Source organism: Nuphar pumila, chromosome 11 (assembly GCF_984573655.1).
Source record: "Nuphar pumila chromosome 11, dmNupPumi1.hap1.1, whole genome shotgun sequence".
In the NCBI taxonomy this organism is placed as follows: Eukaryota; Viridiplantae; Streptophyta; class Magnoliopsida; order Nymphaeales; family Nymphaeaceae; genus Nuphar; species Nuphar pumila.
The window spans coordinates 346,830-486,895 of record NC_143259.1 but is presented as its reverse complement, the minus strand read 5'-3'; the positions used below and the strand labels follow the sequence as shown (position 1 = coordinate 486,895).

The following is a 140,066-nucleotide window of genomic DNA, read 5'->3' as shown; positions in this document are numbered from 1 at the left end:
TTTGTTCTACTGTTTTATTCATGAATAGCACCCTCTTGGGCGCCCCATATTTCCAAGCATGCCCTTTGTAAAATTTGTATGAAAATTGTGCCACAGAGATGCAAGCCACAGCTTAGTTAGTTATTTGGAATAGCTGATGGCTTTTTAAATAACTTAGAGGGAGAAGTGGTGCCATGAGCTCTACGTGTCAAAGTGTGCGCCGATGTTGTCTCCCCATGGTTAAGGAGAACCTCATGAAATTTTTATGGTTTCTCAAGTGCTTTTGGGGTTCCTCCTATCCTTGACGAGTCAGTACCCCTAACACCTTTAGGGGGAACTCGTTGGTAGGTAGAACTCCCCTCTAAGGCTCATTCTCCAAGATCGTTTCACCTCACATTGCCCCACAGTGAGTCTATGTGTCGCCTCGCGTGTTGCATCCGTAAGTGCCATTTGGCCAACTTATGAATACAAGTTACATTTCCTAGACACTGTACTTTTGTTCCTTTGGATGCTTGCTTGGTGCCTTGCCGCACCACCTTGTATGCTTGCTTGGTGCCTTGCCGCACCACCTTGGTTGCTTGCAGGTTGCTCGTGCTCATTGGTGATTGCCTGCTATACTACTTGCATTTGTGGCTTCGCGCCGTCACTCTCATGTTGTTGCTTGCTCGTGAGTTTTTAGCCTCGTTGGGCCTTGCAAATGTTGTGAGCACTGATTAGGCATCTGTTTCTCTCGATAGTTGTCTCTCAAGTGTTGTGAGCATTGATTGGGCATCTATTCCTACATGGTAGCCCTCAATAACTGCCTCCCAAGTGTTGTGAGCACTTATTGGGCCTCCATTCCTATGTGATGGCCTTGAAGAATTGTCGCCCACATTTCACTTTTGCTCCTCGATGTCGTCTCTTGACACATCGCCTCGCGTTGCTCCAGTGCGTCTCTTTCACTCTACGGGCTTGCCTAGTCTGCATCCTAGGCATCACACAAAAAGACCGTGACATCGTGCGTCCACAACAAACCCTCTTTTTCTCCTCTTTGCATCTATCATTCTATATGACCAAATGTGTAGACCTATAAGTATCTCAAGTTTTCATCTTTCCATTCTCATGGCATGAGAATAATACCATTGACGCATCATCGTTCTCTTACTATCCATCATCTTATTTCCTCTTCAACACCACCACTATCCTATCTCATACTCTTACCCTATGGCCATGTTTGCATTGCATGACGAATCCCGCATAGATAGGACGCTCAGAGTATGTCCTGGACTCACCAGTCATACTGACTCATACCCCTAGGGACTTGTTTGATGGTTTGTCTAGGATTAGATGAAATGAACAAAAAATGGACCGAACACTGGTTTAGTTTGTTATATAGCAATTGTAACTCGGATGTGTTTCAAATGCCCGTTGTTTGATGATAATGTGTGAACAACTTGAATAGTCATGGATAATGGATCAAATTACTTCATTTTAGATTGTATGATCCGATCAGACCACTAGTTTATATGTTTTAACAAGTTTATTATGGATTTTTGGCTCGGATATAGATTCAATTACGAAAGTATGTCTAAAATCATGGATTTTTTTCCCGAATATGGATTTTTGCTCCGAATGTGAATCTCATAATTGATTTTTGCCCCAAATATCAATTTTTGCCCCAAAACATACGAAAATGTATGTAAACAACTACGCACTCATTTTTTCGATGACATTATAATTGGTGTCAGATATGGATCAAATTATGAACGTATGTCTAAAATCATGGATTTTTTCTTGGATATAGATCTTAAATTGGATTCAAACCAAAACATGCAAAAACGTATGCGAAACAAATACGTAATAATTTTTTTGATATCCCGACGTTATAATTGGTATTGGATATGGATCCAAATACGAACGTATGTCATACTTAGTTTTTTTCTAAAATTCAAAATTTTATTTAATTTAATTTAATGATAATTTTTATGTGAATTTGTTAATAATTAATTAATTAATAATATAAGTTAGTATATCACGTTGGATTATAAGAGTGGATCATATATTGGATCGTGAACCCTTTAGATAGAATCCATAGACCATATAGAAGAAGAGTTCAACTAGGAAACCCTTTAGAGAGAGAGAGAGAGAGATTGGGTTTCAATAGAAAACCTAACTCTCATTTATATAAAAAGGGTTAAGCCTCCTTATTAGAAAATACTATTCATATTTTTTGAGAAGAAGAGAGAGAGAAACATGTTTTGGAGAGGAAGAATCCAAGGAAGAAGAAGACCAGCTAAAATCCTAGGTAAGTTCCATAGTTTTTTGGTGACCGGCCGTATAAGTCGATCACCCTTGCTTTTCCTTTTTGTTTTGAGTGTATGGTCTGACGGTCTGTACATTAGCTTTGGACAATATTCACTTGAGTTGAGAGAAAGATCTACGGTCCTTTTTCGAATTCCTACAGTATTTCAAGTGTTTTTTATCACGATTTGATGTTTGTTTGCATGTTTGTTGTGTTATTCATTTGTTTACACATCAAAGGTATATTGTTTATTATTATTCAACATGTTTAGGGTTTAGTTTAGGTTGATTAAGCATTGAATCATATTCTAACGGTTTGATTTATACTATATTGATTTTAAAAGCCTAATTTTGCTTTGATCTAATTGTTTTTAATTGTACGCTTGATTTAACCTGTTTACTAGGGGAAAACAATGTAGATTCATGATAAAATGCATGTTCCATGTTATATTTTGTGTTTACAGCATGCTAAATGTGTTTATGTATGGATTTAATATGGTTTTAATGGATTATAAATTTATTTGAAGGATTTTATAAGGCTGATATCTTTTCGAAAATTGGTTTTGGGAAAAACGTATTATCTTATATAGAAATGTTGGATCTTAGAGTATGTTTGGATATGTGTATGCATGATTTGGATGTATTTCTGATTAATCAAATTTGTCGTATGTATTTCTTGATGTTTTTGATGAAAAACCTAAAGTTTTTGACGTGGTTTCTTAAAAACTACGTTATCATGTCATGTACTTTTATTCTGGCCAGCTTTAAAGAAAAGTATCATTCTCCAAAACTGTGAACCCACAAATTCTAAAAATTTAAAGAGATATTCTAGACATGTAAGAACAATCTTAGAAAAAAATTAGGCTCATTTGAGTTTCATGTTTGGACATACAACCTCTACAAGTAAGCATAAAATTTATCTTGATAGAAATTTTATGATAAATGCACCTTTTTGTAGATTTTACTGCTCTCAAACTATTTAAGATTTATGGCTAATATTTTGTTAGTTTATATATTAAAAAATACATGATAAAAATCTTGTGCACTGATTCATTAGGTTTTGAGAATTAAAAATCATGAAAGTTTGTTCCAGAAATTGAAATTTCTAAAATACAGTTTGTCTAAGAGTAGAAACAAATTATAGTGTGTGAACTTTAATTCTCTGTTGGAATGGAGTTTAGACTTTATTCTTTTTTGAGCTTATATTAGACACACTAAGCTAACTACGATAAAAATTATAAAATTTATTTTATTTCATAAATTCGTTGGCTGATATTTCTTCGGTGAGGCCGAATCAGACAGATCTATTCTATGAATAGAAAATGGGTTTCAGTAAAACATTTATTATTATATAATCTGAAATGAGTTTGAACCTAGGTTTTTGCTTGTAGACAGCCAACATATATGTGCATCTATAGTAAAAAAACAAAAATTTATTTCATTCAGTGTAATGCATGGTAGAATTTATACCGACAAACAAAAATTCTATTTTTACAGTTTTGCATGTAAATTGTTTTGGCCTAATTGCATATGATGTGTTGAATTGCGTACCTTTGAAAGTTCTAAATGTGGATCATATTTTGTTTATAAATCATTATGGTAATGTATAGCATGATGTGATGTCATATATGTGCTTATGATGATCATGTATAGCATGTAATTATGATATGTGATTTGTGAATGTCGCATGATGTGAAATGCTTGCTTATGTGCATGAAATGGTTAGTGAGGAACCAAATTTTTATTGTGACTTATGATTGAGCTATATGTGAGCCTAAGTGAAGTTATGTGCTAGTGCATTAATTATATAATAATCATGTAGATGCATTGTTTATGTTGTGTTATAATGTATATGATTAATTACACTTGTTGGCACACAATGGTACATTATTGTGACCGAGCGGAGATTGCCTAATCGAATGATGCATGATGATGTGCATGCTTAAGACAATATGGAGATCATGTAGCATGGTAATGTGTTATGAATATTGTGGATCCAGATGTGTTCTAGGTGGTGATAATAATAAATACTTAAGAGGTAAAAAATGCCTAAACAGTGTACTTAAATTTTTTCTTGGTTGCCCTACGTATGTCGTGGGATCCTTGGAAGGGTGTTGTCGTGGGGGAAACATGGTACTAAACTCTGTGGTATTATTTTTTTCAAGAACCTGATATTGAGGTTCGTGTTTCCAATCACAATAGTAAGGGACGTTTTTACTGTTTTGACCCGAGAATGGTGAGGGTTGGCTTCATCTGTTAGTGTATTGGTATACTAAGAAAAGTGGCATTAGAGGGTGTGGATGCCCTTGTCGTCTCGACATCCGGGTGTGGATGCCCCAATATTCCAGTTAGGGTGAGGATGCCAAACGTCGGTCGAGGTATATGTTCTAGGTGGTGATAATAATAAATACTTAAGAGGTAAAAAAACCTAAACAGTGTACTCAATTTTTTTCTTGGTTGCCCTACGTATGTCGTGGGATCCTTGGAAGGGTGTTGTCGTGGGGGAAACGTGGTACTAAACTCTGTGGTATTATTTTTTTCAAGAACCTGGTATTGAGGTTTGTGTTTCCAATCACAATAGTAAGGGACGTTTTTACTGTTTTGACCCGAGAATGGTGAGGGTTGGCTTCATCTGTTAGTGTATTGGTATACTAAGAAAAGTGGCATCAGAGGGTGCGGATGCCCTTGTCGTCTCGACATCTGGGTGTGGATGCCCCAATATTCCAGTTAGGGTGAGGATGCCAGACGTCGGTCGAGGTATATGTGTGAGACTCAGTTAATAAAATATAATTATGTATGATTAAGATACCATGGGATCTGCTTTGGACTTCGAGTTTCTGCCAATGACAGTACCCACCGAGGGGTCAAGAGAAAACTTAAACTAATTACAAGTGGGATGCACATGCATTCAAAAGTAAATGTCAATAATGAGATAAAAGTTACTCATGCAATTTGCATTGGTTCATGCATAGTATATGCATCGTACATGCATCGATTCTTGTATCATGCAATAATGTAAGTATGTTGGAATTTGTTTGTATGCAAGCATATCTAAATTGTTGTGTATGCATGAATATTTTACAAAATATATGTTTATTTGATTTATGCTTTATCCTTTATTGTTGGGTCATACTAGATTTTGTACGAGAACGGTTGGTTCACACCGTTTATATTTAACATTTTTCATATGATGAGGCTTGTGTGCAAGTATATTAGAATTCTTACGTATGCTTTAATATTTTCTAAAATATATGTTTGGTTGTTGTATGCTTTATCCTTGAGACTTTGTACGAGAATTGTGAGTTCTCAAATGTTATATTTAACACTTTTCAGATGATGAGGCTTTGGATTAGCTGAGCAAAGTGATGGCAGAATTGGCTTGCTAGAAGTAACGATATTTATGAATTGGTGGTTGAATTCTAAACGTTTGAAATGAATTTGAATTTAAACTTGTGAACTTTAAGTTAGAGTTTGTTAAGTTTAATTGTGGTTTGAAACTATTTTATGTTAAATTATAGTTCATGTCGTGGATGTTAATCTATGATGGACTCCAAATCCGTGTGATATTTTTTGTATTTATTTGAAAAGGTCACATATTTTTTATTTTTTACAAAGGGATCTTGTCTTTGGTCTCTCTTTCACGAACTTAGTTTTATTGGGTTATTAAATGCTAGTGCTTGTGCAAAAGTTGACCACCTAGTATTTAGTCTGGTTAGAGAAGGACCATAGATTAATGTATGAACATGGGTTATCTTATATACATTCATTCCATTAATTCAAAAATCAAAATGTTCATACACACATTCATTCCAATCATTAAAAAATCAACTTGCTCATAAATGCATGCATTCCATTCATTTGAAAATCAACTTATGTTCTCGTACATACATTCATTCAATTCATTCAAAAATCAACATGTGTTTCCAAAAATACATTCATTCGAGAATCACCAATTGGATCTCAAATACATTCATTCAAGAATTAACTTAGGTTTTCATACATACATTCATTTTATTCGTTCAAAAATCAACATGTGTTTTCATACATACATTTATTTCATTTCATCATAAATAAACCTGCTCATATATAAATCAACATGGTCTTCACATACGTAGAAAAGCTGCCTAACATTTCTAAGATTTGATCATCACTATGAATTTTGCACTTTCCTTGACTTGAATTTCTGGTGAAAGATGAGGGCAAGATAGTTAGTGGGTTATTCATGGGTGTATCATCACCTAGAGCTTGTGATGATGAGTTAAATTCTTCTAAGCATTATTCGATGGAAAGTGGTGGTACTTCTGATTGGATGGCCCTACAACTGCCTGCAGCAATTGATTCCCCATAAAACTCCACAACATATTCAAAATATCGCCATTTGTCTGGTTTCTGGTAATTCTTCTATGTTGGGTTTTTCCTAACACATTCAATCCAAATTTTAGTGTCTGCCATAGGAATCTTTCATTATGTGTCCCATTCAAAACCTGATGTGTTTAATATTTTGTTCATCAGTGTCAAGTTGGGTCTAGCTCGCTTCAATTTGTTCTTGATTTTTTTAAGGTAAATTCAGGCACAAACTTCTCCATTTAACGCTCTACTATCCTCATGGCTTTTTTCCTTTGTCTCCCTAAACATTTCATTTCAGGTATTATACACTACCCTAACATGCAATCAAATAAGTCCACGTATTTTTTCAAACGGGCTAGGTTGCACCTCACTCATTTCAGCATCTGACATTTTGGATTTGCAAGTTAAGATGGGGTAATAATGTCATAATGGATATTTAGTATGTATACATTATTATAAAACATAAGAGCTCCATATCACTAAATCAAAGGATAATTAGCATTTAATTAACCCAAAAGTAAACTAATTAGTAGTGGCATGTAAAACACACCAATTTAACCATGCTATGCATGTCCATAACTAATAAGTATGGGATACTCTAGGATTTTTTAGAATCCCCTGATTTGTTTTCCTTTTGGAATTTAAATTATTAGGCACTCATTCAACTATGAGCACTTAACCGAAAAACCAAAAACGGTTGCAAAGAAGTTCCCACTTCATTAGCTCGAGATTATTGCAACAATGACAAAAATGATGAGAGAAAAGGAGAGAAAGTCAAACAAGTTTGTAGCACAACAGAACATGTCATAAAATGCCAACTATGAACAAGAAAATTTCAAAGAAATTCAATGCCAACAGATTTGAAGGTAAACTTAATAAAGATGACAGAAAAATGTCTTGATGTCTACAATGCATGATAGATATTCGAAAGAATCTCTTCAACAACATGATTCAAATCCAAATCAAGATAAATCCAGGATGAAATATTTACATCAATACATATGGAATAATCATATAATTTTATTACCACTTTTAGAACAATTTTGTAACCTTTGATATATAATATAGAATCAAATACCCATACAATTTTGTATACTTTTAAAACAATTTCATCTTGCACTATGCATTCATAAGCACAAGGTCTAAGTCATTTTTTAGGTAAGATGGCACACATGGTTTAAAGGAATAAGCAAGAATTTCATGTTTGATATGTTCATTTCCCTCCCACCCAAAGGCAGTAATTAACTAGCCTCTATTTTAATGGTGAAGATAAGGCCAAGCCCGCCAGGTTGTGTCCCTAATTAACTAGCCTCTATTTAACATGAGTAGGAGGTTCATGTTCAGCACAGAAAGTTCAAGGCATGTTTTGCAACCTGTATCACATTATCTACAAGTATGGTATATAAGCAACCTCCATGTTTTGATCAGTGTTCTCTAACAACAGTATCTTCCAGAGAAAACATACACCATAAAGAACATGATATGCACAAAAATCTACAAATTCCTAAAAGCTACTTACAAAATCCCTGAAATCTAAGCTCATTCGAAACAAATATAGCTGATCTAGCATGCATTCACTCAAAAAAATGAAAAAAAAAATAGGGTTTGAGATACAAAATCGCTAAAATTCAAGCATGAAAAAACATGGTTTAAGATACAAAATACCTAAAATATGTTGGATTTAGCATGCATTGTCTCAATAGATTGCAAAAATAGCATTTAAAGAGCAAAAACTCCTTAGCATAATAAAAACAAATAGAATAGAACAAACCCTAACCCTAAAATCGGGCTTAGGGTTAATTCTATCCATGAGAAAGACAGAGGGAGAGGAAGGGAGGGCACCCTAATCCTACAAAAATAGCATTGATTCTCAAAAAAACCTAAGAATACCAAAAAAAATAGATTGAACAAAATCTAACCCTGAAATCGGATTAGGGTTAAGGTTTGTTCCATGAGAGAGAGAGAGAGAAGAAGGGAGAGCACCTACAACAACTGAGAGATACATACGCCAGAGGGACGTCACTCGCTGGAGGGATGTTCACAAAAGTGCAGAGAGACTGAAGGGAGGAAAGGGGTCGGTTGCTTATGCTCATTTTGGCATTGGGGAAAGAGAGGCAACGAGAGAGACTGTCGAGGGACAGCAGCGAGAAAGAGAGTGAGAGTGTTGGGGCAAGAGAGAGGAGAACATTCACTATTTAACATTACCAAAATACATCCAACAGAATAGTGGATGGGAGAGAAACAAAAGAGAAACATAAGAGCAAAACAACCACAATCTAGATGGTGATTGTGTATAGTTCAGAGCACAAGCAGATCAACCCCTCCCCCCTACTATGTAATTTAAGATCCAGATACACATTAGACATGACCCGGTGGTGAAGCCTTCCGAAATCGAATTTGATGCCCCTAAAGAAGATGTTGTTTCTTTCAGTCCAGATCACCCACCATCCTGAAAGCAACCAAACCCGCCACAATAATCTCCATTTTTTTTGTCGTACAATCATGGGACCAAGCAAGAGGTCCTGAATAACGGAACACTGACGAGTTTGAACAAGCGGTGCACCCCAAGTTTGAAAAAATAAGTCTAGAACGATCGGGCAGAGCCAAAATAGGTGAGTCGTGTCCTCTACTGCCTTCTCACAAAGAACGCACATGCTGAGAAATTAAATCCCCCATTTCTTGACATTAATTTGGGTTTGAATACGATCCAGAGCCACAAGTCATGCCAAAGCTTTTGCCCTTGGGGTGGGCCCCTTACCCCACATACAATCACTGGGAAACCAGTCCATCCTGGATGGCAACAAGGAATGGTAAACTTGCTTAATGGAGAACCTATCTCCGCTCGCCATGGCCCAGTGAAGCCACGGCTGACCATGGACAGGCCTAAGATCTCTGCCACTGAAGGACCGAAGTGTCTTCCGCCACTCCAGCCAGAGGGATGAATGACACACTGAACTGGGCGTCGAAAGAAGGGAGTCAGGTAGACTACCATATTTTTGCCTAACAAACGTAGCCCAAGGAGATTGAGATGTGGAAGCTTCCCAAGCCCACTTCAAGACTAAAACGATGCTCCTTTTTCTCAGAGCTGGAATCTCCAAGTCGCCCCGCTGCCTCGAGAGAATGATCTGTTACCAAGAAACAAGCAGATACTTTTTGTGCGACACATTCCCAGACCAAAGGAAGTGTGAAAGCAAACAGTTAATTGTCAGTTCTACTGTCGTCAGTATAATGGACATGCTCATTCAAAACTCTGGTAATCAGGCCAAAACATGGCGAATGAGCATCAATCGTCCCGCAAAAGATAAATATTGGGTCTTCCAAGCCTGCAATCTCCCTTGCATCCGCTCTATAGTAGACATCCAAGAAGTTCTCGCTGGCTGCAGAGAGTGCAACAATAGACTCAAGAAATTGACAGGAAGGTCGGATATTGGGCAGTTGAAGATCCTTGCAGCAGCCGATTGGAGATGAGGGTCAGCATTGAGAATTACCAGAGCGCACTTACTCTCGTTCAGGCGAAGGCCTGAAATTGCAGCGAAGACTTTAATAATGAACCACAACCTGGACATTTGATTAACATTCGCATGTCCAAATATTAAAGCATTGTCTGCATATTGAATTGTGTGACCAACAAAACCAGGAATGCCCAAGGATTCCAAGAAGTCGGTTTGTTCTGTCCTTTTTATGAGAATAGGTAAACCATATGCTGCGATATTAAAAAGGATAGGTGCTAGGAGACAACCCTGTCGTACACCTCTAGGCAACTTGAATTTTTCCCCTCTCATTCTGTTGATGCAAACTGACGATACGGATTTTGTGATCAACTCTTTAACCCATGCTATAAACCGGTTGTCAAACCCCATGTTTGTTAGAGATTCAATAAGAAAATCTCATGTCAGACTATCATAAGCCTTGTGAAAATCCAATTTTAGCATAAAGTGTGGTGATCCAGTCGACTGTAAAGAGTGAAGAAGCTCAGTTGCACAAATAAAAGACCCTTGCAAACTTCAACCTGGAATAAAAGCACCCTGGTTCGGAGAGACAAGTTGATCAATGTTTGCATGCAACTGATTAGCCAACACCTTAGATATAATGTGATACAGAGCACTCATCCCCGAAATCGACCTGAAGTTGGATATGTCTGACGCCTCTTGACTCTTAAGAATCAAAGAGATGACTGCCACATGATATGGTTTAGGCAGCCTCGCATTACGATAGAATTCATCGAATAAGTGGAGCAGGTCAGTTTTAACACTTGACCAAAATGCTTTGAAGAAGTCGACGTGAAAACCATCAAGGCCTGGGGCCTTCCATCCCGATAGTCCGCTAATAGCATTCAAAATCTCAACTTCGGTGAATCGAGCCTGCAGAGAAACAGATTGGTTTGCCGCCAACCGCTTATAGCCCATATCACCGATGACCCCCCCCCCCGACGCCTAAGTCGGCCGAATACAGCCTGGAGAAATAAGAAGTAATAGCTAGCAGGCAATTGTGCGGACCAAACCGGCATCCATCGATCTCGATCGAGAGTAACCGGTTCTTATTGTATTTATTTGATGCGTTCATGTGAAAAAATCGTGTATTATCATCGCCATTAGCCAACCATGGAACTCTGGCCCTCAACTTCCATTTAAGTTCATCTCGTGCTCTCCATTCTGCAACGAGGGTAGAGAGGACGACGATATGTTCTTGCAACTAAAGCACTTGACCCTCTGGTACACCAACAAGATCGACCTGACGTTGGGCTAAATAGGAGAACTCAGCTTCCCACTGGCCGATGAACCTAAACTTGTTCAGGTTATTAAAGCTTAGTCATTCCTTAATATGTTGCCGAAGACAAAGAAGCTTTGCATGGATGCGGATGGCCACCCAAAATCCCGTAGCAAGTTGAGCCCATGATTGTCCGACCAACTGCTGAAAGTCTGGCACCCTAAGCCACCACTCCTCAAAGAAGAACCTACGACACGCCTTGAAGCCTACGGCCCAAGAAACAATCATTTGTCCATGATCGGACAAGGTTCGCGGCAGCAGACAAGCAGTGACATCCGGAACTGCGTGAAATAGTTCTGGGGAGAGAAAAGCGCGATCAAGTATCCGCAAGCAAGGGCGAGACCTCATATTTGACTACGAGAATTGCTCCCCCACATGAGGTACTGAGTAAAGTTGATTCCGCCGAACAAACTCCTTAAACCCCCTAATAGAGGGGTTGAGAAGAACTGGTAAACTAGAATCATGTGTGGACAACAGGCAATTGAAATCCCCTCCTAAACACTGAAGAACTCCAAATGTAACCAAAACTCGGTCCAAATCAGCCAGAACATTGGTCACGAAGCAGACATGACAGGGCCATACACAAAGGTGAAGACAACATCTTGTAGCGACGACAGCAAGTTTGCAGAAAGAGAGATTGAATAAAGACCAATATCCACTATTGCCACCTTAAGAGAAGCTTTCCAAAGAACCAGGATTCCCCCAACAAACCCAACGGACGGCTTAAGAGCATATGCCACACCTCTCCATAAGTAAGATATCACTGATAACGGAATATCCTCCATTTTGGTTTCACAAATTGCAACGACATTCAGACTTTCATACCTAATCCAATTAGCTAAAAACAATCGCTCACGGGAGCAATTTATGCCTCTAATATTCCAAATACACATCTTCATGATAATACTCATAGAACACCCTAGTACGCCTTTGTCTGGCTGAGCGTCGAACTGAGGTGGAGCCATCTGCTTGAAGTTGGGCTTGCGAACGGGCCAATGATTTAGCTCTACGAAGACTATTTGTGACCCTAGCCGTCGATCGTGCTCGAGGAGCAATCTGTTGTTAGATCAAAGAAAGCTGCCTGAGTGAAATCTGCACTTCTAGTGCCTGCGCAGCCTCGACAAATGACATACCCCATATGTCAAACAAGTCATCGACCCTCTGCGACCCACCCCCCGAAACTAACGAATCTGAGCAAGTTTGTGGATGCACTGGTTGCAAGCAGGACGCCCCCGAGGTCCCCTGAACAGATGCTCCGATAACCTCCACGGGACATCCCCCGTCTTGATCGGGCAGGCAATCCGCTGAACACAGAAAGTGGGTTTGTTGCGGCATGCAAGGTGGCAACGAGACCATGCAGGTAAAACCCAAAATACACGTCGGGGCAGACCCCATGCACACTAGGACGCCTTTGCACGGTATGAATATCGTAAGAATACGAATTGTAGAATCGGCAGAACAAAAGATCCCATGATGATCAAAAAATGAACGGGCCCAGGATCCATCATGGGCGACAGATGCATCACAACTCCCAGAAGCAAGATCGTGGCGGCAGCCCAATAGTCGAAGAGGCAAACCGGATGAACATATAGAGCCCGAAGAATTCTCAATGCAAGTGGACCCACACTCCATCTCGAGAGCAGTCGTACTCATTAACTCATCAGGGCGAATGAGACAGTTTGCTGGCTTGAAAAGACGCTTCCCGATGGATGCTCTGGGATATGAGTGGTAGAACTCTGACGAACGACTGGCATCACAGGATGAACAGACGGCACTGGATGCCTTCAACGGTACCCAGAGCGATCCTATCTTAACCGCCGAAAATAGAGAGGTACCTGCCTCCACGGTACACACCTGCGCCACATCACAGAAAAATACAACAGGTCGACGAGGAGCATGGACCCGGTGCCTGGCCTGTGATGAAGGTTTTGACATACGAGACGGTTCTGACATACGAGACTCGTCGGAGAGGCAAATAATATGCTGAATTCTTGAAGGATCTGAGCCACACCTGTGACAAAAACTCTTGAACGGAAGTTGCGATTGAAACAGACAGTACACCACTAGTCTCTCGGTTTCGCCCGACACGTATCCACCCGTTGCCTAATGTTTCAGAAAGAAGGTTGTCACGCCAGCCTAACCAGATTCCACCCCTCTAATACATCCTTGTTAGAGAACGACCGAAAAAAATGAGCATTGAGCGACCCCTGAATCTCGTTTTCTTCCAGAGCTTCCCTGTGAAGAGACTTGACAAACCACTGGGCGTTCCCTATATCAAGCGCTCATCGATGCAAGCCACAGACCAAGAACCAAGATAATGATGCGAAGAATCCCTAAGACAACCTAAACGGGACCCTAACCGAAGCCCTCCACTTCTCGAGCGACACCGCGAAGGTCCAAGCATTAATACCCTCTGCCAACTCCAAGAGAGCTTGTTTGTTGTGAGAATTAACAGACATGTGTCTTCGACAAGGATGCCTTCGTGATGAAGGCGTGGAAGGATCTGAAGGCGAGAGACGAGATACTGTTCTTCTTGAACAGGAACATGAAGTCCACCAGAGCTCTTGGGGTACCGAGGGTCGCAACGACGAGCCCGTGGGCTTGGTGGTGCAGTCGAGGTTGAACGCTCTCCTGGCAGAGGACGGCATGGGAGAAGGTCGTGAGGTGCTCGATTTCAGAGGGGGAACTAGGCGTGACTGATAGGGTTTTGCAGAGAGAGAGAGAGCGATAGAGAGAGATGCACCGGTTGAGGATGTCATCAGAATGGTGGTGGTAACAGGCGGTGGTCTGCCGGAAAGCACCGGTGGTTGGAGGAGGAACCGGGTGAAGGGGGAGGAAGTGATGTCAGGTGAGGGTTTTACCGAGAAGAGAGAGTTGGGTGTCGAGTGACTGCTGCTAGGGTTTTGTAGAGAGGGAGAGTGTGATAGAGAGAGATGCACCGGTTGAGGAGGTCATCAGAATGTTGGTGGGGACTGGCGGTGGTCGGATGGATTGCCCGGCGAACCAATCGAAAGAGGGGGAGTGAGGTGGCACCGAAAACAGAGAGAAATCAAAACCGAGAGATTGAGGGTGCCGCCGGCCTGGTGGAGGACGATGGGGGAGTGGGGTGGCAACGGCCGAAAAGAAGCGGTGATCGGAGGAGGAACTGGGTGTGGGGGTGGGGGTGGGGAAGTGGTGTCGGGTGAGGGTTTAACCGAGCAGCGAGCAGAAATCGGGATTCTGTGTTATTTTGATCAGAGCGAGCGAGAGACAGCAGAGAGAGAGAGAGAGAGACCTTAGATCGGTCGTGTTGGGGCGAGAGAGTTCGAGAGAACGTCTGGGGCAAAAGAGAGAGAGAGAGAGAGAGAGTCGGGGGTTGCAACAAATTTTTTTTTAATTGGTTCTCCCGTCCCTGTTATTTTCGTAATAGGAGGGTGGAACCGAAATTACATACAAAAACAGACACGACGAACACCGTTCCGCACGTTCGTCGCTTGTTGATTTCACCATCTCCGGCAGCCACGCCAACCCATTTCGGGCAGGGGACGGTGATGCATCATACTCTAGGGGTACAACCGGCAATCCCACGCGGTAGTGTTGAAAGCACACTACGCAGGACAGGACACAGTGCATCCTGTCCGATATGAGTTTTCTGTGTGTATCAAATGTGAGATGGTGCCCGTGCAGGGACCAGTCTGTCCCTGCTCAGGTGTGTCCCGTGTATCAAACAGACCCTATGCATGGTTCTACAATCACATTTTTGGATAACCCCGAAGCAACCCAATATCATTGACTTGGTAAAGTTCCACTAAGTTTGCTTTTCAACCCAGTTTGCTTATTTCAGATGAAGCTCATGAAGCCCCGAGTAGTTAGAGATGAAGACGGCCTGAGTCAAGTTTAAATACATGATCGAAATTTCCTAAACCATGAAATTAGCCATTTACTATTAGCCTGCCAAATCTGATGCACTGTTCTCAAGTCTTCCTATGGATTTAGTTAGTGCTAGGTGCGGTAGCACTCAAGGTTAAAGACGGCACCTTCCCTGACACGGGCAGGACATTTTCCCCATGGCGTGCTCATTCTCAAGGATGTGGTTTATAATGATGATATTGCAAGGCAATTTGAGTTATCATGATTCGTCTTGTTGAATAAATGTGTCTTGTTAACACTAATGACACACAGATTTTCCGCGAGAGAAGGTGGGTCAATCCGGACAACTTTTTGTCCTCCGACAAAACCCACCCATGCATATGTATCGAATCTTACCCAGGTTGGGTTACAGCCATCAATATCCAAGAAACAATTCCAGTTGGGATTGAAGCTCTGGCCTAATAAAATTCCTACCTAATTCTCATTGAGAAAACACGAATGAAGTTCTGTTGGCAAGACAGACACAATCAAAACTTGTTTCAATTTGTATTTTTATTTATTTTTTCTTAATTTAGTTCTCCCTACTAATAATCTGGGGATACAGGTCTTTTTTTTTTAAAGGCAAGCTGGGGTTAAGCAGACCCCTACCAGTTATATAATGAAACCATGGGATTTGAACTTGCAACGTCCCAACACAAGCAGACGAGCACTAGCTGCTCCTACCAAACAAGCGGAGTCCCTCATTGGTGGGGATACAGGTCTTTAAACAAACAAACAAGCATGCCTCTGCCAAAGAAAAAGATTAAAGAAACAAAAGGGTGTTGGGTCGGTCGGGAATTGCCTCCCCTTAAATGGCGGTGGCCTTGCGCTGAGACAGAAAAGCACAACAAAACACAAATACTGTTATGAAAACAGTATATCAGCAGGAGAGGTGTTGCGTACATGAGGCAGCCATAAAAGTACTTCGGCTGGTGGTGGAGGTCGGCTGGAGTAGAGGTTGATCGAAGCAAGGAGTGGTTTCTCCTCAGTCGGACTGTGGCCCTCCACAAGCGCAGACTGCCGGATGCAGTCGATGAGCAGGACTGATTCCCGCAACCGGATGGAAATACTCTGAATGGAGAGGTAAGATTCTAAAACCCTCTCTCGTATTTCCCTGTATGTGAAAAACTAATTTTCACTGTGTATTTACCGATGATCAGGGGGTCGCTCATGATACCCTTTTATAGGTACAGAGTAGGAACGGTTTGTGCAATTGTTCCCCCTTTGATTCTGTGTGGGTTTAACGAAAGGAACACCTTCCGCGGGGGAGTGTTATCCACATCGTGGGTAACCACCACCAACGTGGTAGTTTATCTCAACATTCTCTCACTTGTTCCGACGATAAAACCCTTTAACCAGAAAACTTTATGAAAATGTTCTTGATGAATAGATTGGCATTTATAATCTATTATATAGGTTCTTACTTGAATCTCTAATCCTTATGAGATTAACAACAAAAATAATGAGAATCATGAACTGAAAGTGATCACTTTATTTATATGCATATGTCAAAAAGAGTTTAACAAGCCCATCTTCATTACATATTCGGAATATAACCCCGGTGCTAGCCCTTTAGTAAGAGAATCAGCGATCATCTCTTTGGTACCAATATTAACAATATGCACTAAATGATTTTTTGTCCTTTCTTTAACAACAAAATACTTCAATTCCATATGCTTACATGGCGTAGTACTTTTATTGTTGTTCGAAAAGGACACTGCAGTTTCATTATCACAGTAGACCTTCAGTGGCTTCCCAATGGAATCAACCACCTTTAACTGTGATATGAAGTTCTTTAACCATATAGCCTGCGAAGTAATCTCGTACAATGCTATGAATTTTGCCTCCATGGTGTGGGAAGCAGTGGCATTCTGCTTCTCACTCCTCTAAGAGATCGTGCCCCCAGCAAGTAAGAAAACGTACCCAGTAGTAGACTTTCTACTATCAATGCATCCTCCTAAGTTTGCATCTGAGTAGCCAATGACCTCGAGGTAATCAATTTTATGATACGTCAACATATAGTCTTTTGTCCCTTGCAAGTATCGTAAGACTTTCTTAGCAGCCTTCCAATGGGGTATACCTGGGTTAGACTGAAATCTTCCAAACACCCCTACTGCAAAAGAAATATCTGGTCGGAAACATGTATGCATGTACTGCAAGCTGCCAACAACTGATGCATATGGATAAGCACTCATATATGCTTTGTCAATATCGTCCTGTGGACAATCATTTAGGCTCAGCTTGTCACCTTTTGATATGGGTGTTGAAACAAAGATCTCTGGGAGAGGCCTAGAAAACCTTTTGCTATGTCTCGACGGATCACAATACCAAGAACATAAGCAGCATCACCCATATCTTTCATATCAAAATGTGATGCAAGAAACTGTTTTATCTCTTAAAGCAACTTTATATTGTTGGTTGCAAGTAAAATGTCATCCACATACAACATCAATATAATAAACTTGCTCCCACTTTCCTTAAGGTATATACATTGATCAATAATGTTTTCTGTAAACCTGAAAGTCATAATGACTTGAGAAAATTTAATATACCACTGTCGGGAGGCATGTTTAAGTCCATATATTGATTTGTTGAGCTTGCAAACCAGACGATCGTTTTCAGAGAAACCAAGAGATTGTTCTATGTATACCTCTTCATTCAGATCACCATTGAGGAATGTTGTTTTCACATCCATCTGATATAGCTCTAAGTCATAATGAGTTACGAGGGCCAAAATTAACCTCATTGACTCTTTAATTGAGACAGGAGAAAATGTCTCATTGTAGTCAATGCCCTCCATCTGGGTGAATCCTTTAGCAATCAATCTTGTTTTATGTCTCTCTATGTTACCTTTGGAGTCTTTCTTGGTCTTAAAGACTCATTTTCACCCTACGGGTTTTACTCCCTTAAGTAACTCGACAAGATCCCACATTTGATTCTTAGTCATAGAGTCTAACACTTCTTTTATAGCTTCTATTCAGTGTTAGATTGTTTGTTTTTCAATGCTTCCATAAAAGTCAACAGGTCATTATCCATATCTATGAAATCATTAGGCTCCTGAAAGTACACCACATAATCAGGATGTATGACAGATCTCCTAATTCTTATGGATCTCCAAACATGTCGTTCTTTAGGCTCAGATTGAACATGATCATCATGTTCGTATTGTTCTGCATTGTCCACAATAGGTTCACTTTAGATTTATGCATTAACAACCAAATGATCAACCACATCATCATTAAGAATAATAATGTGGTATCTTTCGGTGTTTTCCTTAACAGGTGACGAAACTGAATCGTGTACTTCTTAAAAACCAAAGCTTTGAAGTGCACTTAATCCTACTGAACCATCTTCTATGAATTTTGCCTTATCTGTTTCAACAATCTGTGGTGAATGAGATGGGCAATAAAACTTATACCCTTTTGATCTTTCTCGATAACCAATGAAATATTCACTGGTTGTTCTTGGATCAAAGGCTTTAATATGAGGGTTATACAACTTAGCCTCTGCAGGACATCCCCATATATACATATAAGATAAAGATGGTTTCCTACCTGTCAACAACTCATAAGGAGTTTTAGGCACAGATTTTATAGGTACTTTATTTAAAATATGCACAACAGTCCTTAAGGCTTCACCCCACAACTTCATGGGAAGTGTTGAATAATTCAACATGGCCCTGACCATTTCTTTAAGCGTACAATTTTTTCTTTCAGCTACAACATTCTGATAGGCACTACCAGGCATAGTATATTGAAGCACAATGCCTTTCTCTTTTAGATTTTGTGTTAATGATCATTCCCTTTGCCCCGTCTCAGTAAACCTACCATAATATTCATCACCTCTATCAGACCTAACTATTTTAATAACTTTATCGGTTTGTTTCTCTACTTCTTTCTTAAATTCTTTAAACATCTGAAAAATATCAGTTTTTTCAAAAATCAAGTAGAGATACATATACCGTGAATAGTCATCAATAAAGGTGACAAAATATTTCTCTTCTGTGTAACAGGGGGTAAACGGTCCACATATATCCGTATGGACTATCTTCAATATCTCACTATTACGTTTGGCACCCTCTTTATATGTGTTTGTATGCTTAGCCTTTATGCAATCAACACATGGGTCATTGTCGGTAAAATCTAGAGATTTTAAGATCCTTTCATTTATGAGTCTCTTTATTCTCTTTTCAGAGATATGACTCAACCTTCGATTCCAAAGCATGTAAGATTTATCATTTATCAAGCTACGTTTATTTCCAACAAATGCGTATTCAGAAGTCAGGAACTCCTGAGTTTGGATCTTCACATTCATTCTATACAAACTATCATAAACTGATGCAGAACCAATTTCAATTGAATTTTTATAAATGAACAATTTGGAATTTTCAAACTTAAAACAATATCTAAATTTATCCAATTTCGAAATTGAAATTAAGTTTCTACTATAAAATGAAATATAAAAGACATCATAAAGATCTAAAACTACACTTGTATCTAGAGTAATCCTGCAGATTCCAACACCCTTCACATGTGAATGCATCTTGTTTCCCGAATAGATGTTCTTCTCATGCATTGTTGGCTCCCTTCTGCTCAGAAACAACTGTAGACAGTTGAAAATATAAACAATAGCACCAGAATCAATTCACCAGCTATTTTCAGAAATTTGTAATAAATTACATTCATGAGAAACAAATGACAAATTATCTCTCTTTTTTAACCACCTTTTGTACTTTATGCAATCTGTCTTCTTGTGTCCCTTCTTTTTGCAAAAATAGCATTTTATGGGATCAGAGTCGGATTGCTTGCCTTGGGATGTCTTATCTCATGTTGACTTCTTCCTAGCATTTTTCTTAAATGCATTCTTTCTTGGTCCTACCTTGGATGCATGAGAAGCCATATGTGCACTTTGCACCTTCTCCCCTTTCAACATCTCTTCTTCTTCAACACACTTGGACATAAGTTCATTGAACATTCATTCATCATCATGTGTTGTAAGAGATTTTGAAAGGTCTGTATTCTAAGGATAAAGATGCTAGAACTAAATGCACTAGAAAAGAATGAGAGATGGTGAGATTCATGTCATTTAGCTGAGACGCTATGTTCCTCATCTCCAAAATGTGTTGACGAATGTTTTCTCTTCCAGTATATTTCATAGATATGAGTTTAAACATCAGAATACTGGCTCTAGCCTTATTTAAACTTACAAATTGTGCTTCAATAGCACTTAAAAACTCTCTAATTGTCCTGCATTGTGGTATGGCACTACGAATATTTTTAGCCACCTTAGATTGCAAAAGCAACAGGCTAAAGTTTATTCGAGCACTCTCACTTCTCAAAAGAAGTCTTTTGATCAATAGTACTTTGATCAGTTAGAGCAGCATGTTCTTCTATCCTTAGGGTCAGATCCAGATCCATATACCCTAATCTAAAAAGTACAATTTCTTTCCAATCACTAAAGTTTGATCCATCTAAAAAAGATATACAGCTAGAGTCATCTAAAATCACAAAACTAGAAACTGCACGACAAAAGACGTGTATCAAGAAGCATTCGTACGAGACTAAAACTTTAATGAAGAAGCAAAAGAATAAAAGCCCTTAATATGTTTATTTTCAGGTGAGTGAATGGATCATTGAAGTTCTACTTTGGTAAGAGCTCTGACACGCGAAACCACTTTGCCTACCGACCATATTCGGTAAAACTAAGGTTTTTATGAAGTTAGACCATCAACACAAGGTACCTTTGGATACACATGTGTGATGTATCTCGACACATTTACCTTATTATACCCTACTTAAATTTCAAACACGATAAAACTACCTTTGGGTCATTTATCGTTTCACGAATCTAAATACAACAATAATATTGGCTAAAAACTGTATGATAATATAAAATTTTGACAACATATGGTGACATGAATTCACTAAGTCATTTAATTATCCTTGATGCCAATATTAAACAATTATTCACGCATGCATAATTACAAATAAATGCATGAAAAATAGCAAAAGCCGAGCTTAAATGGATAAAACCTTAGGTCCTTAACCAGAAACTGATCTGAAAGCACTTTGAACCGGTCTAAAACAGCATCGAACAGGTTATTCAGGGGTTCAAACCGGTTCTGAACCTTATGAACCGGTGTCAAAGTAGGAACAAAAGTTCATAAAAACCCTATAACCGTATGCCAAAATTCTTGTATTTCTTATATTTATGAAAACAGGGTCTTAGCATCTCAAAACCGATGAGAAACTGAAAGGAATCGATCAAAAACAACTTCGAACCGATCCTGGAAAGAGTCAAATCAGTCCTTGATCCGATTTAGGCCAAATAGTGCCTGGATCTGGGTCAAAATCAGTTCAAACTGAATCTGGGTCGGACTCGGCTTTAAACTGGATCCGGGTTAGACCCGATTTGAACTGGATCTGGGTCAGACCTAGAGTTTAACCGGATCTGGGTCAAACCCAGTTTGTAATCGAATCTAGGTCAGACTCGGGGTTTAACCGGATTCGGGTCAGACCCGGTAGTAACCGAATTCGAGTCAGACCCGATATGAACCGGATCTGGGTCCAAACCGATACCGAACCCGATCCGGTTCCACCCGATTAAAAACAAAACTGTAAAACAGAAAACCTGAGGGTTTTCTATTTTTCTACAAAAGGGGGTTAGGGTTAACCCAAATCGCCGCCAACAACCCGTCGCTTGTCGACGACCCATGTCGCCACACTTGTCAGCAACCTTCATGGAGCCCGAACTGGCGCTGCACCTCTCCTCGCCCAACGGTAGAGGAAACATGGCAAATGCATCAACAAGACGCCGGACAGAGCTCGACACCAAATAAGCGGTCGACGAAAGCTTATGCCTCCCGACGATGTCCTGATGGTGACGACAAAACCCCCTTCTGTCCAACGATGGATCGGACAAGAGAATGGGTAAAAACTGGAAACCCCCTTGTTTTTTCTTTTGTCTATCGCCCAACAACGACCTGCATTGTTGGACGACCAGAAACACATCCTGCGCAACGGATGGGGTGTGTGGGCCCATAATCACCTCTCCTTAAATGGTGGTGGCCTTGCGCTGAGACAAAAGCACAGCAAAGCACAAATATTGTTATGAAAACAGTATATCAGCAGGAGAGGTGATGCGTACCTGAGGCAGCCATAAAAGTACTCTTGCTAGTGGTGAAGGTCAACTGGAGTAGAGATTGATCGAAGCAAGGAGTGGTTTCTCTTTAGTCAAACTGCGGCCCTCCACAAGCACAGACTGTCGAATGCAGTCAGTGAGCAGGACCGATTCCCTCAACCGGATGAAAATACTTCGAATGGAGAAGTAAAATTCTAAAACCCTCTATCGTATTTCCTGTATGTAAAAAAAACTAATTTTCACTGTGTATTTGCCGATGATTAGGAGGTCGCTCGTGATGCCCCTTTATAGGCACAAAGTGGGAACGGTCTGTGCAACCGTTCCCCCTTGATTTTGTGCGGGTTTAACGGAAGAAACACTTTACGTGGGGGAGTGTTATCCACATCGTGGGTAACCACCACCAACGTGGTGGTTTATCCCAACAAAGGGTGAAAACAAATTTCATACTTCAGCATGCATCCCCGGATAATTGTCGCATGGAAGCTTGCGAGTGCAAGAGAGAGAGAGAGAGAGAGAGAGAGAGAGAGAGAGAGAGAGAGCTATCATGTTATTCTAGAAGATTAGCCGACAATGTCCTCAGGAGAGCCCATCGAGGACCAGCAAGCTGCTTCAATCCAGCTTAGTTCATGACCTTGTAAGATCCTAATCGACCTGTAAAGAAGGATCAACTTCACACAACAATGAGTGGCCGAGCAGCGGCCTTGAAAGGTTAAACCAGATTACTCCAAAAATAAAGTGTACGGAATCAACAACATTATCAGAGGCATCCCGACCATCTGAATGCTCGCCAGGGCTATATTTTGTGGAATGTTTCACCTTCAACCTCGGAAAGCGATAGTTATCTCTGCAGCGATCAAAACCACAAATTTTATACCTCAGGAATCAGGATACTTCCTCCTGAATGCGGCAATCCTGATCAACACGCCAGTAATTCATATCATTGAACTCCAAATCTCCAGTACCCTCCTCACGGGATTCCTCCTCCTCCGGTGACAAAGGCAAGCCACACTTGAGAGGCCCTGCTTCCCCTACAATCCCTTCTTTGAGAAACTGAACCATTGCCTTCTCTGTTCCCCCAACTTCCACACCAACAAACTCAACATCATCTTCAAACAGAGACGGCACTGATTTTTGGCTTGAGTTGCTACCAATCAATCTCTCCTCACTTGAAAACGATACATGCTCGGCACTGCTGTTGTTGCACAAGGCTTCCCTTGCTGGATTGGAGTTTGACTCGGGTTGTTCGGCATCTAGTGTATCTAATGGAGGAATAGTATAGTCTGAATTCCTATCAGACATACTGCCCTGAAAATCTGGTGTTTCCCGCCAGCCAACCCAATCCGGCAGTGACTCTTCACCAAATAGATTCTTCTCCACCAATTCATTCTGCAAGAAGCTAACATGATCAGAAATAATCACCTTTTCCATATCTGAGGATAGTGACTTCACACAATTCAAATTATTTGCATCTGTGGGACTATTTCCCACAATTGCATTCCCAGTAGATCCAAAGGAGGAGGTTGCAGTGTCATCTAAGTCATCTTCTCCCACAACCACCTCATCATCACTGCTACTGCTACCACCACGGCTTGCCAAACCCTCACCAGAGTCACCACCATTAAGATTAATGTCAACCATCCTTGATGGTGAAGTGCCAACAGACTCACTTCTAAGTCTATCTTGTTGGAAAGCAAACCAATTGGAATTTGTAAAAAGGCAATCACTGCAACAAGAAGACCAGATCAATTAGTAACAACTAAAATCAAGCGAGCAGATTGATCTCTCATTTTCAACATAACCTAAGAGATTACCTATCCTGACTCTTCACAAACCTGCCCAAAGATGATATAACTTGAACAGATTTATCATCAAAATACACATCCTGTTGACAACCACTGCATCAAGGAGAATATATTGATATTATCAGTGAAAACCAAGAGAACAAATTCATTTTCATTTGCTCTATACCCTAAGAGATTACCTTTCCTGATTGTCCCCAAGCCTGCTCAAGGATGACATAACAGCTTCAGCAGATTCATCATCAAAATATACATCCTGTTGTTTCCAGAACCAGTCTTGGTAAACAGAACAAAAAAAAAAGAAAAAAGAAACTACTTTTGCAGCATAATTCAGGACAAATATTAAGAGTGCAAACCATCACTATATACAAATAGCTCACACAAGATAGCAAAATATCTAGAAGTTTTCAAATCGGAAAGCTCAAAAGTGTGAAGAAATATGTGCAAATATATAGTGTCGTAAAATACCTCGTCATCTCGTTCAATTGACCCATGAACCTGTAAAAAAATCAGGGCAATGGGCCATCAGTACAAAAGCTAATGTCATTTTGCGCAATGAAGAGTATCTAACCAAAGTACTGCCTGACTTGAGATTGAGTTTACAGTTGCATGGGAAGTATGTTTCAACTTCACATGAACTCAGGCAACTAAAGTCAATAACTGGATACTGAGGAGCTGGACCCAACCCATATCATACCTGGGGAGCATAGTTCCACTATCCATGGACTCAGACAGCTAAAGTCAGTGCCTGGATACTGTTGAACTTAATCCAACAAATCTCCTCAGACCATGATCAGGTCCATGTGCAAGTATATCAGATTATTTTACTCAGCAATAAAGATATGGTACCTCTTGAGGATCTTCACTCTCATATATGCCATATCTAAAAGCCTGGCTCAGGTTGTTAGCTATGGCAGCTATATCAAAGTCTCTGTCACGGAGTTCATCATCATCACTATCTCTTGTTCGTTCCTGCAATGCAGTTGGACGGCTGCAATTGAGATTATAGTTAGAACGTATTTAGTTAAGGCAACATTATAAAAGCATCACAGAAATTCAACTTAAAGCAGCAGATACATGCTTATAGAAGATTCACATTACATTTATTATAACAAATGGCCAAAGTTTTAACATTTAAACTAAGAGCATATATCCCAACAATTCCTCTTAACAGTCCTGCTTCAAAAATGTGAAGCAGTATACCAGGTCAAACTAACTACAGAACCAAACGCATCAGATAAAACTAACTACTGTATTGAAGTGAATTATTGATTGAATCTCACGCACCTTAGATCAAGCAATCTGCAATTAACAACCAATTGACAGAAGCAACAATTTCATAAAATTGCTTCCTAATACTAAATTAAGCAATGATACAAATAACCTCATTGAATTTGCAGAAGATAGAATAACAGGACTAATATGAAACAGAAAATGCATCAGATATTTTTCATCAAAACTATTAAGACTTAAAAAGATCATCCAGTAAAAATGTATAGGATTCTTGAATGCGTGCTATGAGATGACCAAGTTCTATTTAAGCATTTGAAGCAATTAGAAATGAGAAGAGCATCATGACAAGATTATTCTTAAGTGTAATTACCAAAAGCCAAATGCAGCAAACAAAAAGCTAAGAAGGATGCAAACAGCATTTTTTTATCATAGGGAACAACAATTTGCAGAAACATAATTCAAGAGGCCAATGAAAACCAATTATCCTATGGTTAGGGGTGTAACTGGATCAGTCAGTTAGGGCCTTATCAGACCCGATTCCGAATCGGGTCTAAAAGTAAGACCCAAACCCAACCCAATCTAATTCGGGTTAGGGTTAGGGTTAGGGTTTGGGGTCGGGCTTGGCTAGAAGTTGTGGATCCATGTGGGTTAATGGGTTCAGGTATGTACTGGATCGGGTCTTTAATGGATCCATTTTGATTCAGGCCGGGTTTGGGTTTGGGTATGACCGAAAACAAGTAGACCCCATGATCGGTTCGGGTTTCAGCCTGGGTCTTGATATGATTAGTATTCTAGACCTAATTACAGTCCAATAAAAAAATATGTAAATTAATGGAATCAACTATTCATTAAGAAGGTTAGATGCTAACAAATGAGAAGTTTATTAACTATTATAAATAATGCCAAAATCTAAATATAAAAAGAATATTTCCATACCAACCAATCATTTGAAGTTGAAATAAAAAGGCATCAATGATATATCATATTCAAAATGTATCAAAGTTTGGGTTTGGTTCACATATAAAACGGGTTTGGGTACATAATCGATTTGGGTTCAGGTACGAAGCAAGTTTGGGTTCAGGTCGGTTCAATAATAAAATGGGTTCGAGTACATAATTAGGTATGTTTGGTTATATGGAAAACCATTTGGGCAGGGTCCAAACGGGTTCTGGTCTTCATTTGCAATACCCAAAACCCGTATGCATATATATAGGGGTGAACCCCCTCTTGTATGATTATGCTTGTCTCAAGCATTTATATGAAAACCATTTTACATTTTTTATGCTCTCTCTTACCCTTTAGTGGCTTTGTGCTTGTATTCTTGTATTGACCCATAAGTAGTCCTTGGTTGTATGCACTCTTGTGTGTTTTGTTTGTAAGCCCATAAGAGGCATCTACTTGTGTTTTTTTATTCATTACATGGTATCGAAGTCATGGTGATCTCCGGTTGAAATTTGCATTGGAAGATTGTGTGGTGGACCGTGAAGATCAGAGGAGCGTCGGTTTGGTGCTTCGGGAAGCGTCTCATCAATCTTCAACATTTTCTTCTTTTATTTTCTTCCCCCTCTTGTATTCTCTCTTTCTCTACTTATTTCTCTTTGCTTTCATGGTCGACAAGGAAGTTGAAATCATTATTCTCATCAAATTTGATGGGACCAACTACAACAAGTGGGTCACCGGGGTAAAGAGAATAATAATGGAAAAAGAACTATGGCAATTGGTTGATGGTTCTACTCCGGAACCTTAACTCACTCTTACAAAAGTTGTTGTGGGAGAAGATGGTGTGACTAAAAAGGAAACTCTTAAAGGCCAAGAGAGAGATGAGGCTCTCTTAGATTACAAAAATAACTATAAAGCATGGGAAGTCATGCTAAAGTACTCTCTCTTTTCATGGGAAGCATGTGTGAGAAACCATATGAGAACATTTTTTATTTTGAGAAAGCGGATGAAGCTTGGACTTTTATCAAGCAAACCTATACTCAAAAAGATGGTGACCATAAATGGGAAATACATAACAAGATCCACAATTGTAAACAACATGACAAAAGTGTGCAAGAATACTATGGATCATTAAAGAGACTTCGAAACCAAATGGCTAAATTTGAGCCTATTTGGGACACATCAAATGAAGCTCTTCTAAGGAAAAAACAAATCTTAGAGGAGCAATTCTTTCAATTTATGCAAGGCCTTAGACCTGAATTCAAACAAGTGAGGGTCACCATTACTCATCGTAACAAAGATGAGCCGCCACCTCCATATGAAGTCTTGGTCGAAGTATGCATAGGAAAGACTAGGTCGAAAATCATGTTCCAGCCCAAGGAAGCCTAGGATAATGTGTTGGTCGTCTCAAGACTTAGAGCCAATACTCACATATACAAGCCTCCTCATTTCACCAAATCTAATTTTAGAAGGAAACGCAGCGATGAAGGAAGTAAGAAGATTATGTCGCAATTGTGGACAACCGGGGCACATCAAGTCTTATTGCCTCAAGTTCAAAAGAAAAGATTAGCGAAGAGCGGCGAGCATAAATTCATCGCATGAAGACAATAATGGAACTAATGAAGATTTCAAATCCATTGGAACTATGTCTTTGTCTCAACTAGTGGAGGATCTACAACCATTTCTCAATGGATCATCTTATTCTATCACGAGTGTCATGGTCTCCTCATCTTCTCCTCCAGGTACATCCTTCCATAACTCTTTGTTCTTTGAATGAAAAAATAATTCGAGTGTATCTAATGTTTTTACTGTGGATGGCTCTTCTCTTGAAATAAAAGGGGTTGGAGATTTTAAAAACTCTTTAAATTTTTCTATACCGAAAATTAGATTTGTTTCAAAACTCAATTTAAATCTTCTTTCTGTTTCTCAAATTGTCAATCATGGTTGTAAAATCTTTTTTTTATCGAACCAATGCTTGGTGCAAGATCTTCAGTACGGGATGCAAATTGGGAAAGGCCATAGAGAATGAGAATTTTACTACATGGATAGATTGATTCTTCCAAAAACTACTTTTTATTACAATGTACAAGATTTGGATATTGTTTTGTGGTATAAAAGGCTAGGCCATCCTAGCAATCTAAATTATCCAATGTACCCCATTTGAGAAAATTTTGTAATGAAAATTTGATTGCATTCTTAAAAAAATGAAGGTCATTTCCTTTCAAGAAAGAAAGGTTTTTTTTAACCACTCAAATTAATACATTCGGATACATGGGGTCTGACATCTGTTATCTCTAAAGGCGGCTTTGTTTATTATTTGATCTTTGTTGATGACTACATGGATTTATTTTCTTAGGCACAAAAATGAAGTATTTGAGATCTTCAAATCTTTTCATAACTTAGTCAAAATTTTATTTCAGTCTAATATAGCTATCTTTTGTTAAATTGTACATATATGTATATAATATATTATATGTATGTATATAGAAATATGTGTATGTATGTATTATATATATACCTATTATATATATAATATATACATATTGTATACACACACACACACACACACATATATATATATATATATATAGGAGGTTGGACATCTTTGGACCCAAGTCAACTTCAACTTAGTTGACTTGGAGACCCAACGGCTGGATTTCCAGCCATTGGACTAAGGCCCAACGAGTAGAAATCCAGCAGTTGGGGCCTTGTCCTCTCTCTCTCTCTCTCTCTCTCTCTCTCTCTCTCTCTCTCTCTCTCTCTCTCTCTCTCTCTCTCTCTCTCTCTTGGCTCTCCTCTATCCCTCTTACGTGTATAAATAGGGCATATCCCCATTGTAAAAGTATGCTTCTTGAATACTTGTTCTTCAATCAAACATTTTATTTTTTATCTTTTGTGTATGCCCTTAGTGGCACTTGTGATTGTGGTCTTCGTAGCATTTGTGATTGTGTCCTTGTTGACACTTGTGCGCGTGTATTGCACTTAGTGGTTAGTGATTTGTTGGTGAATGAAGGTGTTCAACCCCCTCTTTACATGGTATCAGAACTTGGAACTATTGAAGCCTATTTGAAGATCTTCTTAAAGTGTTGGTGATCTTGAAAGAGTTCGAAGTGATTGTGTAAAACCATTGGTGGAGTGCTTGTATTCCACATATTGCTTGTTCTTCCCTCTTTACTTCTTATCTTCTCTTTCTCTATTCCTTTCTTAGCCCTTGTAAAATAGATGATAATGATAATGTCACCATCAAATCCATAAAACTTGATAAATTTAAATCATGTAACAAGGGCTTCTATTATGCACGGGGACTAGTAGATGGGTTCGATCCAAAATGTAAGCTAGTTCTCACCAAGGTAGAAGGTGAGAAAGACGTGCCTTTAACCGAAAATGAAAAGACCAAGGTTATAACCTCTTATGAGAAAAAGTGAAAAGAAAGGAGAATGGGACATGTCACGATCATGTATATGCTTATTAGTAGTATAAATGTGAAAAAATGTTCAGTCTTGAGATTATCTTAAAAGAATGTAGTCTCTTAAAAATATTGCACATATATGTAACGTACAAGACAGAGTTCGAACTATGGTCCAAGGGGATAAAACTATTAAAAAATATTATAATGACCTATCCAAACTTTGAGAAGAATTGACTCTTCTAGAGCCAAAGTGGCATTGTCCTGAAGATATAGAACTTCACCAAAGACAAATAAATGCGGAGCAGTGTGAACACCCCAAATTTTCCAAAAAATCCAAAAATGACCTCTTTGCCCTTGACCTCCGTCCTCTGAATAATCAGGTAAATTTTTAACCAAAAATTTCATTCATCCCTTGGATTCGTTAGAATTCGGACCCAAAGTCTTAGCTCTGACCCAATTTTGATCCAAATTGGATCCGATCCCCCTCTTTGAGAAAAAATTCAAAAATAAGAACCCGAATTCTCAAAAGACTCTCTTTTGTAAATATTTTTGCAAAACTACAAAAAATCAGTTTTAAAATCTTTATTTCTCGTAAATCTTAGGATTTTTTACAAAAAAAATAGAAAAATAAAACAAAAACCAAAAAAATGGAAAAATTTCAAGGAAAACGAATGGGTTTAATCTCTTAAAAACATCAAATTTTTTTGCTAAAAGCCTCGGGAGCCCCCTCTTTGTAAATACCCAAAAATCAGAGGGGGGTCCTCTACAAAATCACTGTTTAGGGTTTTTTGTAAGGAGAAGAAGGCCGAAACCCTCAGCTGCCCTCTCTCCATTCCCTCATCTCCCTCTCCATCGCCACCCATCTCCAGAGAACCACCGATCCTCAACTTCCCCATCGCCTCCTCCATCTTCCGCCAACCGTCGGATCAGCCTCCCTCCTCTTCAGCCATCCGATCCCCAACGGCCTCTACCATCTTCCCGAACCTTCTTCTCCCCTTTAAAAAGAGCTCGCAGGACACCCCACTCGATGATCCGTCTTCACCCTTCCCTCTTCTCGCTTCCGTTGCAATTGCCTCTTCACCCCTATTTCTGGTTCCGTCTTCTTCCCCTTTTTTTTCTTTTCTGGGCATCACCAAAGGAGGATCGACCTTGCAGCAAAGCCAGTCTCATCTACGCTCCTCTTTTTGATCGACTGAAAGCAATCGGCTTCTGAATGATCAAACCACGAGAGCCCCACGAGCAGACCATTTCTTCATCTCTCCTTCAAAGTTCTTGCTTCGATCAACAAATACGGGAGGTGCTGATAGCCAAAAAAAAATTGCGATAAGCCAAAAAAAAAATCTGAAGGTAATTTATCAATCTCTTCTTCTTATGTTTTCTCCACCTGCCATGTTAATTCCCAGTTACATTGTCTCGCCATGTACATTACCCATCAAGATACAGCTTGATTTTATTTGGTCAAGATGAATACACGTGGTCTAAGAAGGGGGCTAACTAGGTAAATTTTTCTCGGGTTATGTATTGTCCGAAATTTTGATATTGTAAGTGTGTTCAGTAAATAATAATAGTGTTGTTTATAAATATAGGCACATTATCATAAGGGCACGTTACGCGTGTCAAATGAGCATAGGAAACTATATTGTGCATATTCTCATTACCTCAACAGCAAACTGTATTGTGTGTACTATTTGCAAATTGGTTTTTTTGAATATAGCAAACTGGAACGTCTCAAGCTTTCACAGTTTTTTGTGCTGTTTACCCATCTATAACAGTGTCAAGCACTGTTATAGCCCTTCATATATCCGTAGCCATGCTTTACACTACTGCAGTCTCCCACATACTCCACCATACTGCAATTTCCACTTGTACAACATCTACTGTAATTTTCTGCAAGCATGCAGCAATACTTAGGCACTGCTGTGACTTCCCTAGTGGCATTAGTAGAGGCACTAACCACTATATCATGTATACAGCACCCCTGTGCATTTCCACCATTTTTTGCCTTCACTACCATCAACATACACCCTCTTGCTGAGTGCCTCTATTAGCACTTTACCTGCATTTCATGCAACAGCGCCCAGCCCTGTTGGGGCTGTTCTTTCAGGGTATCTGCAACAATACTGTTGTGATTTTCATGTATCCATAGCCATGCCAACACTGATGTGGCTCCCATTTTTTTTTTTACGCCTTTAGCAGTGTTTAAACCTGTTGTGATCCTCCTGTCACCTACACTTGTCAACCAACTAGCAGCTTCCATGTAACATTACAGCACCATGGTGCAAAACCCCCAACTAGTTCACTGCTGTCATGGGGATCTTGTAACACATTTCCCACTGTCATATATCACAGCCCCTTATATCTTTAGCACACTCCATCTATGTCACCCATTCTCAACACCCCATGTATGCTCACAACAGTGGTAAACACTGTTGTGATTCCCTGTAGACCACCAATGCCCAGCATCCTGCTACAATATTATTTGCAGCAACATCACCGTGCTTACAGCAATAGGTATTGTTCTTACAGCAGTAGGTATAAGGTCATCCTCACTCCCATCTCAAACACAGTCACTACTCATTGCTTTGCAAAGTGATAGACAATCCATCTTTCACTGAAAATCGTTTTATATGAAGATTACGTTTAGGCAATATGTGGATAATCCTTCATTAAAACATGTACATATGTTTAGGTAGATATCCATGACTTTCTATTTTGTGAATATGTTCTTCCTATATAGGGGTTTTCACTAGCATAATGTATATTCATTTCTTCCTACGTATATACACTTCATCTTCTAGCATTTGCCTCATAGATTCAAGATTATAAACCTCTTTGTTATATGCATCCTTTACTCTGTATTAACTTGCATTTTGCAGAAATTAGGCTATTTTCCTTCTTAGATTAAGAATGTGAATCTCAATTTCATTCTGGTAAACAGCTAGATATTAATGCAAACCTTACATTTCCAGCACTAGATAGAATAAATGAGCATAGTCAATGTCATGAATGACTTGTTTTCGTGCTTTTGCTTTTAATTTTCAAAATTTCACAAATGAGAACACGAATGGCACGTGCACTGTTTCGTAAGAGGTAATTAATCCTAAGTTGATGATTTACATCAATGGCCATAGTCAGGATGTAAACAAAACTTAGGATTTTTATCTTTTATAAAATAAACACTGGATCCACAATGAATCCTCTTCAAAAATCATCATATTTTCAAATATTCTCTCCTTTTATTAGAGTTTAACTTAAAATTAGCTCAAAATATATACCAATGGCCATAGTCATGGTATACTGAGAGTTAATTTCATTTTAAACTCTATAAAAGCACAAAAATGTGTTTTATTCTTCATCTGAATTTAAATATAGATTATTATATAATACATTCAATGACCATAGTCAAGGATGTATTATATTTTCAATCTTATTTTAATTCATTTAAAGAATAGAATAGTTTTTCAAAAATTCAATTTCAAATTCTTTAAATTCATTCATCACTTAGAATAAGAACTGCATCATATTTTCAAAATTCCCTTTTCAAAAAAAATCCAAGTAATGTAAATATCTTCTTCAATCAATCTTCAATCATTGTACAATCCAATTCATCTTTTCATTTTCAATTCTATTTCATTTTCAATCTCAAAATCCAATTTAACTTTGAGGTCAAAAATTCAATTTTATATTCAAAAATTCCGATTCAAATCAAATTTCAAAGTTCAAAGTTCAAATTAACTTTGAAATTCCAAAACTCATCTTGTATTCAAAAAAACTCAAAGTTCAGCCTAAACTTTGAAATTTCTGATTCATCCTCTGCTTCCAAATTCAAAATTTAAATTGACTTTGAAATTCATTTATATATTCAAGATTCAAAATTCTAAATTTCATTTTCCAAGTTCAGTTCAAAACTTGGAAGTTCTTGATTCATCTTCTGAATTTAACAACTCCAAATCCATCTTGGGATCCAGAATCCAATTATACTTTTTGGATCCCAGACCTCAGATCCAATTTCCTTATAGGATCCAGAATCCAACTTCACCTTGGATCTCAAATTACAAATCCAAAATCCATCCTAGGATCCGGAATCCAATTCTACTTTGAATCTTAAACTTCAGATCCAAATCCATCTTGGGATCCAGAACCCAATTTTATATCGGAGCTCAGATCTCATATCTTAAATCCATCTTTAGATCCACTTTCATTCCAAATTCTAGATTTCAAATCCAATTCCATTTTCAGATCTCATCTGAACTCCCTAAGTCCATTTCTATTCTTAAATACCATTTGATTATCTCAGATCCATTCCAAACTTAAAAATCCAAATTCAATTCCATCTCAAGTATTCATTTTCCTTTCTTAAATTCAAAATCAAATTCAAAGTCCATTTTTGACTTTGAAAAACTTCATTTCCTTTCAATTCAAAGCTTCAAGTCATTCTTTCTCATTTATTCTTCCAATCCTGATTTACTTCAAAGACTTAGAACTTCTCTGATCTATCTTAAGTTCTAAGTTAGATTCAAACATTTCTTCATTCCCTTACTAAGTTCATCTCAGAATACTTGGAAATTTCTAAATCAATTTTTAAAAAAAGAGCATACATCCTTGCATTGCACAAGCATGATGCTTTGTGCATTTAGAGTTAGAATAAATTCTTAGATTATATTTAGGCAAAGCAAAAGGCATAGATTCGATCCTTGGTTCGATTACCCCTGGTAAAGGCGCCAGGAACGGTCGAACCTCGTACCGACGAGCGGATCCCGTCTCCCAGTTTTCCCGCAAATATTTAAAAAAAACGGAGGCAAGTAATCTTTTAAATCTTTTCAAATTAAGGTCAAGTGAAAACCCGCAAAATAATTCTTCTTATCTCTTTCTCTTTCTCTTTCTTTCTTTTCTCTTCTCTCTTTTTCTTTTCTCGCTTTTTATTCTTCTCCCTTCAAAAAGGAGGAAAATAGAGGTTAGAAAAGGAAAAGAGAAGGAAGAGAGAGAATATTACGAGAGGAAAAATTTTGCGATGATCACAGGTTTTGTGACCGAGAATATTACCAATTCATTAATGGTCTAAGACCAAAATTTGATCTACAAAGTTTGTTCTTGTCCAAATAGGAAAAGTGCCCTCTATTGAGTACACTATAGAAAAGTTGAGTATGGAAGAAAATAGATTGAAGAAGCATGTAAGCAAAATGAAGATGACTCGGTCATAACCGTTTCTAGACTGGAAAACTATGTTTGTGAATATAAGTCACCTCACTATAGAAGACAAGAAAATGACAATGATAGAAGAAAAGTATTTGTCATAATTGCTATAAACCGGGACACATTAGGCCCCAATGTCCTAAACTAAAAGGGACACATGAGAATAAGGTTGCATCGATAGAATCTCCACAAGAGACGAAAGATATTTCTACATCACAAGATTCATCCATTGTGAATTTGTATGTCTAAATTAATGGAAGTGCTTCAACCTCTTCTCAAAAGAGCATCTTCCTCAACTGGAGTTGTTTCATCTTATTTTAATCCCAATAAAATTTCTGGACTTCTTGATTCTAGTGCATCTTTTCATATGACTCTAAACAAAGATATTTTATTCGAACATCATAACTCAAGTATGTCAAATGTTTTCATAGCCGATGGTACATCTCTTCAAATTGAAGGAATAGGAAACTTTGAAAAAATCTTTCAAAATCAGAAAGACTTTTTATTTCAAAAGTTTGTTACATCACTAAACAAAACTTAAATCTTTTATATGTTTCTCAAATTTTCGATTGTGGTTGTAATATTTTTTTCTCTTTAAATGAATGTTTGATACATAATCGCCAATCAAAGAAGTTGATTGGGCAAGGCCATAGAGAATGGGGACTTTACTATATGGATTTTTTGAAAATACCCAAAGATACTTTTTGTTGTAATATCCAAAAATTGAATTTAAATATATGGCACAGAAGATTAGGATATCCAAATGTATCCAAAATCCAGTATTTTTCAAATTTGAAAAACTTTTGTAATCTTAGTGATTTCTCTTGTGAAGATTGTGTCCTTGGAAAAATGAAAAGATTGTCATTCAATGATAGAACTTTTGTTTCATCTAGACTACTTGAGCTTGTGTATTCAGATGTTTGGGGTCCAGCACCTGGATTTTATCTAAAGGTGGATATGCTTATTATATTATCTTTGTGGATGATTTTACTAGACATACTTGGATATACTTCCTTAAGCATAAATCAAAAGTTTTTTCCTATTTTAAAAACTTTCATAAATTAGTTACAAATAGCTTTGACAATGAAATTTATACATTTCGGAAAGATAAGGGGAGAATTTGTCTCAAATGAATTTAAAAATTATCTTATTCTCCATGGCATCACACATCAAAGATCTTGTCCTCACACACCACAACAAAATGGTTTGGCCAAAATAAAACATAGGCACATCATTGAAACTTCAAGGACGTTACTTATTGCAAGTCATGTGCCCAAAAAAATTTGGGCAGAAGCTTTCCTAACATCTATCTATCTTATAAATAGAATGTCATCCTCTTCTTTACAAAATATTTCTCCTTTTGAAAAAATAGTTAAAATCTCACCTGACTATGACAGATTATGAGTCTTTGGTTGCCAATGTTTTGTATTAACAAAAATGGCAAATTTTCACCTAGATCTATTTTGTGTGCCTTATTTGGTTATGCTGATAACCAAAGAGGATACAAGTGTTATGATCCTAAAAATGAAAAATTGTATATTTCTAGGAATGTTACCTTTTTGGAAAAAGAAAATTTCTTTGAAAAAGATCAAGCTAAGGAAGTAATTGAGTACCCTTTTTTATTTGACCTTGGATTCAACCAAGATGGTATTATTGAATGTGATTGTGAATATGATTTTGAAAATGTTATTGAATCAAGAGATAATGAGTCTCATGATGATCAATCTTGCTTACAATATTCTAGAACGAGGCATCAAAAACTTTCATGTGCACTTAATCAAGGGCGATGGTTCCCTAAAGCGATATAAATCTAGGTTAGCAACCAAGGTTTATTCTCAGGAATATGGTACAGACTACGATGAAAACTTTGCACCAGTAGCTAAGATGACCTCGGTTAGAACCATGGTTTCCAGTCGATGAAGCGGGAGCGGAAAGCGATACAGCAAGCGAGGCACTTTTAAAATTTTAGGAAGCGGAAAGAGTGGGATGACTTAGAAGCGAATCACGAACCGTCTCGAAAGCAACCTAGGAAGCGAACCGAAAGCAACCTAGGAAGCGAACCGAAAGCGACCTAGGAAGCGGGAGAGAAGCGAAAAAAAAGGAAAACAATAAAAATAAAAAAAGGAGAAAGCGAGGGAGAAGCGTGGGGGAAGCATGTTTCCTATAAAAGGGAAGCATGCTTCCTATAAAAAGGGAAGCGCGCTTCCCAAAAAAAGGAAAACGCTTCCATGTGTGTTTCCGAAGCGCGACGTTTCATGCTTTAAGAAAGCGTGCTTCCTCATTTGCCTAGGGGCTTCCGGTAACTCTGGTTAGAACCCTCGTAGCTATAGTTGTCATTAGAAATTGAAACATTTATCAAATGGATGTCAAAAATATATCCTTAAATGGTAAATTAAAAGAAGTATATATGAATCCTCTACCAGTAAGAAAGGTTTTTAATCTTTATAAAGCCTTGTACAACTTAAAACAAGCCCTAAGGACTGGTATCTATGTCACATGGACTCGGCTTGGGAGGTGACGCACCCGCGTCGACACGCCCCGACACGGGTGCGGCTTCGAACACGGGACGGACTCGGTCAATGAAGAGTCGGACTTGGTCAGCGCACTGAGGCCGAGTCCGTCCATGTTTTGGACTCGGTCAATGTTGACCAAGTCTATTTTTGTCCATTTTTAGGATAAAAAATGTATAAAAACTAAAAAAAATCTTTTATATATTTTTTTAAAAATATATATACTTTTGTCTTTAGCAGAGAAAGACTGTGCAGAGCACAGTCTTTACCCAGACTGTGTTGCACAGTCTTGTGCAGAGCACAGTCTTTAGCGCTAAAGATTGTGCAAGAATACAGTCTTTAGATATATTTTTTAAAATATATATATATACGTGTCCCCGTGTCCAAAATTTTTGAAATTGAGCCGCACCCGTACCCACACCCATGTGACATAGACTAGTATGATAGATTCAGTTCTCTTATGATTAAATTTGGTTTTACATTTTGTTATACTAACACTACTATGTTTGTTAAGAAATCTAATGCAAGTATCCTAATTCTCCTTCTCTATGTTGATAATATGATCATCATTGGAGGAGACAAACAGGGAATTGATTTTATTAAAAATATTTTAAAACAACAAATTTGAAATGACTGATCTCGGTTTTCTTATATACTTTTTAGGGATTGAAGTTGCATACTCTGCACATGATTATTTCTTAACTCAATTCAAGTTCGCTACTGATATCATTGACAGGTCTGGAATTACAAATGAAAAAAGGATGGATACTCTTGAAGTGATTAATGCTAAAATGAAGATAGATGATGACACACCATTGGATGACCTCACTCCTGACCGACAAATGATTGGGGCCCTTAACCATCACCAGACCTAGCATTTCACATGAAGTGCATACAACCAGTCAATTTCAGCATTCCCCCATTATTGTGCACACGCGTGTTGTTAGGCATATTATTAGATATTTACAAAATTTTGTTTATAAAAGAATCTTATTATCTTCTTCCTCACCACTTGAATTAATTGCCTATACCGACTCTGACTGAAGAGAAGATCTCAATGATAGATGCTCAACTACAGGGTTTTTTGTGTTTATAGGTGACTTGCTGGTATCCTGGAAATGCAAGAAGCAATAGAAAGTATCTTTGTCATCAACTGAAGTTGAATATCGCATCATGGCCGCCACGACGTTTGAAATTGTGTGGTTGAGAAGATTGTTAGAAGACATAGGGGTACAGATGAAGTCACCCTCAAAGCTATGTTGTGATAACAAAAGTGTCATCTACATAGTTTGGCAATCACACATTTCATGAACAGACCAAGCATATCGAGATGGATGGTCACTATGTTCATGAAGAGTACCTTCAGAAGACTCATCATGTCGTATGTAGCATCGAAATTTCAGCTAGTTGATTTCTTCACAAAGGCGCTTTTGTCTCCCCAGTTTCATTTCTTACTTGACAAACTTCCAGTCATCCAACCGTAAGTCTGAGGGGGGTTGTTAAGTTGTGTAATATATATATATATATATATATATATATAATTGTCACTAATATCGCTGATATTTTGAAAATATTGCGACATTATCAGCTATTTCAAGGTAGTCGATAATATTGGGAATATATCGTGATATTTTCAAAATATTACTAGAAACAAAATATTGTGATAATTTTGCGATAATATCACTGTATTTTTTTAGAAATATTCTTTTTTTATTTATTTTAAGTTTGCATTTCCTTTTTTTCTTTTATATTTTAAAACCTTTAAAACAAGTTTCTTTATATTTTTGAAAGAAAAATAATGCAAAACTTACTATTGTCTTAGCTTTTTTGTTGTTATTTATATTTTTTCAAATTTTTTAACTCCCGTGATATTCCCGAGATTTATCAACTTTTGAAAATCTCTCCAAGAAATTACCTTTAACGATACAAGTGACTATGAAATAGAGAGAGAGAGAGAATAATGCGCTCCTTAGGCCCCCTTTTCTCGTTAGGCCCCTTCAAAAATCATAGTTTTCACTTTTTAGTATTTTTTCCCAACCTAACACAATAGATATGATCTATAGGTTTTGTTTAGTGGGAACCGGCTTTTTGATCATCGAAATCTGATTTGTATATAGGTTCGTCCAGTGAACCAAAAATCAATGGCTATGAAGACATCAATTTTTCCCGGATAATAAAAATAATTTTTTTTGCCGAAAAAACATGATCCAAGAGTCGATTCCTACTAAATCGAGCATGCTAAACACATCTAACAGCTCAGATCTATCATAAAACACTTCGAATTATGGGGCCTAATGAGACCTAATGAAAAAATGGGACCTAATATGTTCAGTTCTCATATATTATATATAGGTAAATATTGGCTACTAATGAAGGTATGAAACTAATGAGCTAGAAATCATAGGTGCAAGTTGTATCGACTCAATCTAACCACATAGATGTGTTCATCATGGTTTGTTTGCTAAGGATCAAGCCTTGGATCGTGCTTTTCTGATGTAAGAATGTGATCTTTTGAGTTATGAAATTTTGACACATTGTGGGCCATTGATTTTTGGTCCCCTTTAAAAACCTAATTACTTGTCAGAATCACAAGTTTCCTACTAAACAAACCATGTAGATCACATCCGTAACATATGATCCACACAAAAAATAGATTTTTTTAAGAAAAGTGATTTCTACTCATTAGTTTCGTACCTTCATTAGTAGCCAATATTAACCCTATATATATTACCTACTTATTGTGTTGTAATAGGAAATACCCATTAGGGGTATTCCAGTCTTTTCATAGAGTTGTAATAGGTTGTGCCCAAAGGGGCACAACCTATTACAACTTTTAGATCACATCCGTGACATATGATCCACACAAAAAATATATTTTTTTAAGAAAAGTGATTTCTACTCATTAGTTTCGTACCTTCATTAGTAGCCAATATTAACCCTATATATATTACCTACTTATTGTGTTGTAATAGGAAATACTCATTAGGGGTATTCCAGTCTTTTCATAGAGTTGTAATAGATTGTGCCCAATAGGGGCACAACAGTCCTTTAAATACTTTTTCCTTTTTGTTTTATTGTTCTTTAACTTTAGGTTAAGGACATTATGGTAATTGGGTTTTAAAGTGCTTAGGACCTCCCCAACGGCTCCATTTCTAGCCATTGGGGAAGGTCCCAATGGTCCGTGTGTGAGCTGTATATATAGGAGTGAACCCCCTCTTTTATGATTATGCTTGTCTCAAGCATTTATATGAAAACCATTTTATATTTTTTATACTCTCTCTTGCCCTTTAGTGGCTTTGTGCTTGTATTCTTGTATTGACCCATAAGTGGTCCTTGGTTGTGTGCACTCTTGTGTGTTTTGTAAGCCCATAAAAGACATCTATTTGTGTTTTTGTATTTCATTACAAACCCAACCCTTTTCATTATGGGGTCTATATTTTGAACCCGACCCAGTTACACCCCTACCTATGGTTATAACTTAGTGAAATGGTGGACAACAATGATAGGTTATTCAGGAACCTCTTCAAGAAATATAGTAGCAACTTAATTCATTAGCATGTGAAAAGGAAATAGCATGCAGCAATAGAAAACCATAATCACATTCAATAACGAACAAGATTGTGCCAAACAATATTTTGTAAATAATATAAGCTTACCCACAAGCCCATTGGTAGATATTTTCTACCGCATTACGTTTGACTAGTGTGTTTGTTTGCCAATCAAACCATTCACTGTTTCCCTGAGAATCCACAGTAACAACAAAATTAATTGAAATGAAGTACAAAGTCAACTACAATGTCTTTCATTGCACAGGTGCCCAAACACAATTTTGAATTATTTCATCAACAAATAAAAGCACCAAAAGACCATCAAACGACAGCAGCATGTGTGAATAAGTTTAAAGAATTGGATTCATTATAGTTATAATTATAATTTTCTCCAAAAAATTATAATTAGAACTCATCATTGCAAGCAGACATGCACGCATGCAGAGAGAGAATGAAAGGTTGGTTAAACTTAATTATCAGTAAGTCTTCAAGGAGGAACAACATCAGCCACTAAGTACACATTTGGAAGTGGGAAAATAAAGAAAACATGTGAGTGGGAAAGAAAAAGATACAGTTTTTCCTATTATTCCAAATGAGAGAAATTTTCACATGAAAAAAAAAATAAAATATCTAATTTTTTCATATGACGAGCATATACCACAAACAAAAGAGAATTTTTCATATGAGAACTTCACATATGTAAGTTTTTCTTTTCATATGAGATTTGTTCTCACTTCCAAACATGGCCTAAATCAATTTTGAATCAACAGGTTCAGGCACAGGAAAAGGAAGTCCATGGATTTTATTTGCCAGATTCATGTGTGCATTTATTCATTTAAGTATATAAGGTAATAACCCTCATATAAAACATATGCAAGTAGAGTTGGCACATTAAACTAGAAGTACAAATCTAGGTGTGTATAAAAGAGGTGAAATTTGACAGAATTAAACCAAACTTAAAAAGTGTAAGAGAATAACAGTAACTAGCATCTAGTACCCAAATTGTTGCTTGTAACATACTGAAGTGTAAAAGATGATAGTATCAAAACTTCTTCTTATCAACCTGTAAATATGACTGTATATGACTGTTGCTGTTGCCTAACTGAACAAGCTTATTAGCAATTTGTGTAATGTGTCCAATGTTTCCTAGCCGTGGTGATGATCTTCCAACAGTAGTTGATGTTGGCTGTTTTGTCAAGGAAAATACAGATCAATTTATGACATATGAACCAATGGAGAAAATAACAAAGAGACATATGATGTGAAATGAAGACTCCTTAAGCAAACAAAATGACTATTACCTGATTTGAATCAGGGAAAAGAATTGGTTGCTTATCTGCAGCAAGAAGCTTTCTAACTAAATCGCATTGTTTGAAAAGATGGTCAATCAACATACTATTTTTGCTCTCCAAGGATGATAAAATGATAGTCTCCACATGATGATGCAAAGAATTATTGAAGGGATACCTGCATCCATAGTATGCATATATAAAAAGGTAGCTGGAATATTGATTACTTGGATCATTTTCAATTTTGCAGCCATGACAGAACATACTCAAAAAAGAGACTTAAAATTCTCCATATGGCACCCAAGTTAACTAACTCCTTTTCAGCATCTTCATCACCCACCCTCAACAGTACTGCAATGAACTCCACAATCTGGAAAATCACAAATTCAAACATGATAAGAAAAGCAAGCACGCATATTTGCACCATTTTAAGCAAACTTTGTAACCTTGAAAGGTTCATAGACTTGCAGTTGATACAAAAGCCAAAAACTACATATTCTAGAAAAGAGAGAGAGCATGGGATCAACATAATTTTCAAAATTAGCAACACATTTTTTTTATAAGAAAGAAACACAATCATATATTACCAAGATATTTAAATAATACAATATGTTTAGAAAGAAACACTGATACTCAAGGCATGTCTTCATGTTTATCCATTGAAATTTAGATCACCTCAGTATATCGATTTTGTTTTTCAAAGTCCTAAGCCCCAAATTTAGAACAAATATACATGCATTCTTTTGTAAGTACCGGAAATTTTATCTTAAAAGGCAGCAGAATTTCATGCAAGTAGCAGTGTAGCACCATCCACCAAAGATGAGAGAAGAAAAAGATCAAAGTTTGACATGGCAAAACAATCTTAATCGTTATAGGTACACAGTCCCATTCAGTATCAAAATCAACCAATAGAACCTGGACCCATGATGTTGAAAATTAATAAGATTCACTACAGAGAAGGATGGCTAACCCAGTACTATTCAAGCTCATGCATAAAATGCAGAACCACACCCCGCAAAGTTAATAACAAAAATAACCATACTGATCAACACAAATCATGATATTAAAGATATTTATATAAAAAAAGGAGGCACTTACCTTAAGTCGATGCTTGCCAAGAGGTGGGTGTAGCTCACCATATGTAGTAGGCAAGATATTCCCATCAGAGGATACATCCAAAACTTTTAGCAAGTCGCCTATCCCACAAACACGAAGAATCTACAAATTCAGTTTAGAACAGCGTACATGCTAACAACAACAAAATAGTGGCTGGTTGTGCTGGGTTTAGTAAATAAACTTTCAGCTAACAATCTAGTTCAGCTTGCAAGAGTAACTGCTAACCACACTAGATCATAGATGACGCTAGGAGATCCATGACAAAAACAAAAGATTTTCTCAATATAATGTATACTACACAATTTGCAAGAAAATAGTCCTGAAGAAACACATAGCTAATGCAAAGACTTAAATGCACAAGATAACAGTTTTGTTATTCTTGAGGATATCCAAACAACCTTTGTTTTCCCAGACAAACCATTATCATGATAAAACATTTCAATCAAATAGCAAATTGTAGTAAATTAACCAATGTTCACATCCATCAATGAAACATGAGATGAAAATAAAGAAAGCTCTGTGTGTGAGAGAGAGAGATGACACCTACACAAAAGAATTAGAATTTTCTCTTCTTTTTCTTCATGAACCGCTACCACAAACACCAATAAAGAACGACTCAAATTTTACCAGATGTATCCCACGTACAAGTACATGAATTAATTAGCAATTCCTGCCCAACCCTGCCATATGAAATTGTTCCATCTGTGTCCAGGTAACACAGACTGGTTCCTTAGGAGGGCATTTGATTGCAAGGACGGCAGTGTCCGCCGTCCCCGCAAGGCATGGGGCCTATGTGCCCCACAAATGCATGACGAGCAGGAGCGCAGACACCACATCCCATGTGGGTGGGTGGGAGTGTCCCCCCACTAGACACCCCAATGAAAAGAATAAAAAAAAAGGAAAACATGGCCCCCCACCCCGCGACGACCTCCCCCCCTCTCTCACCCCCGACTGTAATCCTCTCTCTCTCTCTCTCTCTCTCTCTCTCTCTCTCTCTCTCTCTCTCTCTCTCTCTCTCTCTCTCTCATGAACCCTAACCTGATTTTAGGGGTTTTGGGGGTATCCTTAGATTTAGGGGGTTTTGCACTTTAATTCTTGTTTTTGGCATTCATTAAGTGAATGCACGCAAAATCCAATGTTTTTTTCGAGTATGCTTAGATTTTATGGGTTTTGCATTTTAATCTCTGTTTTTGCAATTTATTAAGTGAATGATGCTAAATCTGAACTTTTTTTAGGTATGCTTAGATTTTAGGGTTTTTATATTTAATCCCCTTTTTTGCAATTTATTGAGTGAATGCATGAAAAAACCATTTTTTTCAAATATGCTTAGATTTTAGAGGTTTTAATTTTAATCCCTATTTTTGCAAGTTATTGAGTGTGATGCTAAATCTGATTTTTGTTTTTTGGTATGGTCCAATTTTAGTGGTTTTGTATTTTAATCCTTATTTTTGTAATTTATTGAGTGAATGATGCAAAATCCAATTTTTTTTATGATTTAGATTTTAGGGATTTTGTATTTAATCTTTATTTTTTCAATTTATTGAGTGAATGATGCTATAAATTTGAATTTTTTTAGGCATGCTTTAGATTTTAGGAAATTTGTATTTTAATCCCTAGTTTTGTAATTATTGAGTGAATGTATGCTAAATCTGAATTCCTTTTTTTGGGTATGCTTATATTTTAGGGGTTTTGTATTTTAATCCATATTTTATTTTAATCCTATTTTTGCAATTAATTGAGTGACTACATGCTAAATCAAAATTTCTTTTTTTTATGATTAGAATATGAATTTCTTTTTTTATCAAAATACAAACATTTTAAACATTTGTGTTCAAGTTGTCTGAGATGATGAATCAAACTCAGGACATATGGACAGTAGTGTTCTAACGTGATTGATGCAAACGGTAGACAAGGGCACCATGTGATTGTCCATTTGTCCTGAACAGGGTCAAGACAAGACTGGACAAAACATGGTGTCCTTGTCCAGTGTTGTCCGTGAATCAATTGCCCCTTAATGTATATTACTTGTTCTTAATACCTAAAAGACAACAGAACCAAGCATCAATCACAGTGCACACCACCCATTCAAAACCACAACCATCCCCCACACAAAAAAAAAGAGTTGGCTTGACTTGTACATGCAAATGCTTCATTTCACCCGCAAAACACTTTCATGTACATAGCTTGCCAGAGCTAGAAGGTAAAAGAAAATGTGGCAATAGCTCATTCTAACCCTCCACCAATGGAGCACTCTGATCCCCCACAATATAATACCATCAAAGCCATTTTGCTAGTGAGACATTCACCAGTAACATGATGCAGTTCTCCATAATGTAGGACGCTGTTTTCACAAGGTAGATCAATAAAAATTTTGCAGTGCTATAAACTATTCAAATATGAAGGTCAGCATACAAATGCAGCATTTAGCAGTGGCTGAGCCGCTGAAGTATAACAGCTTCAAAACCAATGGGAATTTTCATGCTCTTATTTTCTAGAATCAAGTTCTTGACTCAAACAATGCTCATCAGATGTAAAAAGAATTTGTAGAAGATGAAATCTCCAAAACCACCAGAAAGTATTGAAGAATAACCAATAGTAGAAAAGTTCACTAACTTACCTAGTTTTGGCAGCATACCACTAACCGTCTCAGGATTAACAGTAAGTGGTTCAATTAAATGGTGATTTCTCATACAACTTAATGTAGTTGGAGCAGACTGTTTGGGGTCCAGCAAAGAAATACAGACAGATAACGAGTGTACAAGAGTAGATTTTGAATTTGGATCTTCCAATGCATGATTTAGTAGCCTTCCTGCAAAGCTGAAGATAAATGAAAAATATGAAATCATTTAGATAAAGAACAGCTATATCACAAAAATTATCACATAAATCTAGCACTTGCATGAAAAGTATAAATGAAATCCCATGAAAGAAGAGGCAAAAAGTTACAGCAACCCATTGAAAAACATAAATGAAAACCCATGAGAGAACCAAAAGTTACAGCAACAGGATACCTTGGGCTAGATATTTGGGTTGCAAGTGCTGAAGAACCATTTCGAGCTATGGCACATAGAGTTTCAGCTGCATTGGCATGAACTTCAGGAGGATTCTAATTCATCCATGAATTCAATACACTAGTTACCAACGGTTTACAACAGAAAGAAAAGCTAACAATCTTAAAACATAAGTCATCCCCACATCATAGGCACATTCCAAGATAGTTAATATCACAAACTGCAGTAATATTGCAAAAGGACATTCTCACTTCAAGGAGACATATAAAAAATGAATTATGGACACTTTTCTCAAGAAAAAGTATGAACAAAATGGTGCAAGCAATACCATACTATTTATTAATACTTACAGATGGGCTCAATTTATCCACGATCATTTCAAGCAAATTTGTATCAGCTAACCACAGCATCACATCCATGACATTATTATACATGTGATCATCAGCTCCAACAAGTCCTATCAAAACCTGCTTAATAGTATTCCTTAGTAAAATTGCAATTTAAGAAAAAACATGGAAATAAGACATAAAATTCAAGTTGTAAAACAAACATTTATATAATGGCAACTGGCAAGACAAATCATGCAAATAACATTGTAAGTTAGTAGCAGCTTCACGCATAACATACAAGATGATGCTCCATTGAAGCAAAAGAGAGCAGGACTGACCTCCATGATGGATGTGATGCCTATCAAATCAACAAGCTGACCAAAAATCTCCTGATGCGACTGTATAAGAAATAAGACAAGAAACAATCAAGCATATGGAAAAGGGGGTCCTGAGACAAGTCCAAGAATGCAAAACAAGAAAAAATAAATCTAGTTACAAAAGGAATTTCCACAACTTTATTCAATGATACATATGGTCTAGGAGACTAGGACACACCACCATTATTAAGTTTGTCCATACACAGGCATTTGGTTATCAGAGTCTTGATTCCACATTCATTCATATTCACAAGTACAACCTATGTAATTTACAATTTGTCATAGTCCTATTTACTATTGCCCTCAAGGTCCTCAATACTCTCCTTCTCTTCATAGTTCTTTCAGGTAGGTGGTCATGGTAGGACTCATGCTGGACCTAATTGCGCCAAGACCTTGGTCTAAATGTGAGTGTACATACCAGGTCCATGTCCAATCTAACCGGACCACGCTTATGCAGGATAAAGTCTGGACAGAGTGAATGGGACACCCAGATTAAGCAGGTAGAACTCTCTCTTTTTCATAAAAATGAAATTAAATAGGTCAGGTTCTTAACAGGATTTCAATTAAGATCAAACTGGCTACTGCCAGGTCCAGCTCCAATTGACATATCAACCCTGAAGAACCATATTAATTTGCACATATACCAGCTCTCATGTATCCAAGTCTGATAATATCTAGTTGGAGAAAGTAATCCAACCTATTGATGTCCATAATGTGAACCCATGGCATAACCCTTATATAATGGTGCTATAAGTATCCATAATTCCATATATCATCCAAAGCATCTTAGAGACACCTAATTTTCTTTAGACATCCTAAATCTATTTGTTTCAACCTTCAGAAATCTAAACATGTGGCATCTCAGCTAATGCAGTTTACTTTGTTGTTTCTCTGCTAGTAAGCCTTCATTATTACCATAAAATAGTACCGATACTTTTTGGAACATAAGTATGGTTTACACCAAAGAGTCACCCACTTATCATGCAACACATCAGTTGACTCCACTTCAAACATTTAACGAAAAGCCTACTAGTGATCTCTTCATCAAGCCCACAACTATTGGATAATAGAACTAGAACCTAGGTACAGAAAAGCTATTATATTTTAGTAGTACAAGGTCTCACAACCCACTACCCATTACCCACCACCCTTCTCACTAGAGTGCACCTCATATGTTCCAATTACACTGTATTAGCCTTCGACCCTCTTTGTTCCTGGGTTTTCCTTCACTCCAAAGGTACATTAACGTGGAGCCTTCCAATGGAGACTAAAATACTGATTTCCAAAGAAAATCTACAATTTTTAAGATTAAAATAAAATATAAGATACCCAGAGAATGTGCAGGTGACATTTGCAGATCACATGCCGTTCAGAGCCACAAGAGAAAGAAAATAATAAACCTAGCCAATCTGGGGATAGCCCTCAATGGTATTCAAAACCAAGAACCCATGAGAAAAGACATTGTGGTGCCATGCATTCACTCAACTGCACTTAGTGAGGAAAGGTACACATCCCTATAGGCACCACAAGCCAATTTTGCTCAGTTGAGCTCCAGGTGCTGGGTCAGTCACTAAGCCAGCCTTAAAACATAGAAGGTTCTCTTTTGCCAATTCAACTTGTAAAACAAGATCTAAGAGTCTCAAATGTAGCACAATGACCAAAAAAAATCACAATTTACAACTAAAGTATGCCAATTATCTACAAGTATAAACCCAAGCTTTAATGTCAGAAGAAAGAAAATTGGAAAAATAGTCTATTTTATTTAACATGATATAAATTGTTAGCTTTGAAACATCCAAACAAATCTACAAAAATTTTTTATCATCCTTCTAGGTCATCCATGAGGAGCGAATTCCGAGCATGAATTCATCATGGAATAAAGCAGCTCGATAAGAACCATTATCCAAAGCTTGATATACAACCAGAAAGCCTTTTGAGCATGGGTTTGATAGTAAACATTAAAACCCCGAAGAATTTCACTTTAAAAGATAAAATGCCATTTGAACTATCATCAACTTCGCAAAAGTAGGAAATAATAATGAAGAATTTCATTGAAATACTTGCATGGCCCTATCTTCTAAGGTAAGATTTTCATAAAGTTTATCAAGTAACAAAACTATATTCTGAAACCACAAAACTTCAGCTCTTCGATCATACATTTTCACTCCATGACCATGACAAATTTGCGACACTTGCACATTTATTAGCCATCCATATCTACTCTACTTAACCCCTAACTTAAGAAGAACTTCTGCCTGCTGGTATCTGACTTCATTGTTTCATTTCCATGTTTGAGTAGTAATACCACATGCATTCTTGTCATCCTTTTCTCTAGCATGTACAAGATATCACCATACCATCAGTAACATCCTTCACTACCATAAAAGAATGCATGCAGTTAGCCCCACATTGAAAGCTATAAGCTAATAGCATAAAGCATCATAGAGAAAAAAAATGAATAGGAAGAGGTGTCAACAAGAACGCCTAAAAGGAATGCATGTCTTTAACCTCATCACCCTTATGGTGGCTCCTGACTTACATGACCCCTGGAGCTCATATACCCTGCCTGGAGTAATTGTCCTTATCAAGCACCTAGTGATGTCTTTTAATAATGCTCTTGCAGTAAGTCGGGAAACCAATGCCATTGGCATTTGGAAGCTAAAAAAGCCCAAGGTAACAAACTAATATGCAAAATGGGTTAATGAAATCATAAGACCAACATGAAAAGTTACCTGAACATAATTCATGAGAGGAATTGTTTTCCGCATTATCAAGCATACAACAACCTGGAAAACCGTAGTATTTGCAATAATCAATCCACCTGATTTTTCAAGCATCCATAAAGCCAACTCAGGAAGAATCAGCTATTCTACATATAAAAAAATCTCTTAGTTCTGAAACTGATGGATGAAGTATCATTATACCTTGCTAAAGTATCCTGCCAGCAGTGTACTGTGTGAACGGTTTGGTTGAAGGAAGGAGAAAAGCAAGTTCATCAACTGTAATGACAGAAAATTAGCTCCAAGGCAATGATAATCACCTTGTGATCTACCCTATCAAGATTCCATCTGTGCAAGCCAAAAAAAATTATAAAATCAAATACCTCAGAATCCTCTACTAGTGTCTTCAATATAACATCAACTTCGCAAGTGAATATCTCGCATGCTATGAATGGAAACCTGAATTTGAACAGAACAATAAACATAAAAAATGATAAATACACATGCAAATGTATTCCTTCAAAGAAATCCACAAAATCGAGAGGAAAGGACCGACATAATGCCAATCAGTGTCCTACTTGAGCTTGAAAATTCTGACTCTTACTTGTAAGCACGTTTCTTTTCAGCATCTTCTGGAGGGTCTTCCACAATGTATTGCAACATAAGCTCCACCTCAGCTCTATCTCGAAGACTAGTAAATTGCAGAGTCAAACATGAGTAGAAATAGTGGAAATGGAAATATATTATTGCATAAAGATGAGAGATACAAAACTACAAATATGTAGAAGCCAGCATCCTGGAAGATTTATTCGCAGCTCACACGAGATACTGTGTAACTCTGCAAGCCACAGCAGACTAACTAGCAAAAAATTTGCTCCACTCAATGTTGTGAAAAGTGTTGAGGCGTAGCAAGGCGCTCCACCAAAACATGAAGCAAGGCATAAGCCCCGAGGCGTTAAGCGTAAGCCTCAAAAATATATTTTTAAAAACTTTTAAAAAACTTTAAAAATATTTAAAAACACAAATAAATAAAAGAAAAGCTTTATTGATGAAGCAACAATCAATAAGACATAGGAAATCTAAAGTTTTAACTTCTAAACAAACATCAAACTGATTTTTCAAGCACTAGAACACATGTAACAGTGCATATTTAATTATATATACTTACACTCACCAACAAAAAACGGTTAAACTTATTTCAGTTTCCATGATCTAATGACACAAACTAACAGTCACAAATTCACATAGAAAATCTTTTATATACAAAATTACAAACCTATACATACACAATGGATGACATGTACATACACAATCTTTATAAAGAGAAGTATACAACAACAACAACTACGCCTTCATCCCAAAACAATTGGGGTCAGCGATATGAACCAAACAAGAAATTCATTTTGGGTCTTCCACATGAATCCTTTTCCTCCAATCATTTCTATCCAATGCCATGTCCTCGGTGAGGTTCAAAGCATTCATATCCTTTCCTATCATCTCCATCCAAGTCTTCCTAGGCCTACCCCGACCTCTTTTAACTAATATATTTTTCCATTTCTCCAACCTTCTAACTGGAGCATCATTAGGCCTTCGCCGAATATGTCCAAACCACCGTAAACGATTCTCTCGCATCTTATTTTCAATGGGTGCAACACCTACCTTCTTACATATCTCCTCGTTCCGAATCTTATCTTTTATTGTATTTCCACACATCCATCTAAGCATCTGCATCTCAGCTACACTCATTTTTTGAATATGATGTCTCTTGGCAGCCCAACATTCCGTACCATATAGTAAAGCGGGTCTAATAGTCGTCCTATAAAACTTTCCCTTCAACCGCAATGGCATTTTACGATCACACAACACTCCAGTTGCACTTTTCCATTTCATCCACCCAACCTTTATCCTATGATTTACATCTCCATCAATTTCTCCATACTTTTGAATGATGGATCCAAAATATTTGAAATAATCATTCACCGGTATTTCTTGCTCACCAAGCTTCACTACACTCCCATCACTACTTCGTTGCTTACTAAACCGACATTCCATATATTCAGTCTTACTCTTACTCAACTTAAAACCTCTAGCTTCCAATGTCTGTCTCCATAATTCTAACTTAGCATTAACCCCAGCTCTAGACTCATCAATCAAAACAATATCATCAGCAAACAACATACACCACGGTACATTTTCTTGAATTGATCTCGTAAGCTCATCCATCACTATCGCAAATATGGTCCATAAAATTAGCATGCATGAAATGACACGAGCAAATATTTTCATGTGTGTGTGGGTGGGTGGGTGAGCACGCACGCACGAATATAATTATAAAAGTAGCCTGTATGTGTACTAATTCAGAACTCATGGAATGGTTGGAAAACATGGAACCTCCAATTTTTTCATTGTTATGGTATATCTTCATATAAGGTAAACATTTCATGCCTTACTCAATAGCGTAGTTTTGCACTTTTAATTTTTAAACAGCCTGGCATCACCTTGGCAACACTAGGACAATTGACACCATCATGTAAGCCAGACACCTGAACTTTTGACAACCTTAAGATAAATTGGTGTCAGCTAAAAATTTTGGAAATGGCCCAACTAGTTTTCAATGTTTCACTGCATGTTCTGTAATCAGACCCTACAAACATGACACCAATAGTTTATGTAGTGAAAAACATGCATTAGATTAGAATTTGCATTTACACAGGTTTTATAAAATTCTACAACAAAAACAGGTTTTTTCATAAAAATGATCTGATCCAAAGCATGACAACCTGAAACACCAATTAATTACAGACATCAAGAAGGAGGAGGAGGAAGAAGAACATGGGAAGAAAAAGGGAGCAGAAGAAAAAGCAGGAGGGAAGAAGAAGAAAAAGGAGGAAAGAAGAAGGGAAGAAGAAAGAAGAGGAGGAGAAGGAGAGAGAGAGAGTATGTACCCGAGTGAGAGAGAGAGAGAGTGCTCAGTCCCTCCTCTCTTCTTCTTCTTCTTCTTCTTTCGGCAGAGAGAGAGATAAAGAGAGAGACGCCGCTGATGGTTGTCAGTGCTGGTGGTTGTTGCCGGTGGTGGGGAGGAGACGAAAGGGGAGAGCCCTAACGTCGGGCCTTCTTTTGTTCTTTTTTTATATGATTTTCAGTCAAATGAGGGTTTTGACCTCATTTGACCATGACAAATTGAGGCGTGCGCCTCAAGAAGTATGAGGCGAATGCCTCAACCATTTCCACACCTTATGCAGCTATGCTTGTACCTAAAGGCAAAAAGGCCCTCGCCTTGGGGCGAGGCGCACTTTCAATAACATTGGCGCCACCTATGTCACATGGGTGCGGGTATGGATACGGGTGCAACACGGGTGCGGAGCAATTTCAAAAATTTTGGACACGGGGACACGGCTATATATATATATATATATATATATATATATATATATATATATATATATATATATATAACAATAATAAGATTCGGCTATATATTTTTTTTAAATATATAAAAAGATCGATTTTTTTAAGTTTTTATACATCTTTTGCTCTAAAATGGACAAAAATAGACTCGATCAAAGTTGACCAAGTCCAAAATGTGGACGGACTCAGCCCCGGCGCGTTGACCGAGTTCGACACTTTGGTTGACCATATATGCCCCGTGTCCAAAGCCGCACCCGTGTCGGGGCGTGTTGACGCAGGTGCATCGACCTTATAGCCGAGTCCGTGTGACTTAGGGCACCACTACTTCATACCAAGAAACAGTAGTTATTAGCAAATAAAGACAGAATAACAACTACTCCATGCTACCAGAATATTCTATTTTTGTCTTTTCCATGTACTTTACTTTGAGCAAGGTGCAGGAAACTTGGCTACACCTATGTCCAATAGCCATACTTACAGCGCCTACCTTAGATCCTCAATACTGCATTGTTAAAAAACATTTTTTCCTATCAGGATTCTCTTTTATAAAGACTTAAAGGAATGATTATCTTAATCCTAAATCATTTCAAACTATAAATAAAACTAGAAAACCACCATCTAAAATAGACAAAATGAAAATAACACACAAACAGCAAGAAGGCTTAGCATTTCCTAAAGGCAGATGACTATGTCACATGGATACAGGGATACAGCCATTTTATGAAGTCTCCAATATGACTAGTGCACAAGAAGATATTGAGCGGGAGTCAAAATGAAATACCAGTGTGACATAGGTGGACAGGCTCACAAGATTAAGTTGTGCAGAATAAATCACAAACCATTCTTATCCTCAAAAATTTGACTTACCAAAAGAAAGGGGTGGGAATGATGGGGTTGGGATAGTGAATAGAATAGCTACAATCGACTCAATCTTCACAGAAATGACAAAGACACGTTCATTCTAAGAGGGTGAGATGCTCAAAAAAACTAGGGAAAACTACATTACCCATTTTTAAGGCCAAAAGGTTCCTTTTGACATTCATGTTTCTTCCATCACGTTGCAGAAATAATCAATCACCAACATTCTATCATTATATATATACAAATGTGTACCGAACCACCATAGCTTTTTGTGGTCCACATGATTTACATCTCCAAAAGCAAAAACTAACCTTTGTTTTGGGCCATTTTTTAAGCACATTCATCTTCATGAATCGTGAACGATGATTTTTCACCACCTTGAAAATTGAATTTATTCTCTACTATATAGAAAGGAACAAAAAAACTGGTTCGAAGTCCAAAAAATACAGGTGGCAACCTCGTATCCATTTGAAACCTACCCCTCTCTCTCTCTCTCCAATTCCTGTACTTTCTAATGGTTACAAATGGTTTCTAAGAACAAATTTCTTTATTACCTCACTCTTAATACCCGTGAACAGAACTTTTTAAGCTACTATATGGTTTTTCTTCCCTCTCTCTATCTCTATCTCATGTTTATTTTGGGTAATCATTTCTCATATAATGTCTTACCCTTGGAATTCTTTTTTCATGCAGGTTTTGAGTGGCAATTGGATCCATTGGGTTGGTATTTTATTTGACATGAAAAAAAAATGAACAGAAAGTTCAGTTTGAAGTTTTTATGAAGTTTCAAATGTTTTGTTAATAGAATAACTTATATCTTCAGTCTTGTGTTTTTATGTAAGTTTTGGCTTTTTCAGAGTATTTTTTCTTTTTAATCTACACAACTATTCCCATCTCTCTATATGCATATCACAGGCAGCATCCTTGTTATGTTGTTTACATCCTATGGTTATGTTTATAGATTTGTATTTACTACTCATAGTACTTCGGGATTTTAGTTTTCCTTTATAGTAGGTTCAAGTTTACAAATTTAGAAATTTCAACCCGAATGTCTAACTGAAACTGAAATCCTAAGGGAGTGGTTGAATAACCGAGATAACCCCTCAAAAGTCCAAGACAATAGGATGCATTCCTAACTTCTACAAAAGAACATGGAACTACCACCTAGGACAAATTTGGTAGTCTGGGTCCCCTAACTCCGAGAACTGGAGACCAACGAGCCATTGTCGCTCGAAGCAAGAAACATATGTCCCCGGAGTTGTGTACCACCTACCCTCTCCAAGCTAAGCTCTAATTTGAGTGGGTTGCTTTCTTATTAATTTATATTTCCCGATGCGTTCGGGTTTTTTCGATCTGAACCCAGTAGCTCAAAAACGCTAGAGTTCCCCAAAATTGAATCATACCACCGGAGTAGTAGATCCCGAACCATTCATACCTTAAATAGGTATGTTAACCAAAACTTTAACCATGTAATTGTGCAAACCCACCCAAAGTGCTCAGCCCTTTTTATCAGGCATTTTTTTTGTCCAAAAATTAGACACAAATGACCCTGGGTGCATTGACCGCACCCAGGGTCCGGTTGACCGCACCGAGTGCTGCACCCGCGTTGCATCGACGCAGGTGCGACACTCGGTTGGCCGAATCCCTGTGACTTAGTTTTTCAGTTATTTCAGTTATGGAATTAGTTTTTTAGTATATTTTAACTTTTGTTGGTTAATCTCATATATTTTCCAGTTATGTAATCAGTTTTTTAGTTACTTTTGTATGTTAATCTCATATTTTTTAGAATAATCTCGCATATTTGAACTTTTGTAGGTTAATCTCATATATTTTCCAGTTATGTAATCAATTTCTTAGTATATTTTAACTTTTATTGGTTAATCTCATATATTTTTCTGTTATGTAATCAGTTTTTTAGTTACTTTTATACGTTAATCTCATATTTTTTAAAATAATTTCATATATTTTAACATTTGTAGGTTAATCTCATATATTTTCCAGTTATTTCAGTTATGTAATCAGTTTCTTAGTATATTTTAACTTTTGTTGGTTAATCTCATATTTTTCAGTTATATAATCAGTTTTTAGTTACTTTTATATGTTAATCTCATATTTTTTAGTACTTATTTGAGATTTTCTATTTCTTATTGGTTGTCATTTCATCAATAGAGCATTTCTTTATTTATTTGTATTTTTAGATATTTTTTTATAATTTTTTTAAAGTTTCAATTTTTTTTTAGCCTTCCGCCTCGCCTCGGTTTTTGGTGGAGCGCCTCAACGCTTTTGACAACACTAGATTGGATGAAATGAAATCCGTTTACGTTTTCCATAAAACAATAATAGTTCCTAGACATTTTCATTGGATTTGGTATTATAGGTATAATGACACCCAAGGTAGGTCCAGACCCAAATGAGGACCAACTTTTTTTTTTAAATTGGATAAATGTCAAGTCACAACATGGCTAGACCTATGCTTCCCCATTTCCATAACATGGGGTTAATAATAAACATAAAAAATGAATTGCACTTAATTAAGGATAGGAAGTCCTAATAACATCTATCCTAGTGAGGTTAGGTATGATTAAATTCAGCCCATATATCTCTGAACATTCTCGGATGCAGGGTACATGTGCGTTAAACCAGTTGTCAACTTTCTCCAACACCAATGATTAATAAACCCCTGAATGTTCTCTTCGATTACGGTTGCCTTGGCCTGCGAGTAACCGCAGGCTAATTCAAGAGAAATATTAATTTGAACTTCTTGTGTATATCAGTCAAACAAAAGATGGTAAGCTTTGTACTTGAACTTGTTATTAGTTATTTACAACATGTGATTAGTTAATAGAGCATGAGTTGAATTATTTAAACTTGTTATTAGTTATTTACAACATATGATTAGTTAATAGACCATGAGTTAAATTATTTTAACTTATTATTAGTTATTTATAACATGTGATTAGTTAATAGGGCATGAGTTGAATTATTTAAACCTGGTATTAGTTATTTACAACATGTGATTAGTTAATAGAGCACGAGTTGAACTTGTTAACTTGTGATTAGATAATTGAGTATGTGATTAAGTATTTAAACCAATGTTTACTTATCTGATTAAATGTTAATTCATATTATGTTTTTGCGAGTTAGAATAGTGATATGAAATAAATTATTTTTATGTTACTTGTTTCTTTATGTCATATTTAGTATCATGCTTCAGTGTCTATAATTAAGCAAACACATTGCATATTGGTTACATAGTACATCTGCAAAATCATAGTATTCTCCTATGCAGAATGGTTGTAGTCTGACACAAATTATTTTATTATTTTTCAAGAGAAAAGTAAAAAATCAAGAGTTGTTGTGGAATGGTGTGTGGCCCTACATATATGATCTATTGTGTTTTCGGGATGTCAAAAGTTAATTTGGCTATTATTAATTATGTCAATCAGTCATTCAGAAACTCTAACCTTATGTTTTAAACTTTTTATTAAAAATGAAATAAATGGTAATTGCTTTGAAAATTCTTGTGATGCGCCTGGAATGCTTAGCTTGTTTAAATTTGAATATTTTCGTTGTTATATAAAAAAAATCTCAAAAATTTGGGTTAAATTTCGGAGCGTTACAGTTATGATATCAGAGCCTGAGAACAATAAATCATAAATCATGGTCGTACAGCAACCCGGCAAGCGCTCTGTGAGTATATTTCATTGTTATTGATTGTGTTACTTGCATGTTCTTTTAAAGTGCCTACAAGGATAGATATATATATATATGTAATAATTATAGAAATACTACAATTCATATATAGTAAAAATGTGGGATGTATTAAAATTTTTACTAGATGTAACGCCGAGTGAACTCCAGTATGAGTGTGGCCAATGATTGGCAAAAGCAAAGGGTTTTGTCATGGAAGCCCTTAATAACCTAGCCCAGGCAATAAATACCCAACTACGTAACCAGAACGAGTTATTAGCAGCCATCAACGTGGGTCCTAATATTGGCATAGTTACTTATGAGAAATTTCTCAAGCTGGATCCCTCAACATTTTTTGGGAAGGTTGACCCAGAAATGGCAAAAAAGTTGGATCGAAGAAACAGAGTGAGCCTTTCGTGTTCTGCCAATACATGATGATAGGCAGACAGACTTCGGCACTTATCGTCTGAAGGACGATGCAAGGAAATTGTGGGATATCGCACAGGCAGTCGATTTTGCCGGGATGGATCCTATTCTGTGGGGAGTCTTCCGGGAGATATTCCTGGAGACTTACTTCCCTCGACATGCTCGTGACCAAAAACAACAAGAGTTTCTGGAGTTGACCCAGGAAAGTAAGAGCTTGGTAGATTATACCACCAAGTTTTGAAACTTGGAGAGGTATTGCCTTAACTTGTTCGCCAATGACAAGGCAAGAGTGATCAAGTATGTTTGTGGGCTCAAGGACGGACGGCGATACCGGGTGATGACCAGTCTATCGTCCACTTTCCACCAGGCTATAGAAGCAGCTACCACACTGAATGAAGAGTGGGAAAAGTCCAGGAAGGATCAAAACAGACCTTCTGATAAGTGTGGAGTTAGCAACCAGGGTGGTAAAGGCATCAACCACCACCAAAGAATCAGAAACAACACGAGGGAGATCATTCTCAATGTGATCAGAATCAAAATCAAGTGTGTTAGAAATGCAACAAATTCCACAACGGGCAACCCTGTCCCAGAGATACGGGTGTGTGTCTTTCCTGTAGCAAGATGGGCTATTATGCCTGTCAATGTCACCAGAAGACTGCAGGCATGCAAAGGCGGAACGTCAGAGGACAGCCACAACAGCAACCACCTCAGCAGCAGCAGCCTGCACAACAGCAAAACGTCTAGAAGAGGGTGTCGGGACGTGTCTATGCAACTACTACCGAGAATCTAGAGAAGAGAAATTTGGTGCAAGGTGTGGTGTTTGTTGATGGTCATGTCACACTTGTTTTTTTTATTATGGTGTCATACTCTTTTATATCACTAACGGATATAATTCTACTAGGTATGAACATTGAACCAATAAAGCATGTATTATACGTATATAACCCTAACAGATATAATTCTATATGTGTAAACTATATACCAGACACATAAATATTATTGGATGTGAAGAAATTACCGTTGACCTGACCCTACTCGATATGACTAAGTATAAGGACGTAGATATACGGAAAGACCTGACTATGGAAGAAAAGCCGATGAAAATTTTAGAACGAAGCGAATGAGTGTTGAGATCCAAGACCATCCCTCTCGTCAAGGTTAGATGGCAACATCATGGCATCGACGAAAGCACATGGGAACTTGAGACCAGTATGCGGGAAAAGTACCCTAGTCTTTTTTAGTAGTCCTATGAGAATTTCGAGGACGAAATTCTTTTTAGGGAGAAAGGATGTAATACTCGAGAATTTTATCAGATAAATAAATTTGAAATTTATATCCTTAAGCTAGTAAAAGGATATTTTAAATGTCATATTTGTTTATTCGTACAAAACGGATCCTCGATCTAATATAATTTAGTGAAAATCTATGATTATGAATTTGGATCCAAAAGTAATTTAGTTGGGTTTATACTTAAAAATCTAAATGTTAATACCTTAAAAATCTAAAAGAAGATCTGGATCCAGATAGGCCCAAGAGTGGACCCCACTCTATATGTGGGTGGCGGATCACGGGTTCGATCGAACCAAACCCGCACCCATCTAATAAAATCACGAAAAAAAAATATACTCGTTAAGAACTAAAACATGTTAAGTGGTGAGAGAAAAAATTTGTAAACCCTAAAAAGGGTTTACTTTTGAGTTAAGAAGAGAGGGGTTGTGTGTTTTCACGCAGCCGCTAGAGGGAGATGGGGTAACCGACCCGCGATCTCCTCCACGCTCTCTCTCCCTCGCACCTCTTAAATCCTCCCCCCCCGTCCACATTCTCTATTTTGCTCTCTCATTCTCTCCCCTTCGTTATTTCTTCTTCTCTTCCGTTTCCACTCATTACTTCTCTCCCTCGCTCAATTTGGAGAAAGGAGGGCACGGCTGCAGAAAAAAAGGAGGAAAAGCTTCGAATAAGGTAGGGTTTAATGTGATTTTCGGGTGTATTGTGTTTCAAAGTCTGCACTGTGTTGTATCCCACCCCAAATCAAGAAGTTTCAAAATTTTGAGGGGTTTTCATATGGACACAACGATGGTGTTTTCGTGTAAAGCTGATCGGCAATACCCTTTGGTATGAAGAGCTTAATGAAATACGTGTGTTTAGTTAGTGTATTGCACAATAGCGGGAACTCTAAATTGTTTAAACAAAACCCATCTCTGTAAGCAGTGACTGATGAAAAAACAAAATTAGGATGACAGCATTAAGTTATTTGTTGAACTTGGGACTGAATGGAAAATCGTTGTTTGATATACCATTTAAAATTTGTTGTATCACTCACCTTCTTTACTCTGTTAATAAGGTTTGAAACTTGCTGGAAAAAAAATGAATAAAACCTATGCTATATTTGGTCACAGCCGAACCTGGTATATAAGTGAATATACATATGATTTGGGGCATTGGCTCTTACTCAGGTTACTTAAGTAAAGTTAGATAAACAACTTGATATTTACATTGGTTAGTCATCACACAATCCAAGCACACTAAACTTGGGTAAGAGGTTATTGTGTGTTGAATCCAGGCATACAGGGACTTGTGAAAATTTGTATGGGTGTGCTGAATGTAAGCACACAGGGATTTGCTTAGAATTCATCGGGTGGACACTGTTTCACATACAAAAAAAAAGGTAAAATCATGTATATAAATATAAATATTTATACCATTTTTATGGCTATGATAGTGTTGGATCTGGTGTGAAATAAATTTGTTTCAAGCACTTGCATATGAATGATCGATGCATGTTCATATTAATTGTGCGACACAGGTGTGACCTACAGTTTCTAACATGTTTTAAAAGTTGTTATGTTCCCTGCTGGTGAGTAATGACTACAATACATAGGTTAATTCAATGTTAATAAGTATATGCTGATAACTTTATTTGTTATTATCTATATAGCTGTGTTCTGAATATTTGGTTGCACATGCCAGCATGCTTGTATTCTCTACATCTTCCTACTTAGACTCGATCTGAAATTGGTTCTGAAATATTGACCGTACCTACGATGTTCTACTTGTTAAGTTGCATTTCTCCGATGTTCACATGCCTGTTAAGTTGTATATCTTCTGAAATTTAACCGAACCACCTAACACAGCTTACATTCTGTTTATAATTTGAAGTGCATCGATAATATTAGGAATTCTGTCATAATGGTATTGAGTTCAGGGGTGGAAAATTTCTTTAACAGGTAAATCTGGATTCTTAATTGAACTACCATGTTAACTAATATAAGCTAATTACTCATTAGTTATCGACTTTTACCATGTGGCAAGTTATGTTTTTCAGTTAAGAACATGGACTAGAAATTCTGCACTTAGAATCGGTTTAGGGGTATGGCCATGAGCGGTAAAAACAAAGGTACAAATGATCTGGGTAGTTAAATGAGTATGGAAGGTGTAATAATTGAACTCTTGTGATTGACATAACCGGTTGGTGAGTCTTGCACACTGCTGCATTACACACACCCACTCAGTTCATGACACACTCTTGTTGCACCTTTTAGTGTTATATGAATACTATTCATATAAAGTGTTAAGCCCGAGATTGGGTAATACTAATATGGTGCTTGATAAAATGATTATTAGCATGAAACTTTATAGTTACTCTTTTGGTGATTTAATTGGAAGGGTTACTTACCTCAATTTTTCAAATAGAGAACTTATGTTCGAGCCTGCGGGTCGGATGTTGTTGGCCCCTGAGAGGCCAAGCAGGGGATTTGGGAGTCACAATTGGGGGCCCTGAGCTTATACAATTAATATCCAAGAGAATGCAATCTTAATATTCCTGCCTGACTGTTTTAAAGATATTGAGGCATTCGTGCTAGACAGTTTAAAGGTACCGGAGCACTCTGGGTGGGTCTGCATAATTAAATAGTTAAAGTTTTGGTTAACATACCTACTTAAGGTATGAATGGTTGGAGATCTACTACTCTGGTGGTATAATTCAATTTTGGGGAACTCCAGTGTCTTTGAGCTACTGGGTTCAGATCAGAAAAAACCCGAACACATCGGGAAATATAAATTAATAAAAGAGCAACCCACTCAGATTTGAGCTTACCTTGGAAAGGGTAAGTGGTACACAACTCCGGGGACCTGTGTTTCTTACTTCGAGCAGCAATGGCTCGTTGGTCTCCAGTTCTCAGAGTTAGGGGACCTAGACTACCAAATTTGTCCTATGCGGTAGCTCCACGTTCTTCCGCAGAAGTTAGTGATGCATCCTATTGTCTTGGACCTTTGGGAGGTTCTCTCGGTTATTCAACCGCTCCCTTAGGATTTCAGTTATAGTTAGACATTCGGGTTAATAAAATACCAATGCATAATAAACCCTCGAATGTTCTTTTCTGTTACGGTTGTCTTGGCCTGCGAGTACCAGCGGGATAATTCAAGAGAAATATTAATTTGAACTTCTTGTGTATATCAGTCAGACAAAAGATGGTAAGCTTTGTACTTAAACTTGTTATTAGTTATTTACAACATGTCATTAGTTAATAGAGCATGAGTGGAATTATTTAAACTTGTTATTATTTATTTACAACATGTGATTAGTTAATAAAGCATGAGTTGAATTATTTAAACCAGTTATTAGTTATTTACAACATGCGATTAGTTAATAGAGCATGAGTTGAATTATTTAAACATGTTATTAGTTAATAGAGCATGAGTTGAATTATTTAAACATGTTATTATTTATTTACAACATGTGATTAGTTAATAAAGCATGAGTTGAATTATTTAAACATGTTATTAGTTATTTACAACATGTGATTAGTTAATAGAGCATGAGTTGAATTATTTAAACATGTTATTAGTTATTTACAACATGTGATTAGTTAATAGAGCACGAGTTGAACTTGTTAACTTGTGATTAGATAATTGAGTATGTGATTAAGTATTTAAACCAATGTTTACTTATATGATTAAATGTTAATTCATGTTATGTTTTTGCGAGTTAGAATAGTGATATGAAATAAATTATTTCTATGTTACTTGTTTCTTTATGTCATATTTAGTACCATGCTTCAGTGTCTATAATTAAGCAAACACATTGCATACTGGTTACATAGTACATCTGCAAAATCATAGTATTCTCCTAGGCAGACGGGTTGTAGTCTGACATAAATTATTTTATTATTTTCAAGAGAAGAGTAAAAGATCAAGAGCGGTTACGAGATTGTGTGCGGACCTAAATATATGATCTATTGTGTTCTTGGGATGTCAAAAGTTAATTTGGCTATTATTAATTATGTCAATCAGTCATTCAGAAACTCTGACCTTATGTTTTAAACTTTTTATTAGAAATGAAATGAATGGTAATTGTTTTGAGAATTCTTGTGATGCGCCTGAAATGCTCAACTTGTTTAAATTTGAATATTTTTGTTGTTATATAAAAATAAAAAATTTCTTAAAACTTTGGGTTAAATTTCGGGGTGTTACACCTAATCCTCCCAAGTTTTCCTCCTGCACGAGTTTTCCTCCTGAAGTCGACGACGACCCCGACGCTAACGCTCTCTTATGACTCCTTCTGACCTCTTCTCCTCAGGTACTCGCTCTCTCTTCTCTCTCACTCGCTCTTCGTCACTTTCACTGCCTCTCTTCTCTCTCTCACTCGCTCCTCTCTGTCTCTCTCACTCGCTCTCTGTCTCTCTCACTGCCTCTTCTCTTTGTCTCTCTCACTCGACCTTTGTCTCTCACTCTCACTGTCTATTATGTTTTCCTTTTTCTTGTTCTTGAGATGGATTGTAGTTGAGAGCTCATTCAAAAATCATTTTTTATCGATTTTTTCATATGGATTGAGTTTTTGGGATCGTTGATGGGTTTGACTCTTCTTAAATTATAGTAATGTTGGTTGCCATGACCTTATTGGTGTCGTTTCTTTTTTCGGATCTAAAGATGATCTGTTGTTGAGGGTTTACTTTGCAAAGTAGATTTTTCTTTATTTTGTTTTTGTTTTGTTTTTTTTGTGAACTTGTGATTTTTTCTATGGTTGGTGATTCATGTGGGAAAGATAAGAGTGCTAGTTTACGGTGCTTTAATAGTTCTTTTGTGTGAAAGAAAACTGTTCTGAGATGCACTCTGTATAGTATGTGAGAAATTCACTTTTCTACTTGTTAATTTTGGGACACATGAAACTGTGCTTTTTTTTTGTCATTCTTCTATTTAATGTAAAGGTTGTCTTGTGTTCGTGAGGAGTAGCTTTGTCGGATTAATATTCTTTCTATTTTGTGGACTTAGATTTTTTTTCTCAATGAATGAACTGGAGAGGATTTTTTTGTCTTAATGAATGAACTCAAGATAGATTTTTTTTCTTAATGAATGGAGACTTAGAATTTTTTTTTCATAATGAATGAACTAGACACTTAGAATTGAGAGGTGTGATTTTTCTGATTTTGTACCTTTTTGTAGATTTTGTTTCTATTATTGATCTCTCTCTCTCTCTCTCTCTCTCTCTCTCTCTCTCTCAAGTCTCAACGAACTTTTCTGGAAAAAATATCATTTTTTTATTGTGCATGGTCTCTATTTACTGACTTTGCTTACTTTTATTGCTTTGCACTCAATATAGTTTTTACTCTTTTATATTTCTCACATATCTTAGTTTCCAGTTGTCGTAGTCGTATTCTGATTCCTGCTTTGCACTCAATATTATAAATCTTGATTGTGTGCATAATTGATTAATTTTAATATAAGTTATAAGTTTTTTGTGTTTTCAGGACAAAAACGATGAATAAAAGGAAAGGACTTGCGTCATCCTCATCCCCACATGTGAGTTTTGCTGCTAGTGTTGTTGATAATTGTAGTGTGAGTGATGATGTAGGGTCACTATGGGTACATGTAGATAAGCTTGCAAAAATTGGAGGTGGTAGAAACAAGAGATTTCGATGAAAGTTCTATAAGAGAGATTTTGTTGGGTCTTACACAATAGTTAAGCCTCATTTGTTGAAGATACCAGGACATGGCATTTCAGGATGCAGAAAAGTTGACGAGGCAATGTGAAGACAATACAAGAAGAATATGACAAGAGAAAGACAATGAGTGATTCTTGTGCAATTAGTGTGTCATTTGGAAGTCACCAAGAACATGTTCAAAAAAAAAGTGAATGTAGGAAGTAGAGAAACAGTAACGATAGAAGCATCATTCAATACATATAGAAAAGAGGAGATGGATAGAAAAGTAAAGAGGTATTTTTATTCTAGTTCACTCCCATTTAATGCAGCTAAAAACCATTATTGGAAGGATTTAGTAACTTCTTTGGTAAATTGTAATTTAATTGGTTATGTACCTCCAAGCTCAGAAAAACTACGAACCACACTTCTTGCAGAAGAGAGGGCAAATGTGGAGAGGTTGCTAGAGATTAAAAAATATTCATGAGAGCAAAATAGAGTTTCTATTGTTTCTGATAGGTGAACAGATATTCAAAGGCGTCCACTAATCAATTTCATTGCTTCTTCGCTTAGTGACCCAATATTCTTAAAAAAGTTGATGCATCCGGGGAATATAAAAATGCGAAGTAGTTGAAGGGATTCCTTATAGAAGTCATAAAAGAAATGGGTGATCAGAAAGTAGTACAAATCATTATAGACAACACTTTTGTTTGTAAAAATGCAGCATTGAGTTTAGAGAGTGAGTACTCTCATATTTTTTGGACTCCCTGTGTAGCACACAGCTTAAATCTGACCCTCAAGGGCATCTGCAACCCCAAAGAAGAAGAAAATTCACCAGCATATGTTTTATGTTCATGAATTGAAGATTTAGAAAGAAATGTCAAAAGCATTAAGAATTTTGTTGTTAACCACTATCATGCTAATGTTAAATTTAATAGGCATTCTGACTTGAAATTATCGTCAAAATACGTTTTGCGTTCATCATTGTGATGGTGAAGAGGATTAAAAAAGTGAATAATGTTTTGGTTAGCATGGTGACTGATGAAAATTGGGCATTCTATCATGTTGATGATAATGCCAAGGCTTAAAAAATTAAGAAATTCATTGTTAATGATGAGTTTTGGGACAGAGTGGTATACTTCCTTCAATTTACGCAACCTATTTGGGAAATGTTGAGAGAAGTTGATAAGGATGAGCCCATGCTTTACAAAGTTTATGAAATATGGGATAATATGATTGAAAAAATACAAGTTGTAGTTTTCAAGCATGAAGAAAAAAATCCTGCATTGGATGATTCAAAATTTTTTAACCATATTTATTCAATTTTAGTCAGAATATGGGATAAGAGCAACACTCCCTTGTATTGCATGGTACATTCTCTTAATCCAAAATATTATGCAAAAAAGTGGCGGAAAAGTGGTATTGATCGTGTCCCTCCAAATTTAGACTCAGAGCTATCAAGGCATATAAATATGTATATGACAAGACTTTTTTCAGAAGCACATATTCTAAATCAAGCCACACAAGAGTTTGAAAATTTTGCATCTTCGAGATTATATGAACAGGCATTACTCGTGACAGAGGAGAATAATATAGATCATATCACATGGTGGTCAACATTTGGATCAGAAACACGTCTTCTCCAACACCTTGCATTAAGATTGCTATCACAGTCGGCTAGTTCATCTTGTTGTGAAAGAAATTGGAGCACATATTCTCAAATCCACAACATGAAGAGAAACAAACTCACCAGCAAGCATGCAGAGGATTTAGTATATGTTCATTCAAATCTTCGACTACTTTCGCGAACCAATGATGAATACAGGTATTAATTTGCTCTCTTAGTTACTTGATTATTTCTTAGTTTTTCATTTAAATATACTTGTATTGTATTTAACATTTTCAAATTGGGTTTGTAATGCAGACAAGGAACATCCAAATTTTGGGATGTAAACCAAGAAGAGTGTAACTTAGAGGGAGAGCATGATTTCAACATGACAAACATAGATTTATCTGAGCCCAGTCTTCCTTCTTATGATGCATTTGATGATAAAGCATAAAATTATTAAGATTCATTACTTCATCGTCATATACATTGTAGGATATACTTTTGGTATGTAATTTAGTTCTTTTTTGTTTTACTCATTTGATTGATATTTAGGTTGATTTAATTGTGGTGTTAATTTTTGTGATGTAGAATAGAATTGTAGACTGTTAATTTGATATATTGCATGCATGATGAATGATATTATGACAATGTTAATAGTTAAAACTTCAAAATTATATATATATATATATATATAATTTTTTACATTTTTTGCCATACCGCACCCCCACACCCAAGGTTTTTTAAAGTGCCGCATCCCCACACCCGCACCCATGTCATAGCTAAAAAATATATGAGATTAACCTACAAAAGTTAAAATATATGAGATTATGAGATTAACATATAAAAGTAATTAAAAAAAATGATTACATAACTGGAAAATATATGAGATTAACCAACAAAAGTTGATTACATAAGTGAAAAGTATATGAGATTAACCAACAAAAGTCAAAAACTTTAAATATACTAAAAAACTGATTACATAACTGAAATAACTGAAAAATATATGAGATTAACATACAAAAATCGTGTTGATTATGTCTTATTGTACAAAAAAAAAAATTGTGCCTCAAGGCGCGTTTTTTATAACAATGATCCAATCGAAACCTAGATCCATGGTTTTTCTTTACCCGATTATGGGACCAACTCCAATGAGGCACAATCATATGTATCCCGAATTTGACCTAGACACGGGCATAGACTACCCATCTTAAAAATGCAAGATGGGTTCACTTCAAACTTCAAACCATAGCCACAAATGTCATTCTTGGCAATTTCTCGAGGATGAAATATCTTTGGAGACTTTGAAAATTGTTGATTTTATGGGAAATTCTCATGAAAATATTGCCTATTAAACAAATATTATAAATAAATATATAATATAAAATAATATAAATATTTATGATTGGGTTATAAGGTTTTTTATTATTATCAAAACATAGTAGTCTCTCGTTGAGGAGGAAAGATGCATCAGTGCTTTTGTTTTGTAAAGTTTAGCATAGTTTGTAGTGTGTTTGGAAAAGATATCATAGTTTACAATGTGAAGGGACAAAAAATAGCCCCATATCGAAGAGGAGGGGGAAAGACCTCCACTCCTACATCTGTTTAAGGGGGCCCTTCCCTCTCCTTTTGCTGCATTAGAAAAAGGCATCTATTCACATGGGTAGAGTCCACGTGAGCATCCCTTTTATTAATTTTTAAGTGAGGCTTTAATGCTCTTGCTTTAAAAAGTTTTCTTTCTTTACATTAAATAAAAGTTTTTGCTTTACTTGTCATTTTACATTTTAGTTGTTTTAGTTGTTAGTTGTGTTAAATACGCACAAAACTCACGAGATATTCAAATGAAGTGAGATTTTGAAAATGTCACAACACTATCGAGAGAATCATGCTTGGTGATTATATCGCAAGATTTTCAAAATCCCAGCAGTATTTGTGACTATGGTTCAAACCCAAGTTGAAACTGCCGCACATTTTGCATCCTTAATCATGTGCATGACTTGTACACACACACAGTAAGTTTTTGGTACTAATGAAAGTACATAACTATTGAACTTGAAATGATAGGTGCAAGCTGTGATGAATACCTGTTACTAAGGAATGTACAGAACTATTGAGCATGAAATCATAGGTTCAACCTGTATTGATTCAGTCTGACCATATAGATGTGTTCAACATGGTTTGTTTGCTAAGGATGAAACCTTGGGTTGTGTTTTTTTGACGTAAGAAGATATTTTGAGTCATGAATTTTGGCACATTGTGGGCCATTGATTTTTGAAACCCTTGATAAACCTACTCACATGTCATGATCACAGTATTCAAAACCTAATTCCAGCAAAAAAACCATGTATATCATATTTGCATGGTCTGATCTACAAAAAAAATTACAAAATATATATGAAAAAAAGATGATTTCTACTCAATAGTTTTTTACCTTCATTGGTACCAAACATTTATTAATTAACGGAGGTTTACGGACATATTCGGCGAAGGCCTAATGATGCTCCAGTTAGAAGGATGGAGAAATGGGAAAATATATTAGTTAAAAGAGGTCGGGGTAGGACTAAGAAGACTTGGATGGAGATGATAGGAAAGGATATGAATGCTTTGAACTTCACTGAGGACATGGCATTGGATAGAAATGATTGGAGGAGAAGGATTCATGTGGAAAACCCAGAATGATTTTTTTTTGGTTCATATCGCTGACCCCAATTGTTTTGGGATGAAGGCGTAGTTGTTGTTGTTGTTGTTGTTGTTGTATTGGTACCAAACATTTACCAATACATACATACATATATATATATATATTATTTATGTATTTATTTATTTATACAAACCACATTGATTCAAATCCAAATCCAAGACCCAACATCCCAACATAATTTGAACTTGATATCAGGATCGAGCAATATTGAAGTTTTTTTTAAAGTGTTTTTGAAACATGATTTTCTTGTTTCCTTTCAAAAGTAATCTTTTAAACTGAGTTTGGTTAACTATGGGTCTTACCATGGTTGGATCTTTATTCCGTTTAGTATTGTCTTTATTGAAGTTTATTGTGAAGAATTTCTAATGGAGTATAGATTGCATATGCCCCAATTTGACCCACTTACATTGTCCAACCATGAAGAATTTGTGGTTGGTTGTAAACTCTATTTAAGCTCTACATGATACCGATCATCTGATATGGTTACAATCCTACCTCTCTCTTTGAGACCATCCTTTGTCATTTTCTGGTTTGAGCCAAAAAATTTAAACCCATTATGATTTGGCTTTCATTTAGTGGATATGAATCTGGTAAAAAAACAGAGCTAAGGTTTTCACGAGGAAGTAGAAACACGTTGGATTTGATCTGGAATTGGGTGCAAATATAACTAAAACTATTTTATTTAAATTAATCCTAATCTATGTTAGTTTAATTAAATTAGAATCTATAATTGACATAAAACAGATGCAATTTTCTCCCTCATACTTCCATAGTTGGGATGTATCTCCCATATCTGTTTCAGAGGTTGGCATTACAAACTAGTATATAAGTTGTTTGGATTAGCAGCATGCTCGGAACCCATAAAAACTGTGTGACGTTATGCACATGCAAAGGGTAAGTTGAGTGAAAAAAGAACTTCCATGGTAGGGTTAAAGATATTACAAATTGATGAGCCGACTATTCAAAGCTTTACATTCTTGAATTATTTCTTCCTCATCAAAAAGCTCTTCCAATGTGTAGTTTTCTTTGTCCAAGATAGATTCAACCTGGAAATTAAACAAAACAATGCGGAGAAAAGTATCAGAAGATTCAGAACCACTAAAGGAATCTTATTAGCATTAAATCACTTGATACAGTTGAAAAAGGAAACATGCATAGCCACAAAACATGGGCCAGTCACACAAGCAAAACGAACAGATGAAGTAGCACTGACAATAGCTGATCAAGATAAGAACCACGATAATGAGGTCCACAAACCAATAACCAATAAAAGTAGTAGACGTTATTTCAGGTGTGCAGAACACCCACTTGACTGTCAATCGTAAGAGACAATCCAAAAAAAGGGGAAAAAATCCATTTGTATATACATCACCTTTTATATGCTAACCAGGCATAATGCATGAAAAAAAATAAAAAATTAAAGCGTTTCAAGCGTGTTCAGCTTAAGCGACCCAAGTGAGGCTGATCGTAACAGCCCTCCAAACCATGAAACGAGTAAATACTTACTATAGCTAAAAATTAGCACACTTGGAGATTGTACTGAGCAACAATCATCGAAACCCACTAAATCCCTCTGCCCTAAATGTGAAACCCGTGCATCACTATAATACATAGTTCAGGCATGCGCGTTCTTCTCGCATATACATCTAAGTAGAAAGAAGCCTTTCCATGGACCACAACAACAACCGTTACAGCACGGGGTGCTTGAATTCGTTACATATGGATTTATATCAAGAAACAGGATAAAGTAAAGAGACATGAACGCACAAACAATCACCACTACTTTTACCACTCAGCGAAGTGGTGTGCAAAAGCTTCCAATTCCCCGGCATACGCTACCGTTAATGAGCAAGAACAGCATAAACGACACCGACGGAATCAAGCGGCCCTAATCTCGATGGCAACAAAAGCAGAAACCAAACCCAAAAAGGGTAAACAGAAAGAATAAAAGAGGTGGAGCTTACAGGAGATGCTGTGGAGAGGCCGGTCATGCGCCAAAACATCTTGGCAGGATGGATGGTGTGCCAGAGAAAAAGGATTAAGGATCTGCTTGACCTAGGCGAGAGAGAGACGGGCAGGAGGAGGGGAGTGTGGGAAGGAAGCCCCCAGAAGTGGTCTCCTCCGCTCTTGAGCAGGAAAGGAATGGCGGGCGACAGCAAACACACGGTGAGGGGAGGTGGGGATGGATTGGGAAGGGGGCTGGAATCTTGGTGATGAATGCTTATAGTTGAATCGGAGGCTGAACTCCCAGAAGAAGAGAAATAAAGGACTATCACGAATCACGGGATCAAAGCGCTGGCGCACCCTCCGAACCAAACCCTTGAAACAGGCGACACGGATGGATGGACGGCTCAAACATGCGTAGCGACTAACAAACCATGCTTTTGTGTTGCTTTTGAGGTTTCGAAAAGAGGAAATACGAGTGAAAAAGTAGGTCGCTCGTAGATGGAAGGATGATCAAGTGGGATGGTTCCCACTTCCCACGCCAGTAGCAGCTACATCCACCTACGCAAACTCTATGGATGGCCCTTGTTTTGGACCGCCAAGTTTTCACTTTCTTTAGTTGATGTAATTGTCTCTTTAATCTTTTAGGAGAACCATCTTGTACCGTAAAAAGTTTGTGCATTCTTGTCTTCACACAATCTTTTTCTCTTGCTCCTTGCCTTTTCTCTCTTTATGTGATTTGTACCTATGCGTGCTTGTGTTATTGTGTATGGCGTCCTTTGAGCGATTGCTTGTAAGCGTTTGTTGCGTACTCGAAAGGCCAGCAGCCTTCAGTGTTATGGAGTATCGGGAAGAGTCAAAAGGCCTTTGCTTTTAAGCTCGTGACAATTGTCAAAGCTGAGAAAGGGACTCAACATCCCGTGCCAAGTGAGCCGACGATAGTCATTGATCATGTCTTCGCCGCCTTTTAAGGAAACTTGCAATCATAAACAAAAAAATATTGCTTCAAACAATTAGGTTCCTCATGAAGAAGAGTTTAAGGCGGATGATCGTGTGGCAACTTTGGTGAACGATGTTGCCCAGTTGATGAATACTATGACCAACGTCAGTTAGTTAATGATGCAAGCATTGTTTTTTTTACATTTGATCACAAGATCGAGTCTAAAGTGAAAGGAGTGGCGGACTCTATGAATAGTTCAACACTATGGCTGAAGAAATGATTGAGGTACGCAGAAAGAATAACCAGCTAGAGCGACGGTTAAGAAGTGTCTCAAGTGGAGGAAGTGCAGAACATGGAGATAGGTCCCATATTAAGTTGCCCAAACCTGCAAAGTACAAGGGTACTCGCAATTCGAAGGACCTAGAAAAATTTATTTACCTAATGGATCAATACCTCAATGTTGCAAAAGTCAAAGAAGATGCAGACAGATTGCGTATAGCAATAATGTACCTTATGGATGATGTCTTGTTGTGGTGGTGACACTGCTTAGGTGATGTTGGGTGTGGTCTCATTGTGGTTAATTCTTGGGATGATCTGAAGCAGAGAATTGTGCAATCATTTATTGCCAAAGAATATGAAAAGATTAGCTCGTAACAAGTTAAAGACATTGAAGCGAAATGGGTTAGTTTATGACTACGACAAGGCTTTCACCTCGTTGATGTTAGACATTGAGGATATAATTGATAGAATCTGTACGTATTACTTCATGTATGGACTACAAAGACCTTGGTAGACATGAGTGTCAATCATAACTTTGTTCCTCTTGAAGAAGCATAGCAATTGGGATTGCATTGGGAAAAGGTGATTTAGATGAGAGCAGTTAACTTTGAAGCCAAGTCGATATATAGTGTTGTTTGCGATGTGTCAGTACACATCCTGAGCTAATCTGGAATGGCCACGTTTTTTGTAGCCTCAATGGACGATTTCAAGGTCATCCTTTGAATGGAATTCCTATGAAGCAACAAGGTGATATCGATGTCTTGTCTAATCGTTGTCATTTTTTAGGATGAAAAATAACCTTGCATGATTGTCACACTACATGTAGAGAAGCCTTGGTGAGTGTTTAGTGTCCACGCTCCAACTGAAGAAAGGTCTAACAAGATCAAGCCTTGGTAAGTGTTTGGTGTCCACTCTCCAATTGAAGAAATGTCTGACGAGACTTTCGTGTGACGATCTAAGAAGTGAAAAAGCAAGAAATGTTGTGGATGTCCCAAGGACTTTAGTGCCCATATTGAAGTAGTTTGGTGATATGACGTTCGCCCAGCTATTAAATAAGCTACCTCCGCAATGTGAGGTGGACCACCAAATTGAGTTGATGTCATGTGCACCACCACCTGCGATGGTATTGTAATGCATGGCGATTATTGAGCTAGAGAAATTTGACATGATCTTGGAATACAAGCCAGGCATGACCAATGTCGTTGTTGATATATTAAGCTAGAGAAATCTGCCATGGTCTTGGAATACAAGCCAGGCATGACCAATGTCATTGTTGATATATTGAGCTAGAAGGCGGAACTTGCAATGTTACATGGATGCGAAGGCAACACTAGAAAACTGATCAATGATTTTCTCAAGCAGGTTCGAGAAGGATTGAGGAATGATCTTATGGTACAATAGCTTGTCATATTGGTAAAAGAAGGAAAAACTCAGAGGTTCTGGTTAGAAGGTGATTTGCTCAACACCACTCAGGATCATTTATACATCCCATGACGGGGTAATCTATGAAGACATTTGATGCAAGAGTGTCACGATATGCATTGGGCTGGTGACCTAGGGTAGTAGAGGACATTGACGTTATTGGAGCATGCATACTAATGGCAGCATATGCGTGATGATGTTGATGGACATGTGCACACTTGCTTGATTTGGCAGCAAGATAAGATTGTGCACCAGAGACCAGTTGGATTGTTGAAGCCATTACCCATGTCAAGCCGTCTATGGGAGTGTGTTACCATGAACTTCATTGTCAGCTTGCCTACTGCACAGGGTTGTAACTCAAATCTTGTGGTTGTAGACAGGTTTTAGAAGTATGTTGTCTTCGTATATGCCCCTGTCACTTGTTCAGGTGCTGACATTACGAAGTTGTTCATGCGGCATGTGGTGAAGCATTAAGGAATCACAGAGAACATCATCAGTGATTGCGATGCTCGTTTCACTAAAAAGTTTTGGTATGAGGCATTTCAATTAATGGGGATAAACTTGTATTTCAACACAAGTTTTCATCCTCAGACTGATGGGTAGACATAACAGATCAATGGCATATTGGAAGAATATCTTCAGCATTTTGTTAGTGCCAACCAAAGAGATCACGTGGTTTTGCTTGATATTGCCCAATTTTGCTACAATTTATAGAAGACCAAGTCGTCAAACCATAGTCCATTTGAAGTTGCAACATGACAACTACAAACTCATCTCGCTTGTTGCTTATAAGGAACTGGAAAGATCATGCAAAGTTGGCGAAAGCATATCTGAACAAAGCGACAAAGCGCATGAAGAAATAGGTAGACGAGAAGCGTTGACCTGTAGATTTTGTGTTGGAGATAAGGTATTGGTAAATCTCTTTTCCGAGCACACAACTATCTTCCAGGGATATTATCGAGGCCTCATTCGCAAATATAATGAGCCCTTCACCATCACAAAACACATTGAGAACTTGGCATACAAGTTGAACTTACCAACACCTTTTCAGATGCACACAATCTTTCATGTGTCCAACCAGAAGTCGTTCCATGAAGATGAGGAAGATCTATAAAGAAGCATACATTAACGTGCTCTCATTCCATGACACACACCTTCAGCAATGAGCACAACGAGCAAAGAACCATAAGTGAACATCAATCACTCCAACAACTACATCGGTGAAGTAAATAAGTACTTAGTGCAGTGAAAATGACTTGCAGAGAGTGACACAACTTGGGAGAAAGCATTCAACATGAGAAAGCAACACCAAATTGTGTAGGAGTACCATGCCCAATTGATGTCGAGGACGTCACCAACTTAGATGGGGGGGCATGTTTCGGCCACCAAGTTTTTCACTTTGTTTACTTGATGTAATTACCTCTTTTCTCTTCCTAAGTGCTATAAAGGGCTTTGCCTTAAGATCCCACATATACGAAAAGATATCAGACCCCTTTGTACACACTTTCTTTTGCTATAAAAAGTTTATGCATTATTGCAATCTTCCTCTCTATCTTCTCTATCTTTATGTGGTTGTATGTATGTGTGTTTGTGTTACTATGCTCGTGCACCCTTTGAGTGAATGCTTGCACGTATTTGCTTCATACTTGAGAGCCCAACCTTTGGTGTTGTGGAGCATTGAGGCAAGTCATGGGGGTCTTCACCTTTAAGCCAATGACAACCCCAATCTTCGTGTATAATTGCCTATTGTTAGGGGTGATCAACGGGCAGAGAGAGTTTGAGTTCTATTTGCACCGTCAAGCACTCTCTTTATCCTGCTCCTACCCCCCACCCCCTCTTTTATTGGGGAAGTTTGTCAACCCAAGCGATCCTCACCCATTTTGGTAAGAGTTTTAGACCTTTAGGCCCTGGCCCATTAAAAATCGAACCCAAACCCAGTTCAAGGTTATGGAAGGGGCAAGTTTAAAAGCGGTAAATAATAAATTAACACACACGCAAGGACTCGGCTTACCACCAACCTATCATGAACAAATGGGTGTTTTGTGATTGTTTTCGCAAATCTGACCTTAAGAAAAATATATGGCCGTTTTGCTAGGATGCGACACTTGGATCATGTTTTTAAGTTTATAAACAATATGTTTTTTAAGCCTTGCTTATAAAAAACTTACACCCATCAATATGATAAATTACCTCTTTCAGATGTGAGATGTCAAAGTAACCTTCTCTAATAAGGATAGGCCCAAGGAAGTAGCTTGCACCACTACTTACTTTTGTTTTCTCAGTAATGATAGGTTAAAAATCTCGCAAAGCCAACCTAATGACTGTCACTTACTGGGTCAAACTAGTGAATGATCCAGAACTCAACATAACTCATTCGAGCCATGGTCTGACTTGGCCAAGTCATGGGTAGACTCGATCAAGTCATCCTAGTTTTAGCGTGACTGTAACACCCTGAGATTTTTAACCACTTGTAAAACACATACAAATTAACACTTTTCTTTCTTTTTATTAAAATCATTAGCGAAAACCTTTTTAACTTTAGTTTAAAACCTCAGACAAGTTACATTTAAAAAATAATAATAATTATACTTAATTTAAATGTGAATAACATAACTTATTTAAAACACTTCAATTCCAAAGGAATAAAGTATTACAAAATCAACACAATAGTAACATGTACATGAATTAAGTGTTTGAGAATGAAAAATGATTGGCTTGTCAACGTCGTTGCAATATCTCGCATCTGCAGGTAAACCTGTAATCACCTGTATGCCCATAAAATAAGTCAGACTTGTGAAAGTCTGATAGGTCTACATCAAAATACACGGTGAAAGTACAAAGCTAATACAAGTAGCATATTAATGTTAATATAATATATTTAATCATTATATACATCTATCATGGTACACATACATGATATATGTCAATCACGAAAACACAATGCATTTATTAGTAAAATGACTAAGTAGGTGTGATGCGACATTCACCTAATAAGTCAACATATTTGTTTGTAGGAGTGATGCATCTTTTACCTAATATATCAACATATTGATTCCAATCATACCATGATCTACCGTTGATCCAAGTTCAACAAGTAATCATACTATAACAATTGGAGTACAACTAATTCCATAGATTTACATGGCTATCTCAATCAGTTCATTTGATCATCACAATCCATCATAGTCAATATATTTAATCTGTCTAGTCTTTTAAAAATTTATTACATCTTAGAATAAATTCTACACTTGATTACCTAGTCTTGAAAACATACATTCTCACAGGCTCATTCTTGTCAGACTGCCTGGTATTAGACCAATACACCCTCACAGAATCGTCTTAGTCGGGCTACTGGTATTGAACTTGTATACCTTTATAGGCTCGTTTCCGCCAGACTACTGATGTTGGACTTATATATCCTCACAAGCTCGTACTGACTGAACTATTCGGTCTTCGATACATAAAACCTCATAGGATCATCTTCTTAAAAACAATTCTTCAACAAATTATTTTATTAAGTAAATTCTATTGTCATACATGCATAAACACAACTAACTGATCACATGGTTGATGACCACCCATTCGAACATAAGCATGTATATATTTAATATGCATCATATCATAAATTATAGTCATATGTCTATATAATGGCAGTAACACATGTCAATTCACTTGACCATTCACAAGGTCAGGAGTGGGCTCGAGCATTCAATTCAATTCATCACATCATAAGGTATTTAAATCATAAAATCACACACAATAATGTTGGCAACAAGGTTCTATGAACCATAGCTCAATCCTGAGCTTTAAACATTTATCGCATGCATTTATAACTTCATATCATGTGACATTTCAATCATAAAGAAGTATCTCATCACATGCATTAATATCATAACATAGCCACCATAACATAGCCAGCTGGACATCACATTTTATCATGCATTCATGAATTGAATATCGAAGCATTGATCTTTTCAATATGCATAATTCAAACATGAAGCATGCATATAATCATTGCATGAGTATGCAAATCAAGCATACATATTCGGTAGTACAAAATATCTAATCCTTAAGCATATGTGTTTCCTACGTAGTTCAAGTCATACATATGCAATTCAAATCATACATACAAGCAACTTCATGCATGCAATGCATATATTCAATAATATACGAACTTCAAATAGGATATACACAGTTTCAACATAAATATATATATATTTTATTCATAAAACTACATATGCATTAGAAGCATACCAATACTAGAGTTAGTGTAAGTTTACCCTATTTTAAAATGTGTAAAGCTCTATGATGTAAAGTGTTTGCCGACAGTCTAAAACGACAAAGATTAGAGCTATGCCTTGAGCTTCGTGTTCGGTATGGAAACACATGTGAATCTGACAACGAGGGTGATGGTGTGGTTCCCAAGGTGCATATATCTCAATGTGCACAGATCCTGATGTGTGTGGATCCCGAAAAACAGTACATATCGCAGGAGCTCACCTGGTCCAGTGGTGGCCATCCATCTTTTTTCTTTCTTTTTTATTTCCGACCGGGACAAGGGGTGTCGACCCCTCACCATGGAGGTGCAGGGAGGTGTCGACCCTCCCCCTTACGGCAGTCCTCCGACCACCAGGAAAGGAAGAGACATATTGCACAAGCCCTACTCTTAATTTTAAGACAAATAAAAGGCAGATTGCCAAAATAACATGCACTCTTCACAACGCTTGACTTGGAGGTCCATTAAGTCAGACATGAGCTCCGATTTTGTAATCAGCTTATTGCTAACATCAATCTTATTTGTTAACATCTCAACATCGACGCTTTGCCAAGTCTTGAGTACAGAGACGTGAGAACTTCGATTAAGATTACAATGTAATATTAATTATTAAATACCTTTTTTTACATATTTACTGATACAACATTCATTGTCTAACATAACTATAAATTCAATATTGGATTTACAAAAGATGATCATGCTTGCATTCCAATATGAAAGCATATAATACGACACTTGACATAATGGGGAATTATGGTTGGTATCTATATCATATACGTTAGACTTTTCCTCTATTGAGTGAAAACAATAATGCCTTACTAATTTAAGTCATATAGAAATAGCTGTTGTAGTGAGCCATAAGCCTTAAAGTAGACAACGTGATATAATTTAGTGATTTCAGTAAAATGAAAGGACAACATACAAAACCACAGTGCATAAGGTTTGCATCTACATATTAGGTTTGTAAGATACAAAGCGGATGTGGAATCAATCACACTCTTCTTTGACCAATGTGATGGCTTAAAATTCACTTCTCTATTGCTTGGTGAGAGATTTCAACTCATGGCTTATGCTAGGATATATTAGCACAATAGTTTTAATTGTTTTGTGAAATAGCAGATGATGGCTGGGAGTTAGCAGATTTATGCCCCTTAAACCACTGGTTAAGGCAGAACTCTAATAACTTTGGAGATGTAAAATCACAAATATAAAATCAAAGTTACATACCTCTTTGCAAATTGAAAATGTCAATGACAATGTAGCACGGACCCAGCATATGCAGCGTTTGAGAGAGTCGAAATATATAAACCAACGAGGTTGTAGGTACATTAAATAGAGGATTTACTGTAGTAAATGATGTGACAAATTTGAAATGTCGAATTTGTAGGGGACTCGTTGGAATCGTGGTGAATTCATCGTTGGTGCATCCTACATTTTTGTTGCTATGTGGGAAAGCTGTCTATCTCCTACCTTGGGCTCCCTATCGATAGTTGGATGATAAGTGCCCATCATTGATCATTGAACCTAGATAAAATTGAGTTTCCGTTGCAATTATGGCGAGACAAATATCTCTCCCAAGCAGATAAACTCACTCATTAAATCAGTCACTTCTGCTATTCCCTCTCACTTCATGTCAGTTTATAGGATGTCTGCTAAGATTAAGAGGCATGTTCAGGCTTTCCTGTGGGGAGTTGACTCTGGGCATTCGAAGATTGCCCTGATCGCTTGGTCCCGCATGACAAGGCCGACTGATAGGGGGAGTTTGGGGATCCCAACCTTACATATAAAGAATAATGTGTTGCTGTCCAAATGGTGGTGGGCTATTTTTCGTAACAAGGGTAACCTGATGCCATACTTTTGTGGAAAATGTGCCTTAGCGATTGGACTCCCAGCATGAGTATGCTCTGGGATTTGGCTACAATGATGTATGGTTTAGTCGAAATTAATCAGGAATGCATTTGGATTCATTCACTTTGGCGTCATTAAACAGGGGTTGACCTTTTACCAATGAAGTGTATGTGGGCTGGAGGGACCAACACCGAGAGATCTAGACTCTTCGCTTGATTGGTGCTTATAGATAGGGTTCACACGGGAACCTATTAGTGGATGTTGTATGTGTGGTGCTAATATGATATCTGCCCCGCAGCAACTTTAAATCCTGCTTCAGTCTTCTTATTTTGTCATTGACCTCCTCCTCCAACATGCACCACCACCTGGAACCAACAATTGGTACTTTGTGTGGCGTTGTTGATTATTCTGTGCTTGGTGGGCAATTTGGATCTTCAATGGGGGATCTACCTGCATCTTCTTTGCTCTTTCATGTACTTATATAAGATGTTTTCCATATAGCTAGGCAGAAATGGATGGTGATGAACCTTGTTAGATTCAACCCCATTTTTGCTAGCTTCCTTAATCTTCTTATAAAGTTGGAGTGGATAATCCTAGTTTTTTTCTGAACATATCTTTAAATAAAACTAAGTTTCATCTTTCTTAAAAAAAAAAGAAGAGTTCAAATGTGTATTTTGGAGGAGTTGAGTCAGTTGATTTTCAGCCGAAAATCTTACCTCCCTCCAACTCCTCCCAAATGACAGCCAAATCCTTGTGTTGAGTGCCACGTCAAATAAACGTCTTAAATTACATCTCAAATCCTCCGGTGTCGTGCCCCCAAACAGCGCCTTATTTGTATTTGTTCTTGAATTCAAGTCGTCCATGATCCGACGCTGTACGCATCTGTTGTGGCTCTAAACTATTTGCTGCTACTAGGGCTCCCGTTCATGGGCAATTACAAAACAATAGAGTGACAATTAATTGGCAGGAAAATTTGTTGTATTCCAGTGATTGTGCTTGAGTACATTGTGCAGGCTTTACCTTGTACAATCATTCGATGATCATTTTGTTGAAAAACATTTTAATACATCAAGACTGAGGGCCTGATAGACATTCATCATTGCGAATATTACCAATCATAGAACATCTACAATGCCAGGTTGAAGTGCTCATATGGTGACCTAGAAAAGGTCTGTCAATTCCAGCATGTCGATGGTACTTTCCAGGCTAAAAAGGCATGTTGTAGCAATTCTTGCCTTGAATGTGAGCTTGGGATGTGGGGACAGATCATAAATCAAACGTTTTGAAAGTTCATAGAACAATAGAGCAATAGGAAGTTCATAGAACAGTAGAGCAATAAGGGAGGGGGGGATTATAACATTTCAATCACGTTGATTTTAGGGAGTCAGTCTGGTTCTGTGGAATCAGGAAATTCCAAAATCCCTGTTTGTTTTTTAGGCATAAACAAGACGAATCATTTCTCCTCTCACAAGTGTTTATCCTAAACATTGCAGGACCATACGGGCTCTTGTCTTGTGGTGTAAAATTATACGAGTACTTTCTCTCTAGCCCACAGAAAACAGTTTCTGATTGGCTTAGACACTGCATTGTTCTTCCAGCTCAAATGACTTATAAACCGACCTACCTATGACCTAACCAGGTGATAGGCGAGAGGCCTTGCTGGTGGGTCTGGAAACTTGGCAAGTCAGCCCAGGTCTTGGTTGGGCAAAGAAAAATGGGGATATTCCCCGACCCACGTAGGTCCCCAGTTCCCCCGAAAGGTAAATTCCCCAATTTCTCAGTGTAGCTGCGTGGAGCGAATTGCTAGCGGTCATCATCCAAGGGGGGGGGTTTCCTGAGGAACGTGGGTCATGGCGGGCATCCATCGCTCTCCAAGCGCTTCCACCAAGACAGGCCTTCCTTCGCAGGAGCTCCTCGACGATCTTTGCAGGTTTTCTTCCCTCCTCCTCCTTTTCCTTTTGCAATGAAATCTTTCAAAGGATTCCTTCCTCTCTCAATGGTATCGTCCCTAAACCTCAGCGACATCCATGAGCTACCATCTTTTTGTCACTGAATACTCTTTAGATACCCTATTATATTAAGGTCGATATGCATTTTTGACTCATAAACATGAACCCCCCTTGTAGATTGTGGACAAGGCTTGAGGATGTTGGTCTGTATTCTATCGCTACATACTCATGTATCTTTGCCCTTCTCTTATTTTTCTCCTTTTGTGAGTGAATAGTAAAAGCGGTTTTTTGATTTCTCCATGGAACTGATTTTGACCCGTACATCAGCATCAGCAACTTCCCTGTCGGTGGTTTGAGTTCTTCTTCTTCTTTTTATTTATTTTTTATTTCAATGGGTGATATTACATTGATGTTCCAGTCTCTCTCTCTCATTTGGTTAAGATGCTCGTCATTCTCGAGTTATTTCAGTAAAATGTTGTTACAGTATAATACTACTAGTCAATTTGCTGATTATCTTGGAAATATTTATCCATCTTTTTGCTTGTTATAATATACATGTTTTTTGTTCAAGAAAGCCTGATTTTATGTTTTAGCACATAATAGGAAAAACACAGATCCTGAATATGAAAAAGGGTGGAAACCATTACGACTGCAAACTTACTTGGAAAGGGAGACCGCCATTCATTCATTAGAGAACCTTTGTGCCAGCAGTTTTACCGTGTGCTAATTACATCACATTCGCCGTAATAATGAATCTAACCCTTCATGGAAGGGCCGCAACATATAGACAGATCTTTGCTTTGTGTTAAAAAATTATAGTCCAGGAATGGTGAATATATTCGGCCTAAGAGAATGAAAATTGAAAACTTTGATTCTGCTAAGGTTTTCATTAAGGGATTATAAAAGAAAAAGGTTTTAATTAAGGGTTTGTCTATATTTAGATCCTTCTAGATTAACGTTAAGAGTGTTCATCTAGCTTAAATTACCAAGCGGCCCTTAAATGGGTGGCATTTTTTTGAAAAAAAATACTTTTAAGCTTCAAATAAGTTATCTTTGGGTGTTTTTTACTTAAAATAATCTTGCTGTTTTTTTAAAATATAGTCATCGAATTTTACCCATTAATAAATTTTCTTTTTCCACTCAAAAAATGACCTTGTCTACCCCTATGAGTAAGAACACATTTTGAAAATGCCACCACCTAAGGGTTAGTTTGGTAATTCAGGTGAGGTGAACAACCTAATGATAGTCTAAAAGGAATTAAACTTAGATAAACCCTTTAGTTAGAGGAACACAATGGTACCTAAATAAAATAAGGCTCTGTTTGGTAGAGGGTAGCTGGGGTAAGAAATATTGAATCCATGAATGCATACAACAGTTTGATTTCCTGAAATTAGTAATTCCACCCACTTGTTTGGGAGTGCTCTCAGTAATCCGGCAATATAATTGCCATTTCCTAGACTAGGTTGTTTGGGTAACATATGGAAATGTGCAGAACAGCTTGAGTAACCTATTGCCAGTCACTTCAGAGGGTAGTTGTGGAGGTAGTTGTATAATTTGAACTGGCAGCCGGAGTAGCAGTTGGCATGAACTTTGGTAATTACCACCTTCTCATGAATGCAGTTGGTTTGAGCAAATGGGTGGGTATTGCTGATGTGGAATGCTATGTCAGTTACCATGATTCCTATAATGCCTTCCTCCCAAACAATTTTAGCAGCTGTGGAATTCCCATCTTCTCTCCGGCGTCCTCCTGACAGTAGGCTCCCAAACAGAGCCTAAGTTTTTTTGTAAATTGAACTCCTTATCTAACATAACCCCATCATGACAAGGGTTTAGCTTGAAGTGACGTCTTTGGTATACAGCTAAGCTACCACCATGCCTATGGTTTTGCATTTTTTTATATTGACCATTAATTTTGTTGCTTGGTTTGAGGTTCGACTTGGCCTCTAATGAGTCAGCGTCGTCTTGGAGGTTCTGGTTGATGCTAGCTTACTCTGATGACAAGATTTGCAACTGTGTTGTTCATTTTGTACTTGTGTTCATGTCATCTAGTCTCATTTGCAAGGTCATAAAAATGGAGTTGATGATTGCCTGCTCTGGGGAACCGTACCTTCCAACTTTGAACTCCTCCCACAGCTATCTCCCAAAAATAGGTTTAGTTTTGTAGTTTTTTTTTACCTTATGGATCTTGCTATAAAAGAAAAAATTAGGTTTATATTTATTTATTTATCTATTTTTGAGACTGGCTTTCACAAACCTGACAGTTTTTTCTGAAGGTTTGGAGAAAGGAACTGTTTTGCTGGCGCTAACTTTTGAGTTTGATGGACATGCGTCATGAAAAAAATATTTGCAATATTTCTATTTGAAGTTGGAATTAGTAAAATACTATTGTTTTTTATGCAGTCGTTTTGTTTTGAACGTTCCTAAAGAAGACCTACAGTCTTTTGAGAGAATATTGTTTCTTGTGGAGCAAGCCCACTGGTTTTATGAAGACAATTCAGTGGAGCAGAATCCATCACTCAAGTCACTCTCACTCAGGGAATTTACATCATTGAGTATCCAAGCACTAATTTTCCTTTTTTGTTCATTATACTGTTATTACTTAAAGCAGAGAACTAACTCTTTTTTTCAGCACGTAGCAAAACTGTTGGTTGCTCAGATTATTTTCTGGTAAACTTGACGACTTAGGCACTGTTAATAGTGGATTATGTTGGAGCATGACTGCAAGCTTGCTTGTGATTTTTTATGATATTGAAAGCCAAATAAAACATGAGAAATCTTTTCTTTGTCATGTAAAGATAAATTGGAATCATTACTAATCACTCTGTATTTGAGTGTGCACTTGTAGTTGGAGGAGTGTGCTTCGTCATGGGTTCCTTAAAAGAACCATAATTTGCAATAGCTATATTGCCTTCTAGTCGATTCTACATGGTGAACCAGACATCTCTCTGAAATTCTTGCAGGCTTAACTAATTAATTCTGCTGAATTAATTTGTTGTGTGCGAATGTTATATGATAATCAGTTCTTTGTTTTCTTTAATTCCCTATAGTGTTTAATAGTTGTGCTGCACTGAGACCGTATATTGCACATATTGATCACATATACAAGGACTTCACATCCTACAAGGTTCGGGTTCCAGTGACAGGTGCAATTATTTTAGATGAATCCTATGAGCGGGTAAGATGATTTGCTCTCTGGTAATAAACTGTAATGCTTTCAAGTATTTGATTTTCTTCTTAGATCTTGATGCTGTAGTTCAACAAGTTTTGGCTGTTTTAAAATGTAAAGATTGGGTACCTTATATCAAAGAGTAACTCAAACATTTTCATTCCCACCACATGCAATGTTAAGAGCATTACAAAGGAAAGAGGTGTGTGTGTGGTGGTGGTGGTGGGTGGGGGGGGGGGAGTATGCGCCGCGGCAGAAGGAAGCCATCCTGCTTTCTCTATTTGTATTTGAAATGTTTACGGTGAACTGATCTGGAATTATGGTTGTGGTTTATGCTTGTTTTTATGGTGGTTGTGGTGAAGATGTTGGCAGTAACACAATGGTTTTCTGTTCCTGATAATCAGAAGGTGTCTGTCGCTCTGTGCATGAGAAAGTTGAAATCATCCAATAGAATCAGACTCAGGCGCAAGCCTGGCTATCTCCTTTTCCTTCTGGTCTTTCAAGCAATCCAGATCCCATATCCCCTCTTAGAGCCACAACAAATTAACTGAACAAAAAAACATGCATGGATATGCCGTGACTAGAGCAAATTTTGAAAAAGTTTTAGCATGGCCGCTGAAGCTGAAGCGGTCACATGTGACTTATTGCTCTTTTTTTCTGCTCACTTTTCTTTGGCTTTTTAACTTTTACATCCCTTGAAGTACTACTAGAAAACGTTCCTTCATTTTTGTGTTAGCATCATGATTTTCTTTACATTTCTCCATTGAGGATTCAGATGATCTTTGAGTAGTTGATGCTATACATCCAATTTTGTAGTGCTTGCTAGTGAAAGGTTGGAAAGCTGGTGCGAGTTGGAGTTTTCCCCGTGGAAAGAAGAACAAGGATGAGGAGGACCATGCATGTGCAATCAGAGAGGTCTATGTAGCCAAATGCTGATACATATTCTGTGTTTCTGCTATGCATAAGATATATTGAATGTGCTGTTCCTTATTTGATGGAAAGTTTATGTATTTTTGTTTTTTGTTATTTGCTTGCCCACCCTTGCAATTTAATCATGAAAATGTAGTCATCATTTTATCACTATCAAATTTAGATTCAACGGCCATGTGAAATGAAATTTAGTGATCTCTGATGCTATCTTGTCATTATGGCGATTTATTGTTCCCCATTAGTTATGGAAAATGTTTTTGTTTCCCATTTCAATAATAAAATCAGGTCTTGGAGGAAACTGGATTTGACATTTCCAAGCTTTTGAAGTTGGAAAACAATATTGAAGTTGTAATAGGACAGCAAAGAGTGCGGCTTTATATTATTGCTGGAGTGAAAGAAGAGACAGTCTTTGCGCCTTTAACAAAGAAAGAGATAAGTGTATGTTACTTTCTCACAATTGATGTTTATTTTCTGGAACTACACAAATTTGCCAGTGTATTATGTATACAATTTCCATTGAGGTCCTTTTTGCATGCTATGATTGTCATCTATACTGTTTGTTGTCACCACTACTAACACTGCCACCACCACCACCATATGAAAACAACTAATCATCCTCACTTCACTGCAACCATCGATGTTGTCCACTATGTAGTCAAAAGTGCTAAGCAGTGCCTAGTTGGTAGACCCCTAAAAAGACTAGTCGGTACCCCAATTAAATATAAAAAAGTACACAAAATATACATAAAAATATGTTAAATTTTTTTACTAATAAGATGATTTCAGTACACAAGTACAAAATTACACATGCTTTCACAAAATATATTAATATACATAACCAAAATATACATATATATAATTGTACACACACAAAAATATATATTTTCAATTATTCATGACATATTTAGTATAATCAACAAAATATGCTTTCAACCTTTCAGAGAAGAACATTAACACATACATATATAAATAACATAATGCTAAACATGCTTTCAGGCTTTTATAGAAAAATTCATGACACACACATATATAAAGAAACATAAACAATTAAAATTAATTGTGCATGCTTTCAATGTTTCACATAAAAAATCCCAAAAGCAAAGTGGCACACACACACACACAATATATAAATATAATAACTAAGCATGTTTGCATGATTTCACATAACAAATCACACAAACACATGCACATATATATATGAATAACAAATAACTAAACTGCCCTCGTGCCTAGGCGGAGGCAGCTTAGTCGTTGACTAGGCGCCTTAGTTGGCAAAATTGATACCTTTTAAGGCACCCACCTAGGAATTGCAAAGCCTAGGCGTTTTATTTAGCCTAGACTGACTAGGCGGACTAGTCGGTGCCTAGTCGGGGCTTTTGACTACATGTCCATCATCAGCTTTATGACGAGCACTATTATCATCCACACCATAGCATCTCTCTCTCTCTCTCTCTGAGTCTCCAAGTCATCATTGGTGCACACAAACACAGTGAGTGAGAGAAGAGAGGGCAGGAAAGAGTAAGAGAATGATGGCTGCTAAAAGCAACCTTCTTGAAAGTTATTTGTGTGAAGATTGCTCACACGTATATCTCCAGAAACTCAATTTTACTTAGGAGAATTTTCCAGACAATTTTCATTTTTTTGGAAAATTTTCAAATACCCCCCAAACATTTCAGTCTAATTCATGCGCACACCAAAAGTTTACAAGTTTGCAAATTCACATAAAAGTTTTTACTTGGGTTAATCAAATTGCCCCAATCATGAATTAATATTGGGTTGTTCTTGGGTTAACACTAACTCATGTTTTGAAGTTACCATTTTACCCTTACAACTCATGAGAAAAATTACTCATTTACCCTTATTTTATAAGTTTGACCATAAGGTTGTCAATAGAATGTATTTAATGTAAAAAGATCAATGTTTGCAATGATGCTTGAATTTGTAACCTCTCTAACATGAAACATGATGTTAGCCACTACACCAAATGCTTATTGGTTAACAATTTCTAGAAAAAAAATATATAACCATGTATAAATTCCATCAAGCCAATCAAACAATAATGACCCGAACCACTGATAGCACATTTAGGTTTGTGTTTGCTATGCATGATCATGACTTGGCAAAACCTGAACCCAATAATTTATTATTTTATCAGGTTTGGGTAGATTTTGATAGGTCGGGTACCAGACCCGTTGACAACCCTAAATGTGGAGAATCAGATGAGCATACACATTGTGTATAACACATTTGTTTTGAAAGGGATAGGGCCACATTACTTGTCCCTGCCATTGCGCTGATATGAGAGACGAACGATCTCCTCAGCCGAACTGCTCCTGTTGATGAGTACAAGCCTTCAAGCAGTGGGTGAGCAGGGATCGATCTCTGTAAGCCTTCAATTCACCTATCATACACCACTGCCCATCATGTAGGTATTCAGGGGATACCTCCGAAGGGTCATCATGCATCATACCTTTTGATATGATGCATGGGAAGAGACACATACAAAGTGACACTTTATTTCCCAATATTCTTCCACTTGACCTGAGTATGTGAAAGTTCACGTGGATAGGTCTTAAGTCCACTTTATCAGTCCAAATTTGTTGTATTGCTAAACTCTTAAACTTTATGAGCAAACTTGATGCATAACCAACAAAAGAAAGAAAGAGAGGGAATCATATCTTTATTACCAAAATGTGATCACATAAAAGTCAATGTACATGATTACAGGGTTTCTAACAAGCCCACCCTCTTAACATGTTCGACATATAATCCCGGGGTCAAACCCTTAGTAAGATGATCATCTACCATTTCCTTAGTCCCTATGTTATCAATATACACCAAAAGATTCTCTGCTCTCTCCTTTACAACAAAATACTTCAACTCCATATGCTTACAAGACGTAGTACTTTTATTGTTATTGGAGAAGGATACAACGACTTCATTATCATAGAATACTTTCAGTGGTCTTCCAATGGATTCAACCACCTAAAGTCTTGAGATGAAGTTCCACAACCAAATAGCCTGTGAAGTTGTCTCGAACAGAGCTATGAACTCAGCCTCCATGGTGTGGGCAACAGTAGTGGATTGCTTCCCACTCCTCCAAGAAATTGCACCACCAGCTAGCCGAAATATGTATCATGTGATAGACTTTCTACTGTCAGGACAACCTCCCAGATCTGCATCTGAATAGCCAATAACCTCAAGGTGGTCCGTCTTTCTGTAGGTTAACATATAGTCCTTTGTCTCTTGCAGATAGCGTATGACTTTCTTAGCAGCCTTCCAGTGAGCAAGACCAAGATTCGACTGAAATCTGCCAAGAACCCCGACTACAAATGATATGTCAGGGTGAATGCATATCTGAACGTACTGCAAGCTGTCGACCACTGATGCATATGGTATCAGAGTCATTTTGTCATTTTCTTCTTCAGTCTGTGGGCAGTCCTTAAGGCTGAATTTATCCCCTTTTAATATGGGTGCCGTAGTAGGAGCACAATGCTCCATCCCCATATCTTTTGAGAACTTTATTAATATAAGCTTTCTGAGAGATACCTAGTACACCTTTAGACCTGTCTCGACGGATCTCAATGCCGAGAACATAGGCAACCTCTCCCAGGTCTTTTATTTCAAAATGAAAAGATAGAAATTACTTGGTTTATGTCAGCATATCCTTATCGTTGGTTGCAAGTAAGATGTCATCCACATAAAGTACCAGAATTATGAACTTACTTGCACTTGTCTTGAGGTATACACATCGATCAACGATGTTTTCAGTGAATTCAAAGGTCAAAATGACTGGTGAACTTCATATACCATTGACAGGAGGCCTGTTTAAGTCCATATATTGACTATTTCAACTTGCAAACAAAACAATCTGACTTATCTTTATAGAAACCTAGAGGTTGTTCCATGTATACCTCTTCACTTAATTCACCATTTAAGAAAGCTGTTTTTAAATCCATTTGGTGTAGCTCTAGATCAAAATGAGCTACTATGGCAAAAATAATCCTCGTTGACTCCTTAGTCGAGACAAGAGAAAATGTCTCGTTGTAGTCAATGCTCTCCATTTGAGTGAAATCTTTAGCAACCAGCCTTGCCTTATACTTTTTGATATTGCCTTTAGAGTATTTTTTGGTCTTGAAGACCCACTTGCACCCTACGGGCTTGACTCCTTTAGGCAATTCGACAAAATCCCATACTTGGTTTTTTGCCATAGAGTCTAGCTCTTCTTTCATGGCCTTTATCCAAGATGAAGATTGCTCGCACTCAACAGTTTCCTTAAAAGAAGATGGATTCTTAATATCTATGAAATCATTGGGCTCCTTTAGATACACCACATAATCTAGGGATGACAGTGGACCGGGGGACAACGGGGCTCCGCCCCACCTCGCCATGTTTGGACTGGGGATGAAGGGCATGAAACGGGGATGAAGGCGGGGATGAAGGTTAAAATCTATCCCCGTGCGGGGATGGACTTACGCTTTTCCCTGCCTCGCCCCGTCCCAATCCCCGCCCTGCCCCGTCCTCAATCCTTTAAGGGATGACTATAGACTAAGGGGAAATGGGGCCCCGCCCCGCCTCGCCCATGTTTGGACCGAGAATGGAGGACATGAAACGGGGATAGAAGCGAGGGTGGAGGTTAAAATCCATCCCCGTGCGGGGATAGAGGCGGGGATGAAGGTTCGAATTTTGAAACAGAGCGGGGGTGGAGACCTTGTCCCATGCCCCCGCCCTGGTCCACTACCATCCCTAACATAATCTGGATGGATAGCTGATCTTTTAATTCTTGTGGATCTCCTGACAGGTGAGCTAACTTGATCAACCTGTGGATGCTCTTCAGCATGATCCACAAATGGTTCTTCTTGAGTTGGTGCATCACCAACAAAATCAACTTTTGTTTCATAATTCGAATGAATAATGAAAGAAAGTTTTAAATTTTCAGGTGGAGTAACTTTATCCTGAATTTTCTCAAAAGAGAGGTTTTGCAATGCATTTATACCAACAAAACCATCTTCTAAAAATCTAGCTTTATCCGTTTCTACTATTTGTGGTGTATGAGATGGACAATAAAACCTGAAACCTTTTGACCTTTTTGGATAACCAATGAAGAAACCACTGATTGTTCTGGGGTCAAAAGCCTTGATGTGAGGATTATATAATTTTGCTTCTGCAAGACAGCCCTATATGTGCATGTAACTTAGACATGGTTTCCTACCTGTCCACAACTCATAAGGTGTTGAAACGACCTTAGTAGGAATCTTATTTAAGACATATACGACTGTTCACAAAGCTTCACCCCACAGGGTGATGAGAAGGGTTGAGTAGTTCAACATTGCACGTACCATTTCTTTAAGCGTATGATTTCTTCTTTCAGCTACACCATTCTCGTATGCACTTCCTGACATGGTGTACTGAAGGACTATTCCTTCTTCTCTAAGAAATTGCGCTAATGATCTTTCTCGTTGTCCCAGCTCAGTGAAACGCCCATAGTACTCGCCACTTCAATTTTATCTTACTATTTTTATTACGTCCCCTGTTTGTTTCTCTACTTCTTTCTTGAAGTCTTTGAAGACATTATAGACTTCAGATTTTTTAAATAACAAGTAGAGATACATGTACCAGGAGTAATCATCAATGAAGGTGGCAAAGTATCTTTCTCCTGTATGGCAAGGAAAGAAGAGTCCACATACATCTGTATGAACAATTTCTAACTTGTGGTTGCTCCTTTTGTCACCTTTTGCTTGGCCTTTATGCAATTCAAACACGGTTCTTTAACTGTGAAATCAATGGATTTAAGAATCCCTTCTTTCACAAGTCATTGGATCCTATCTTTAGAGATATGACCCAGACGACGATGTCAGAGCATATAGGATTGTTCATTTAATAAGCCACTTTTATTGCCTATCAACATATTTTTCGAAGAAAGAGTTTCACAAATTTGGACATTAGTTTCCAGACGGTACAATCCATCACATACATTCGCACAACCAACAAGAAGTGAATTCTTATAGATAGTCATTTTTGAATTTTCAAATTTAAAACAATATCCAATGAAATCCAGTTTTGATACAGAAATGAGGTTCCTGTTGTATGTTGGTACATAAAAATGTATCAAATAAGTCCAAAATAAACCCATTTCTCAAAACCACTCTGCAGGTTCCAACGGCCTTAACATGTGAGCACATCTTGTTTCCTGAGAAGATGCTTCTTTTCATGATCCGTTAGATCCCTTTTGTTCAGGAAGACCTGCAAGGCGTTTGCAATATGGACAGTGGCACCCGAATCAATCCACCAGCTATTAGTTGGAATGTTGATCAAATTACATTCATGAGAAACAAATGACAAATTACCTTTCTTTGCCAGCCATTTCTTGTTCCTCATGCAGTCTGCCTTTAAATGTCTATTCTTCTTACAAAAGAAGCACTTGATAGAAGATTCTTCATGGGACTTGGCACCTGACCCGTTGGATACAGATGCATCTGAGTTCTTCTTTGCCTTTTTATTAACAATTCTTTTTTAGTCCATGCCTTTTGTGACCTTTATGACGTGAGCACTATGTATATTCTCTCATTTCAGTTTCTCTTCTTCTTGGACATCAAGTCATTGAATGTCTATTCGTCATTATGTGTATTGTAAGAGATCTTGAAGGGTCCATATTCACTAGGCAGAGAAGTCATTATTAAGTGGACTAGGAATGAATCAGATGTGTTATCCCTGCAAAATTTTCCCTTTGAGCGGGATCCTTTCGCATTTCAAACGTTTCTCTTTATTTTTGAAAAATGAAAATTAACTCGCCGCCATTTTGAAAAAGATGGAAAATAGGGACTCGCTCGTCGGTACGAGGTTCAACCGTTCCTAGCGCCTTTACTAGGGGTAATCGAACCAAAGATCGAATCAATGCCTTTTGCTTTGCCTAAGTTTGACTGAGAAATTATTTTAAAATCCTAAATGCACATTGAATCAGGCTTGTATCATGATCTTTGAAAAATGATGGTTTAAAATATGATGCATGTTTTAAAATCATTTTGATTTTGAAAATATTTAGAAAATACTTCAAAATTATAACTCCAAATGAATTTCAAAATTGGATATGAAAATACGTTTTGAAAAGTGTTTTGAAGTAACTTTAGAAATTTATTTAAAATAAAATTTGAAATGGAAAATGAAAATGAAAATTGAAATAAGAATTGACTTTGGATTTGAAATCAGAATTGATATTGAAATTGAGATGTGAACTTTGAATTTGGAATTTGAAATTTGAAATTTGAGTTTAGACTTTGAAATTGAAATTTAACTTTGAAATTGGAAATGAATTTGGAATTTGAGATTGAAATCAAAATTGGAATTAAAAAAACGAATTTAGAAATTGAAATTTTGGAATTTAAAAGTTAACTTTGAAATTGGATTTCGAAATTGAAATTAGACTTTGAAATCAAACTTTGAATTTAAATTGAAATTGGAATTTGAAATTGAAATTGAAATTCAAGATTTTGAAATTGAAAATAAATTTCGAAATGGGAAATGATTGAAATCGACTTAGAAAACATCTTGGAAATGTTTTGAAAATATTTTGAATTTAAGAATATTTTGAAATTGGAATTTGAAAATTGGCTTTTGAAAATACTTTGAAATGAGAATTGATTTTTGAAAATAAACTAAAATTTATTTTGAAAAGTAATTTTGAAAATGAATTTCGAAAATCTTTTGAAATATTTTGACATTTGAAATACTTTGAAAATGAAAATGATGTGATTTTATGATGAATGCAGACACAAATACATCTCAATTTAATTTATTTTAAATTTTGATAGAATAAGAAAATATGATGTTTTTAAAAAAGGACCCAAAGTGTAGGTCAAATTTTATTACATAAAAGATAAAAATCTTAAGTATTGTTCGCATTCTGACTATGACTATAAATACGAATCATCTACTTAGGGTTATTTACCTCTTATTAGAATGGTGCACCATAGTGCCATTTGAAAAATAAGATTAAAATGAAATGCAAAGTCAATCACGAGAATTTAAAATGCAACTACATGCTCATACATTCTAATGTAAACAGGAAATAAAAATTCTCATTAAATAAGATTATTACAATTTTCAAATTTAAAAATGAATAATGAAATCTTCTAATCCAAAAGTGAAACCAATCTTCCGCGTTTCTCTGCAAAACAAGAAACAATACAAAAGCAGCAAAAAATGCAAAGTACAGGAATACAAAATAAAGGATGTGAAGAAATAAAGTAAATGTAGAATTTAGATGAATATGAGTCAAAATGCATTTAAATGAAACATAATGATGTCATGAAAGTGGAGAAGCAATGATAGGAATGCATAGATGATACAAGAAGAATGAGAAATAAAATGTTAAATTTCAAAGGAAAATCACTAAACCCATATTATATGAAATATAAAGAAAATGCAAAACTAAAATATTCGTATTGAAATGACAAGATATTATGAAATTGAAACCATTAGTTATAATGAAACAAAAATGAAAAAGATACCATACGTAAGCATAAAAGAAGTGTTAAATGGATGATATACAAAAGGCCTAGGATGAAATGCATATATAGATGCTAAAAATGCAATGTATATGCTAATGTGAAATGCATATGCATATGCATTTGCTAAAATGCATATGGAAATGGAAAAAAATGTTGTGAAATGGAAAGAGCCAAGATGCAATGCAATAGGATAAGATACATTGCTAACTCAAAAGTATGATGATGATATGACAAATGGAACGAAGACAGTAAACATCATTGCAGGAAATTCAATGAAGAATGAAAAGAGAAAGAAAAAAATGAAATGTATACACAAATGTAATATCAAAATATGTTGATATGCTTCTGAAATGAATCAAAACAATGTGCATCTGTAGCAATTAGGTGACCGGAGGATGCCGATGCACAATTACAGGAAAATGCTATGCTATGAATAAAATGCAGATGAAGCGTGAACGAGGATGCAGAATAGAAGAGGGAATGTAATGCACAAATGCTGAAGATGATAATACAAAAGGCACACAATGAAATGAGGGAATTACAGGTGAATGAATACAGTAATTGCAGAATTAGAAATATAGGAATGCAAATAAAATGCTAGATTTCACAATAATTTGAATGTAACTAACGTCAAAACCAATCAGATCAGATAATTTTTTTACTACAAATCCGAGCTTACAGCAGAGTAATTCAAATGTTGGATGTTCAAATCTGCTTTCACAGTAGATCATAGCATCTCCCATTACACAGTAAATCCAAAGTAATATTCACGGTGAAGCAGCTTTTCATGGCAGATCCAAGCATCGCCGATTCCATAGTGAATCAAAAGAAGCATTCACAGTGGGGCATCTTTTCACAGCAGCAACTTCAGGCTTCCGAAAAGGAATCCGGCGAATTAGTTCACGGTGAAATCAAAAAGAGATTTCACAGCAGAGATGAGCAGAATAGAAGATCAGATCCGATGCTGGATCATCGGATCTGATCGTATGTGAATGCAATGCCTAAATGAATTGAATATGATTACTATAAAATGCAGAGAAGAAGAAATGCAACACGCAGAAGTTACTGATGAAGTGAAATGCAATGGTAATATACGATCGATTAAAAAGAAATAGAATGAGAGGATGATGCGACAAATACAGAAGATGATGATGCCATGAAATATAGAAATGCAATGAACCTATGATGCAAGGTGAAGAATCAAACACACGTTGATGTAAATGCTATGAGGTGAAACAGAAAAAAAGGAAAAAGAAACGATGCTATGAAATGCTAACTAGATGTGATGAAATAAAAAACACACAGGGAAACAAATGCAGTATAATCAGTGGATTGGATTTGCAAAAACAACCAGTCGTGAAACAAGATAGAAGTAGGAGAGATAAGATGAGAAGAGCATACCTACCGAATTGGCCGGAGATTAGAGAGGGTTGCTCCGGTGAAATCGATTGAGAGGTCCTTCTTTGCTCCTACCGAACCTTCACTTACTGAATTGGCTGGAGATTAGAGAGGGCTGCTCTAGGAGAATTGATCAAAGTCCTTCGTTGCTCTTGCCGAACCTTCACCTGTGAAATGTGCAGATGGCTCCTATTGCCAGCAGTAGCAACACAATCAGCCGATCAACAGCCATTTCACACGATCTAGACTCCGATTGCTTCAATTCTGATCGAGATGATCAGATCTGTCTCTCAGAGGTTCGTTTCCTTCACATTTTCGCTCAGATGGCTGGAGAAAGTTTGACAGCCACTGAATTCCTCGCCAAATTGAATATCGGTTGAGAGGAGAGCTCCTGCACAATATCGCCGGATTGATCTTCTTCACCAGTGAGGAAGGGAATCCGAGGAAGAGTGGAAGGTGGAGGAGGAGGGAGAAAGAGAGGGAAAGAAGAAGGAAATAGAGGAGGGAAATGAAAGAGGGAAAGAGAGAGGGAAGAGGATTTCAGTTTTTCCTCTTTCTAAAAAAAAAATGATCGCCACTCATCCGATGCCTTCCCTCTCCTTATAAAGGAGAGGGTGGTTTTGAAAATTTCCAAAAATGACGTTTTAATTGTTCCAAAATTTTAAAAAGGGGTTTTGTTGCAAAAGTTTTTCTAAAAACTTATTTCTTATTTAGTCTAAAGTCATTTTTTTGAAAATTTGCTTTTCTTTTCTTTTCTTTTCTTTTTTCTTTTATTTTATTTTTAGAAATAAAATCTAAAATGAAAATGCTTTAGGAAATGAGATCCAGATGAAATTTTGAAAGATTTTACAAAATATTGAATTTAGAATTTGAGGATTTTGAAAAAGAGAGTTTTTGAAACAAAAGAATTAATTTTGAAAAATTGAATTTTAAAAATGGATCTGGATCCAAGATTTTGAGTAAAGATTGAGTTTGGATCTCGAACTGAAAAAATGAGAGGAATAGATCCAATTAGAGATTGGATCTGAATACTTGAGCCACACAGAAAATTGATTTTGGATTTTTTAGATTTAGATTGAAAATAGAAGGATCGGGCTCAGAATTGGATTTGGATGTCTGATCTGGATTCAGGTTTGTGTCCAATTTAAAAAATGAAATTGGATTTTGGATCTTTAATAGAGAAATGATTAGAGATTGACCCAATTGCCTTTCTGAATGACTCAGACACTGGAACTCAAGGTCAGAAAGGATAATTTTTTGGATTTTGAAAAATTTGGGGTGTTTATAATATGCTGACCTTCATGTCATTCAATTGAGTTGATATATTTCTCATTTGTAGAATGTGTTGTCTGATGTTCCCCCATCGGTATATTTTATAGATATTAACCTTGTCATCAAGGTGCTAGCCCTTGCTTTATGTGAATTAACAAATTGCGCCTCTATAGCTTCCAAAAATTCTTTTACTGTTCTATGTGTGGGTATAACGCTCCTTATATTCTTAGCCACACAAGACTGCAGGAGCAGTAGGCTAAGTCTATTTGAGCGCTTTCACTTATCAAAATCAATTTTCTGTTCAGCTGTGCTATTGTTAGTTAACGGTGCAGGCTCAAGCTTGCGCAAGGCTAAATCTAGATTCATATAACCTAATGTGAATTGTACAATTTTCTTCTAATCACTAAAATTCTATCCATCTAGAAAAATAATATAACTTGGACCATCAGGAACCACAGAATTGGACACTGTAATGACAAAAGGGCATTCATAAATATTCATGCACATTCGAGATTTGAAAAGGTAAATGCAATAATAAGACCTCTTCATCATTTACACTTTTCTAGGCAAGTGCTAGGGGTCATTATGGTCCCACTCTGGTGAGTACTCATAACACGCAAATGCACTTCGCCTTCCACTATTTGATAAAACTGAAAAAACATGTAGCTAGAGATAAGTCAACATGGTACCTTTGGGTGCTACATGTTTCATTTGCTTCTTTTCATTTTATCCTGCTAGACTTTGAACATGACATCACTGCCTTTGGGCAGTCCATCATTTCATTAAGTCTAACATAATTTCAATATTGACTCATTCCATTATTGGTACAAAATAACTTAATTAAGCATACATTTGACCACTTTGGTGATTACAAATGCATCTTAATCAATATTCAAATACCATACTTTATGTTAATATTGTCCATATGATGCACAAAAATACATTTTTCTAAGACATAAATGAAACATCATGCATCATAACATAATGTGTGTGAAACAAACTAAGTGTTATACATGGAATGTGCTTAAAACTCCTTAATTGATTGTAAAACTGAATGAATCAATCACAATGATACTCCAAAAACAGTCCAAGAAAGCCCCCAAAACATTGAACCGACACCAAAACCATTCAAACCGGTCATTTTATACATAAAAAATATTCAAAAACATGATGAACAAGTGAAAATGTCCTCTGAACCGGTCAAAATAGTAGTGAACCGGTCTAGAAAGCCCCTGAATCGGTCATGAAAGGCTTTGAACCGTTCCAAAATACAATGAATCGGACTGGAACAAACAAAAACAGTCTCAACACTGAACCAACCCTTAAACACCTCAAACCGGTTCTGTACAGCCTCGAACCGGTCTCAGAATGCAAAGAATCAGTCTGAAATAGATAGAACCGACAAGAACCTGATGAATCGGTTTTGGAACCGATTTATCCTGTTCCAGACAGATTTGTTCTGGAATCGATTTTTCCAGTTCCCTGTTGTCTGGGATGGGAACTGGATTGGGTCGGGTCGACTTCAATGATAAACAATACTCGGGATTCGAAACAATAAATGGATTCTGGTACCGTGGTCCCATGATCCGAATACCTGATGGATCTGAGTAACGGATCCAAATCCGAAAAATTCGAGGACCCGGGATCCTAAAATCAAATATATCTGAGTCTTGGATTTGGATCTCGAAGCGCTCCATCGACCCAAGATCCGTAAACTTAATGGATCCGGGTCGTTATGCCAGGTCGGTGACAATGGCAGACTCGGATCCAAAAAACTTAATGGATCCGGTTGCGGGTTCGGGTCTTGGAACCTGAAGTAGACCTGGATCCAAAAACAAAAATAGATCCGGATTACAGGTCTAAGACCCGAACCCCGCCACGGGCCGGGTCAGGATCCCCCCCAGATTGGGTCTGCTATCTTCGGACCCGATCCAGAATGTAAAATAAAACCCGTTAGGTTTTTTATTTTTCATCTTCTCGAAACTTTTGAGAGAGAGGGGGAAACAACGGGTGGACCACCGGCGACCGACGCCTTCGGTAGGGGGAGGGGGGGGGCAGAAACAACCCCGTTTCTCAAGCGTTTACTCCTCGACCCAAAAAGGGGAATCTGCGGGCAGCGGGCGGACCGAAAGCGGCAGGCGTCGGGCGAACCACCGGTGACCGGCGTCTCCAGCAAGGGGGTGCAAAACAACGTGGGAAAAAAAGTTTTCCCGGCATCGCTCCTCGACCTTGACCTGTCGGTGTCTCCGGTGGGTTCGATCGACCCACAGACGACAGACGACCTTCGACCGATAGTCGATGGTCCCGACGATCCGCCGGCATACCCTGGCGCAAGCAAACCAAGATAAGAGGGGATTTGAGAACCCTCGGAAGCTGCATGTCATCGGATGGCAAAAAGCACTCCTCCCTCCCTCCCGGCGTCAACCCGCGACGACCCTGGATCCGGCGGTAAAGTCTTTCCCCTTATTTTTTTTTTACAAATGCAATATCGCGGCGACGACTGGCAGCATATGCCGTCGGCCGGGACAGTGGAAAGGGAAAAGGCCAGTACTGAGTCGCCGATTCGAGTTTCAAAACAAAATAGTTCGATTCCCGAGACGGGGGTCGGTTCAGCAGAACCAGGTCTCTGTTCGTTTCGGGTTCAACTGGATCTGACTCAGATCAAAAAAAGATCTGAGTCAGAACCAGTTCCAGAAATGGACCTAGTTTGAGTTAAGGGCACGCCCGATTCCTGTTTTTTTTTTCTCTTTCTGTTTTAACAGAAATACAGAGAGAGAAAAATCAGAGACAATGGGGAATCAACGTATTGGGGAACTAGCGCTCTGATACCACAATGTGGAGAATCAGATGAGCATACACATTGTGTATAACACATTTGTTTTGAAAGGGATAGGGCCATATATCTGTCTCTGCCAATGCGCTAATATGAGATAAACGATCTCCTTAGCCGAACTGTTTCTGTTGATAGTACAGGCCTTCAAGCAGTGGGTGAGCAGGAACCAATCTCTGTAAGCATTCAATTCACCTATCATACACCACTGCCCATCATGTGGTATATATAGGTATCCAGGGGATACCTTCGAAGGGTCACCATGCATCATATGATGCATGGGAAGACACATACGAAGGGACGGAACCCACTAATAGCACAACCAATTCTATATTTGGAAACTTGAAACTTTATGCATACCAAACACGGACCCGGTTGTACGATTAGTGGGTTGATTGGTTTGCTAGAATTTACACAATTTTTTTTTTAATTTTCAACATTTGTGTATTTGGTATAGTGGTTAGCATTTTGTTTTATGTTAAAGAGGTCATGAATTCAAGTACCATTTTAAACGGTAGGTCCTATGGTCAAACTTCTAAAATAAGGATAAATTAGTAATTTTATTTCACATGTGAGGGTAAAATGGAAATTTTAAAACATGAGTTAGTGATAACCTAAGAACAACCCAACGTTAATTCATGATTTGGGGCAATTTGATTAACCCAAGTAATAACTTTGGTGTAAATTTTCAAACTTTCAAACGTTTGGTGTGCGCATGAATTAGACCCAAAAGTTTGGGGGGTACAAAAATTTCCCTTTTCTTTTTATCTTTCTCAAGTGTTAGCCAACTGCCAATTTTGGTAACATAATTTTTAGTGCTAAGCTAAGCATCCTGGGACATTGGTTGTGAGCCCCCTTAATGTTTTTAAGGATTAACATGTGATCTAAAGTCTGGAAAATTGAAGCTTCATTGAGGTCTGGTCTCATTCATGTTACGCTTGTCCTCCACAGGAGATTTCTTGGCACCGTCTTGATGAGCTTCAGCCTGCTGGAAATGATGTAATATCCCGTGCATCAAATGGACTGAAGCTGTTCATGGTCGCCCCCTTTTTGTTGTAAGTTTTTGTTGTTTACAAATGTGAAAGCCTGTCAGTGACAGTACTTTCTTTTGATAAAACCGTCTCCTTTTCATTTAGGCCTCTGAAAGCCTGGATTTCTGCACATCATCCCACTGCAGGTCAGAAATCTGATGCATCTGTTAAAGGTCTCTCTCTCATGCAAAATGCGTGTATGCCAGCATGGTTGCTTGATTGTGTAAGACTTGTCTGGCCTTCCACTTTGGTGGATGATTGGAAACCTCTTGATTATTCTCTTGTTGGCATGACTAAAAGATTTCTGAATAATCTTTCTTCATTATTCTGTGTGGAAATCTATATTTATAATCGAATATTTTTGCAAAATATATATGATCTTCAATAATGACACCAATGGGTGGTTTAAGCATGGACAGCTAATCCTGAAATGGGGAAGCTGGGCGATTTCCCAGATTTCCAATTCGTGCATTAAATCATTGGCAACTAGTTTGAGCAAAAGTAACGGGGTGTAATATTCTTTGAAGGAGCATGTGTGTGGAAGGCAAAGACGAGTTCAACAGGAAGCACGAGTGATGCAATAACCTCTAGACCTGGCGTGGATGATCATGTTGCAGCCACTGTTGCTGTCACTAGCCCTGCTAAAATCTTCAAAAATTTCCGGCTCGATTCTGGTCATATTCTACGGGCTCTTGAAGCTGCATTCTCCAGCAGTTAGATGGTGGTTTAATATCCCTTGTATATATGCATCTTTCTGTAGCCGTTTCCTCTTTTCCCTGTCAGTATGTATGTTGGGTTTTCCTTCTGGAATGAAAGTGAGCGTCTATTCTCCACGCTGTTCTTGTGGTCCAGATCAGTGTGGTGTATTCCGAGGTAGACCTCAGTTTCCAAAACGTAGTCTTCAGATTGATACTGGCAGCGGGTTTGCCTGCTATTGGAGTTACTATGTTGGGTAGGACCAACCAACATGGCACTGGTCTGAGGGTATTTGATTTTGTGCTAGATTGATCTCTCTCTCTCTGTTAGCGTTTGACCTGGCATTGTTCTGTGTTTTCTGAAACACGCTAGCAATATAATATAAATATGAATACGTGTAGCTCATGAGTTAGGCTCTGCATTCAATATGGAGAGCTAGTGTGACAGAGACCTACAACTCAGTGTGTAGCTCATGAGTTAGTCTGGGCACTCCATATGGGGAGCTGGTGTGATTGAGACCTACAACTCTGTCCGTGTGTCATCTTTTGCGAGTTGCAGGTCATGGAATTGTGATTTGGAGTAGTGATTACCCTCGAGACAGACAAAACTGGGTAAGAACTGGCTGGTTCCTGTATGAGAGAGAGAGAGAGAGAGAGAGAGAGAGAGAGAGAGAGAGAGAGAGAGAGCTGAACTGGATAGGTTATCTTTTTTGGTGCTTTAGTTATATGTGCTTTAAGGTAGTCACACTCTAATGTAAATACTATTTGGAATGGCATGAAATGCCTTTGTTTCTTTTTTGAAAGGCAAGCTGGGGTTAGGCAGGCTCCCACCAGTTATTCAACGTACCATTGGGTTTTGATAAGGAGACGTGCACTAATAGCTCCTACCAACCACGCAGAGCCCCTTTTGGTGGCATGAAATGCCTTTATGTGGTAATGGAAGGGGCCACTTTATAAGGAAACTTCACGTCTAGCCATTTTTTCTTTTTGTGGACATTGTTATTTGTTAATATCCAAAAGCTGCTGTTGAAATGGGTAGCCCGCCTGTTTTACGTTTGTTTGCAAACCTACTGACCTAAGAGCTAGTGTCTTGCTATTATAAGTTCGACCCAAATTCGTTCTGTTATTATTATCATATTAACACATTGATTTTAATATTAGGATTAATAGAATAGTTATCATTTTGTTGATTGTGTGTGTGTGACTTGCACGCTCGGCTATTTATGCACATACTTCATTTGGGTCAAATTCTCCTTACCTTTTCGGTTCTCATTTCATCATATAAGTATTCAGAATCCCCTGTACAAGCTCATCTTTTTTGTGCTCTAATCAAATGTCTTGGATCCAGTTTTTGGAATGGGGTTACGTGCAGTGCGGAGTTTTATTGAGTGGAAAATGTATCGTGTAGGAATATGCGTTGGCTTGATCGGTGATGTGTGGTGGTAGCATGGCACATGGTAGGCAATGGTATCGTCGTTAGTGCATCATTGTGTGGTGGTACAAATGTGAAGCGTTGTTTAGTTAAGCAGTGTCAGCAGGTCAGAGGATGTTGCCTTTGAAGATTTACTTAAGGACCTCTCGACTTGTAGGAGTTTTTCACGCGTAGCGGTTGGACTCATTGGGGTGTCTGTGGTTAAGGCTAATTTTCTTAGGGACCACTTTAGGTGATTCCAACCGAGTATGGTGACTTGGGGCTAGGCGAGTGAATGCTTAGGCGTCGATGAATGAGTTTGAGTGGTGTTCTTCTCTATGGTGTTCAATCATCCACTGGTCTTCGAACTGAGAGCTGTAAGGTCTTGTTCTTTCGGTAGTGAGGTTTGACTGTAGCGTATACATGGAGTCGTAATATACTTCATGGTGCACGCAAGACTTAAGGCAAGTTCGTGCTATTTTTGGAAGTGATAATTGATATGGGATGATTATGCACTAAGTGACATGGATTAGATGAAATTCACATTTGAAAATGCTTTTGATCAGCTTCCGTTAGGCAGCTGCGCACGAGTTGGTGTGCAGAGCCAATGAAATGATTCAACACATGGAAAAGTGTCAGTGTGCAGCCTTTGGCCATTAGGCTAGTCAGACGGAGCAATCTGACACATTGCGGGTTTGCGAAAAATTCTATACTCATGATAATGTGGGCTGACTAGGCCGCGAGGCCTAGTGTCGTACGGGCGTTCCTTGACTTGAAAGGGAAAAAAATGGCCTTGGAATTTAGCCTGTGACAAATTGGTATCAAAGCTTTTGCAATGGCAAGCGATCGATCAAAAGGCTTGCAACGGTAAGGAATGACTATCGCGTCATATTGGCTTATTGAAGAAGTAGGTATGTGACAAGTGGTATCAGAGCAAAAAGATTTATGGAGACCTTATTATTCATTGAGTGCGATGCTGAATGAGACAATGACAGTTTATTTTGGTTACACAATTTTGCGTAACAAAATTATTGTTGACAAAGCACAAAAGCAAGATATTGACAGGGTGGTACAAGTCATCTTGTCGATAATAAGCAAAAGTGTAAAGTTGTTAAGTTTGCTAAGAAAACATGGATAAGCAAAAGATTTCTACTGGTTGTACGTTAAGCTCGCAGGTGCAGCGTGATGTTTGCCTTGTGCATTTAGAGAATGCACGTTGGATTCGGCTAGATAGATTTGCACCTTTGAGTATGGGAGACTCAGCTAAACATCTATATTTTCTCCCAAGATTGTGGGCAGGCGGAGTGCCCCATCTTGAGCAGAATGTTCATTGTTTTGGTCTCTTGAGTTGACAGTTCCTCTATGAATTATGTGTGCCAAAAAAGTTATTCGTAGCTCATCAGTTTGTTTCCTGCGATAATGTTTTGTTGGCTCCGGATGAGAGTTGCAACATGCCGACTCTAGATGAGAGTTGCAACGTTGGGCCGTGTTGCCCCTTGGCTGGATGAGTGCCCAGGAAGACCGTTTGAAGGACCGCTTTGAGGTGATACGTAAGTAGACGTCCCTCACTTGAGGATTAATTTGAACCATTAGAAAATTGCAAGTTTGTGCCTTAAGGGAGTTTATATTTCTGTGGCACACGTTGGTGGTCATCCTTCTCTATGAGGACTACGAAGGGCTTGGAATTGCCTTTGCTGGGGTCGGAAGGTATCCCAACCATGAGCATGAAAATGACAAGTTTGTCGTACATGCGAGGATGACCCGCTTGTGTATAGGACTGTATTAAGGTCTTACGAGCAAAGAATGCTCGATGTTGATGGAGCGTAAGATTGCTGTCTAAGTAATTGAAGACATGTTAAGGAATGAGACTTGGCGTGTTAAAGATTGCGACGATGGTGGATGAAAACCAGAACAAGTTGAGTTTGGTGAAGAAAAGAAGTAGACCAAAAATAAATACAAAGAGAAACTGACACATCAGTTGAGACTGTGTTCTTACCTGCACCTGCATTATCGAGGACGACAATGGTTTGGGTCGGAGAGAATGTCCCAGGCAGATCTTTCGGAATGGAGCATGTGCAGTGCGAAGATCTACTGAGTGAAAAATGCATTAAGTATAGGAACGCGTGGTATGCATTGGCTTGATCCGTGACGTATGGTGGAAGCATGATATACTGTAAGCAATGATATTGTCGTTAGTGCATCGTTGTGTGGTGGCACATACGTGAAACATTGTTTGACTAAGCAGTAGTAGCGGATTAGAAGATGTCTTTGAAGATTTGGTTAAGGACCTCTAAACTTACAGGAGTTTTTTATGCGTAACGGTCGGACGCACAGGGGTGCATATGGGTTAAAGCTAATTTCGTAAGAGATTACCTTAGGTGATTCCAACCGAGTATGGTGACTCGGGGCTGGGTGAGTAAATGCCAAGGCGTCGACGAATGAGTCAGGTTGGTATTCTTTGCTCAACTGGTCTTCGGACTGAGGGGTGTAAGATCTTGTTCTTTTAGTGGCAAGGTTTGACTGTAGCGTGCACTTGGATTCTTAATACGTTTCATGACACGCAAGGCTAAAAAAAATTTGTGCCCTTTTCAGAAGTGATAGTTGGTATGAGACGACTATGTACTAAGTGGTATGGACTAGATGAAACACACATTTGAAAATGCGCTTGATCAGCTTTCATTAGGCAGCTGCGCACGAGGTGGTGCACATGGCCAATGAAATGATTTAGCATATGAAAGTGTTGGTACGCGGCCTTTTGCCGTTAGGCTGGTAGACGCGTTGCGGGTTTGCAAAAAATTCTATGCCCGCTGACTAGGCCGTGAGGCCTAGTGCCGCACGGGCGTTCCTTGGCTTGAAAAGCAAAAAATTTACCCCATGACAGAGTCTGTTATGACAACATAGCATATCAAATATGTTGGTAGAATGTTATATACGTTAACATGTGTGCTCAAACATGGCTTTGATCTTTTACAGTTTTGCTTTCAAACAATAATTCAGATGGCCATAGCAAAGTGTATGTCTTGATTCTTCTTTGACTCATTCCTCATTAAGATGAGTTTCACTGCAACCTTTCTCAGAATTCTTGAATGTTTCAGCAGTGTCACTGGAATGTGGCAAATAGAGCATCTCCAATGGAAGCTCAAAAAATACAAAAAACTTTGGTCAGATCCGCAGCATGCTTCAATATTCTGTTTTGCCGAGTGATTTGGATCGTTTGTGATCTGTTGAAGGGACCATCTTGGTTTAAAATTTGATGGTCCGTGGGCAAGGACATGTCGGGCACTGTAGAAGGGCTATTTTATTAACTCAAAATTAGTTGGATAAGAAATTCATTTTTAGAAAGAAAAATCCAGTCGTAGATCCAAGGTTCGGGAGGAGGATTGCTATGATATATACTCCCCGTTCGTAGCTCTTTCACACTCGTTTATAGTGGTGCAGTCAAAGATAATCTAATTTCCTGAAACCTGAGGGGTTGGATGGGGAAATCTCTAAGACGTGTTTTTGGTTGCCCTATACACGAAAAGCTGTGCAAAGAAAAAAGCGGGAATTATCCCTGATCGTGTGTACCAATCATATAACTCATGCCTTGGATTGCGCCAACCAGTGAACTCTATCTATGATGCAGAGTCTTAGACGGGAGGCAACAAATGGCTCCGCGATGGCTCAAGAGAAACTTATAAGATCGCCTTTTGTTTTCATAGGAGGTGACTAATTCAGCTGAATAATGCTTGGTCTGGTTTGGGATCACCTACTAATTTTCCACTGCTGCTTCCGACTTGGCGCATGAAACCTGACCAGTTTCTGATTGTTCTTGGTGAGTGTTGAAATATTCTCGCGGCCCGGTGATTATGTCCGACCGCAAATGAAGGGATTGACAGCAACTTGGTGTCAACGATACACTTGGGAGTACGAGAGAGAGAGAGAGAGAGCAGCAGTTGCACATATTCATTTGTTGTGGCCCACCCCCACAAATGGCAACCAACAACCAAACACTAACAGCGGCTCTCAACGGTCCATGTCAACCCGTTCACACGGTTCACCGTAGCGGCGGTCCAGGAGGACGAGCATTTAATAATTTATAATCTTCAAACAGGCAAAAGACGCATTGCGTTTCAAAAATTAATTTTGCACCCTCTTTGTCCTCCGTTTTCATACGATAAATATGTACCGTTCAAACGATGAAACCTCTTTTCTATTTTTTTTTGCTCTCTCTCTCTCTCTCTCTCTCTCTCTCTCTCTAAATCTGAGGAAAAAGAAAAGTCAAAACGGTGAATCAGAACACCACCCCTCTTTCGCTGCTTCAAACTCTCCATCGCTGCTACCTGTGTCTGCTGATCAATGGTGCTAACTTTTTTATCCTGCTCTGATTTGGCTGCCTTAACCGGTGCTGGTGGTGGACCTGGCATTGGAGTCGGCACCGCTGCTACTGCTGGTGGTGGAGCGGCAAAAACTTGTACCACAGGCCGTATCTGGACTGGAGCAGCTACCATTTGAGGGGGGCGACACATCGGTGGCGGCGGTAATGGCATTGCAGAGAAAACGGGGACCGCTGTCCTAATCGTTACCGGAGGTGCCATGGAAGGCGAACCATGATATGGCCCCCTATAGTGTTGGACCGGCATATACGACAACCGTGGAGTTGGGTACCTGACCTGCCTGCTACCATGGGAGGGAGGTGGCACCAAGAATGCTGGCGAAGACTTTGGCACCGGCAATTGGCCGGTGTCTGCTGCATTGGGTGCTCTGTTTCTTGGGCCAGGTTTTGATCGAATGAGGGGTAGGATCTTTGATTCTGCCGGTGCTGTGGGGAACCGCTGCTCTGGAGTTGTGGGCCTCCTTGGTATTGTTGGCATACTGTGGGATGGCAATGCCATTTCCTTGAGGCGATAATTCACCAGAGCTCTAGCTATGGTGATCTGCTCCTGTTCATCGTTGTTTTCGGCCTCCGTCGAGCTTGCTGCTGCTTGTTTCGCCACTGAATGGGATAGGAAAACTTGTAAATCAGTAAATAATTATTGGATGGCCAAGTTGCAGCTAGCTGGCCGACAGGCACACACGAACCGACTCGGGCAACTAGCTCCTCCGACAGAGTTCCATTAGCCAAGTTTCCCCAAATCGATCATGACGACTTGTGAAACGATGAGAACGAGAGGACTTGTGACCGAACAATAGCCCGAGTCTTTGCTCGTCAATTGAGTTTATAGCCTGCCAGCCCTCAAGTGATCATAGGTCGATGGTTGACTTATCAAGTCGAATCCAGCCCCCCCGAAATAGGGACTTTCAAAGGAGACACACGACTCACAAATACTTGACCCTCTTCAAAACACCGCACACACACAAGTAGTTGATCTGCAGAAGATTTGTGTCATCGGCAGACCCTTGGACCAAAGTCTGGTGGGATTGGCTCAAGTACATTACATCCGAGTGGCCTAGAGTCGAAGCAGTGCACCCAGTTATCTGAGCTCCTAAAATCATTGACGTGCTTGACAAATGACAATTGGTTTTGGATCAAAATTAGAAATTTCGGGGGAATGCTTCATGCATTTAGTACCACAAAACACAATAAGGAAGCGGATTCTGCTAATCAGAGTTTGCGTCAAAATGTATGTATCTATGGTGAGCAACGGTCGGAAAAAGGAAAGGGGGGTGGCGATGAACATACATTGCTTAAGGGACGACCAGGCAGCCATTGCCGCGTTCTTCTCTGCCTGTTTCTTGTTCTTGGCTGGCTCGCCCGTGAATAAGATCCCCGCCAATTCCACCGTGCAAGTGAACACCGGCAGATGACCGAAGCCGGAACGGACGGTCGTATACACCGGAAGTGCAGCCCCGGCTCTCTGAGCGATCTCCTGCAGCAGGTTCTTGTAAACGCCAGTCTCATCCTGTCACAACCACCCGGGGAACCAAAACACCCCCCCACCACAAAAAGAAAAAAGAAAAAAAGAAAAGAGGAAACAAGTGAAGGGTTAAAAAAAAAACATGCCTCTACTTGAATCCTCCTGTGTGAAGTAAAACCATGGTGGTCATCATGTAGAACAAAGAAGCCCGTGAAAGAAGAACATACAACCGTCATCTTATTTATCCTTTGATTCAATGGAGACACAGACACGAAAAACAAAGACAGATTGACGAGATGATGGTTAGAAGAAGATCTGCATTCACGATTCAAATGAATCAGAAGACCCATATTTCTACCAATGAAAATTTGGGTACTTTTGGATTGAGTTGAGGATACGGTCGATTGCTACAAACGAAAAAGATAACAAATAATCAGTCTTATTGACTAAAACAAAACCCAAATGCCACCAAACCATAATGCAAACAATTACAAAAGAGACTCCAAATCCCAAAATAATCAGGTATCACTTTTCTTTTGGCTTGTGCTTGCCATTATGTAATATCAGAGATATATATCACCAAAAGCCACCCCCCCCCCCACCCACCCAAAAGAAAACCGGAAAAGGACATTTGGGTAATTTCCAAAAAACAAAGACAATGCATGGTTCCATGCCCCATTTCACCAAGAGAAACAGGCACCTCTCATTACCACCCCGGCCAGAGAGATAAGAATATTGAAACCCCCCCATCAAAATCAAAATCTTCCCCTCCACTTTCACTACCAGCGATTACTCAAAAAAAAATCAAGAATAAGGAAAGGAGGATTAAGATCGAGTAAAACCTTGGAAGGAACCCTAAATAAAACCCTTCGAAAAAAAAAACGGAGTATCGGGGGGAAACCGCGGCTTACCAGAATCCTTGCAGTCAGAGCTTGGGAGGGGCCTCTGTTGGAGAGGGTGTTGAGCGCCACCTCCGCGGCCGCATGCTCTGCCTGCCTCAGCGTCGTAAAATAGTTGGGGCTTTCGAATACCTCGCCATTGAAATTAACAGTGGACTTGAACCTTGGGGCATGATCCGGCCCCTCCCTTATACAGGTGTAGGAGGGTAGGTTGAAACAGCTCCTCTGAGCTAACTCCTGCAGTTGGTTCTTGTACATCTCTCTCCGATTAAAATAAAAAAACCCGGAAAACCAGGCTCTCACCGCTCGATCTGATGATTGGAGAGACACCAAAAATACAGCAAACGGAGATCGGCCCTCCAGGCTTCAACTCAGCCGCCGGGGTCGCCGGATTTTTCGCCAGATACCATGTGGGTCTGGGTGTTGGACGGTTTTCGAGAGACGCACAAGCCAGGAGAGGGTGGGACTCTCCGGTGGGCTACAGGGGGAAGAGGTGTTGGGTTGGAGATCTGAAGTCTCCGAAGCAGCGGCGAGGAAACACCGACTCCCTCTCTCTTCTCGCCTCCCTCCGTCCTCGTTTCTAGCGGTGCCGCTTTTCTTAATTTTTTCCCCTTTTTCTTCTCCAAACTTTATTTTTATTCAAATGAAGTCTGGTCAACCATAAGCTTTATCTGCATTCATCCATACATTATTATGACCACAATCTTACGGTAGATTTTGTATTGCTTTTCCCCTCTTTTTTGTTTTTCTTCCTTGTTTGTCTTGTTGAAGAAATTTTATATTTTATTGATAAATTTCTTCTTACTGTTTACTTTGAATATTTGTAAACGTTAATGCCGCACTTATTTTTTAATGTTATATGAATAAATAATTTACTGGAATAGTAAAACTCTTGAGTCAAACGCCTTCCTTTGAATTCTGATATCACTATTAAATTGAATAGGGTGAGGAAAAATTTCTTATCGTATGGGAAAATTTTAGCTCGCCTTTTTTGTTTTCTTGGACTATCTTTGTGTGAAAAGTTTTATCTTTTGTTTGCCTTTACATAAAAAAAAACGGATTTTTCTTTAAATGTTGAAGGCTTCAGATATATATATATATATATATATATATATATATATATATATATATATATATATATATATATATATATATATATATCTATATATATATATATATACATATATTTTAATTCCCCCTCCCCCCAACGATTCATCCCTTTTAATAAAAAATAGTCCCTCTTCTACTCAGGGCTCATGGGTAAGAGATAGGTGATCATAAGTGCTATCTCAAGCCCGAGCATAACCAGTGGCTGACCTGTGCACACGCAGCGGGCCCAATGAGATTGATAGGGCCGGATGAGTGGACTCCGGATAATGTAATTGAACTCATCATACCCATAATGACATATATTGCGATATTTAAATCACAATATCTTAAAAATACATTTGTTATATTCTTTAAATAAAACTATCAGGATTATATCGGCAAAACTTCACGTACATATATGTTTTTATCAGCAAAACCTTCGAGAAATGTTTATTGATTTTAATTGTTTTATATATTTAATTTTTAGAATATTGGCAAAATTAAACATGTTTAATTTTGGCAATATTTTTAAACTTCAAAAATGAAAAACTTGCAGATCATTTGAAGAATTTCGTTGCCAATAAACATGTTATAAGCTTTTATATCTCCTCTACTCGACCCAAGTACAACAACTATTAACTTCAATATCTTTTTTTTAATAGAAAAGTTAGGGATAACCATGTGGGATTCGATCCCCAGATCCCTCCGCTATAATAGTATTACCTAACTATCCAATTATCTCATTTGACCCATTTTGGATCTATATTTCTTGTTCTCCCGTCAAAGGGTTAGTTGGATGCAGGATCTATCGTCAACCTTATATGATATAAGATTAGAAGGCTTGTGTTTTCAATTGGAACAGAAAAATAACTTAAAATATATTTAATTAGGTATGAGGCATTGCATATAGAGGTGGACATCGGGTCAGGTACCTGACTCGAGTTGATCTAGGTTTGGGCTAAAACTTTGTGCAGCTCAAAGCCCAACAAATGTCCGGCCCAATTAGGGCTGGTAAACAACCCGAACGAACTGAACAAAGCATACATTTACCAGTGGATTGAGCTCTTTCGGCTTGTATTCGTTTTTAGCCTAGCTGAGCTTGAGCTTAGCTCGTCTCATAACGAGATGAGCTGGCTCACGTAAAAACATTCCAGGTTATTATATATATATATATATATATCAGTTAATAGTCACTAGAATATGAGAACTAATGTGTGAACCATGATTTTCATAGATTTTTCGTTCTTTTCTCATGAATCTAATTGTACGGATGCGACCTATATGCTTGGTTTTATAAGAACGCGGTCTTGAATCATCCGATTTTAATGCATAAATTAGATTTTTTAAGGCTTTAAAATCAATGGCTCATAATCTTCATAAATATTCAAGCATTCAAAAATCACATTTTTTTTAACAAAAATACACGATCCAATGGTTGATTCTTAACAAATTCACCATGCCAAGCACATCCACATGGTTGGATTTTATAAAAAAGCCCAGATTTCTAGTTCTCGTATTCTAGTGACTCACAGTTCATATTTTATGTATATATTTTTCATTCATCCTTCTCTTTTTTAAATCTATTTTATGTATTGTTTATTTTATATATTACACTTAGACTATATATTATACATAACAAATATTTTTTTATATATACGAGCTCTCCTGAGCTGAGCTGAGCTGAACACCCTTTGTTTCGGCCTGACTCCCTCAAGCTAAATGACTTGCTCATGGCTCGACTCACCAACTATACGAACCAATTACAAATGAGTTCATGACGAGCTGAATTGAGCCTAGTCAAAAGCTGATTGATTCATTTACCAGCTTTGGGTCTAACCCGGCCCAACTAGTAAATTCGTCGAGTTTTGGGTAGGGGCAAGATGACATCTCAATGGGCAAGGTGGCCTTATGTCTACCACTAGTTGTACAACCAACTTCTAGTTCACATTTTAATCTTGTATTCAACAAAAGAAGGAACTATAAATGACCTTTTTTATTCTTAAAAAAAAAGAAAAAGAAAAGAAAAAGAAAAGAAAAAGAAGAAGAAGAAGAAGAAGAAGAAGAAGAAGAAGAAGAAGAAGAAGAAGAAAGAACTAGTTAATACCTAAATAGACCCAACTCTTTATTCCCCATGTCCCAAATGTCAACAAGCCTATATTTTGTACCAATGCCTAAGAACACTGATATGATCATTTTATTTTTTCTTAAATCTTGAGCTTAACTTACGTGCAAATTTTTTTAGGCCAAGAAAAAAACTTGTCACGGGCTAAAAGCAAAGGCTCTTGTGGCATGCCTCAATGTACCTCAACACTAGAATGGTCTTTCAAGCGCACAACGAAAATCAATCTAAACATCGCTCGTCAAGTGCACGGGTGCAATAGCACAAGCACACACACACAATCACATAAAGAGAGAGGAGAGGCAAGAGAGCATAGAATAAGGCAAGAAAGCATAAACTTCTATTAGCAAGTTAATGAGTACAGAGGGACCCCTAAATCACCTTTTACCCAGGGGTTCTTAAGCCAAAGCTATTACATGCACTTAAAAAAAGCAAAAGAGGTAGCTATATCAAGCAACAAAAGCAAAAATCTTGGCAGTCCGGACCACTCTCTCCTGCCTAAGTTGGCTCCATCCTCGGCGACAATCGTGAGTGGTACTCCGCCATAAGTTGATGGTGCTTCCACATGCTGATTGCTTTTTCTCAAGTAGCTTCACTCTCTCATAAACCTATCTACTGCACCAGGGACTTCTTCAACTCGCTAAGATAATTGTTGGAGTGGTTGATGATGACTTCCGGTTCTTTGCTTGTGAAGCTGGTTGTTGAAGCAGTGCGATGCAGGATCAAAGCATGCTGAGATGTACTCCACTGTGGATCACCTTCATCTTTATGAAACAACTTCAGGTTGGACACATGAAAGACTGGATGCACCTGAATGTCTGCTGGAAAATCCAACTTGTACGCCAAGTTTTCAATGTGCTTCATGATGGTAAATGGGCCATCATATTTGCGAATGCGGCCTCGGTGGTGACCTCAAAAGATAGTAGTGTGTTCGGGGTATAGCTTCACCAATACCTTATCTCCAATGCTGAACTCTGCAAGTCGACGCTTCACATCCGCCCACTTCTTCATGCACTTCGTTGCCTTATTCAGATATACCTTCACCAACTCTGCCTGATTCTTTTAGTTTCTGACAAACTGGTATGCATATGGCGTTTTTTCACATCCACGTGCATCAAGAGAGTGAGAAGTCTACGACTAATGATATGGTCTCTCTAAGACCGAGCCCAGGAACTATGCCAGAAGGAGTCTTCAAAGCATTCTGATGAACATGTAGTGTGCAATATGAGCCTGTTATAGATATTCAAATTCATGTGCAATTTTTTGCAAAAAGAGGACTTAACTAACTGAGCTGGATCTAAGTTGAAGATCATTAGTTTAGCTCAATTTGTTGGTGAAGCCTTGATTTAGGCGATGGTTCGTGTATTGATCTGCGTTCATGACAGGCACTTGGATTCAAGAGCACCAACTCTTTCAGATCAACCGCGGCAAGCATGTTACAAAAAATAGCAGATTTCGTATATCCTGATAGCCTCTCTTCTCACGAGCAATGTACACGATCGTTGAGAACCTCTCCTCCAGGAAAGACAAGTTTCAATTATTTCCAATGTGTGAAGATTACAAATACTCAAGATCTTCACTGGTATACATTTCTAAATTACGGGGAAGATAGAAGAAGATCAGATGAGAAGAAGAGAAGGATGGACATAGTTGAATCCTGAGGAGATGGGCTAGCTCATCTCCCAAGCCAAATCCTCACTCAGTGAGGCCTAAAGGATCCCGTGCAGGCGTGTAAGAATTTCCAGCAATTACCAAGTATTCAAAATCCTCCTAATTTTGTAGCTTGGGGTCCTATTTATAGGCCCTTGTTGTGCACCAGATTAGTCAAGGGTTGACCTAGATGGTCAACCTTGGATGCTGATGGAGACCCAATCAAAACGCAACAGATCATCCACGCTAGCTCACCCCTTGCTGATTCGACTCCCTCTGTCGGACGCCCGCTCACGCGCTTTGTTCTGCTCACATACTGCACCTGAGCGCTCCTTCACCCACACATCGCACGCACTGTCGCCTTGTCGCTCGTGCACCGCGTCTCTGCAACACCTGCCATGCACTTGCACCCTCGCACACTGCATTATGTGCATGCATGCTGCATCGCATGCTCGTGCACTGCATCACGCGCTCGAGTGCTGCGCCCTGCACTTATGCGCTGCATCACGCACTTGCCTGCGCACTGCATTCCTGTGCCACCTTACACACCCTACACACTATGCGTTGTGCATCTGTGAGCTATCATCCATGCGCTAAGCACATTCCTTCCTATGCATCGCCCTGTGTGTTTGTAAGCCATGCACTCTTGCACCCTACAACCTCAGTTTGCCTTGGTTGTGCATCTCTCAGCTTGCCGCTCCAATGCTGTCACTCGCTCACTACCCTCCTAAGCATCCTAGTCTCATGCGTAATGTCTCTTTCATGCATCAGTTGACCTCCAAGCTGCCTTCACTGCTTAAGTACTTAGGTACTCAAAACGAGGTTCGTATCACTAGTGACCTGTTGCAACTTCAAATGGACTATGGTCGGATAACTTGCACTTCTTAAGATTGTAGCAGAATTAAGCGACATCAAGGAAGTCCACCCAATACCTCTAATTAGCACTCACAAAGTGCTGAAGACACCCCTCTAGTAAGCCATTAATTTGCTCAGTCTACCCATTAGTCTAAAGATGGAAGCTAATGCTGAAATACAATTCTGTCCCCAACAAATAGAATAACTCATGCCAAAACTTCTCAGTGAAACGAGCATCTCGATCACTGACAATGCTTTCTAGGATTTTCCAATACTTCACCACATTCTGCATGAACAACTTTGCAGTATCACAAGAATTGAACTCCAACCCTGTGCCTTCAGCAGACTAACAACGAAGTCCATGGTGTTGCATTCTTACGGATGGCTCAACACAGGCAATGGCTCCAAAAATCCTCCCGATCTCTGGTTTACAACTTTGTCCTATTGGCAAATCAAGCAGGTCTGCATATACACATCTACGTCATTCTGCATCTGTAACCAATAATGCACATGCTCCAACAATGCCAACATCTTCTATTGCCTAAGTGGCCAGCCTAGCGTGTGTCATGGCACCCTGCATCAAGCGCCTTTGCAGAGTATCTCACCACAGGATATTCAAATGACCCCAACAGTGCAAAGCAAGTCATCTTCGAACTAAAATCTTTGGGTCTTTCCTTCCTTTGCCAACATGATAGTCTACTGTGCCATCAGATAATTCTTTAATTAATCTCAAACCTAAACACACATGATCATGCGTCTAATCGCCTTCACAGCGAGAGCGAGACTTCAGTCGCTAGACCACACCTAAATGCACACGATCATGCATGCTTCTTAACACCATGCTTGAAAGCATTCTGTCGCCTCTAAGAATTTTGAGCACTTACGGTGAGCTGCAATACCTGTAAGCACCTGCACATGCGTTATTTTGCAGAATTTTGAGCACTTACGGTGCTTGCGAGCGCTAGCAACTCTCATGCCAGTGTGCATGACTCCTCACGCGCCTACGTGTGCTAGACCTATTGCGCCTATGTGCGTTGAGCAAAAATTAACACGTGCGAGTGTTGGAAGTACTAAGTGTTTGCGAGCACTAAACAGGAAGATCTCAATGGTGAACGATCCTAGCCACAACGCAACACTAGGATCACAGTTATATCCATTCCCTAGACCATAATTTTTGTTCGGATAACGATTTGTCCAGTGATCATCATGGCAGATGTAACAATCTCGACGATGATAATTTCACCATCAGTGGTTGTTATTTCTCTGCTAGTTATTGTGTGTCCCTCTCGTTGGCCATAACTATGCTGGTTATCACGCTGATAGTTCCCATTACCAGCATTGTTCTCTCGACCATTCCTTCGATTATTGTTCTTATTGTTGTTACGATTATTCTCAAATTGTCTTCTCTGTGATGCCGTATTACACCTATCAATCTCAATGAGCTTCTTAGCAACAACAAGTGCAGTTTCTGCATGAAGTGGAACAACTGGTCTGCATCACCCATGTTTTCGATGTCTAGCATCAGTGAAGTGAATGCTTTGACATACTCATGAATTGAATCAGTCTGCTTCAGGGCCAACATCTTGTTGCAGACAATTCCACTCTCATTCTTAGGCAAAATGAAGTCGTGCAGTTCCTTCTTGGGATTCACCCATAAATTTATAGCAGCACACCCATGCTCAACATCGTCTTTTTAGCATTTTTACTAAAGTATATTGTCATCTATAAGTTACATCATTATGGTGTGCAAGGAATCTGCACCTTTTATCATACCACTAGCCTCAAGGTACTGGTCCATCAAGTAAATAAAGTTCTCGAGATCTTTTAAGTTCTGAATGCCTTTTGTATTTTGCATGCTTAGGCAACTTAATACACGATCTATCCACATGTGTCGCCGCTCTACCAACTGATACATTCCTTGATTGTCGCTCCAACTGGTCATTCTTTTGTCGAAGATATTGAACCTTTTAAGCAAATCATTGAACTTGGTCTTAAGACTCCGAATATAATCTTCATATCTGGCGGCAAGATCTTCCACTCCTTCTACTGAAGTCTTGATCTCTTAATCAAATACCTCAAAAGCAGTATTAGTATCATTAACCAACATTTTTACGTTGGTCACAATCTCCGTCAACTCGGTGACATCGCGTACAAGAGCTGTCACACGATCATAAGCCATGAAATATTATTTGGGAGGAACTTGATTACCCGAAAAAATTTTATTATGTTTTTGTAGAGGCATAATCGATGAAGAATGTCGAATCCTTGTCCCAAGCTTCAACAAGGTTCTGGTACCAACTTGTCATAGGCTAACAATGAAGGACCCAATGACGTGCCCCGGTATACTCCAACAGCAGAATGACTTTTTTAGTGAAAAAAAATTGAGCTAAATGTCGCTCGTCAAGCTTGCGGGTGCAATAGCACAACTATGAGCACAAATAATTATATAAAGATAACGAGGAAACAAGAGAGCATAGAAGAAGACAATAAAGCAGCAAGTTAACGAGTACAAAGGAACCCTGAAATGACCTTGTACTCGGAGGTTCTTAAGCCAAAGTCATTACATGCACTTAAAGAAAGTAAAAGAGGTAACTATATCAAATAATAAAAATAAAAAGCTTGGCCGTCCCAAACAAAACTGATGTTAAAAAAGTGACAAAGTGACGATTCTTACAAATTTGAGGGTGCTGTGCAAGGGGCCCTGATGGCACAGTTGCTAATGACATATTTAGCATCCAGAAATAAGACTATAGAGCGCCGTTACTGTCAGCGTATATTTAATGAAAGCTTATTATACACCAGAGACAATGGCCAGACTGCCGTTACAGAGGGCAAGTTTGGGCTGCCGGGATGAGATGAAAACAATGGACGTGCTCAATGATGAATGATGAAAAAGGATTGGTACACTACAGCATGCCTGGCGAACTGTTGCCAGAGGCGGTTTACACCCTCCCCCCCCAAAAAAAAAGAAAAAAAGAAGATGCACATGATGTGATGAAGATAAACAACTTGCAAATATGCCCGCTTAACCACGTTGCTTGGGTGGAGGGGGGCATTCTTATTTAATCGATTATCGATTTGAGTCAATCAGAGAGGCGGGGGTAATAACAAGTAGGTGCAGCCCAATAGTGATAAATAGGAAGCATGCCTAATCCCCAGAGAAGCTACAAAATATGGCACAGTGAACAAGGACCAGCTCTTTGTCACATTCTCGAAAACTTAATGAGGGTGGCCACAAAATTCAAAGCTTTTGTATGCAACAATAATTTCTGGAAAACAGTCAATGGCCATTATTATCGACTATGCAATCACACTGCAAAATATCATGGGTTCAGTGATCTTGATTTGTGGGATAGAACTTTTAACATGTTATATGCATAGTGGCAAACACTGCATTCCCATTTAAACATGCATGGGATGCTACCTAGCAAATGCACATACTAGCTGCGTCAACTTTGCAGCACCAAGCTGCGCCCTTTTTGCTTCAAGTAACTATACGACAAACCCGGTAACTTCCAGTTCCAGGTGCATTAAGTATTACATTATATATTATGCTCATATATTACCAAAGCATTGACAATCTATTTATTTGGGTAGAGGCAGTAGGTGAGAAGATCCTAAGGTCTTTATCTTACCTAATGCTTCCAAATCTGCTTTGTGTGTGTGTGTGTGTACCAGCGATGACTCTTTGGCCGTGTCCACTAATGCTTCGATGAAAATGAACAGTTAGGCCGATACCTTAAAGAGAGAAATGTATGCAGTTTCTATTGAAACTTATTCTGCTTTGGTGCAACCCTTTCACATGTGCTTGAATAAGTTTATAGTGAAGCATCTTTTATTTTGTGTTAACATGAGCTTGAAAATCGAGGACGCTCGCCATGGTTAATTACCGTCACTCTCTCTTTCTGGCTCCCCAGATTTCTTCATCACGAACTGGAAAAAGTTCAGAATTCACTCATCCACTTGAGTTGTGCATATAACAAAGCGACGCGCCCGGGTGCAGTTTCTTTCTTCGAGTTATAGAGGAAAAAAACAAACAAACAGATGTAGGCATTGCTACTCTCAGGCAATAATCGCGAGCTAACTGCTCGACTGGCTCAAACGCACATAATAGCAGCCTAAGCAGCCAAGCGGGTAACTACAAACGCGACAGGATCCAACGATCAGCAACGTCATAAGCAATACCACAATGGCCAATCATGGGTCCCACATTGCTCATGTCCCTTTGGATCGACCCTACTCGTTACAAACCACATAAGAGAAGGCAAAACTTAAAGCTCTCATGGCAGATAAGTGAGAAGCTGAGGTGTTTGTTCGAAAAATGATCGTACTGTAGGATTAATTTGACCCAATTTCTTAAAAATCCTTACAATTTTTTATATTCTTTCAATGTCCAAAACTACAAATATCTGACACCGTTAGGACTTTTTTACTCTTTGCAATTGCGAATTAAAGCGTTATTACGATAAAATTGTATCGCCCGTCGACTAGGTCCAACTCCCACTTAAATCCAAAATTACAGCTTTTTTTAATGCAAAACTCACGAACTCGCACAAATTTATTTGCAATTTTTCGGTAAAACTGAAACCACCACAATCGCAAATATCATATATTTTTGCATATACGTCAATATTTTACATAAATATATTTGAAAAACTTCACTTAAATTGAAACCATTAAAATTGCATTTTTGCATATAATTCATGATTTTACATAAATATATTTGCAATAATCTTACTGGTTCACGAAAATCCTTCTATTTCGCAAATGAATGGACGAATATTAGGGTTTCTCCTATTGAGAGGGGGGGTCAGTGCCCATAACACCTATATAGGGGACCTTTCTCTTGCCTTGCATTGGTGCACTACCGTGCAGTCTAAAGTGGGCAACCCTATATCTCGCGAGTAGCATCAAAGTGCACGGGGGGCTCGATGAGTACATGTTGAGTGACAGTGATTCCTCTTGGCTAAGGAGCTTCACTACGTCAAACTAGTAACTAGATTAGGCTGGGGCCAAAATGTCTTCTCCATCATAGCTGGGGGTTTTCCACGGGATGTACGCTGTATTTTGCGGGGCCCACAAGTGCTAAAATACAATATACCCCTTGTACGTTGTGCCTCTAGAACTCGATGCTCAGTCTAATGTTCATGATGCTTATTCATACACATAGTTGGCTATATCGACCCTCGACAGTTTGTGCGCTCGTCACAGAAAGGTGACACACCCATCTCTCATCCGCTTGAACTTGCTTCACACTGACAACTAACATTGCCCACTCTATCGACTCGTTCGACTCTGTCGCTTAACATATTTCACAATGCTAAGCATGTATGAGATATGCATGACTCTAAACTCACTTCTGCTAGGATTACGTAGCTCCTTGCCTAAGGCAAGCTGCGTGCCGCACGATCCAGACAACCCGTCAATCTTTCTTTTTGCGTGAGTCAGGAAGATGCAAAGAAAAAGGCCGTGACAGGTTGCACGAGTCAACACAACATTGCCCATTAGCAGCTTAGCAAACAAGCATTAGTGTGCACATTACATCTCAAGTGCATCTGCTCAACTTTATGCTTCATGCCACGAGAGTCTCTCCGGCCACTTGCTGCCATGTGCCATGTTTCACAGGTGCTACGCCACCCGCAACCCATCTAAACTTTATGTGCGCAAACATAAGACTTTCATACGAATTTCATGTATCATAGTCGAGTATTCTTCGCACAATCATATGTGAGGAATACGTCCATGAAGTCAAAACACGAAAATAAGTTACTTCATTTAGGAGTGTTGTGCCGGTGCCTACGCGGACCCACCCAAACTTTGGAGTTGCATATCTCCATGCACATTGAGAATTACTGAGTCAATATCAAAATCTTGCCGACACATTCATATGTGGGAAATACTTGTTTTGGTGAAATACAAATTCTGCATTCGTGAATACCATTAGAGACAAAAGTGTTGCATTTCTAAGTGGTGTTAGGGTTCCTCTTACTGGTGGGGGGTTAGTGCTTACAACACTTATATATATGAGACCTTCCTCTTGACTTGTATTGGTACATCATCGTCCAGTCTTGAGTGGGCAACCCCTAGATTTCATGAGTAGTACATTAGAGTGTACGGGGGTGTTCACAAGTATGCACATTCTTCTTGAGCATCTAAAGCACACGTGAGGCACACTCTTGTTCCTCACCATGCCGCCCAACCTCGTACTCTTATTTTTGTTCCATACTATGGGGTGATGTATGTTGTCATAAAGCATAAGGTTCAATGAACCTAGTGAACATCATTGGCTACATGTGTGTATTTTATATATGATAAAAATGAATGTTGCAATGCATAGTTGGAATGCTCTCTTATGAGCTTGGGTGGGATTTGAACCCACAAAGTGTGAGAGGAAGTCTCACATCACAATGCAAACTTTCACACATTAAAATTTTTATGTTATCGGCTTCACAGGAAAGGTGCTCCTATAGACTAAAGGTGCCAAAGCTCATAAATAAGTTGAGTGCAAACCATGTCATGACATATATATTACTTTGAGGGGAGTATTGGGGTCATCGAGCCTATATTTCTCATGAATTAAGGGACATAAACTGCTAATCACCTTAAGAAAGAAATGACCAATCGAGTAACCCATTCATACTGTTGGTCCACCTGAGAGAGGGTGAAATGGTACAACCTCGAGTGATAATGTCTCATGTGGGTCTTATCTACATGTCATATCGACTTGAATTCAAGATCAATGACATCCTTAGATCTCCTATCACTCAAAGTTAGGGAGGTCAGGGTTATCCAAAAGTGGTACACCTCATCTATTGTAGTAGTATATATTGCAATCTAGTTGCCCTAGCAGAGATTCTCTCGATCACGTACCGCTTGCTTGTGGTGCGTTATCCAGTCTGTAGGTATTACGAAAAAATATATCAATGGCATAATAAACACCATAGTATTCTCAGCAAATACGATAAAATCGACCTTCGCGTACCCGAAGATGTAATCAAGAAAAATATATATATTCTAACACAACTAACTATCTGACTTCAATGATTAATGTCATAATTGATTTCAATGATTATGTTATTTATTTGATTTCCATGTCATTATGTGTTGCAATATATGTGGATAATTGTTCTTCCTTTTTCATACATAATACTTATGCAAACTGCCAAATTGTGAAGTCATGTAGTATAATGTGATAGACGCTTTGGTACTATTCATTGTCTATATAATTATGGATTTTTCTTACCTGCTCTCAAGAGTTTGACCCCGTTTTATGGGGTGCATGTGATGATTGAAGAAGTGGTGCGATGTGACGATGACGTTGAGAACCATATTTTCTACTTATCTTGGTGATCTTATGACTACTTTTGTGGACCTCAATTAAATTAATATGAGATGTTTTTAATTATTTCTGCAAACTTGTATTTCAATTTATGAATAAGTGATGTGATTTTGGAATTAAGATGTTTTTCCGTATTTTGTGAGTGAGGATGGATCTGGTTCAGATGAGAATTGGGTCCAGTCCAGTTTGACTATTTCATTTTTGTAACCCGCCTAGGGTTAACCAACTTTTAAACCCAAACTATATCTGCTGTGGTATTTCTAAATATCAATTTAAAAAAAAATTGGGTTAAATTTTCATATATTTTAAGTTGAAAATTTTGGGGCATTACAAGGAGCTCGATGCTCATTTGGACACGTAGCTTGCTTTATGACCCTCGTGCGCTTGTCACAGGAAGATGATGTACCCGTCCCTCGTTGGCTTAGACGCTTATATATGCTAAAGACTTCTGCATATCGCACTATACTATCGATCCGTTCCACTCTGTTGCTTCAAACATTCCGCTGTGCTAAGCGTGCATGAAATATGTATGGCCTCGAATACTCTTTCGCAAAACTTACTTAGTTCATCGTCTCTAAGGCAAGATGTGGTCCACACGACCCAAACAACCCACCAAAACACACACTCTCTCTCTCTCTCTCTCTCTGTGCGAGACAAGAAAGTCAAATAAAAAAGGCGTGAAATAATGCACATATCAAATCAAATTAAGAAGCGATACAAGAGGATAAGCAAATTAATTAGTTTTTGTGAAAACTGACAATGAAAGGCTTGAATCTGAAAGAAATCAGCATAGTGGATGATGCCCACATCTTAGACTCGCGGGACTAAAAGAAAAAATAAGGGTGTAAAAGTCGTAAAAAGGAACCATTATAGTCCATCTGTGTGGAAAGCGAGAGGTCAAAAACTCTTTTTTTTTTTTTTGTTGGGATAAGTTGGAGAGTTTGCAGCTTTTTTCTTCTCCAAAGGACCACTTTGTAGCAAATGAACTTATCCGATGAAGAAGATGAACTACATCTAGCAATAGGCATGCCGTAGACCTGTAAGCCATTTAACAAGACACATAGCATAGCATGAGGCCATATATGCATCCATAATGCGATTGAAGTAGGTATCTCCCTCATTCCACACCTGAAAAGAGGCGGATCAACTTTCAAACACGTCGTTCCCTCTTAAAAAAAAAGAAAAAGAAAAAAAGTTCGGCTAATTAAGTTGATACTTGTCCAAGCAACTTTATTATCATCTTGAACGAACGGGGGCAGAACTAGTTGTGATGTCGTCTGTGAATGAGGCTGTTGCTCTTGAAAAAAAGAAAAGAAAAGAAAAAGTCTGATGCACTCTGACCAGGCATATTTCATGACCATAGTTGTCCACCCGAAGACTCTGGCAAAAACAGTTTGGGATCCAAATCCTCACTCGTCGTAACTCTCAGAGGACTCGAATTATTTAAGAAATTTTTTTATTACATATTTAAAAATAAAAATACAATTAAAACTACTGAAAAATGTAAAAATATTATAAGAAAAAACAAAAGAAATATTAGTAGTATGCACTCTCATTCTTCATTTACAAACTTGAAAGACTTGTAAGGCGCCTTTAATGGCTTACTACTTCCCTTCAAGGGGTGCACAGAGAGTAGATCTAGGAGGAGGGCAGGATGAGAAAGGCGGCAAAGCGTTAGCTATATAGATCGTTCGGTTTTTGGAAATAAGGATATGTATCGGATGAAATTTCTAAAATCCATGAATTGAGTCCGACCAATGGATTGGGTTTCCTACTCTTTTAGCAAGGGTTTTTGGTTTTTGGAAATACCGATATCCATATATAGGCCAGAATCCCAAAATTCAAGGGATGGAATCCTAGCCAGCGTCTCATTTGGATCGGGTAACCTAATTTCCTTTTCAAAAGTGACAAATACCAAAAAAAAAAACGGGGCCTAATTTGGCTTAGTGAACCGGTTCAGACCGAGTGCCAGTTTACTTTTGGGTTGAAAAAGAGTAGAACACAAATCGACGATTTCGGTTGACTCCCCACTGAAACCGAGTCAGCTGATTCGAACCCGGCTAGTTTACCAGCCATGGTTGCGACTCTAGCTCGTATCAGTGTTGGAACATATTTGTTTTCGTACAGTTAAGTCTATGTTTGGGAGCCTTGCAAAAGGGATGGAAACACGGTTTTAGTGGTGTTGATAAAATATGGTTTCGCAAATGTGTCTTATTGAGAGATGGAGTTGCCAAAAAAAAAAAAAAATCCTGCTAACACCAGTCCCAACACATTGTTTCAACAACACCACTGCTCCCAACACCACAACACAACCGCCGCTTCAAGGCTCCCAAACATGGCCTAATGTTTACTTCAATGCATCGAAATAAGAGATTCAAGTGTGCCTCAACGATCTATTTGATTTAATTTCATTTTCTGTTGGAAAAGTTTTCCAGCGAGTGGGTAGGACGGTTAATTAGCTAATCCACCTCAAACTATAGTGTCTTTTTTTTCTTTTCTTCTTGCGAAAAAACAAACAAACAAAGAACTTCCCTGATATACGTCACAAAATTCCCAGTTGCACAGATCTCATGCATCTATTTTTTTTTAGTTTAATTGGCGCATCAGAGGAAAAGAGTAGAACCATCTTCTTAATTTTCCTGTTTCAAGACTTTTGAGTAAAATTTTTATGTAAAAGGAGTAGCCATATCCTCCGTCGGATATTGAGACATCAAAAGCTGTCGAAAATAGAAGATTATTTAATTTCAAACGTCCATATTTTTACTGTTGACACCAAATCAAGGCAATTTAAAATGAACCGAAAAGGCTTATTCAAGATGTGATAAGGGAGTAAACGACGGAGGTTGCTTTAACGTCCGGAGTAATACAACTCTATTATGGCAGATTTTGGTCGTTTTGGCGAATTTGAGTTTGACTGTTTGTTATTAACTAAAGTTGTAGTCGTTTCTTCATTACGAAATAGGAGATGATGATGATGCCCTCCATTTGTTATATAAGAGTCCGAGTCTTTGTACATGGATGCAATAAATTTGATTATGATCAATAAATAAAGTTTTAAATTTCCTTTGTCTTTCTTCTTTTTTCTCACAGTTAAGATTATTTTAAGGACTGGAGATTTTAGTTTTTACGAGTTGCTTTTAATTTCTTTTTGATAATAAAATTGAAACCAATGAAATTTGTGTTTGCAAGCTCAAAATTCTTCACCTCAGTGAAAAACTTGTAAATATACCAATATTCAACTTTATGGTAATTAAAACTCCTTAACTCTAAGCAGTAAGCTCCCTAGCCAATCTCAGCCTTGTCTTGACCACTTGTTGTACGTGATTATTTGATCGACATGTACATACTTTGGATTCTTAAATGTAACTCTTTAAAAATTTTATTCATATACGTGTTGACTTTGTCACATCAAATTTGAATTTATGGAAACATATTTAGTTCAGTGCAAAATATGGCTAATTAAAAATTGATGAGAGTAGGTTAGTGAAGATGGGAGACAAATAAAGTTGGCAATCTCGGAATTTTTGTGCTGAGTTGATTAAACTTGTTGGGTGACACAGACAGGACGACTTGATGGCTTGGGCACGTCATGATAATTAAGCATACATAAAAGAAATAATTAAAAATTATTTAAGTTTGTATTCTATATATATATATAAAAAAAAAAGATCAAGAAGTTTATGAGTTTTTCATATTAAATGCAAAGGGAAAACGAAAATCATGAAACTTGACTAAGATAAAAAAAAGATGCGATCTTATGACGGCCCACCTCTAACTGAAATGAATCAAAATACATTGCTCAGATTGAAACTCAGCCTAATCACTGAAGCCACATGGTAACTCATAATGCAAGACAAGTCAAACAAGTTGTATTATAACTCCGGTTAGTCTTGGAAAAATCGAGTAGGGATCCCATTTGACATCTACATCCAACCAACGGCTACGTCCAGATGCATCAACTGGACGGCTACGTCGAAGGATGGGATCGTTTTTTGGGAAAAAAAAAATGGTGTTATCCTTGATTCACTCAGAGCGACACTGCAGATTCGTTGTGAGTGTGTTGAGTTGAAGTCACCGGATCAAACCCCATTGGCACACGGGTGTGACCACAGCTTTAAGAGGTGGGCCACCTAAGGCACGGTGGTTGTGGGGCCTCAACCGGGGTTTTCATTGCTTCGGCGAGGGTCCCTCTTCATAAAAAAAAAGGACTGCAAAGTCATGGGAGTTAATTAGGTGAATATCCTAGGGATACAGCCAATTCATGCTTCTTGAATGATGCTGGTTATTCTACTGTATGCTAAGTCGATTCCACACTTCCATAAGTGGTGTGAACTCGGCTGTTCTAAATATTTGCATTGAAGTCTAGATCATCTATAAGCGCGCGCTTTCTACGTGACTGTGGAACACTGAAGATTTGTCCATATCACCTAAGATTTGCAAACCTCTCCAGAGCTTGAAGATAACCTTATAATGACAAACTAACCGTGATTTATGTTATATATGATTATGGCGATTGATGCTGATGAATTTTCCAGCCTCCTTTACAATTTCTTTGTGGGGTTTTTCAACTATTTCATCTTACGTGCCCATTTCTCTCATATGCAAATATGTTTCATGGTGGGAAAATTTTAGAATCGGAAGTCCATGGCGTACGTAGAAATATTCGATGTTTGTAATGATTTTATATCACAAAATTCTGATTACTAGCAGTTTCCCAATCGGAATCCCGTGCAAGCTCCCTATGTTTTCCATTGGTTTTTGGTGAACATAGACAATTCGGATGTATATTTGCTGAGCTAGTTCAGAAACTCAATGTCCTGTTCAAGTCTGTGTATTGAATGTTTTGATGTTTCCTATTAGTTCTAGTGTTCTACTCGGAGAGCGTTGGATATGGTGTTGGAACAATTTTAACAAGTAAAATATTTTAAACTACGGTATTTTGAGCATTCCAAAAGGATCGGGGAGTTTCCAAAAGACAAAAAAAAAACAAGAAAGGAAATGTGTGGTGCTAATTCAGTCCAAACGTCAGGAGTCAAAATTTTGAATTACAATGGTAGTGTCACGGGAGAGTGTTCTCCCCCGAAGACGCACTGTTTGCTTCAGTGCATGTTCAGGGGTCTGAATGAGCGCCACATATATAAGCACGTGGGGCTCGTATCCTTGTGTGTGTCGGCATTACTTAGCATCAGAGTTCGGTGCGATTGCAAAGACATAAGTACCCTTTCCCGCCATGAAACGATGGTTCGAGAAAAGGACAAAAATGTCCTCCATCAAGAAAAGAGAGGATGATCTTAACTCTTCAAAAAGTCCAAACGTTCCATTTTCGCCCTAAGCACTAAACTCCTATGCTGACGGCGGATCACCCTTTGACGATGCACCATCTGCTGTAACATGAGCTCTCTTTGACGACACAACCTTTACCGTCGTCTGCTGCCATCGGAGCAGCCCTTGCCATCGTCTTGAGTCCAGGTTCCCGCCTTAGTTTTTAGCTTGTGTTACAACACATTGTCGTCTTCTTATTCCTGCCTTGTGTTACAAAACATTCCTGGGTTCGTTCCTACCTCATGGAAATAACTATAAATCGATCGACTGGTTCGTTCATTGGTGGGCGTCATAGGGGCATTTGTCGGCCATCTCTTCTTACAGTCTTTTCTTTTTTTTCATTTTTGGTAGGCACTATGAAAAAAGGCAATGACATGCAAACATTCCAACATGTGCCATTAAGACATCGTGAGTACCTTTCTATGTTATCATGCTATTGTTGAAGAACGCATGTCGTCGTGAGTGCCATTAAGGCGTTGTTTTGTTATTGCAGGTGGATCTTGTCTTTTCAATGGTTGGAAAATTAAAGATATTTGTAAGACGCTGAGACCTGTTGATAAGAATGTTTGTTTACAGATGCGAGGAAGGGCCTCTACCGCATTTGATATCGTCCATTTGCTCAATATATGCAATGTATCACAAATCGCGATTGTAGTAACATACTATCGATTTGTGAGATATTGTTTTGTTTGTTAATATCGATGTGTAAGCTATTATGCTGAAATTTTGTTTCGATTTGTAATATATTTTGTGGTATGTATATCGATTTGTAAGATATTATGTGTTTTGTAGTGTTGATTTGTAAGCTATTATACTGAATTGCCGTATCGATTTGTAATATCTTATGCGATACACATATCGATTTGTAAGATATTATGTGTTTTCTAGTATCGATTTGTAAGATATTTGTAGAAAGAGTTTTAAAACATGTGTGTACAAAAATATATTATTGCGTGCTTGCGGTGGCGATTTTCGTATTTATATCACTGCTCATTTAGCTATTTCTATTAAAATCGCTTCACAGTGTCGTAGATATAATTAAATCGCTGTCACGTGAATCACTATCATCAACACACATATATGACAAATCGTTTCTTTTATTGGCATGTTAAATAACAACTCGATGCATAGTATAAGCAAATAACAAATCGTTGTTGCTTTTATACTGTGATTCATTCAATCGTTTCTTTGACTTGCTTAACCTTATGGATATCCGTTGTTATATGCATCTTGAATAAATCGTATTAAACGTATGCGCTGGCTAACACAAATCGATATCTTTCTTATGATAGTGGTGAGCTTATCATCTAGTTGCAGTGAAGATGATCTATCTCAATCATTGGAAAGTTATGGAGAAGTGAACATCTGAACTAATGATGCACCTGAAGAAGTGAACATGTGCACTAATGATGCACATGATAACAAGGGTGCAGGCATTGGATTCACTCTTGACTTGAATGTTCTAGGAGAAGAAATGCAATTCAATAATGAGGTAGATGATCATGACAATACACTTGATAAAGGTGCAAGCACTGGGAATGTACATGATAGTACACTTGACTCTGTTCTCGTAGAAGGAATGCAGTTTAATAATGAGAAAGTTGCATATAATTTTTACAATGATTATGCCTTAAAACTTGGCTTCAGTGTTAGAATGTATTCTTGGTCAAAAAATACACAGGGTGTCGTGGTGAGAAAGACATGTTTTTTCTAAGGAAGGTTAAAAGAAATCAAGTGAAAATTCAATAAGGAGCAAGCCAGATTCAAGATGTGGATATCCAACGAGAATGGTGTTAAGAAGACTTCCGAATGAGAAATATGTAGTTTGTACTTTAATCAGTGATCATAACCATGATTTAGCAGCTTTATTTATGACTCTTGTTAAGGTCACATCATAAAGTAATTGAAGCACATGCTGTAATTGCTGAAATAGCTGATAGCGCCAACATTGCACCAAGAAAGACATACAATTTATGCGTGCACATAGATGGTGGTTGCGAGAATGTGCCATTCACACCTATGGATCTAAGAAACCACTTGAGAAGGAAGATGACATATAACATGAAGAATGAAGAAATATGTTTTTAGGTTGATTACTTACAAAAGAAATCAAGCATTGACCCTGGTTTCTTTAGTGCAATGCAACTGGATAAATATGAATATGTTGTGAATATGTTTTGGGTAGATTCAAAGTCAAGAGTAGATTATGAATGCTTCAATGATGTGCTTGTTTTTTATACGATAGTGAAGATTAATACTGAACAGTGGCCATTTGTGCAGTTTTTGAGAGTGAACCATCACTCACAGAGTTGTATATTAGGCGACACTTTTTTGTATGACCAAACCAAGGAAAGCTTTGAGTGGTTATTCAGAGTATTTACACAGGCAATGAATGAGAAGCAACATGAAGCTGTACTTACAAATGGTGATCACGCAATTGCGGCTGCAGTGTCTCATGTATGGCCAGATGCACATTATCGCCTATGTTTGTGACATATCTTTCAAAATGCAGCAAAGAACATAGGACACATATTTAATCAAAAGACAGGGTTTGACAAAAAGTTTACAAGGTGTGTACTTGAGAGTGTAGACAAGGTTACCTTTATGTTTGATTGAGAGGAAATGATTTAGATGTACGACCTTGAAGACTGTGTGTGGTTACAAAATTTATATGCAGAAAAAGAGAAGTGGGCATTGGCATATGGAAGACAATACTTTTGTGCAGGTATGATAAGCACACAAAGAGCTAAATCTATGCATGCCACACTGAAGAAAATCCGGTATTCATGTTTAACAATGTTTTGCTTCATGGAACAATATAAATTATTTTTAGACGATCTTAAACAGAATGAGCTTCAACGAGATGTGAAATGCTTCAATACACACCCTGTAACTTTGGCATGAAAATATTGATGCGACCTTTAGATCTGTAAATACTAACTGTATTTGAATAGATTAAGAAAGAAGTTATATAGGTCATGAATTGCAACATAGAAGGACACATGCAAACTGAGAATATGCATAAATACCATATTGTATAAGAGGGTAAAGAGCATTCGAAAAGGCAAGAAACAGATGTTACGTACAAGATTGACAACAGAACAGTTGAATGTATGTGCAAATGTATGAATTCAAAGGTATTTTATGTCATCATGTATTAAAAGCACTTAATCAAGATAAGATACAAGAAATATCTGAGTTATTATTAATGCGAAAATGGCCGAGACAAGCAAAAATTGAACTGCTGGATACAGATAATGTCAGTCAATCTAGTGTTGATGAGAAGTGCCATATAGTCTTCCGTTACCAACAACTATGTAGGTCACTTATGCATGTTGTAGATTTGGCATTAAAAAGTGAAGAAGCCTATGTATGCATAAGAAAAGTGTCAAGAGAGTTACTTGAAAATATATAGTTAATTCACCATCAGTCTGTTGCAGCTCATGAAGATCAGTCCAAGAAAATGAGAGCGAACATCGGAGGTGAAAATCATGTTTTCCTTGATCTGCATGAGAAGTTGCGCCAAAGCGTAAACATCATCTTCAACAAGTCAAGAGTCAACATTGTAGATTATGTTGGAAAAATTCACCTAGCGAAAGGTATAAAAGAGAAACCTGCCTCTAATCGCAGTCGTCGATGGACAAAGGGTGCAATAGATTTGGTTGGCAAGAAAAGGTCTAAGAAACAACTAACATCTAAGCAAAAACAACCAAGCCCTTTGCATGAACAGGCAAGCAATACATTATATTGTTTCTTATGTAAATTACATTACGTGCAATTCATCAATATCTAACTTGTGTAATTTTCAACATGCAACAATACCCTACAGACGTGCACTACAACGTTGTGACCTTCAAAACTCCAGACCAGTTTTTTTGGAATGATAGCTTCAGTTTTACAAGTCTTTTGGTATGTAATCAATGTTGAGAGGATGCATGCGTTTCTTGTGAAACTTAATATAGTGTCTTATATTGTTCTGTTTCATGACATGCTCAGTTCAATTCGAAAGTGAGCTATAGAACACAAGAATCACATGTAAATTCTGTTTAATAATGTATCCTTCACATGTATAAATTGTTGTCTCATTTAGCCTATAGAGCTACAATTTTGATACCGTAGCTAAATCGCCATTGTTCAGTGCTTATACCATTAGTGAAAATCATTGTCTCATCTAGCCTTCACATATATAAATCGTTATACATATGCTGTAGTTGAATCGTTTTGCAAAAAGTTATTCTATAAATAAACTGTCTTAAAAGTAAAAAGTTGTTACATTTACTACATGTGCATGATCATTGTTAAATAACTGTAGCTTAATTTTTACACCATTAGTAAATCGCCTCTATGGTGATTTATTTTATATATAAATCATTATACCATATAGTGTCGAATTACGATTTACACATTGATATCTATGTCGGCTACAAATGGATGAAAGTCGTACAGTGCATGAGTATAAATCACGGTAAAAGTGCACGAACAAATGGTTGTCTCATCTAGCCTTCACATATACACATCGTTGTACATATACTGTAGTTAAATCGTTGCACAAAAAGTTGTTATGTAAATAAACACTATTAAAAGTACCAAATAAATTTAATTAAATTATATATATGTCTCACAACCAACCCAATCCAATCACTCCCCCACCTAAACCCATAAATACAAATCAATGTAAAATTCAACGATAAAAATCAAGATAAATTCAATGATACATATCAATTTACAATATGATACCGATTTATGTTTTATACAAAAATAATATTTTAGTAACTGCGACAACGATATGTCTTTGTTTGTCTCTGTGGATGATATCGATATGTAATATCGCGATTTACTCATATTGGTTTGCAACTGTTACTTAAATTGATTTGTAAATCGCTATAGAACATATCGTTAACATAGACAAAGCCCGTAAAAACAAATCGTGATAGGACAAATCGCTTTCGCTTTATGTCCATGGCTGTATAGGTCATGTGAGTCAACTACCAAATTTCCAAAGTTATGTTCTTTCTTTTGGGCTTGCCAATTATTATCGGTGATTCATTCAGAGATATTGTTTGATCACCGCCTTACTCACTGATTTGCTGAAGGGTAGGCCATATGTATGTTCTGATTCTTGCCAAGATGCTTTTGAAAAGCTAAAGCGTGCATTGACTAAGGAGCATGTGATAAAGTTGCTTGATTGTCATAAGTCATTCGAAGTGCAGACCAACATATCTGACTTTGCAATTGGAACAGTGTTACTGCAAACAGGACATCTCATTGCTTTTGATCGCTGCAAGTTGAAGGATGTTAAGTGGCGCTACACTGTGCATAAGCAAAAAAATGTTAGCTATCGTGTATTATCTCTAAGTGTGGAGACACTATCTCCTGGGGTCATAGTTCATTGTGCGCACTAACATTATGGCGACAAGTTATTTCTAGACACAAAAGAAGCTGAGTCTGAGGCAAGGTCAGTAGAAATTTCTTGCAGAATTTGACATGCTCCTTGAGTATAAGCCTGGTAGTCATTGCAGATGCTCTGAGTCGAAAGGCGAAACTCACAGTAGTGCACAAAGAAAAATGTAGCATCAGTCAACCGACGAGTGATCTTCTCGAGAAGGTTAAAAAAGGATTAAAGAATGATCTGATGCCATAACAGATTATCATGTTGGCAAAGGAAGGAAAGACCTAGAGATTCTGGTTCAAAGATGATCTGCTATGCACCATTGGAGATCATTTATATACCTTGCGATAAGGTACTCTGTGAAAGTGTTTGAGGCAGGAGTGTCATGACACATGCTGGGCTAGCCACTGAGGGCAGCAGAGGACATTGACATGATTAGAGTGTGCATATTATTGACCGTAGATGCGTATGTACGGACCTGCTTAATTTGCCAGCAGGACAAAGTTGTAAACCAGCGACCAAGAGGATTGTTGGAGTCATTGATTGTACCGAGTCTTCCATGGAAGTGCATCACCATAGACTTTATTGTTAGTCTACTGAAAGCATTGTAGTTCAATTCTTGTGGTTGTGGATAGGTTCTCGAAGTATGTTCTCTTCGTGTCCGCCCCTAAAACATGCTCAATTGCTGACACTGCAAAATTGTTTATGCATGATGTGGTGAAGTAATGGGAAATCTTAGAGATTATTGTCAGTGATCGAGATGCTCGCATCACTGAAAAGTTTTGTTGTGAGATATTCTGATTGCTAGGGACAAATTTGCATTTCACCATTAGCTTTCATTTTTAGACTGATGGGTAGACGAAGCGAATTAATGGCATATTGGACGAGTATCTTTGGCATTTTGTGGATACTAACCAGAGAGATTGGTTGGACTTGCTTGATGTCGCCCAATTCTGCTACAATCTATAGAAGAGTGAGTCATCTGACTATAGTCTGTTTAAAGTTGCAACAAACCCGCTATTGTGAACCCACTGACAATAACCCATTGTCTATCAAACGTTTAGATTCCTCAGCATGTCGAGCATAATGTTGTGCATGCATCAGCAACATAGAGCAATGTATTGCACAGGTCAACGCTCATAGACACTTCGTGACATTCGAACTCAATGTGCATCATCATCGAGGTCACCATGCACGAACTATTGAGTGCACATGCCATAACATGAACATGGTTGATGCACTTATCGAAGCATCTGTGTGCACTTCCCTAGCGAACTTAGCTTGCGCATCAGCTATCACATTAGTGGCAGTGTGCATGTGTCTTAATACACCGGACCCATTGCACCACGACGCATATGCTTGCAACACACAGCCATGGGCACCAATGCACAGGTAGTCACACTGAAGGGAGTTCAGCAGATTAGGCTGAGCTATGCCCCACATAAGCCTAAGAAGGTTCAGTTGGGTCCAATTTAAGACCAGCCATGCAGGTCAGTCAAGAGGGGAAAGATCCATACCGAACATGCACCCAAGGGAGAGCCATATCAGTTCCAGGTCGAGATTAGCGTACAGTCATGGTGAGTAGGACACACCCAATGCTGCAACCACTCAGTTCACTTGCTCCTAGTCAGCTTAGTTGGAGTTCCCTAACTGGTTGGAGGTAGGTGTTAGGTTTGACCCGTTCTAGGCGCCACTTCAAAACACCGTATCAGCGGGTTGACCAAGGAGGTGGCCACTCACTTTTGTAAATGGGTTGGGCTTATAAATAGGACCCCAGCCCTCACGAATTGTAATTTTTGGGGATTTTAACAGTAAACTTGGCTCCTTTGGAGTTTCGACCTCTTTAAAGAGAATTTGGCTTCTTTGTAGGAATTCGTTCCTAATAGAGAACAACTCATGCATGACCTCCTTCTCACCTATTCCATCCCTTCTTCTTCTTCCATCTTCCTTTTGTTTTCACATTGAACCAGAGTTCACACTCTGACATGAATGTGCAATCGGCTCAGATCGAATGATCGAAGCTCAGGTAGAACAGGTCATTGTTGGAGGTCATGGATCCTTCTATTGTTGCTGGAATCGCTTGACCCAGCCTCAGATCATACAGATCATCACTGCAGATTGATCAGATAATCAGGGAGCGTCCTTCCTATTGCACATGAGTTGAATCCTCTGTCCCTGGCCGTTGTTCGTGGTGCTGAACATTGTATCCAATGTCGCAGCCCTTGCCTTCCTTTGTAGATCGTCGGATCTACTTGTTTGCAGATCAATTACGTGATATGAGCGCACAGTGAAAGAATCCACAGTGAATCTGATCTCAGATCATCACCTGAACATTGAATTATGCAATTCTCGCTGATCCAGGGCTTACTGATTAAATCTACGACCAGATTTGCGATCCTCGTTTCGAGAGCATCGAGTCTTAGAACGCCCAATTTGGAGGTGATTTGGCCCTTCAACCATTGGTTGAAGTTTGTGCTTAAATTCAAGTCAGAAAATAGCATTTTCTGCCATCGATTATTTTTTCTGGCTAGTCTGTGTAATTATGATTAAATTGGAGTCTACCAGACAATCTACGTTTAGAGAACTACCGAATCGACTGTTTATTTTATCGAATTTGGGAGAGTATTCAAGTCCTTAAGCTTCACGAAAGCTCAACCTGTCGCTGGAGACTGCATAGCGTCGTTCGAGCTTTGGAGGCAAATTCTCGACAATCTGTTCATGCGATTGAGACATACTTTTTTTTCCTCAGCAAATCCTACTTGAAGAATCGCCTCGTGGTAGGCACCCAGTCTGTTGACGCATTCAGATTTTAGGAATTGTGCATTAGCTTAGCCGCACGCCAACTGTTCCTGCGCAAGATTTCTAAGGCAGTCACGGCATAGATCTTGGGTGTGGCAAGGCATCACTGCAACATAGCAATTGCAGACTCCTTACTCTCTTGGTGCATGTGGACGTGGGACTACACAGAATTGGCAAAGATATACATGAACAAGGCAGCCAAGTGCATTAAAAAATGGGTGGATGAGAAGCGTCAACATGTAGAGTTCAGCGTTGAAGATAAGGTGTTGGTGAAGCTCTACCCCAAATTCACTGCTATCTTTTAGGGTCACCACTAAGGCCTAATTTGCAAATATGATGGTCATTTCACCATAATGAAAAGCGTTGAAAACTTAGCGTGCAAGTTTGATTTATCATCAGACTTTCAGGTGCATTCAGTCTTTCATCTGTCCAACCTCAAGTCCTTTTATGAAGATGAGGGAGATCCACATCGGAGCACATCTCAGCGTGGTTTGATTCTGCAGCACATGTCTTCAGCGACCAGCATTCCAGGGAGAGAACCAGAAGTCATCATCAATCACTCCAACAATTACCTTGGCGTGGTGAAGATTTCCTAATGCAGTGGAAAGATCTACCAGAGAGTGAAGCTACTTTAAAGAAAACAGTCAGCATGTGGAAGCACTATTAACTTGTAGAAGAGTACCACTCACGATTATTGCCAAGGACGCTGCCAACTTAAGCGGAGGAGAGTGTTTGAGACCGCCAAACTTTTTACTTTTGTTGCTTGATGTAGTTACATTTTTTGCTTTCTTTAGGTGCATGTAATGGCCTTTGGCTTAATAACCTCTGGGTAAAAGGTGATTTTGAGGTCTCTCTATACTCGTTAACTTGCTAATATAAGTCTTTGTTTTCTTGTGTTCTTTTATGCACTCTTGCCCGTTCTCTTTATGTGATTGTGTACGTGCGTGCTTGTTCTATTGTGCTTGTGTGCTTAAAGGGCAACATTTAACTCCATTTTTGTTGTGTGTTTGAAAGGTCATTCTGATGTTGGAGTACACCAGGGCACGTCATAGGAGGCTTCACTTTTAGTCCATGACACTCGAAGCAGGTTATATGTCTCCCCCCCCCGAAGATGCATTGTTTGCTACAGTGCATGTTCGGGGGTCCGAATGAGCGTCACGTATATAAGTACGTGGGGCTCGTATCTCTGTGTGTGTCAGCATCACTTAGCGTCAGAGTCCAGTACGATTGCAAAGAATTAAGTACCCTTTCCTACCATTCTCGCCAGGAAACAACAGTTCGAGAAAAGGACAAAAATGTCATCTATCCAAAAAAGGAAAATGATGATTCAAGAAAAGGACAAAAATGTCCTACATCCAGAAAGTTGAGGATGATGTTAACTCTTCAAAGTCCAAACGTTTCATTTTCGCCCTAAGCAGTAAACTTTTGCACCATCTGTTGTAACAGGAGCTCCCTTTGACGGTGCACCCTTTGTTGTCGTCTGTTGCCACCGGACCCTCCTTTGTCATCGTCTACTGCCACCAAAGCACCCTTTGTCGTCGTTTGTTGTCATCGGAGCACCCTTTGTCGTCGTCTCCTGTCGTCGGAGCAACCTTTATCATCGTCTGTTACTGTCAGAGCACCCTTTGTCGTCGTCTGTTGTTGCTGAAACATCCTTTGCCATCGTCTGCGTAGTGGCAGCATCGTTGCCACTATCGGTTGTGTCTATCTTCTGGGTGTTTCTTTTCCACTGTCGGATTACCAAAACTTGTATCATTTTGATGAGTTTCATATAAGGTTTTGTTATGCAAACAAATCGATTTGTAAATCTGAATGCTAAATCTTACAACTGGTTGTACTATTCATGCTAAATAACACCTATTTTCATATCATTGTACCTATCCACCTTCTGGGCATCGAAAAATAGTTAGCATGATTTGTTCTTATGAAGCAACAACAATTTATATGTTTGAAGCAATAACGATTTAATGAAATTACCATGATTTGTACTTAAGTTTGATAAATCGTATAATAATGTTTACGTATGAAGCCCAAACGTTACAATGATATGTACTAATGAAGGTTGCAATTTTTATAACGATTTGTAAGTTTGAAGCAACAATGATTTATATATTTAAAGTAGTAGCGATGTGTATTTATGAAATTACCTCGATTTGTACTTAAGTTTGCTAAATCTTACAACGATGTTTACTTATGAAGCCAAATATTGCGATGATTTGTAATGTTGGTGATTGTTTAACAAATGGGATAATTTGTACTATTATATACTTGAAGAGGCGGTTGTAACATATAATGATGCGGTTAAATTTATGTGTTGTGCAGGTTAGAAATGTCTAAAGTTCATCAGACAAGAAATCATCTGTCGTTCGATGGGATGACTATTAGTAGGGGTGGCAAAATCTGACCCGACCTGCGAACCCGCTTCTTAGTCGGGTTAGGGTTTGGCTTAAACGGGTTTGTGTCGTAAATAGGTCGACCCGCCTAACTCGTTTATTAAACGGGTCATGTTTATGTTAGGGATATGCCAACCCGCCAACCCGTTTGACCCGTTTAATAAACGGGTTAGGCAGGCGGGTCATTTCTGAGAAAAGTTTAATTATTTATGTTTATCTTGATGATTGTAAGACAACTTGGTGGATATGTTTGTAGTATGGTTGTAACTTGTAAGACAATTATGTTGATGTTGTCTTTATGTTTATGACTTTATGTTGAAGTTTTATGTTGAAATTTTATGTTAATGTTGGTAGTACAATTCCATATTGAGATTTGCAGAAAAAAAGTATAATATGTATTTTTTTTTGTTTTTAATTGTGTTATTCAGGTTAGACAGGTTATTCGGGTTACTCAGGTCGGTTATTGTGTCTATGTTATCAGGTCGACCCGTTTAATAAATGGGTCACCGTGTCGTGTCGACCCGACCCGTTTATTAAACGGGTTAACCGTGTCGTGTCGAGTTACCCGTTTAATAATTAGGCACTTCTTCTGCTTCACGTACAACTCGTTATCCTCTAGAGTTTGGAACACAATATGAAAGTGTTAAACATTCTCCTCCATAGAATTATTGTACACCACTATGTCGTCTAGGTAAACCACGACAAACTTATCAAGGTGCAGGTAAAATATCTTATTCATCAGTGCAGAGAAAGTTGTAGGCACGTTCGTCAAGCTGAATGACATAACCAGAAACTTGAACGCCACATACCGTGTCACACGTGGTCTTGGATTCATCCCCTTTGGCAATTATAACTTGCCAATACCTCAATTGCAAATCCAACTTCGAGAAGGCACAAGCTTTACCCAACTAATCAAACAAGTCTGCAATCAAAGGAATCAACTATTTGTTCTTCATTGTCAATTTGTTCAATTTTTGATAATCCACACACAAACATT

General features: G+C 38.1%; 3 protein-coding genes across 7 annotated transcripts; 1 reads left to right on the top strand and 2 right to left on the bottom strand.

Moving 5' to 3' along the window:
- Nucleotides 1-22,927: 22,927 nt before the first annotated feature.
- On the bottom strand, nt 22,928-71,769 carry LOC149821536 (SIT4 phosphatase-associated family protein). 2 transcript variants are annotated; one of them, XM_089979950.1, is made up of 19 exons: nt 71,445-71,769; nt 70,423-70,526; nt 50,479-50,565; nt 50,258-50,333; nt 50,079-50,153; nt 49,887-49,940; nt 47,116-47,175; nt 46,799-46,915; nt 46,449-46,543; nt 46,055-46,254; nt 43,420-43,517; nt 42,588-42,691; nt 42,334-42,499; nt 42,096-42,218; nt 41,141-41,223; nt 25,050-25,191; nt 24,669-24,698; nt 24,383-24,456; nt 22,928-24,124 (listed from the first exon to the last, which is right to left on the bottom strand). In XM_089979950.1, the coding sequence occupies exons 1-19, from the start codon at nt 71,481-71,483 to the stop codon at nt 23,284-23,286; spliced, it is 2,568 nt and encodes an 855-aa protein (XP_089836076.1). In that variant the 5' UTR covers nt 71,484-71,769; the 3' UTR covers nt 22,928-23,283. The 2 variants fall into 2 exon arrangements, with proteins under 2 accessions (XP_089836076.1, XP_089836075.1); XM_089979949.1 differs by having other exon boundaries at nt 24,091-24,296.
- Nucleotides 71,770-80,537: 8,768 nt separating this feature from the next.
- LOC149821535 (mRNA-decapping enzyme subunit 2-like) lies at nt 80,538-102,105 on the top strand. Of its 4 annotated transcripts, XM_089980898.1 has the most exons (9): nt 80,553-80,606; nt 81,683-82,119; nt 84,539-84,690; nt 85,186-85,313; nt 86,121-86,219; nt 86,520-86,672; nt 101,193-101,296; nt 101,378-101,445; nt 101,800-102,105. In XM_089980898.1, exons 2-9 carry the CDS (start codon nt 82,040-82,042, stop codon nt 101,988-101,990), a joined length of 975 nt encoding a protein of 324 aa, XP_089837024.1. In that variant the 5' UTR covers nt 80,553-80,606; nt 81,683-82,039; the 3' UTR covers nt 101,991-102,105. The 4 variants fall into 4 exon arrangements, with proteins under 4 accessions (XP_089837025.1, XP_089837023.1, XP_089837026.1 ...); XM_089980899.1 differs by having other exon boundaries at nt 80,538-82,119; nt 101,378-101,418; XM_089980897.1 differs by having other exon boundaries at nt 80,538-82,119.
- Nucleotides 102,106-107,445: 5,340 nt separating this feature from the next.
- LOC149821534 (double-stranded RNA-binding protein 2-like) lies at nt 107,446-110,705 on the bottom strand. Its single transcript, XM_089980896.1, has 3 exons — nt 110,127-110,705; nt 109,041-109,260; nt 107,446-108,353 (listed from the first exon to the last, which is right to left on the bottom strand). Exons 1-3 carry the CDS (start codon nt 110,370-110,372, stop codon nt 107,491-107,493), a joined length of 1,329 nt encoding a protein of 442 aa, XP_089837022.1. The 5' UTR covers nt 110,373-110,705; the 3' UTR covers nt 107,446-107,490.
- Nucleotides 110,706-140,066: the final 29,361 nt, after the last annotated feature.

Bases quoted from the DNA above. Each gene is read 5' to 3' on its own strand.
- LOC149821536 (XM_089979950.1), bottom strand. From the start codon at position 71,483: ATGTTTTGGCGCATGACCGGCCTCTCCACAGCATCTCCT. The intron at 41,224-42,095 runs GTTGATAAGAAG...GTGGATTCTCAG, and splicing joins ATATACAGTCATATTTACAG to GGAAACAGTGAATGGTTTGA. The intron at 25,192-41,140 runs GTAAGCTTATAT...TCTCAATTGCAG, and splicing joins ATCTACCAATGGGCTTGTGG to CCGTCCAACTGCATTGCAGG.
- LOC149821534 (XM_089980896.1), bottom strand. From the start codon at position 110,372: ATGTACAAGAACCAACTGCAGGAGTTAGCTCAGAGGAGCTGTTTCAAC. The intron at 109,261-110,126 runs GTAAGCCGCGGT...TGGTTGTGACAG, and splicing joins CTCTGACTGCAAGGATTCTG to GATGAGACTGGCGTTTACAA. The intron at 108,354-109,040 runs GTATGTTCATCG...TATCCCATTCAG, and splicing joins CTGGTCGTCCCTTAAGCAAT to TGGCGAAACAAGCAGCAGCA.
- LOC149821535 (XM_089980897.1), top strand. From the start codon at position 82,040: ATGGCGGGCATCCATCGCTCTCCAAGCGCTTCCACCAAGACAGGCCTT. The intron at 82,120-84,538 runs GTTTTCTTCCCT...TTTTTTATGCAG, and splicing joins CTCCTCGACGATCTTTGCAG to TCGTTTTGTTTTGAACGTTC. The intron at 86,220-86,519 runs GTCTATGTAGCC...TAATAAAATCAG, and splicing joins ATGCATGTGCAATCAGAGAG to GTCTTGGAGGAAACTGGATT.